This window comes from Dermochelys coriacea, chromosome 1 (genome assembly GCF_009764565.3).
Source record: "Dermochelys coriacea isolate rDerCor1 chromosome 1, rDerCor1.pri.v4, whole genome shotgun sequence".
In the NCBI taxonomy this organism is placed as follows: Eukaryota; Metazoa; Chordata; order Testudines; family Dermochelyidae; genus Dermochelys; species Dermochelys coriacea.
Genome location: NC_050068.2, coordinates 115,808,889 through 115,933,064, shown reverse-complemented (window position 1 = coordinate 115,933,064; position 124,176 = coordinate 115,808,889). Strand labels below are relative to the sequence as shown.

The window sequence follows — 124,176 nt, the reverse complement described above, 5'->3', positions numbered from 1 at the left end:
GAGTACTTGTGGCACCTTAGAGACTAACAAATTTATTTGAGCATAAGCTTTCATGAGCTACAGCTCACTTCATCAGATGCATCCGAAGTGAAGTGAAGTGAGCTGTAGCTCATGAAAGCTTATGCTCAAATAAATTTGTTAGTCTCTAAGATGCCACAAGTACTCCTTTTCTTTTTGCGAATACAGTCTAACACGGCTGCTACTCTGAAACAAGATATTTAGTAAGCAATTTCATGTTAAAAACCAGTGGTGTCAGACTTGACCCACAACAGTTCTTCTCAAATAATAGAGAGATTTTTTTCCTCGAAAGTGATGTCAGAAGGGAACCCACTTTGTATATATTTCCAGCCCCATTCTTGCTACTATTGATTTAATGAGAAACAAGAATGAACCCTATAGTGGAAAAGCTCCTTCCATTTTTGAATGGTTCAGGTTAGGGTAAAGAAAAAGCAACTTGAGAAGGAATTTCATATTGAGGAGGGAGAACTCTTTTTGACTGTTCTGATTTCCTGGAGACCAGTTGCTTAGAATGTCTTTGAATATATGATATAGACAAGGGTTGGTACCAGATACCAGAGGATAAGTTGTATGAAACACCAGGTCATTGATTTTTTTGAAACATGATTATTAACGACTTGATAACCTTTTCAATAAAGGGAACATTCATCATAGATTACTTCTAAAAAGTATCTGTAAATTGTTTAATGCAGATTCAAAAATAAATGCTACAGGATATATTAAGATATTTCCTTAAAGTGAAATGATTGTACTGTAACTGAAAACTGTTTGTTTTTTTAATGTTCTTCCACAAGTTCTTAATCTTGGCAACTCCAAAGACTTTGAAGTTTGTGGTTTTATTTCATGACAGAGCATCATTTCGGTTTTTTAATCAATTTATTTTAAGGCTCAGATGTGAATTGTGTGTGTGTGTGTGTGTGTGTGTGAAGTTCACTATTAGGGACCTCCCTTAAGTTTTGAGTGTTTTAGAATCTTTCCAGGCAACATAGAAATAGATCTTGCAAAGTGCTGTGTGCCTGCAACTCCCACTGAAGTCAGGGGACAGATTTCTTCCCTTCTATGAGTGGTTCCATACTTCTGAAGTGACCTATATCTAGATCTGAAAATATAATTTCCAGCAAATAATTGGGGCTGATTTTTGCATTATTTTCTATATTCTCAAATTGTACGCAGACAGCTCACAATTATCTTACATTTTTCCATTATATAAAATTATCCACCAAATAATTTTGATAACCATTCACCTGTGGACTGGGCATGAGCAGTTAGCTGTAAGTAATTTTATTCAAAATCTGAGTTGGGTTGCTTAGCGGCAATTGGATATTTAGGTCACAGAAGGTTGTTTCTCTTCCTTTTTTGGTGAGTGTAACTCTTAAAGTCAGGCTGTGAACACGTACAGTTGCAAATTCATAAAGCTTGCCATACTGGAATATTCTTCAATAGTCACTTAAAATTTTGTTTCCATGTACATTCCGACCAGTCAACTCATTTCCAGAAAGTGAACACAAAAGAGTCATGAACTCAATCAGATTGCTGTATATTTCCAATAAAAGTCATGGACTTTATTTTGCAGTTATCACCCTGCTCTGGTATTATTCTTTAAAATTCCTACAACTCTGCTGACCAACCACATGTGTTTTGAATGAGGAGAGGGAGAGTTAAGAACTCATTTTATCCTCCCACAGAGTCCTTACTTTCAGTGGAAAACTTTACCTTGAAATTGTTCTACCCCCTTGTATTTCACATGGATGGTTATTAGTACTGGACATTTCTGAAATAAACATGCAGGATGAAGCCAACAACACAGAGGCTACATTAGCCTCTCTTTTTAGCAGGTTCAATGGAAGGATATTTAAGACTTATAATGGAGCTTCAAGAGAGTACAGTGACAAACTGAAGTTCTAATAGAAAAGATGAGAGCAGAGGGACCAAATCAGTACTGATATTTATACAGCAGAAAGAAATCCTGACTCCGTATCAGTGGTCAGGTTACCCAAGCCAAATGGCAAAAGGATAAAGTAATGCTGTGAAACAGACATATACAATTTACAGTAAGATTTTAGATTTTGCTTATAAAATTCTCCCACCAGGGAAGACATTCTTTAAATAGTTGATGGAAATCTCTTCTGCTTTCAGCCCTTCCTGCACCATTTCATTTAAATGGTCTGAAAGTGTATTTGATAGGATTTTCCTTCCATATTCAAACATGATGTCTCAGCAGTGCGACCCATCACTTGATGTATCAGACCTACCTGGGGGTAAGGTTTTCAAGTGCATTTCCTGGTTTCCTCTTACCCATGGCATCTGCCATGTCAGTGGAGATAGCTGAGAATAAAAAGAAATGCAACTTTTAAAAGAGTAAATAGTATTCCTAATATTAGCCACAATCATTAAGGGAGGTGGGGCGGAGGGGTCAGACTACAAGACAATAAGCCAGTAGCCAACATTTTGAATAAATAATGAACCAAAGCAAAATTAGCCATGCATCTAATTGGGACATTTTCACAGCACTGCTTGAGGCACAGAATACTTTTCCAGGCTAGATATGTGCTGGGCAAAATTAATCAGATAATCAGTTTCCATTCTCATCTCCAATTTAAAACATTCTGTGTTGGCTCTGTGGTTAAGAAGACTTTACCTTTATTGCCAATGGGTTTTTGGTGATAAAAAGAAATGTTAATTGTAAGTAGACTGTGACACCCCGTTCAATGAATAGCTGTAAAAGGTGATTTTGTGAATGTGCATTTGAAAGCTTAGGTTAGGCTGAGTGTTCTTATTAAATAATTAGAAAATAATAGGAATTCAGACTAGCATACTAGCAGATGCAGCCTCCATCCCTGATCATGGCAATTTTGAGGACCCTGGTATAGACTTTAAGAGCCCCTCCCTCCAAAATCATATTGTTTAGAAGAGTTATGGAGACTTGGCAAGTCCAAGAGGAAAATTAGCACTCCAATGTCAGCAAATTACCATTATACTATTAAATAAGATTAGGCTTAGGCAGATTAGATTTTTATTGATAAATGTCAGTAAAAGTCAATTTCACTGTACACAGACAAACCGACGCAAACGCGTATCCATTGATAATTGAAATTTACAGATAGACAAAGTAAGAAAAATGCTGTCTGAGAACTTTTTAGAGTTTGATTTAAGGATATTTACTTTGTATATTTTGATATATTATGTTGACAATTTGTTTTTTAACTGTTAGAAAGCTTTAACCCTTTCAATCTCAATATCTGCTATCATTAAATAATTAGTATGAGCCCCCCCTCATAATTCCCCACATTATGAAAATTTAAATCAATAAAAATGAAAAATTGCTTAAAAATCTGTCAAAGTTTTAAAATAATACTGAATTCTGCCAAGCCTGAGTAAGATGGAAATCTTACCAGAAGTATGTTATGGGATCCTATTGTATGGAGTAGTCAGATTACTAGCCTTTATCAAAGGTTTTTATGTCTAAGTTGGTTCCAGATTCAGAACTTTTGAAAGCACAAATATCTTTGGAAGGAAAACATACATTTTCCAGCAGAAGAATGTATTTTAGGAATTAGATCACCAAACTCATTAAAGAAAGATCCTGAAAATCCTGATTCCTGAATATTAAAAGGCACTGAGTGTGCCTGAGTAGGCATTTGCTACTTTGTTGACTAATGATATAGTAATGAAGAGCCCCGAATAATTGTCAATCTGCTGCAATGTTAGGAGGGCGGTTGTGGACTAGCTCCTCACCTCTGCCAGACCACCACTCGGGCCAGGTGAAGAGGAAAATGAATTAATGTCATCAGTGTCCACAAACTGATTCAGTCCCTGGTGTAACTGAGAAAAGATAACAATGAGACTGTAAACCACACCATCTTGTACTTGATCCAGGATCACCAGAGCACATGCCACATCTACATGGTACAATCCCAATACGCCTCCTATGTCTGGTGGAGGATCCAGAAGACAGTAGCACAGAGATGGCCACGCTGACCCAGTGTTAGCTGAGGAATCCTCAGGTGTCTCTTTAGGGGATATTTAACGCATAGATTTACAGCCCTTGGAGTGGCAAGAAGGGATCAGAATATGGGCCAGAAACTGGCCTTTTAGTTGAAGTGGGAATGGACAAAACCATCTGAATAAAATAGGAACCAACCCATGCTTTCCTTCACACTGAATGTTAATTGAAGGCTTTTCTCAGTTTTAAAAATGTTTGGTTAACTTTTTTAAGTTTATTTTTTCTTTTTTCCTGGACATAGGCAGATGCCTAAACTGGAACAATGAAATATTACAAGAAACTATTCTTGACAGGTGTGTGACCTGGCCAGAATGAAGGAGCCCTGGAAATTCTGTGTGAAAGCCAGCTCTTACAAGATTCATAGCCTGATACCTTTTAAACCAATGAGTTTTATAATGAACTTTGGCAAAAACACACAAGATGCTTACCAGAACCAAATCCCCACACTTTTGAAGGTTCACCCAGCACTAATTTGAACCTATCCAACTACGGTCCATAATAATTCTACATATATCAGATCAAGTGGATTTAAAATAAATGTAATAAAAATGTGGTACTATAGAAGGTAGTCCAGTAATATAAAATATAAAACCAGCTCTATCTTACCTATTTATTTGGAATCTTATCTTGCAGAGGAGAAGGTGGTTTAAAATGTGATCGATCAGAACATTTGCTATTGGTAACAATTTACCTCTTCTTTTGTAGATTGGGAACAATTAGATATACATTTAGAAAGCCAACAGAGACATTTTTTGTATTTATTCTATTGTGTTTATATCAACAACAAAAAACAGTCTGTAAAAAAATGCAGATAGCACACAACTAGACATAAATACACTGACACAGAAAGAAAGGTAGAAAACAGGCTCAATTGAGTTCCCTTACAGAAGACCTATGGCTAAATCCTTGGTGTAAATATATTGACTTCAGTAGGGTCAACTAAGGATGAATTTGGATCCTATCCTTTAGAGTCCTAACCAGCCTAGAGAGAATAATCTGATAAACAGATAACACTAGATTATAGAGCAGAAAACCAAGCACTAAAACAACTTGAACTTCTTTGTTCCTAAAATTGATTTGTGGGACCTTAAGAAACCTCAGAGGCAATTGATCCAAGTGTCAAACAGATTAGTATATAGTTAATATACTTCTGCTTCTTTGTTTGAATTCTGGTGATCAGGGATATTCTCATTGGGTTTGATTCTGACCTCACACACCATTAACTTTATTCAAGTTACTCCTAATTTACACTGAAGTAAGTGAGATCAGAATCAAACCCCTAGTTCCAAATACCCAAGAATATCCATCGGTGCTTTAATCATACAACCCTTACAAAGAAATACTAAACTAATCTACTGTTATGGCCCCAAACATGGCAGCTTGTAATTGTTTAGGACTATTCACGTAGAAAAATGTAGAATTATTTTTTTCCATGCGAACTGTGGGGGTGAGGAGGGTATTTTTCCATGGGATCACCAAATCTCACTTGCCATTTTAGCTTTGCTGCTGGGAAGAAGTAATTTCCTGTGACTGTGTCAAATCTTTAAATGCTTTATTTTGAATTCCAAGCACATATTTCACCCATGCTTGTCCTCAGATCTATTTTTCAACTGAAAACAAAGTACTATAGTCACAGAGGGGCTGTCTGCCAAAATACAAGAAAAAAAAAAGAAAGATTAAAACCACCCTGGTTAAATGGCAATGTTCAGGAGTGAATTATCACAAATTATGCTCATAGAAAGGAACAAACTTTCTGTCTTGATGTCTCATTGTAAGATCAGGAGGAAGAATTGTGGTTCTAGACCACCTTTCTGTGCTCCCAGTTGTGGGACTGACCAGGGGTCTGCCAACCCTAGCATCACTTAAAATATCAGAAGGGCTGTTCTGAATCATACCAATAGTAACTGCTCTTTAGGGACCATTTCACCAGCTAGGAATCACCGGAGCACACTGCGCTCTTGTCACACTCCTTCCCATCCCAAGCCCACCCCAGTCTTCTCATGGACCATATGCTGGGGGGAATCCCCAAGTGCCTCTTTAGAGGCAGCTTTCTAGCTGATTTGTCTTGCCTGAGCAGTACAAAGTAACAAGAAGGGGGTTTGAAGAACTCACAAATGCAGCATTCTCAGGATTTTTTAGTCAACAGTTTTGTCAGCAGTTTCAGTCAAAGGGTTCATAGTATCTCCTTGGCAGGGGCATAGCCATGAGTGGGTCTGGGCCCACCCACTTTGCATCCAGGACCACCCAAATCTGAGCAGGGGTATAGTGCTGTCACAGCAGCCCAGAGCATCACTTGGGCACCTGAAATCCAGGATGGAGCTATGCGCCCGCCCTTCAAAAAGCTATGCTCTGGCAGCTCTGCCTTGCCATTTTCTGAGCCCTCCATGCACGTGCCCAGCTCGGCAGATGAAGCCCTATGTCTGGGGGCACCAGAGCTAGGAAGAGGCCATGGCATTGGGGAGAAGCTGAGCTACCACAGCCTAGAATTAAGACTGTGGCTAAAGGGAGAGATCCTGGCATTCATATGTTTCTTGTTTTGGTGATTACTACGGTCATTGGTCTCTTGGTTTGTTCACAAGAGTGCCAGTTGTTTCTAGGTGCTAAAAAGCCAATATGCCATTTTTAAATTTCCTCCATACCAGGGTTCCTAGTGGCAGAATTTGTTAGACCCGTCTTGAATCAAGACCAAAGAATGATGTTTATTTGATTTCTGAATAGTAAATAAGAACATAAAAATAGCCATACTGAGTCAGACCAGTGGTCCATCTAGCCCGGTATCCTGACTTCTGACATTGGACTATGCCAGATGCTTCAGAGGGAATTGAACAAAAAAAAAAGGAAAATTATCAAGTGATCCATCTCCTGTCGCCCAGTCCCACCTTCTGGCAGTCAGAGGTTTAGGGACACCCAGAGCATGGGATTGCATCCCTGACCATCTTGGCTAATAGACCTGTCATCCATGAACTTATCTAATTCTTTTCTGAACCCATTTATAGTTTTGGTCTTTACAGCATCCCCTGGCAACGAGTTACACAGGTTGACTGTGTGTTGTGTGAAAAAGTACCGCCTTATGTTTGTTTTAAACCTGCTGCCTATTAATTTCACTGGCTGATCCTTGGTTCTTGTGCTACATGAAAGGGTAAATAACACTTTCACTTTCTCTACACCATTCATGATTTTATAGACCTCTATCATATTCCTCCCCCCCACCCCCACATAGTCATATTTTTTCTAAGAATAATAGTTCCAGTCTTTTTAAATCTGTCATCATATGGAAGCTGTTCCATACCCCTAATCATTTTAGCTGCTGTTTTACTGAGTAAACGTGGTCCCCCCAGAAGTCCTGTCATTAGTGTTGTTTTCACTTATCCATATTGCAAGCACATTTTATAGCGCTGTTTGCAGGTTATTCAGCTCCTTGGCTCTATGGATGATGAGATTTACCAAGGATAATCATACATACTTTAATGTTATCTCAAGTTGCATAATAACATCTACAGTTAACTCAAGTCCATTGTCATTTTGGAAGATATACAAAGCATATACCATAACAGAACTAGAATAAATATCCCAATAGCACCTACAGGCCTCATCAGGGTTGGGGGCCCATTGTGCTAGGTACTGAACTACTCCAACAAGCTTACAACCTAAGTACATGTTGAGAGACAGATGGTGGATACAACTAACAGGCAAAAGGGGCACAAGGAAACAGATTATTATGATTAGCATAATAAGCAGCAGTGATAGCACCCCAGCTACCCAGCCTTTGATGGTTGTTTTGCAAGCATCACAGGAGAGGGAGTTTTAAGGAGAATAACTGAATGGTGGCTTGTATTTTTACAGGATTTCTTCCCAGGGATAAGGAGTGGCCTGGGCAGAAGCACAAAAGTGTTTGAAATAAAATTTGAGTGTTGAGTGATAGAGACTGGAATCATTGAGAGACAAGAGGTGGGGGGTCCATGGCTAGATAGTGTAAACAGCAAAAAGATTTTTGAAGTGGAGGTGCTATGCCAGGAAGGGTCCTAAAGTAAAAGACAAGTAGTTTGTCTAATGCAGTGGGAAGTGGGTAGCCAGTGTAGGGATCCAAACAGGGGAGTGACATGTTCAGAGCAAGAAGCCAGAAAGATGACTTTTGTGGCATTTTTTTTTAATAAGAATGGCAAGATGGCATTTGTCGAAACCAGAAAGTCAGGTTTGCAGTAGTCTAGATGTGAGGTCATGGGACCTGGACAAAAACTTTAGTTTTGTTGACAGAGGAGAAAAGGCAGAATCTTAGAGATGTTGTCCAGGAAGAAGCAGCAAAAATATCTATCAACTGATACCCAATCTTGACTGCATGTTTAGAATGACAGTGATTACAGAATACAAACTTTAGCCAAATGGTTCTTGTGTATACTTAGCCATTTGTATGAGACTATGACACTTGGCTGCATATCTGTGAAATCAGCTTGTCTTTGTCCTCAAAGTGAATAATCCTCATTTTAACTTGACAAAAATACTTTTTGAGTTTGGCCTCTTAGCTTTAGGAAGACATTCTGTGTGTGAAGTCTCACAGACTCTCTTGGGACATCTCCATTATTGCTTTTCAAATTCTTTCATCATTCTATCATATCCACCCTGCCCTGTGACAATATGAGTTTGATTTATGACATCATATATATCTTCTGTCCTAAGGAAAAAAAAAGACACTGAAAATCCAGGCCCTTGTCATCTGGCTTAGTCTTCTTAATGATTATTTTCCATAAAACCACACAGTAGGATCTGAAAAAATACTTAAATAAAATTAAGCCATATATTACAGTAAAATATTTTGTTCTTTTTTTATTTTGAAATGAAACTTGAATAATTTCACTTTCATGAATATTTGCTTATTTTCACAGAAACATTCCTCTCAGCGATCATGAATATGAAAGTGCAACAGCATACTACATTATTAAACTGAACCTTCTATTTTGCAATAGCCTGTTCACTTTGGAGGTCAGAGAGGGTGGCAAAGCTGTCTTTTCAAGTAATTGCCTTATAAACATGTCCCTAGCCACTGTTTTAAAGCAAAACTTGCAAGGAATGTTAAACTACTGCTAGTAACTTGGCCTAATGTGTAGGATCTGAGTAGTTCATGAAAACCCCGCTTTACCCCTTTGACCCTCATATGCAACTTAATGGTGAATCGGGAACAAGCATGTAGACCAAGGGTTGCAGTGCTGCAGTGATACTGCAACCTCTTAGTCAGGCAAGATCTTTGACCATGACCCCTGCCCTTTCCTATGCCTGCCTCTCCAGCTCCCTGTGAATTTTTCTCCTATATCTATGCTGCTCTAGATTTTCTTGCTTGATCTCACCCCATTGCCATTTACCCTCCTAATTCTCAATATTAAATATATGTGAGAGGTGTGAAAAAGTATGGGCCCAATTCTCATTTACACTAAGAGACCTTTACACACTGCTGCGGGTCTGAAGTGGGTGTACATTACAGAAAGGAAAACAGACTCAATTCTTTATTGGTGTCTCTGTGCTAGGACTCTGTCCAGGAGCTTTACATACTCCTAGCTGCAAAAGCTTTGGTTACATCTCCTTGTCAATCTTGTGTTACTATGGTAATGCAAGCACTCTGGCCAGGGTTATTTAGAATGCAACCCTGTCCCATGGTACTGTTATAATCAGGCATTGTACAGCAATATTTCATCTATATACCAAGTACATTTATTGAATGTACAGGTCTTCAGTTCTCTGACATCCAGCATGGTTTACTACTTTAATTGACACAGTGCATGAGTAACCCACTGGTGTGTGTGTGTTACAGATTCCTCTCTAGAGTGATCACAGAGGATATGCATTGTACAGACACAGCTATAGAGTCCTGGCTTTTAGCTCTGAAGGTTCCCCAGTTCAATCCTTGGTATGGTGACTGTCACACATGCACATCCATTGGCCTAATTGTGAAGTTTGTGATTAGATCACCCTGATAGTCTCACACTCACTGCTCTTACAAGTGGCCTGGGGAATATTGCAATAAGTCTCTTTTTTGATATGGTACTTAAACATTATTCTGCTGGTATTTGCCTTTATTAGTCATTTTCGGGCATAATGAAAAAGCAAGGTAGATGGACAGAAAAAAATCTCCCCCTCCCCCCCCCCAAAAAGATACCATGTAGGTGATAGGATTACCAGCATAGTTTTATTGTCACAATCTGCCACTTTTGTTAATGCTACACTATGGCAATCCGCTGCCAGAAATCAGTCTGCTTTGTGCACTTTGACTAAGAGCAGGCACATAAAAAACATAGAGCCCTTTTAGAGTACTGAAAATATGGGCCTGATGTAGTCTAATTAGAAAATGATGCAGATGAGATCAGTGTATCTGAAGAAGAGACCTTGTTGCTACAGGATGTGTCATGTTTTTTTTTCTGAAAGACGACTCGATGATGATGAACCACATGTTGTTCACCTTGTGATATACCTGCTCAAGAGCACAAGGGTTCCAATGGGAAAGAACAGGAGGCAGAGGAGTGGAAGGATATAATGGAAAGACTCTTTCAAAGGCCTGGGAAATAGTTACGGCAGCCTCAAATGGAATTAATCTTCTACTGGCTTTTAGGTACGGCTAGGGAGGGAGATAACTGGCATTCTTCATTCCTGTCCCTATCCCTTATCCTGAGAGGCTGCCCCTTCCACAGCCTCTGATCCTCTATTGACAGAGCTCTATGGGGCCAGGATGAGGAGAGACAGTGCTGCAGAGGCACCTGACTCCCCAACACATTGGACATGTCAAGAGCATTCATACAAAGGATACACTAAGTATGGAAAATACTGGTAGGAGCATCTGGCCCTTTCTATTTGGTTCTTATTGTCAGGGCCCACTTATAGTATGGCTATGTAGGCAGGTATATGGAGGCAGAATTGCAGGCTTAGAACCTAAGTTTTCATTTTAAAAAAAGAATAAATCACTAGCCCTTATGTTTGTAAAGAAAAGATTCAAAATAGGACCTGAATGTAAATTGATCCAGTGGTATCTGTTTGAGTCTACAGACAGCATGAATCAACAACTCCAAGAAGTCTAATGGTTCTATTGAGCATAACACATGTTAACCCTGAAGCAGAATAATTGGAAATTAAAACACAATATGAACAATTTCTCTTCTGAACATTTTAGCAGAATCACATGATTAAAGTGCTTGATTGTTGCTGTTAGATATAGTGGCAGATATTGAGGCAGGATGCAGTGGCCATTTTGTTACTGCCAAGGGATGCTGCGGGAGAGCATAATTCAAGGCACTAAATCTTGACTCAGAAGTCTTCTAGGGGGAAAATATTCTTTTTATTTATTTATTTGTTTATTTAGTAGTAGATATCACATATCTAAAAATGTTCTTTAGAGCTGTGCTTTGAAGAATCCAAACTTTAGCTGTACAGACTGTAAACAGATATGCAACTTGCTTATGGTTTGAGCCTGTATACTAACTCATGTTTCAATTAAAAGTAAAATTATTAGATTATTTAGTTCATGCAATTTTTTGATAGAATAGTGCATTTGTATGTTAATTTTGCTAAGATCAACTTTATTTATCTACAGGAAGATATTCCAAGATTGTTGTACATTTTCTTTGCTTCTGAAATGTTATCACATTTAATTGCCTGATCTTATTTGGGTTGCAATCATAGTAATTAATTAGCAAGAAGGTGAGGGACAGCATCATATCTGACTATCTGTTATGGCTGCTTTAATGAGGAAAATACCTGCCATCATTTTAAAGGCATCCTGTATATTTCACAAATACAGCTTGCTGTAGCATTCTCATTTAGACTGTGAACATCAAAGGAAATTGATGTCAGGTGTGAACAGAAGCTGTGGACTATATCTGTTGAAGAATCTGAGTGGTATGTCTGGATGGGAGAGATGAAGGGCAGCTTAAAACATTAACAGAACTACAGGAAATTAGTGTAAACTTTCAAGGGTAAGGTATGCTTGAGGAATAAAATTGTTGTTTATAGCTATTCCCTGTAGTGCCACTATAGCTAAGGGTCTGTCAATGTTTTCATTTATAAAGCCCTATGTTTATGGTATTGTGAGCTAGTAATAAAAATTGTGCTTGGGGCTATAATTTGACAATTTAAAGAAAAAAATAATTTGTTTTTGTTTTTCTAAATTATATGAATAACAGAAGTTTACCTGTTTTGAAGCTTGTTTGCCTTCATATAATTCAGCTGTTGGTTTAAAATCAAATTAATGAAATTTGGCAAGCAATTAACATGGACTAATCAGTGTTGGAATTTTGAATAAAAAGCAATGGAGATACTTAATGTTTTGCAGGCACAAATAATATCTTTAAAAATCATAAAGAATTCTACCATCTACTTATCTGCATGTATAGCATATGCCAAACTAATATTTACATTCCAAAGAAAGTGTTACAATATATTACCTGAAAAATAAACTTTAAGAAGTGCCAGAATCTAAATGCATTTGATAGACTATAATGCCACTGTACGTTTACTGTGTTATATCCAGCTTTCTGAGTGGTTCTAATGGTGTCGTCATACCTTGTGTCACTGTCAATATGATGCAGTATGATCTTTTTTTCCTTAAAAAAATGAAGTAGAAATTTCCAAAACCGTTTCTTGAGTTCTTGAAGTTCTTCAGGCTTGTGTCTCTCATAATTGACTTAGGAGACATGCAGTAATAATTCCCCAGAAATGAACTGCCTCTTGATTTTTAATATTTAATTATGGATGAATATTGTTTCTCTGCAGGTTTTGTTTACTGCAAATGACACTTTTCCTCATTACGTTATAAGAATTTTAATGTAAGATATAGCTCACACATTTGAAAGACAGATTCTTTTAAATATAAGTTTAAAGGCCAAACAATGTTGTGAGTCACTCCAGTAAACCTAACAATAATATCTAGGTCATAGAGCTTTTCAACCATAGATCTCAAAGCACTGCAGGAAAAAGATAAGGATCATTACCCCCATTTAACAGATGGGGAAACTGAGGCATAGGTGAAGTGACTATCCCACTAGGCCACAGGCATAGCTGGAAATTGAACCCAGGTCTCCTGAATCTTAGACTTGTGCTTTACCGGCCAGGTCACACAGTCTCTGGCAACTATACTGAAGTCAATGGAGTTACACTGGTGAAAATTTGGACTAAATAATAGACTAATATGTTCATATATGTCTGAAGCATTCTTAGTGTGTGTGTGTGTGTGTGTGTGTGTGTGTGTGTGTGTGTGTGTGTGTGTTCATAGTGCATCACACAATTAAAAGTTGTTAGTGTTTTGGAAAATTTTACTGGCTCTAATGTTAATCCCATGCTGATATGTATATTAACTTACTATTATATTTCAAAATGGTGAAATCATTTTAAGTGCACCCACAGTACCCATTCTCTTCTCAAGTTTCTGAACATATGAGTATATCATCCCACTGTAAAGGTCAATGGCTAAAAATCTCCTACCATTTTATTATGGGAGCACTCATTTTATCTGTATGTGATTTACCCATCCATGATCCTTCTTTCACCTCTGTATATGTATAGGGGTCACTGTTGGTAATTTATGAAATTGCAATAGTTAGCACTCTACAGTTTCTGAATTATTCCTTATGTAGAAAATAACCGTGGTTTCTCAGATATTTCGTGTAGCAACTGTTGGTAAGTGGTCACTTTGTAACAGCGATGACCATATACAAAACTGTTTCACCTTTCTGCCAGATGTAATGCTGATTTTCAGTCTTTGCTAAAATTGATATAGTTGCCACTGGTGTGAGAGCCACCAGGAGCTGATAGTAAGAAAAGTAGCTCTCACTTTTTTCCCCAAGACCATACACAGAGTCATAGATTGCAAAGCCAGAAGGGAACATTACGATAATCTAGTCTGACTTCCTGCATAACACAGACTGCAGAATCTTACCAAATGATTCCTTCTTCAAGCCCCTATCTTCTATTTAGCAAGGTTAAGCAAGGTCGTCTTTCAGATGGACATATAAAGGCACCAAATGATTAAGAATCTACATGTCCTCTATGACACTAAAGAACAAAGAGGGTGTGAAATTCTCCTCCTCACATAACGTGCTACCTTCTGGGCAGATCTACGCCTGACCCAACCATAACTCATGGACAATAGGGGTTTAAAAATCAGCTCCTACATGACCAGAGAAACTAGTGAACAGGAGCAGCAAACAGGGGAGTTTTGCAAGGCAATTTAAAGAGGGAGCACGATAGCCAGAAACACCTAATAAACATTCTCTAAATTTAGGCCAGTAAGTGTCCCCCCTGCCCACCACCACCACCACCAAAGGAAAAAAGTGACACAAAGAACAAATAAACAACAACAACAAAAAACCCTACAAAAATAAAGGCAGCAGTCCAGCACCAGCGTGGGGGCTATCCAGTTTATTGCACTGAATGCAGTATGTGTGACTATCTGCCTCGTGGGCAGGTGGCATGTGTTGTGCAAGCAACTTATGGCCCTCAGAGACTGAGTACAGGCTCTTGAGATCAGAGTAGCTGAACTGAAGGAGCTAAGAGGGACAGAAGTGTACACAGATGAGACCCCCAGTGTGATAACTTCTGTGCTGTTGAGAAGGATGCAAGTCTCAGGGAAGGAGAATATAAGCTGAAGCAGAGAGAAACAATCCCATAGTTGGTATCCTCCTTCCAGATGATGTCATGGCATCCTCTCACACTGCGGGTAGCACCCTTGAGGAGAAAACCCCAGTTATTAGGAAGAGACAGGTAATCATAATGCAGGATTTGATTACTAGAAATGTAGATAGCTGGATTTGCAATGACTGGAAGAACAGCACGGTGAATTGCCTGCCAGGTGTGAAGGTGGTGGATCTCTCGAAACATCTAGACCAGTGCTTCTCAACTGGGAGTCTGTGAGCCTTAGCTACCCTCTCCTTGCACCCTGAGCAGTTTTCAAACATTTTGAGCTGAACCCCACCACACACAAACCAGACAGGCTTGGTGGCCTGCTGAGGTGAGTTTGGGGTGGAGGTGGTGCTGTGTTCCTGGACCCTGCTGTGCAGAGATGGCCCAAGCCCCGCCAGACCCTGCCTCCCAAAATAGAAATCAAACTATGCTTATGCCCAAGGGCCCTCCCCCAGACCAGAGCCCCAAGTCCCCCCTCCCACCCTGTTGGGCCCTGGAGTTTTTATAGCAGGTGGAGGCCTCAGAAGAAAAAGGTTGGGAACCCCTGATGTAGACAGCCTGGTGTGCAGTGCTGGGGAGAAGCCTGTAGTCGTGGTGTCATAGGGAGAGGTAGGAGAGGGGTCCTGGAGGTCAAATGTTGATTGATAGGAAAGAGATTAAACTGCAGGACCTCCATGGTAGAATTCTCTGAAATGCTTCTAGTTCCATGTGTAGGGCCAGTTAGACAGGCAGAACTGCAGGATCTCAGTGTGTTCTGGAACCAGATTGCTAGCATGTAAAATTAAAAAAAAGAGGAGTTTTTAAACTAAGGGCTGACGGAAAGCTGACAGGTGCAGAACAGCACACATTTTGGACACATACATCCCTTAGGGGATGATTTATTAAAGAGGATATTCTATATCCTAGTAAAGAAGGGAGGCTAGAAATTGATAAAGTACAGGCAGGAGCTTAAGAGAAGCAGTCAAATGAAAAACAGTCCCATTCAATTACATCACATGAAGGCAGACAACTAAATATTGACAAATTTTACAGGTGTTTGTATACAAATTCAAGAAGTCTAAATACTAAGATGGGTGAACATGAGTACCTGGTATTAGATGACAGTAGGTTGCGCACTGGTGCAGGAGTGGCACAAGATGTGAAAGAAAGCATAGAAACAAATACAGTAAAATTCCTAAATGAATAAAACAGTACCATAGAATCTCTATGGATAGAAAATCCATGTTTGAATTATAAGAGTACAGCAGTAGGAATATTCTAACCACCTGACCAGGATGGCGATGGTGACTGTAAAATACTCATGGAGATTAGAGAGGCTACAAATACAGAAATCCCAATAATAGAGAATTTCAGCTATCCCCATATGTCACCTCAGGATGGGATGCAGAGACAAAATATTTAGACACCACTAATGACTGCTTCTTGGAGTAGCTAGTTCTGGAACCCACAAGGAGAGAGGCAGTCCTAAGTGGCATACAGGATCTGGTCCAAGAGGTGAATAAATGAACCATTCTGTAACAGTGACCATAATATAATTAAATTTAACATCCTTGTAAGGTAGAAAATACCAAAAAGGCCACCACAGAAGAATTTAACTTCTAAAAGGGGAACTACACAAATGTGAGGAAGCTAGTTAACTGGAAACTAACAGGAACATTTTTGTTGAAGAATTGCCACTTTTAGGTCTGTAATCGAGTGACCAAAGGGATTGAAGTGTTCTCCAACTGGTTTTTGAATGTTATAATTCCTGACGTCTGATTTGTGTCCATTTACTCTTTTACGTAGAGATTGTCCAGTTTGACCAATGTACATGGCAGAGGGGTATTGCTGGCACATGATGGCATATATCACATTGGTAGATGTGCAGGTGAACGAGCCTCTGATAGTGTGGCTGATGTGATTAGGCCCTATGATGGTGTCCCCTGAATAGATATGTGGACAGAGTTGGCAACAGGCTTTGTTGCAAGGATAGGTTCCTGGGTTAGTGGTTCTGTTGTGTGGTGTGTGGTTGCTGGTGAGTATTTACTTCAGGTTGGGGGACTGTCTGTAAGCAAGGACTGGCCTGTCTCCCAAGATCTGTGAGAATGATGAGTCATCCTTCAGGATAGGTTGTAGATCCTTGATGATGCGTTGGAGAGGTTTTAGTTAGGGGCTGAAGGTGATGGCTAGTGGCGTTCTGTTATTTTCTTTGTTGGGCCTGTCCTGTAGTAGGTGACTTCTGGGTACTCTTCTGGCTCTGTCAATCTGTTTCTTCACTTCAGCAGGTGGGTATTGTAGTTGTAAGAATGCTTGATAGAGATCTTGCAGGTATTTGTCTCTGAGGGGTTGGAGCAAATGCAGTTGTATCATAGAGCTTGGCTGTAGACAATGGATCATGTGATGTGGTTTGGATGAAAGCTGGAGGCATGTAGGTAGGAACAGCATCAGTAGGTTTCCAGTATAGGGTGGTGTTTATGTGACCATCGCTTATTAGCACCATAGTGTCCAGGAAGTGGATCTCTTGTGTGGACTGGTCCAGGCTGAGGTTGATGGTGGGATGGAAATTGCTGAAATCATGGTGGAATTCCTCAAGGGCTTCTTTTCCATGGGTTCAGATGATGAAGATGTCATCAATGTAGCGCAAGTAGAGTAGGGGCATTATGGGGCGAGAGCTGAGGAAGCATTGTTCTAAGTCAGCCATAAAAATGTTGGCATACTGTGGGGCCATGCGGGTACGCATAGCAGTGCCGCTGATTTGAGGGTACACATTGTCCCCAAATGTGAAATAGTTATGGGTGAGGGCAAAGTCACAAAGTTCAGCCACCAGGTTTGCCGTGACATTATCGGGGAAACTGTTCCTGACGGCTTGTAGTCCATCTTTGTGTGGAATGGTGGTGTAGAGGGCTTCTACATCTATAGTGGCCAGGATGGTGTTTTCAGGAACATCACCGATGGATTGTAGTTTCCTCAGGAAGTCAGTGGTGTCTCGAAGATAGCTGGGAGTGCTGGTAGCGTAGGGCCTGAGGAGGGAGTCTACATAGCCAGACAATCCTGCCGTCAGGATGCCAACGCCTGAGATGATGGGGCGTCCAGGATTTCCAGGTTTATGTAGCCTATCACTTAAATCAGTCTCTGTACCAAGTGACTGTAGGATAGCTGATGTGACAAAGATTTTTTTTTAAAAATCTCCAGTGGCGATCCTGGCAATTATAGGCCGGTAAGCCTAACTTCAGCTCCAGGCAAATTGGTTGAAATTATATTAAAGTACAGAATTATCAGACACATAAATAAACAAAATATGTTGGGGAAGAGTCAACATGGCTTTTGTAAAGGGAAATATTGCCTCACCAATCTACTAGAATTCTTTGAGGGGGGTCAACGAATATGTGTATAAGGGAAATCCAGTGGGTATAGTGTGTTTAGACTTTCAGAAAGCCTTTGACAAGGTCCCTCACCAAAAGCTCTTTAGCAAAGTAAGTAGTCATAGGATAAGAAGGAAGGTCCTCTCATGGATCAGGAAGTAGTTAAAACACGAAGCAAAGGGTAAGACTAAATGGTCAGTTTTCCCAGTAGAGAGTTAAATAGTGGGTTCTCCCAAGGATCTGTACTGGGACCTGTGATGTTCAATGTATTCATAAATGATCTGGAAAAAGTGGTAAGCAGTGGGGTATCAAAGTTTTCAGATGATACAAAATTACTCAAGATAGTGCAAAACAGACTGTGGAGAGTTACGGTGAGGGGTAGGGTGTTACAAAACTGAGTGACTGGGCATCAAAATGGCAGATTAAATTCAATGTTGATAAATGTAAAGTAATGCACATTGGAAAAATATAATCACAACTATGCATACAAAATAATGGGGTCTGAATTTGCTGTTAGAACTCAAGAAAGATCTTGGAGTCATTATGGATCAGTCTATGAAAACATCCAGTCAGTGTGCAGTAACAGTCAAAAAAGCTAATAGAATGTTAGGAACCATTAGGAAACAGATAGATAATAACATAAGAAAATATCATAATGTCCTATATAAATCCATGACCATGCACATCTTGAATTCTGTGTGCAATTCTGGTCACTCAAAAAAGATAGTTTAGATTTATAAAAAGTATAGGAAAGGGAAACAAAAATTATTAGGGGCATAGAACAGTTTCCAGATGAGAAGAGATTTAAAAGACTGGGACTGTTCAGCTTGGAAAATAGATGACTTAGGAGAGATATGAGAGAGGTCTATAAAATCATGGATGGGGTGGAGAAAGTGAATGAGGAAGTGTTATTTACCCCTTCACATAACATGGGAATTAGGGGTCACCATGTGACGTTAATAGGCAGCAGTACTTCTGCACACAACTAACACACAGTCATCCTGTGGAACTCATTGCCAGGAGATGTTGGGAAGGCCAAAAATATAATTGGGTTAAAAAAAGAATTAGATAAATTCATGGAAGATAACTCAATCAATGGCTATTAGCTAAGATGGTCAGCACCACAACCCCATGCTCTTGGTGTCCTTAAACCTCTGACAGATAGAAGCTGGGACTGGATGACAGGGATGTATCCCTCAATAAATTACCCTGTTCTGTTCACTTCTTTTGAGGTGTCTGATGCTAGCCACTGTCTGATGATAGCCACTGTAGGATAGCTGATGTGACAAAGATTTTTTTTAAAAAGTCTCCAGTGGCGATCCTGGCAATTATAGGCCATAAGCCTAACTTCAGTTCCAGGCAAATTGGTTGAAATTATATTAAAGTACAGAATTATGTCTGTCAGAAGACCAGATACTGGGCTTGATGGACCATTGGTCTGACCCAGTATGGCTATTCTTATGTTCAATCCAAATGTGAACAACTCTAACCTTTGAGATTGTTAAAAATATGGATCCACATTTTGCAAATGGATCCTATCTTTATTATCAAACAAATCCTTGGACTCAGCAGTCCTGATCTATGAAGAGTTCATATCTTAATTTAGATCTGGCTTCTAACTTTGTGGTTTATGTCAATCTTCCCCAGCTGATAAATCAGGGCCAAATTCTTCCCCTAGATCCATGCCTGCAACTCCCATTTACTTCAGTGAAAGCTTAGCCTGACTGTCTGAGGGGAAAAATTGTCACACAGACCCAGTATATTCACACTCTTTTTATCAACAAGAAGCTATAGCTGGATGTAATAAACACCTGTCATATTAACTAGTAAGGGACACACTGCATATCTGCAAGATTAATTGTCAGTCAAATAAAAACTATAGTAAAGAAACTAAAATTCCAGCAATGGCGGGGAGGAGGAGGAGGAACAGCAGCAATTCCAAATAAATAAGACACACAATAGTCTATTGAATTCCAAGAACATCTAAAATTACTCTTCAGCTGACCTTGGAACAGAGATGTCCAAGCCTTTTTGTTGAATAACAATATGTCTAATATTAATATGGAAATGACACAAATTATTTTAGGATTTCCTCAGTGACTGACAAGTAGCGATATCCTATGAAAAGCTTGTACAGAATGCTCTTTCACCATTTCAACAATTATCTTTTTCCTCTATGACATTAAACAATAGATGAGACCTCCTAATGGCTTTCCATGTGTTCATCACAGTTACCTGCATGAATTTGCTGTAATTAAGCAATCTGAAACACTGACTGACTCAGAGAGAAAGCTCTTCCATAACAGTGGTGTCCTTGAAATGTCTTCATCATCAAGCAGTCTCTTCTCTTCATCTCAGCAAACGCTAATGTCAGCACTACTGTGTATCAATCCTTTCACTAGAACAGCTATTGAAATCTTATACAAATGCTAAAATACATTTAAAAAAAATAAACCCACCAGCAAAGCAGTGTGGTCAGAGAAATGGCCTGTTCAAAAGTGTTTCTGCTATGGGGAGAAAGGGAATGGGGGCTGCATAAGGGGATGAATTTTTTGTCTAGTCTTTAAGGTCAAAAATATAATTAGCATTTGATACGATGTGAAGATGCACCACCTCAGAGACTACAATGGCCAAATTTGTGCCATTTAATGTCAACAGCCATCAGAGTTGTGATAAAATTAATAGAGGTTTATGTGATTGATAACCCAGCTCATCTGCCGTTCCACTACAAAAGTCCCACAGGTTTAGCAGCTAGAAACTACGATTAGATCAGTTTTGAAAGGAAGCTGTTTGAAAGATGGACTTTAATTAGCTTCTGAATCTGTGACAATCTTCCCCCACCCGCCTTCAAAAACATAAAAAATAAAAAATACATGGTTTTATTAGTAACTGTGATCTGATCTATCTGAGCTGATCTATCTGGCACCAGGCCACCCTCCATGGCCAGTCCAATATGAGTGAATGGTAACAAAGGCAGATTTCCTGCAATAGATTTTTCAGAGATATTCTAGAAAAATTATGGTATATGCATGCGAGCAGAGCGGGTGGGTGGGTTTGTATTTCGTATAAGGAGGTGGGACATTTCTCATACTAGGATTCAGCAATGAAAGCAAATTAGACATACTGTAAATACTATATACCTTTTTATTCTCTATCAATTTATTCTCTATGAATTAGTAAATTGCATTCATTTTTCTTGTCTAAAAAGAAAGCTCTAATATTGTGGCCATTGTGATTTTAATAATCTTATTGGTTTTTTTATAGTATGAATCAAAAATAGAATGACATGGTAAAGGGATAGATGCTGCTTACAGCTGCCATGTCACAGACCTCATGAAAAGCAGTTCATATAATTTTGATAAAAATGTACTAAAAATGAAACTACTTAGGAAATAGATTCTGATTTTAGAAGAAACAAATGTTCGTAATGTAAAATGAGATATAGCATATACAAATATTTCATTTTTAACCTGTTTCCATGTTCATAGCACATCAAAGATTTTTTATGTACCTCTGAAGAAATAGTAAGATTTTCTTTCTCTGTATGTATTTTTTATTTCAGAATTAAACAGTAATGCATTATTTCATGCCACCAGCCTCTTTTCTCCTTAGAAAAAATGTGGAAAAATATGTGCTAAATTAACAATTTGTCTCCTTAGTGGATAATATCCTAGAGATATATTTTTGTGAAATGGAATTTCTTATCCACCTGAACATTCTACTTGGTTGACTAAAAAAAAATACATAGCCTAATTTAAAAATCAGAGGACTGTGACTAAAATGTTGTGTCCATAGAAAATTCCAATATCATGTTGTTAATTTAGGGCTTCAATCTGTGTCTATTAAAGTCAGTAGTAAAATTCCCCATTGACTTCAATGCAGTATCAGACACTTCAACCTAATCTCTTATTTCAGTATCTATGAGCACCAGACAAAAGGGAGGTCACATTCATCATCTCCCAATTACTACAGAAATGATTTAGTAAAGACTTATATTGTAGGTCTTTACATATTCCTCAACACTGGCAGCAAAAAAAGTCTATCTAATCTTTCAAGACTAGAGGTGGGCAGAAAAAAATGGTGGGGAGGAGATGGTTAGTCAAAAATTGAATTTTGATGAAAAAAATAATCAAAACTTAAAGCAAAGAGGGCTATCCATCACAACCACAATTCTCTTACTCTCGCATAGTCACCTAACGCATTCAATAAGTGCTGAATCACTGTGAATTTTCCCACTGAAGGCAAAGAACTGCTTGCTTTTCTTGGGGGATACACACTGGAGCAAATAAATAAAGATATACTGTCCCTAAATGCAGTTTGTCTACTACTGTGCGTGCCTTTAAAAGTCATACCAAATCAACTGAAAAGTAACTGAAATTAAAGAGAAGAAATCCCAGTTAGTTGAAATCAATACTTCAGTCTAGGTCATTATTGGCCCAGATCCTCCTCCATAGGTAAATCCATGTAGTTCCACCTGAATGATACTTAAACTTTATAGCAACAGTGCATAATGTCTTACATCATCCATACAGTGATACATACAGTGCACAATTACAGTGCCCATAGGACAAACCTCATTCTTGCAGTCTCAAATATGTAACAATTTATAAGTAACAAAGGCATAGACATAGTTCACATGATATATGTATGGTGTGCAACAAGTATCATATCCAAAAAAATGTTTCATGCAACTAAGAGCATGCAGAAATACATCCAGTCAACTGTGGCTAGAGAGATAGAACTTTCTGAATAATGTAACCATGAGATAACTTAATGGGACTATCCAGATCTCAGCTGATAAACACTCCGTGATCCTTGTCAGGATATTGACTATGAGAAAACTTGATGGACAGAATAATTCTGTGCATATTATTTGCCTCCACAGGCTAACTAGTGCCAAAAAAGGACTGGGCATAAGAAATTGAGGGACACTGAGAGATTTAATGACAGGTTCATAAAAAATGCATGCAATACAAAAGAAACAGAAGAAAACATTTTTAATAATTACCACCTGTATCTCTGTGGATCACTGAATGTAGCAAAGGAGACTAAAAGAAAATGGCATCAAAACCTTCTTAGACAAAAGACAATTCATGTTAAGTTGGCACATACTTAGCATCTCCTACCAAAATTTAATTCCACCTATATAAAGTAGTGTGTTGATAAAATGTTATATTATGAGAGGTTGGAGATCAAGATTATGAATATATATTGGGAGTATTAAGAAAAATTATGGCAAGAGGCCTGAATGCATGGTATATATTGCAAAAGATGTCTATTATAGGTGGATCAGGTAAAGAAGTCTACAATTTAGGTTGCCTGCAATATTCCAGTATAAGACCCTGTTTTTAATTACCTATTTCTTTCGCAGGCTTAAAACATTTGGGGTGAAATTTTCCATGCCGTGTGTCTGCCTCAGGCTGAAATTTTTGGAAAATTTCAACTAAAATGGTTCCATTGTTTCTCATAATGAGGTTAGGCACAAATACATTGTTCTGCCAATGTTTAAAAAAAATCTGACAACCATTTTGTGAAGCTCTACCACCTCCATGCTTTGCAGGAGAGATTTGAAATTTGGCAAGAGTGTCACTCTGGTGTCAGGGATGCGTCTTTTGCTATCCCTGAGAAAATCCACCCAAATTTGGCCAAGTTCTATCCTCCCTAGAATCTCAGTTCACACATTCTAAATAGAGACATGTTAGAGTGTAGCAGCTTAATTTTCTGAAGATTCATTCTGCGCTCATCATGCCCCATCTCCACATAGCTTTTAAGTGCAACTAAACTCTATTCCTGCAGAGTGGTAGGCCATGCTCTAGACTAGAGTTGCAGGGGTCAAGTAGGATTTTCCCTGCAATTTTACCTCCCTAGAACCAGGGGCTGCTGTGGCATTGTTGAACTGACAGCAGGAACAGACATTCTGAGTTTTGACCAGATCTTAATATTATATAGTTGGCAGTGGAAAGAGTGGTATAACACAGACTACATACACACTAATCACTACTAGAAAAGAAAAAAGAAAAATTCAACATGAAGTGGAATGCTTTGTCTCCTGCATGTATTCAAAACTCAGAACCAACATAATGGTGTTAGATTGACCTAGTGACCTTTAGGAAATCAAGCAATCTAAAGTAAGGGAAAACTAATAGATAACTAACAAACTAACAAACTAACAAAAGAAAACAATTATATGTACATACTCAGAAGGATTCTTCATTTATGGAATGCACATCAAAACATCAAACACAGAAAGAAAGAAAGAAAGAAAGAAAGAAAGAAAGAAAGAAAGAAAGAAAGAAAGAAAGAAAGAAAGAAAGAACCATGACACAGTTCAGAAAATAAGGCCTTCTTCTTAAGAAGAAGTCAAGAACCCAAAATAAAAAAACAAACAAACATGTATATTGAACCATGCTCACGCTTCAGATCAAGTTTCAGGACTTCTGGTTATGGGAGTCATGGTTGTGATAGGCTACTTTCCCAGGCTACGGTTCTGGTAGCACTTCTTCTGTGCATGCTTTCTCCCATCTTGCCTCTGGCTAATCAGAGGAAGCCGTGCATCATGAACTTGTAACTAGAGAAAAGCTTAACAATGGAAGCATATGATAGAGCGCTATAAAATCATGACTGGTGTGGAGAAAATAAATAAGGAAATGTTATTTACTCTTCTCATAACACAAGAACTAGGGGTCACTAAATGAAATTAATAGGCAGAAGATTTAAATCAAACAAAAGGAAGTAATTCTTCACACAACACACAGTCAACCTGTGGAACTCTTTGTCAGAGGATATTGTGAAGGCCAAGACTATAACAGGGTTCAAAAAAGAGCTAGATAAGTTCATGGAGGATAGGTCCATTAATGGCTATTAACCAGTATGGGCAGGAATGGTGTCCCTATCTTCTGTTTGCCAGAAGCTGGGAATGGGCAACAGGGGATGGATCACTTAACATAAGAATGTAAGAATGGCCATACTGGGTCAGACCAAAGGTCCATCTAACCCAGTATCATGTCTTCCAACAGTGGCCAATGCCAGGTGCCACAGAGGGAATGAACAGAACAGGTAATCATCAAGTGATCCCTCCCCTGCCGCCCATTCCCAGCTTCTGTTGGGATTATGTTTTCCAATGTGCTTTACTTTGATGATTACATGCTCTGTTCATTCCCTCTGGACAGGATACTGGGCTAGATGGACCTTTAGTCTGACCCAATATGGCCATTCTTATGTTCTAATGGATAGTAGATGATGATGATGAAATAGGGGTACTAGAGAATAGGAGTCTCATAGGTAGCCTGTCCCTGTGAGTAGAACTGGGCCCACCTCCCCTGTGTCAGAGTAGGCAAGTCCAACCCTGCCAATTAAAAGGAGTCTAGGCTATACCTGGCCTATAAAGGGCTGCCAGGGGGCAGGAAATGGAAGGTGGAAGGGACTGATTGAGACAGGCTGTGCTTGGGGAAGGGAAGCTACAGTGGAGTGGAGATAACTCCTGTAGTGGGTCCCTGGAGCAGGTCTGCTTCCCTGTTCAGGGAAGCAGCCCTGGGGCTACTGCTCCAGGAAGGGAGCAGAGCTGGCTAGGACGGGGAAGCTGCCAGGAGCAGAAGGAGCAGAGACCTTTGGGAGGGGTGGCCTTAAGCATGTGAGAAAAGGAGTGAATTCAAAGACTGGTTTCAGAGTAGCAGCTGTGTTAGTCTGTATTCGCAAAAAGCAAAGGCAGGAGCCTGGGAGGATTCAACATGGGCAGCCTGCATAGCATTGTTCCTGACTGGCAAGGCACATGTGGCTTACTGGGCAGTTAACAATGACCAGGCAAACTCCTATTGATTAGTGAAGGCAGCCATTTTGGTCAATTAGGGCTGACTCCCAAGGCATACAGACACCGGTTTTGGGTAGAGCAGTTTCCGCAAAGGGTGCAACCACATATAGTGGCCCAGAAATGACAAGATCTTGCAACAGGGTGACTCTGCCCAGAGACCAGCTTGATAGAAAAGTCCATTGTCTTGGAGCAACTACTGAAGGTTCTGTCCATGGGAGCACAGAGCTCAGTACGGTGCTTTCAGGCAGCCTCAGCTGGGGGAAGCAGTGGAGCGAACTGAAGTCTTCTTTGGGGAGATGAGGGGCAGGGATGGGATGGTAAAGTGAGCAGGCTCAACAAGGGATGACCCTGGGAAGCTCTCAGGGGAAACCTTGAATGGCCAAAACTTGGAGGACACACAAGATCTACAAGGGTCCCAGATAGCCCCACAATTTAGCAGAACCACTCGTGGAGGTGGATCAGAAGGCCACGTGGTATGCTTTAGGTGTGGCCAGTCCAGGCACAGTTCACTGAATTGCTCAGTTATGGACTGTTACTACAATGGGACCAGGCAGCAGGGGGTCCACATAAAATATAAGAATGGCCAGACTGGGTCAGACCAAAGGTCCGTCTAGCCCAGTATCCTGTCTTCTGACAGGAGCCAATGCCAGGTGCCCCAGAGGGAATGAACAGAACAGGTAGTCATCAAGTGATCCACCTCCTGTCACCCATTCCCAGCTTCTGGCAAACAGAGACTAGAGACACCATCCCTGCCCATCCTGGCTAATAGCAATTGATGGACCTATCCTCCATGAATTTATCTAGTTCTTTTTGGAACCCTCTTATACCCTTGGCCTTCACAACATCCTCTGGAAAGGAGTTCCACAGGTTGACTGTGCATTGTGTGAAAAAAATACTTCCTTTTGTTTGTTTTAAACCTGCTGCCTATTATGGGCAGGGAAGGGTCGGTCTTGAGTAGAACCAGTTAGGTTGGGAGGAACAGTGGCTACGGGACTCATAGATTCTGGTTGTGCATGCACTTTTGTCCAGGAAGATCAGGCAGAGGTGAATAACCCTGGCAAACATCTCCCTGTACTTGTCTCATGTATCCATGGTCAGACCCACATTTACCTGACAGCAGAAGTCATCCTGGAGGTTCAAGGTTGATGGACATGACTGCGTGTCAGGGTAGTCAAGTGCCTGCTTTGGCCAATAGTTCTGGAGAGGGATGATTTGACTTCTTCAGCCTCAGACAGGAGATGGAAGGGAGTAGAACTAACTAGAGCCAAGTAGCCCTGAAGCCTGAGAGAAAAGAAATAAGTTCAGAACTGTTTTTCTGTTTGTTTGTTTACTTGCCTGTTTTAAGAGAATAAACCTCCTTAAAGGAGACTTGGTGTGTCTGTTATAACATATTCATACTATACCAAAAATCAGGTTTCAATTATTTCAAAAAAAAATTCACCTTTTAAAAAAAATCCATTTTTTAGGCAGGGGGGGTGTCAGTTGTAGTTCCTGCGTATTGTACGTACTAGGAATGGAGAGGAACCCATGTCATCATAGTGAACTGTTAATATACCATGCTACTGCTATTGTTTTCTGTTGCACTATCATGACTGATGTGAGTGATGCTAAACTACAGCAGTGGGGGGCAGGAAGGAGGAGAGTCAACATGTATGAGTTCACAATGAACCAGCCTTACACGTATGTGACTGAAAACAAGGTGTTATGCTTTATATTCTCACGTGAATGTTAACTGCTTATAAAATTGCAGCATGTGATTCACATATGAAGCAGGCCACCAGGTTTCTGAATGCTGTATGAATCAGAATCAAGAGGGTTAATCTTCTGAGTTATCAATCCCTTTTGAATTAGGGAGTTATGATGGAAATTCTAGCCAACTGCTAAGTATAATGCCACAAACTGCAACACTGTAATGATGAAGGCCTTCAAAAGAACATCAGTCCAAACCTCTCATTTAACACTATTTCTCATTTGTCAGAAAGAAATGGGCAGGGACTTGTAAGCACAGGCCAAAGATCAGTTCTTGGTGAAAGAGATCTTCCCATATAATTATTTTTGATGAAGCTGAAAAGGCAAAGAGAGTTTGCAGGTGGCATGTTAACACTATGACTGGATTTTGAAATGAAGCCAGGTGACTAGGAATGAGTATTGAAAAATAGTGCTCATCCATGCAACTGGTGATAAAAGTACAGTTTAAATTCTACCATAACATGTAAATAAAACTTCATCAATTTTACACACAATTGTTTTTTCTGACTACATAACAGTAAGTGAAAGTTGAAATATCCTAGCATTATATTTTTAGAGTGAATCTTGCAGGTTATTTTTTGTCATATTATTGGTGATCTAGAGCACTGTTTTAAGATTTGGTCTAATTTGATCTAATTTGCTAAAGAGCCATAACTAAGGCTGCCCCCACCCAAAAAGCTACCCCCATCCTCCCTCAAAAAAAAGTATTCTTAGGACTCAGATGAGAGAAGAAAGAGCTCTCTCCTACCAGTCCAACATGTGATTTTTTTACTGCACAACACCTCAGACTCAACTGACTCATAAAACTCACCCTTTCCTAATTATGTGCTTTTGGCTCTTATACTATTCCAGGGATCGGCAACCTTTGGCCCGTGGCCCCCCAGGGTAAGACCCCTGGCTGGCCAGGATGGTTTATTTACCTGCCACATCTGCAGTTTCAGCCGATCGCAGCTCCCACTGGCCGCGGTTCGCCGTTCCAGGCCAATGGGGTCTGCGGGAAGCAGCCACCAACACATCCCTTGGCCTGTCCGCTTCCCGCAGCCCCCATTGGCCTGGAGTGGTGAACTGCAACAAGTGGGCACTGCGATTGGCCGAACCTGTGGACGTGGCAGGTAAACAAACCTGCCTGGCCAGCCAGGGAGCCTACCCTGGAGGGCCGTGTGCCAAAGGTTGCCGATCCCTGTATTATTCCATCCCATCTGCTCAACCAGTGATGCCAGCCTCACCACTCCCTAACCTGCCTTTCGCTGATTTCTTCCATACCACTCCCACTTTTGGAATGCCCTGACTGAACTGATCCTATTTATTTTAGGCTTACAAAATATACAACTAGACATATGCAGTAGCAAAAGACTGTGGAATTAGGCTCATGACAAGAAAACACATGAGGGCTTGGAGTAAAGGCTGGAGACAGTTTAACAACCCCTGATATAGGGAATATGCACAAGGCACAGAAGAGTTCTTAACTACTCCTGTGGGAATTCTGCACCAAAAAAAAAATTCTGCGCACAATACTTTAAAATTCTGCAAATTCTATTTGTCAAAATAATACTATATAATCATGCCAGTTTCAATTATTTTGGTAATTTATTTCAAAATACCAGTTAGCAGGTATGTCTGTAATAATACAGACACACAAAATTCACAGAGTTGAGAGTTTAAGAAACCCCTACAACAGCCCAGTTTCTGTTTCTCTGCCCCTCCCACTCCAGAATCCAGTCATGTGCCCCCCACCCAGATACCCACACCGCCAGAGCCCAGTCGCAGGGCCCACCCAGCCCAGACACCTATCTCCCTGTTCCTCAGAGCCAAGGGATCCCGAGGGAGAAACAGCCTGATGCTCAGTCCCAGGCTTGTGTGGAGTTTCCTGAGCACCACTGGCTCCTTCTCCCAGGGCATGTGCAGACCTGCAGTGGCCAGGAATGCTCTAGCTCCTTCCCTCTCCCCCTCTCCCCAGCAGTGTCTTCTAGGTGCAAGCTGGGCTTTGCCAAGTCCAGCAGCCCTTAGTGGCAGCCAGCAATTCTGAAGCCCATTTCTGTGGGGGTAAGGAAACTCTGTGTGCATAATATTGATTTCTGCAAAATTCTGCATTGCGCATTAGTGCAGAATTCCCCCAGGAGTATTTACCACAAGAATATTTCTAGATACAGAATTGTCAGTATTTATTCACCTTGGGTGACCCCAAAACATTCAACAATATAAACTGCTATGTAGTCTACAGTGGTTTTGTACATCCTATAAAATAATCACCATTCAATGGTTCATTGACATTGGTAGAATTTTGAGAAAGTCAGCTATGATGCGTATTTCATTTTTCTTATCCAGCAGGTGTACATCTGTTGGTTGCATTTGTTTCTGTCACTGCAAGCCTTGAAACAGTTTGCAGATGCACATTTCCACATGCCTCTATTGAATTCAAATATTTGAATACCGAATAGGTAAGATGATAGAAAATTATTCCATTAAGATCCCTGATAAAAAGGGGGTTTCAGTAAGATGATTTTGAACCTTTAAGCTACATTTCAAGTGCACTAGACTTTACCTCACAAAGCTGTCACATATCTGCCAGAATTTTGTGCATGGGGTAAATAAAAGAGTATTATTACCTATTTGTCTTGGTAGAAGCTGATCTGCCCAGAAGAGAGAGGTTGGTGAGTCTAGTGTTGTGTTCAGGGACCTTTATTATTAATTTCTTGTTTGTGAGAAGCAAAAAATTAATATAACAGACACATTTTTAGATTAGAGGCATAAGAGAGGAAGTTATTGGGTTGTTCAAATGTTCCTATAGCATACTGTATGGCTAAGTGAATATTTATCACTTATCTGATGAATTTCACCTTTTACAGATCATGAGTTATCCATGAACAAACTATGAAATCCTCAAATTTATTCATTATTCAAAATTAATCACAAATTTCTTTAATGAATAATTTGAGAACAGTTAAATGAGATGACTGAGAATTCAAAATGTGTATTGTATTGTTTGTTACACAAGTAAAGCAGCATTGGGTCTGCTACTCAGCTGAATGGCTGGTACATCCAACCAGTAATAGTGTGAATTTTGTATTGCATATTCAAATATAAAAATAACAATTCAAAAATTTTTAAAATCAGTCATTTCATTATCACATTTGAGATTCATTTTCAGTAAATATTTAGGCACTTGAATTTAAAACTTGATTTTTGCAGATATTTGTGCTAGTGAAGTTGGTTCCCTAGGGCCCCAACCAAACCACCTTTAAAGTCAATAGAAAGACTTCAATGGGAGCTGGATCGGGCCCTAGAATATTTGTAGAAAATGAACAATAATCACGTTAATGGAGTTAAAGCAAATTCATTTTTAAAAAATCAAGGCAATACTGCAAAATAATTTTTTTATGATTATTCACCAAATTCTTGGCCTCAGTATTTTGCCAGTAGTTTATGCCAGTACTTATGGTAACATCTTAGTCCTGTTTCATTTTTCAGATTTTCAGTTGTCTTTTTTTTTTAGTTGATGTGGTTTTGTTTTTGAGAGCTTTATTACTGTTTATAGGAAAACATCAGTTTCTGAGCCAGTATTTAAGAATTCAAAACACACATCCACACCCACATCCATACACACACACACGCACACACACACACACTCAGTAAATAGAAAGTAGAAGTAGCTCTAGATTCTGCAAGTTCACCTGCATGGACTGTTTATACATTTCCAAGCTTGTCTATAATGCTGATAATTAGCCTCCTGGTATTGGTTCTACTGAAATGCCTGGAGTGTGTTAGAAATGTCAAAAATGAATCATGATAAAAACCACCATAAGAGCTCTACAATGGAAAAAAAAATATTAACAGGAACTCTCCAATCTCTTTTCTTGATTACTTAAAAAGAAAAATTAAACAAGAACAAAGATAAAGATTAAGAAATAAAGAAATGCAAAAAGGAAGAGAACTAGAAGCCTGAACACAAATGCAATTATGACTTAATGCCGTTAATCTTAAAGAAAGGAACCCCACCCTAGATAAAAATAAAACAAAATAAGAATACAGTGCTATCAATTAGTGCTGATAATGTTCCTACTAGTCACATTTATCTAGTCAGAGTTTTAAAAATTCTGCTAGCATGTTTGTTGGGAATAAAAAACCCTGTAGGTCAAGTCTTTGAGAGAATGCCAAATGTCTTTGTGTCCAGTTATTTATGGTTTCAGATAATTGTACAGAAAATATCAAATTTGCATAGTGTGATTATTGCTGATTATTTATCTAGCAGTCAAAATGTTTCAGTGGTTCCTAGAATGACAGATTGACAAGTACTTAAAACTCATTCATTTTATGAAATTTGCATGTAATTAGGCAATAATGAAGGGGATGTTTGTGGACAGCGGATTATACTACAATATGCTGGAAGCGATTCAAATGCTTGACAAAGTGTTAACATTATCTTCAGTTTCAACTAAGTCTTGAATGTTTGGCTCAGAAAAATCACTAGAAAAAGGAAATGGGTTATGGAGACTTACTAAATGTATCAATAGAATAAAATACCTTTTTTCCCTCTCCCTCTCCCCCTCTGCAATTTATTTATGCACTGCTGATGAATTGTACTTTAGATATTTAACTCATATCACATTCAGTGTGGCTCATCTGTAATAGTTTCTCTGCCATTGCTGTGGTCCTTATCGTGGTGGAATCCCATGAAAAATGGCCTTCCTTTGTTTCTTGGCATTAGTGTGGGATCTGAATTTTAAAGCTCATGCTTCTTTGAGATTCATACAACACAATGTGGTTTTGGAAGCATTGATTTATCATGTGTGAGGTACTTTGTTTCCTAACCAGGTATTTCAAAATAACCAAGATCTTTTACACTTCAATTATAGTAACACTTTAAATGAAGGTAACCTTCCTAAGTTCTTGATAACAAATGATAAACTTTTTTCCTAATGAATTAGTATAAAGTCAGTTATAACATTAGAAGAGTCCTGTTTATTTCTTATTATTTTTAATGTTTTATAAAGATGCAACCCTAACTTCAGGGGGAGGACTCTCCATGGGCCCAGCACTCTGCCTGCCTGCAATCCATTTTCAGATCTGTGCATACATTTGTAATACAATATGTACAATATTAAAATAAAGTATTGTAAGTATACATAATTCCCTGTCTTGGAATATATTTGATCACTTATTTTAAACCAATTCAATTATTTTATTTTACACAGGTTACCTTAATTTAAAATTCTACCAAAATAATATATATTATTGGGATTCTAATTTCATGCCTAGCACATTGAATCCCTGCATGAGTTGTAGTAACCTTTTTCTCTCCATGGGGAAGGTTACATTCTGTCAGCTCTCCTCCATTTAAAGAAGTCATCCTTGCAATGTGAGGCAGCAGGCTTGCTCATGTCCATAGTGTCTCCAGTGGTCAGATCTGATTTCAGATATGCCTAGCACGGTGGTGACCCTTGAAGAATACTCAGTATGCAGGGGTTTGGTTGAGACCCATGTCTAATGGAAGTTATTGCTGGGGAAGTTGTGGTGCCCATGTGTCAGCCAACACAAGTCACCAATCGCTCATTACATAGGTGTATGATGACCAAAAGGGTAAGCCTGCACCAATATGCTACTTCACAGTGACATTAAGGGCACCCCCTCAGCCTGTGAGTTTACCCTTCTCCATTTCCTTCCTTGCCTCAGCAAATACCCCTGGCATGGTTCTGATCAAGTACTATATTTTGCACAGTTCTAGCAAAGATATTTCACCCTCCTTTACCAAAACAAATGGCTTAAGTAAGTGGTTCATAAATGAGAAAAATATCTCTTTGCACATCAATTACTATATATTAGAACAGACTTTCTTTCAAAATTTCTAGTAGTATTTTAGAAAAGATTTCATACTGAGGAAGGGCTGGGGGGGGAGCATTTAGGCCCCTGATGGGCCTTTCTCAATGAGTTATCTACAGCGTATTCTCAACAGCTTTATATAACCTGAATTAATTACTAAATCTATCCTCTTCATTATCTAATTAACTCATTCCACTGATTTTTTTCCCTGTCTTTAAAAAGCTGTTCAGTTACTAACATTTCAGCATCTGCCTCTCTATTCCAATAGAAGGGATGATAATCTGGTAGCTCTTTTAGCTCATCCAGACTTCAAAAATTCCTGAATGCTCATATTCTTTGTCTGATATCAGTCAGCTACCCTTGTAGTAACTTTTTGAGTAAAAGATTTTCCAGTGTCAAGCAAGCAATATGAGATCGGAAAAAAAGGATAGATCCTGCCATCCTTATGTGAGGTTGAGGTTAGAAGTTAAATTTAAAGGGGAAACTGGGCAGTAGATAGAGAGGCAATAGGAACATGGGCAGTTTTCTGAGGATGAGGAAAAGCAGGACATGCTTCTAGTTTGTGGGTAAAGGGGCTAGAAAAAGGGAGGGAAAGGGGGTCAGGCACATAAGCATTGAGAGGGGGTGATATTGAATGGCAGGTGGAAACATTAAAGGTACGAGACCTCAGAATTTGTGACAGGGAAAAAGGTAAAAAGATAAGGTTTGGGCAGGAGAAAGAAGAGATGGGGTAAAAGAAGGCAGCGAGAGGCCATAGTGATTGTTGTTGGTCTTTCCCTCAAAAAATATCCAGTATCCAGAGGTTGGTTTGGACACATCTGTAAAACACTTTTACGAATCTGTATTTGTGTTTGTAAATGGGGCGGGAGTATCCATCTCTGAAGTGTGGAGTTTAAAAGTTGGGAATTTTGGTTTATCCATTGTATTTCATTCAGTTTCCGCTACTATGTGTCTAAATTTAGTGTGCTGGTTTTGATTTCTAAAATACAAAAAAACTCTACAATAATTTTAAGAGCCCTGAAGAGAAATGCAGTTTTGAGTTATTCACTCCTTTGTGAGCTGTTGATTTTAACTAGGCTATAGCCAGAGTTTATTGTCTTTGGAGAGATTTGATGGGCAGTAAGAAAAGGAGTATTTGTGGCACCTTAGAGACGAACAAATTTATTAGAGCATAACCTTTCGTGAGCTACAGCTCACTTCATCGGATGCATTTGGAGGAAAAAACAGAGGAGAGATTTATATACACATACAGAGAACATGAAACAATGGGTTTATCATACACACTGTAAGGAGAAAGAAAAGGAGTACTTGTGGCACCTTAGAGACTAACAAATTTATTAGAGCATAAGCTTTCATGAGCTACAGCTCAGCAAATGAATCCGATGAAGTGAGCTGTAGCTCACGAAAGCTTATGCTCTAATAAATTTGTTAGTCTCTAAGGTGCCACAAGTACTCCTTTTCTTTTTGCGAATACAGACTAACACGGCTGCTACTCTGAAAACTGTAAGGAGAGTTTCAGAGTAGCAGCCGTGTTAGTCTGCATTCGCAAAAAGAAAAGAAGTACTTGTGGCACCTTAGAGACTAACAAATTTATTAGAGCATAAGCTTTCGTGAGCTACAGCTCACTTCATCGGATGCATTTGGTGGAAAAAACAGAGGAGAGATTTATATACACACACACAGAGAACATGAAACAATGGGTTTATCATACACACTGTAAGGAGAGTGATCACTTAAGATAAGCCATCACCAACAGCAGGGGGGGGAAGGAGGAAAACCTTTCATGGTGACAAGCAGGTAGGCTAATTCCAGCAGTTAACAAGAATATCAGAGGAACAGTGGGGGGTGGGGTGGGAGGGAGAAATACCATGGGGAAATAGTTTTACTTTGTGTAATGACTCATCCATTCCCAGTCTCTATTCAAGCCTAAGTTAATTGTATCCAGTTTGCAAATTAATTCCAATTCAGCAGTCTCTCGTTGGAGTCTGTTTTTGAAGCTTTTTTGTTGAAGTATAGCCACTCTTAGGTCTGTGATCGAGTGACCAGAGAGATTGAAGTGTTCTCCAACTGGTTTTTGAATGTTATAATTCTTGACGTCTGATTTGTGTCCATTCATTCTTTTACGTAGAGACTGTCCAGTTTGGCCAATGTACATGGCAGAGGGGCATTGCTGGCACATGATGGCATATATCACATTGGTAGATGCGCAGGTGAACGAGCCTCTGATAGTGTGGCTGATGTGATTAGGCCCTATGATGGTATCCCCTGAATAGATATGTGGACAGAGTTGGCAACGGGCTTTGTTGCAAGGATAGGTTCCTGGGTTAGTGGTTCTGTTGTGTGGTGTGTGGTTGCTGGTGAGTATTTGCTTCAGACTGGGGGGCTGTCTGTAAGCAAGGACTGGTCTGTCTCCCAAGATCTGAGAGAGCGATGGCTCGTCCTTCAGGATAGGTTGTAGATCCTTGATGATGCGTTGGAGGGGTTTTAGTTGGGGGCTGAAGGTGATGGCTAGTGGCGTTCTGTTGTTTTCTTTGTTGGGCCTGTCCTGTAGTAGGTGACTTCTGGGTACTCTTCTGGCTCTGTCAATCTGTTTCTTCACTTCAGCAGGTGGGTACTGTAGTTGTAGGAATGCATGATAGAGATCTTGTAGGTGTTTGTCTCTGTCTGAGGGGTTGGAGCAAATGCGGTTATATCGTAGAGCTTGGCTGTAGACAATGGATCGAGTGGTATGATCTGGATGAAAGCTAGAGGCATGTAGGTAGGAATAGCGGTCAGTAGGTTTCCGATATAGGGTGGTGTTTATGTGACCATCGCTTATTAGCACCGTAGTGTCCAGGAAGTGGATCTCTTGTGTGGACTGGTCCAGGCTGAGGTTGATGGTGGGATGGAAATTGTTGAAATCATGGTGGAATTCCTCAAGAGCTTCTTTTCCATGGGTCCAGATGATGAAGATGTCATCAATGTAGCGCAAGTAGAGTAGGGGCATTAGGGAACGAGAGCTGAGGAAGCGTTGTTCTAAGTCAGCCATAAAAATGTTGGCATACTGTGGGGCCATGCGGGTACCCATCGCAGTGCCGCTGATTTGAAGGTATACATTGTCACCAAATGTGAAATAGTTATGGGTCAGGACAAAGTCACAAAGTTCTGCCACCAGGTTAGCCGTGACAGTATCGGGGATACTGTTCCTGACGGCTTGTAGTCCATCTTTGTGTGGAATGTTGGTGTAGAGGGCTTCTACATCCATAGTGGCTAGGATGGTGTTTTTAGGAAGATCACCAATGGACTGTAGTTTCCTCAGGAAATCGGTGGTGTCTCGAAGATAGCTGGGAGTGCTGGTAACGAAGGGCCTGAGGAGGGAGTCTACATAGCCAGACAATCCTGCTGTCAGGGTGCCAATGCCTGAGATGATGGGGCGTCCAGGATTTCCAGGTTTATGGATCTTGGGTAGCAGATAGAATACCCCAGGTCCTGGCTCCAGGGGTGTGTCTGTGCGGATTTGTTCTTGTGCTTTTTCAGGGAGTTTCTTGAGCAAATGCTGTAGTTTCTTTTGGTAACTCTCAGTGGGATCAGAGGGTAATGGCTTGTAGAAAGTGGTGTTGGAGAGCTGCCTAGTAGCCTCTTGTTCATACTCTGACCTATTCATGATGACGACAGCACCTCCTTTGTCAGCCTTTCTGATTATGATGTCAGAGTTGTTTCTGAGGCTGTGGATGGCACTGTGTTCTGCATGGCTGAGGTTATGGGGTAAGCGATGCTGCTTTTCCACAATTTCAGCTCGTGCACGTCGGCGGAAGCAGTCTATGTAGAAATCCAGGCTGCTGTTTCGACCTTCAGGAGGAGTCCACCCAGAATCCTTCTTTTTGTAGTGTTGGCAGGAAGGTCTCTGTGGGTTAATATGTTGGTCAGAGCTGTGTTGGAAATATTCCTTGAGTCTGAGACGTCGAATGCCAACTCTGTCCACATATCTATTCAGGGGATACCATCCTAGGGCCTAATCACATCAGCCACACTATCAGAGGCTCGTTCACCTGCGCATCTACCAATGTGATATATGCCATCATGTGCCAGCAATGCCCCTCTGCCATGTACATTGGCCAAACTGAACAGACTCTACGTAAAAGAATGAATGGACACAAATCATACGTCAAGAATTATAACATTCAAAAACCAGTTGGAGAACACTTCAATCTCTCTGGTCACTCGATTACAGACCTAAGAGTAGCTATCCTTCAACAAAAAAGCTTCAAAAACAGACTCCAACGAGAGACTGCTGAATTGGAATTAATTTGCAAACTGGATACAATTAACTTAGGCTTGAATAGAGACTGGGAATGGATGAGTCATTACACAAAGTAAAACTATTTCCCCATGGTATTTCTCCCCCCCACCCCACCCCCCACTGTTCCTCTGATATTCTTGTTAACTGTTGGAATTAGCCTACCTTGCTTGTCACCATGAAAGGTTTTCCTCCTTTCCCCCCCCTGCTGCTGGTGATGGCTTATCTTAAGTGATCACTCTCCTTACAGTGTGTATGATAAACCCATTGTTTCATATTCTCTGTATGTGTATATAAATCTCTCCTCTGTTTTTTCCACCAAATGCATCCAATGTAGTGAGCTGTAGCTCACGAAAGCTTGTGCTCTAATAAATTTGTTAGTCTCTAAGGTGCCACAAGTACTCCTTTTCTTTTTGCGAATACAGACTAACACGGCTGCTACTCTGAAACTTGATGGGCAGTGTTACTGATTAGTTAGCTAACTTTATAAGGATTAGGAATGTGCATGGAGCTGAGTTGATCTTGATATTTTATTCTTTTCTTTACTGTGAACCCCCAAAATGCTTTCACGCTCCTTGGCTATTGAGTCCCGATGGGAATGATAGACTCCTGTCTTCTGAGCCTTGGCATGACTGAATTTAAAAGTTCCCTCTGGAGCTCCTCTGTTACCCTAGAGTACACTCGACTCCAGCTCCAGCTCCAGCTCCTCCTTCCCTGGTTATAAAGCACAATTCCAAGCAGCACTGGGCTGTTGCATAAGAAGTTCAGGATAACTAGTGTGACAATAGTGAAATTACTTTTCATGCTCATTGGGTACCAAAATATTACTATCAATAATAATTTTTGCTTACACTGTTGTAATATCCACGGTATGCCGTGTGCTTTTCAAACAGAGAAGTAGACACACACTCTGCCCCTAACAGCCCGCAATACATGAGGACTCAATTCTCCCTGATTCTGTGGCATTCAGCCTGGCAGTAGTTAGAGTAGACCATTGGGTGCTCTAATTTATGCCCTGGTGTAAGGGCTGTTAGAGACCTTATACCAGCTGAGGATCAATGTAGTGCAGTACAGCTATGCTAGGGCACCTCCCCTGTTCCCTCCCTCTCTAACACACCCCTTATTCCAAAATTGGGGGAAACAGCTGGTACAGGAGTTTCCTCTATCAGATTTATGCCTGTAGTGAATTCTCCTCCATCGGGAATTCTCCAAGGGCTGGGTAGAGAAGGGATCCTGCCACTTTTTGACACCTGAAAAATCCAAATTGGCCAGACTGGGAACAGAGATCTGGTCTACAATCTTTAAAACAAAGATGGATGAAGAGTGTTGGAAAAGGATATAACAATAAAGGACCAATTTTCTGATATTTTTTACACACAATGAATAGCACTGTATTCCATAGTCTTCTTTGACTTCCTGGGGACTGTTTGTGCAGAAGGTGCTATTCAACATGAATCGAGGCATGAAAATGTGGTCCAAAGTGATAGCGGGGCACCTAATCAGTTACATGTTTGGTGATGGTTGTCCATAATTCTGCTTATGGAATTCTACTGGACAAATCCCCAAGATGAAATGGGGCATATTTCTTTTGGGCCTTGTAAATAGAGTGGAAATTCCTCTATATGCTCACAATCTTTAAAATATAGATGGATGAAAAGTGTTGGCAGGCACTTATTGGTAAGAATTTATTGGCAGGCAATACAATAATAAGGGCTTTGTTCTCTCCTTGATCCATTTGCAGATCTCCCATTATTAACAACAGAGATTTGGGGAAAGATCAAAGGGAGGATGATGTCAATATGAGCATGAGAACTCTAGCAACAACATTTTGTAGCCACTGGAAACTTTTCCAGGACTTGTTAGGTACTGTAAAGGAGCGCAGACTCACCCCTGTGTCACCTTCTGCTGGTTGTTGGGAATTAGCTCTTTTTCAGCGTAGAGCGCCCTCTGCAGGCCAGTGATCCACACAGCTCTGGCCCCTATGTCCCTCACAGATGCCAGTGCCCCTTTCTCTCGGTTCTGCCCCCTGGCAGCACCCCCACACTCTACCTCTGGGTCTCCTCTTCCTGGGGAACACCCAACACACTATCCCCACCTTGCCTTAGTCTGGGCTACTGCCAGTCATCACCAAGCCCCCGCTCCCTGGGGCAGACTGCAGTGTAAAGGCCACTCATCATAGGCAAGGGGGTTCAGACCTGTTGCCTTCCTCTGCCTCCCAGTACCTCTATGGGCCTTGGACCGGGCCTTGGACCAGTCCTTACAGCCTGGGGAGTTGCCAGCCTGGAGCACCCCGCTCAGCCTGCTCCTTTCCCAGCACTGCACCACCCTCAGTACCCTGTCAGGCAGGCAGGCCCTGCTCTCTCCCAGCCTGGAGAAAGACTCCTTAGGCCTCTGGCTTACACCCTTTTTATACAGGCCAGCTGGGGGGCCTGACTGGGGCATGGCCCATCTGTGGCTGCTTCCCCAGTCAGCCATCCCCAGCCACAGCCCTCTCCAGGGCTGCTTTTAACCCCTTCTAGTTTAGGAGCAGGGTAGCCACCCTGCTACAGGTACATACAATAATCTAATCTTCAATTTACAGCAGCATGGATAATAGTGGCCGAAGGGCTGAAGGTGTTACATAGGCAATGAAACAATTCCCTGACCACAGAACTATATTTTGTTGGACGAAAGCAATTGAACAAAACATTTAGTCACTGTTAATGTGACCAGTGTGGAGAGAAAAAGGACTATGAGAATTGGGAGCCATTATCACAAGAGTATGCTCTGAGTTATGAAGTTACAGAGTTCTGGGACATTGTAAAACCATTCAGTTCTGGGCAATGGCCAGACAAAATGGCAGTGTCGAAAAAGTTCCCATTGATCAAGAGGGCAGAACAAGAGAGAACAGCTGGAACAACTCAGGAAAAAAAAACTTGACAGCTCAGTGAAGACCTCTGCTCAATGTTTGGTAGCTGCCAAAGAAGTAAGCAATATGTATTAGGTTTCATAGAAAAACAAGAGTTTTTTGGAATGTACACAATACTCCATGCTTCAGCACAAAAGTCACCGATTAACTAATGGAGAAAGAAAGAAACTTTGAATGTGGGTACATTATAACTACTTTCTGTGGGGTTTCTTGCTCATTCTTCTGAAGCAGCTGGTACTGGGCAATTTAGAGATAAACCACTGACTGGACAGATTCATTTTGATGCTTTCTTTGTTCCTATGACTGGCCCAAAATCACAGAAGAAGTGTGTGGCACAACCAGGAACGAAGCCCACATCTCTGAAATCCCAATCCAGTGTCTTAACCCCAGGAGCATCCTTTAGGTCCAGTTTTCTGTTTTCCATTTCAGCTGAAAATGTCAAAGGAACATAATTTCTCCTAATACTGCAGCATTTCATTTCTGACCAAGTCCAGGAAGTGAACAGCAGGTGAACAAAAATCAAGTGAACATTTTCCAACTTCCAACGAAGTTTGGTATAATTCAAGGGATGAGCATCTTATTTTATACATATGGTTCACTTAGCTCTAGTGATAATCTAGTCCACAAGATAGTACCTTTTTTTGATTTTGGGTCCAGTGCAGCTCTAAATGTGTCTTGTTCCTGCAGGCTACTATCTATGGCTGTATGCTCAGTAGAAAGGGATAGGGGTGGTATTTGGATAAAATTCTAACGCATTTGACCTGGTGCCTTAACAGAAGTTTTTTAAAAAATAAAGCAAACAAAACTGAGTTATGTATAAATGTAGGTATTGAAAAGAAGTCAGAGAAAATATCCTAGCACTACATGAAAAGATAGTGAGGCAACATTTGGAATACCATATGGTGCTCGAGCCATCTTTTATTAAAGGGATTTTGGAGCAAGTATCATGGAGGGCAGTAAGAAGGCTACAGAGAGGCCAGAGGTACAGATATTCCAAAAGGTGTAAAATAAGAATAATAAAATAAATGTCTGTTATTGAGAAGGGATCTCACCCAAGTATTATGCATAATATTTTGAAGGAATTAAAGAGGATAGATTTTCCAGTGGTGAATGAGCTAGTCATAGCACATAAACAAATGTGACAAATAAAGCTCAGGGAAATGAGGCTTCTGAAGAAATGTAAAGAGAATTTCCTTTCACAGAGCCAAATTCTTTCTCTGTTGGTATTTACTCTTTAGTCAGGCTCCCACTGATTTCAATAGGCATTTGTTTGAATAAGGAATGAAAAAAAAAAGTCAAATCAGAGACACAAGGTGGGTGAGATAATGTATCTTATTGGACCAACTGCTGTTACTCAGAGCTATAAGCTTTCGAACTTACAAACAGCTCTTCTTCAAGTCAGAGAAAGTCTACCCACCTTGTCTCTCTAATACCCTGGGCCCAACATGGCTACAACAACAAAGGTCAAATCAGGCCTTTGAGATCCATGCACATCTTGGACCCTCTCTGTATAGAGATTTTTCCTGCCCTATGTGGAAGATGGAGGTAGCCACTTCCATAGCTCCATTCTCAGTCATGAGACACTGTAGTTGTTTTATTTCCCTCAGAAGCCTGAATTCCCTCCCAGCATGCAGTGGGAGTGTACACAAGCACCATTCCTTAGTGTCCTTGCCTCTTCCTTCCCCGCCCCAGCCTTTTTGTGTTTGGCCCTTGCACAGGGGATGTGGGGGTGGAGAGGGAGGAGGAAAGTCTGTATACAAATTTGGCCCTGTGTAATCCCATTGGAAAGCATAACACACTAAGTCCTCCATCTCTGGAAAAAAGCAGAAAACTACCGCATGGTTTGGGGCACTAGAACATGGCTGAGTCAGTTTTAAAATGCTATTTTTCTATCCCCTAGCATAGCATATTGTGTGAATGAAAAAGGATGAGCATACCAGACCGTTACTGTGTTGACACATCTGGCCCTCAATTTCTTAACCTTTTATCTGCAACTGGAGGTGAAATTCACTCCCTGGAGAATCAAGGGAATTGCTCTTTTTTTTATATCTATAATTTTTAAAGTACCTTTTTAGTGTTTGCTAATTAAAATAATAATGTCCAATTGAAGGTTACTAAAGTGTTATAATTTTAACACTTCAAGCCTTCCAATCAAACTTATATTGATCTCTTTCCCTGTGAACCAAATGCTTTATTCATCTGTTCCAAGGTATTTCTTTCTAGCCATTTGTCATTTACATAACACTGAGTAACCTGTCTTGGGAATGTCCTAAATTACAGAAAGCCTCTATAATAATTTTTGACACAGGGGACTTCATGGAGAAATCCTTATATTCATCAGCTGCAGATTCATTGCACTTTCTGTTTAGCTAGCCATTTCCTAGTGGAACAGTGATATTTTATTTGGCTGGCAATAGCTGCTAGCACAGGAGAACAGTTGTATTCCTGAAACTGGCTATCGGAAAAAATTTCCTTGCTTATTTTTCCTCTGTGTATGTGTGCACGCATGTTTTAATTTAAAATAGCGGGTGCAAGAGCCTTTTTAGTTATTTGTTTGTTCGTGCATCCAGGCAGATTTTTTTCATATTTCAATCATATTTATGGTGTTTGTGCATGCTTAAGACACTTTGTTTAGAATGTCTTTTTTCCTCTTTTCTTTTGTGTGAAGTGATTCAACTTTAATCTGATATGGTACTTCATTAATAATACTACAATTCCTGTATCACTGTTGCTACTTCCTGTGTTCTTCAAAAAGGGTTAAATGGCAAGGTTTTTCTGTATAAGAAAATAAAACTGTCACTTGTCATAAATCACCTCTTTTGTGCCAGAATAAAAATTCCAGTACAGCAAGAACTATATAACGCTACCTCCCCAGAAGCAGAAGGCAAGGACTTTTTAGTCATATGCAGTATAAATGACCAGCTCCAACCATTTCCCCTTGGTCTTCTTAAATTTTATTTTATTTTTCTTCCTTTCCTGTAAGCATGGAGTATTTGCGCAGTGCTCTCCACTTCTATTTATCACTCCACCTCTACAGTGTTTCTCAGCAGGAAGAAGTAAGCAAAATGGCTGAGAGTGGGACCCCTAAAAAGAAATTCCTAAAATGAATATATATATAATATATGAACCTTCACTGAAGTTGCAGTTTCCTATTTCACAGGGCTATCATGGATTTTTCTTTCTGAATATCTGAGGTCCCTCTTCAAGTCTGGACCTCCACCAACCTGTATGTGTGTGGAGAAAATGTGCATGTTGCTGAAGTTGATTCAGTAAATCAACTACATTACGGGTTCAGATATATTGTATTAGCTGCCTTCAACTCCTCAGGAACTGCAACATTTGCTCAAAATTTTCATCTCCCTAGTCCCTTCAGTTAACTATCTGTTCTGGATTCTTCGTCAAGTAAGTATGTGGGGTTTGGGCAACTCCTCCATCTCCATCTTGCAATAAATAATGGGTAGAGGGACAACTAGGCCTGTCATTGTTTAAATGGTACTTTCCTCTGTTGTTTTCTCAGGCCATGAATAGTAGTACATCATACCCCTACCACTCTTCTCATGCCTTTTTCTCTGTTTCTCTTTCCTGATTGGTTAACTATAACACTTAAAATTAGGTTTCTCTTGTGATTACTCACATTTACAAGTTCAAAATTCACTCTCTGTGAACATTCTCTAATATTCATTTAAAAGTTGCTCTTTCCGCAAACATTCCTTCTACTAAACTTAATCACAAGAACATTAGTGGCAATCAAACATGAAAGGGCAGAGCCAAAGAGAATTCAGAAGTTTTTATTCAAGCAAATTTTGCTGAACCCCCCCCCCAGTATATAAAGATACCCAACATTAACACTGCTAAAACTTATAAGAACAGGCACACAACACAGCAGAAACACTGCACACATTCATCTAAAAAACTGTGATGTAGAGGCCTCAAAAAGTTTGTAGTTCATGAATGGTTCAGATAGACCTCCAAATGCTATGCTGCTTCTCAGATCATGTCCCTCCTTCCCCATTAGTCTCCCCCATGTAACCACACTTCCAATCAACTGTCTCTATTTCCCCCTACCTGCTTGAGGAAGGCCTGATAGGTTGCTATACCCCAGCGATTCAAAGGCAAAAGGAAAATCCTCTCTCCTTCCAGCACCCAGTTGCTTCCTTGTAGGACACAAGAAAGTCCCACTGACTCCAGCACTCAGTTCTTCGTATTCTGTGGTGTGAATATCAGGGTCCTGGAGTCTTGTGTAGGGCGGGGGGGGGGGATCAGCTTGCCCCTCTGGCTCTGAAGTTTCCTACTTTTCTCCCTTCTAACTAAGTTTCTCCTTTTCAGAGAAACTGCGAAGTCAAAGCAAGCAAACCACATAGGACTATTACTTTTTATTTACCCCAGATAAAACCTATTCAAATAAAGTCTCTCTGAGACTCCATTTGTTTGTTTGTTTGCCTGGACAGAATATATGTTTGAGATTCTTAGGCCATCATTCCTTGGTGAATTAAGAACTGTACTATATGTAGGCCCTATATGCAGATTACTACCCTCTGTGGATATGCTAGCACTGTCACCATTAGCCAGAGAAGGCAGAAGCATTTATAGTCTATATATTTATAGCACAAGAAATCAGGGCTTGTCATGATGAACTGGGGGAGAAATTTCAAAATCCCTTGACCTGGACCCACCAGGAAAGATCCATTGATAGAAAAATGAGGAAAATATTATCTGCAAAGGAAAAGGAAAAGTCTGCATGCAAGGGAAAGTCTATTTACTTAGTACCTATTTATAGAGGTCATCTTACAATTATAAATATACTGCTGTAAAACACAAGTAGAACAGTTGTTGGCAATGGTCCAAATTCTCAGCTGCACCAAGTGTGCGCTAAGTAGAGCTGAGCTGTGGAGCCAGTCATGGCTCCCTAATCTTGTAGTCTTGGCCCAGCCCAGTATCAGTTAGAACACCTTAGCTAGACTGTAGCAGTGCTCTAATTGACCATTCCCCCACCCCCAGCCTCGACGGCAAGGCCTTCAGTTGCACCAGGAACTGGAGAGAGAGTAGCCAGCCAGTAGACACAAACTAGAAGAGATCTACGTCATCAGGAGACTCCTCCAAACTAGAGCAATCCTCAGTTGGGGTGAGAATCTGATCTGATGTACCTTTAAAAGAGAAGCATGCATAGGTACTGGCTTGAAGTGGTTTCCATCATATAGAGGGTTTACAGTTTGGTTCAATGGCTCTCAGCTCCCCCACTACACAAACTGTTCCAGCACCCCTAGAAGAGTGAGAGGTAAACATTTAATTTCTGGCCTTTGAACTCTCTCTATTTTCCCCATCTTCCTCCCTTCCATCCTTCCTCTCCCCTTCCCCCTCCCCCACCCATTCTGCCTCACTCTTGTGTTTTAAGATCTGTTTAATTATGCCTGTAGAAAAGAAAAGGCTTGTATCAAAAGAGCAATTCCCTCTTTTGATTTTCAATTCATTTCCCCTCTCTCATTCAAAAGAATAGAAATATACAAAGTAATTTGGTATATAAAATGATTCCCCATAATTTTAATCCTTTTAAAGTGCTTGTAGAGATTAGCACAATTTGATTTATTTTGACAAGGGGTGGTAAAAACTTTAAGAACATCTACTAAACCTGTCTTTAGAGCCTGCTGCTGTGCCACAGGAATGAATATTTCAGGTGTTCCAGAGGTTTCAGAGATGATTTCCTAATGTAACTAAGTGAATTAAAGCAGCACAAGAGAAGACTTCAGAGTAAATAGAAAAGGGCCAGCTCTTTTGTATTATTTGAGGATATTTGTCAGCACCAAAGCCACTAACATTTTGTTTTTATTCTATTGCTTTAATGTTTTCCTCCTGCTTTTGAAAATAATCTGGAAACACATATAGTGAAATTCATTGGAGGGAGAATGTGAAGACTCCCATTGACCTCACTGGGCTTTGTGCAAGGGGTCTGCACGCAGTTCCATGCTCTCCTTAAGGCCTTAACTTCAGTGAGCCCTCTGCACTGGTGTGAATTGCACCCTAACTGTATATCCAGGACTCTACTGTCATGAGTTAAGTAACCGGTGAGCCAGAGACATTCCCTTCACTGCAGCAGCTATTTCACTAATTGCTAAATATCACTACAATTCTTGTTTAAAGTAGCAATTATTCACATAACTTCTAATGTGAACATAAGAGTTCATAATATATACAGCACCTTCAGGGAAACTACTCTCGTTTAATGTTAAGCAGATGCCTTGAATGTTTTGCCAGGTTGGGTCAGGGTGCTCAGCACTTTGCAGGATCGAATTCCAGGGGGGGAGACAATGCATATTATTAAAGTAAGAGCCAAAAGGGCAGTATCTTTGTAAAAGTAATATATCTAAGTGAGATGGTTAAATAATTACTTCAGCATCTTGTTTGTGAATTTCTTTAGTTGGTTAAATACCATTTTCTGTTGCATACTGTTTATACTTTAAAAAGATGTTTTTCCCTGGTTTTGATAAATGATATAGCATGCAATATTTGCTCACTGAAGGGCATTATTGCACTATATATTTTAGCATTTCTAGAATAAGTATTTCAAGTGAGAGTCCAAGTGAGAATGAGAGTGATTCATTATTGTACCTCTTTTTCTGGTTTACTTTTGCTCCACCTTTTTATTACCTTTGTTTTTCAGAAGGCCAACTTCAGAGTACTATAAAAGGGGCCAGGCTCTTACCTACTCTGTCTCTAAATAGACCTGCAACTCATTTAATTTAAGGAGAACTGGAATTTCAGTGCAAGTAAGCTTTGTAAGCAACATTGAAAAGAAGTGAATATGTGGCACTCACCATATTAGAACCGCATAGTCTTACTTGTACTTACACTCTCGGAGCTGTGCTCCACAGGTAGGTGATACTTTTCTTGATTTAGTGCTAAATAATATTTACTGTTCAAATGAACATGTAACTTTTTAGAAAATAACCTATCTCGGGAACTGAACCACCCAAAAGGAGATGGTGAATATGCAACTGAAAAATGGAGGAACTTACTGAAGCATGTAACACATAGAATGCAGAGAATGATCAGCTAATACATTACTCTTTTTTTACTAAATAAGTATGAATGGCAAATTATTTCAAAGCAATAATGGTCTGTACAATCACATTAAAACATACACACAAATGAAAAGGAAGATGGGAAATTACAGAGTAGGCGAATGACTGATCTTTCTGTGTAGTTTTCACTGGAGCGCAAGAAGAAAGATTACATCCCTACAGCAGTCTTCAAAGTGTTGGAGTCAGAGAGTGGAATAGGAAATGAACTGCAGTTCAGTGACCCTCTCTGGCCCTAACAGTGGGAGCTGGTAAGCACAGCATTTCCACTTTATTCACTTCTCCTTCTGTAACCACTGCCAGTAGAAGGTCTCCCCCTCCCCTTTTATATTACTATTGTTTCCTCTCTCTCTCTCTGGGCAGCTATCTGCTAGATAGATCTATCTATCTAGCATACTATATATACACCAGCACAAGCTTGTGTGTACTATATGTACAGCCTATATATTTTTTCTATAGATGCCTGTTCTGTGGTGTCTGACACAGGAGTTCATACTACGCCATGTAATTTTCTTTGTGTTTTATTAGTGATAAAACCAAAAGTTGGTCACCTAGGTCTGCTTGAACAATAATATAACATAGAGTTTTCAGCCTGGTCTATAATTTTCTCTCTAAGGGGGATGCTTTCTTTGTCCAACACATTGGCAAAATACCCTAGCCTCAGGGAAAGAAGAAATTATAACTATAGCCATATTGTGATGTCACATAAGAGATGTTTGACACCTTCCTCTATTTTCATACTATATAAGAAACATGTATTTTAACATTTAATAAAAGGTTTACCACATACCACGTCTGTCCATACCATTAAACCTATATAATTATATTGCAAGACCCTGCAAAACATATTTGGGAAGTAAAACTGAAAGATATTAAAGTTTATGTAGCCTTGTAAGTAAGTACTGTTTAAGGCATCCAAAGGGACTACTGATGATCTAAGTGAATTTTTTTATTATTATTTTGTAACTGGAGATCTCTTGATCTTTAAAAGGGATTTCCAGATTTCTCAATGTGTTTATTTTTAAAATGGAAATATATCCTTACTCACATCCAGATTTATCAAACATTTTGTAGAGGTGTAGAGGCAGCTCAGATTATATTAGCTTTTAAGCACATATGGAGATGGGGAACTTGAAGGAGCCAAGTATACCAATACTTTTCACCTAGCCAGTGTCCAGATTTTTAACTAGATCTCAGAAGATGAGGCACGGTTAATTATTAAGGATACTTTGCTAGGGAAAAACTTAAAAATCAAACCTTATTATATTTGTCTTTCTGCTGTGAAGTAGTCTTCCTCACCAGAACCCTTTGATTCATTACCTTCTATAGCTTTGTAAATAATTGATTTTTCGAGTTGGCCAGCAAACTGAAAAATCAGGGGAAATAGTCAATTCGATTTGTAAATTGTCAATAAATTGGAAAAATCCATTTGGGGCCAGCAAATGTACATACATACACATGTCAGGTTTCAGAGTAGCAGCCGTGTTAGTCTGTATTCGCAAAAAGAAAAGGAGTACTTGTGGCACCTTAGAGATTAACAAATTTATTTGAGCATAAGCTTTCGTGAGCTACAGCTCACTTCATCGGATGCTGTAGCTCATGAAAGCTTATGCTCAAATAAATTTGTTAGTCTCTAAGGTGCCACAAGTACTCCTTTTCTTTCTGCAAATTCATACATGTGTCTCCCTATGTAACCCAGTGGTTAGGGCATTTGCCTGGGATGTGGGAGACTCATATTTGAATCCCTACTCAGGAACAAGGACTCGAAGTCAGCTCTCTCCCCACCCAGGGGAGCATCCTTACCATCAGGTTATTATTTATTCCGGGGGTGAATTTCTCTCAAACTCTCCTCTTGAAGCTGTTCCACTTTGTAGAAATACTTAAATGTTAATTGTGCCAAAGAGAACAACTCTGTAGCCTGGTGATTAAGGCACTCACCTAGGAAATAGGGAATGTGGATTCAAATCCCTTGTCTTCATTGGGCAGAGAGAAGGTATGAAATTACATATCCTACATCCCAGGTGAGTGCCTTAATCATCAAACTACAGAGTCATTCTCAAGATACGTCTACACTAGAAATGTAAGTCGATCTATATGTCCACACCACTCTGTTTGGGACGGTGGTGCACATCCTCACCAGGAACGCTTCCACTGACCTAAGAAGGGCAGTGTGAGGAGCTGAGAGCCTGGTCTCTCAGGTCCACTGGCAGCTCTCTGCTGGGAACCCAGCTACCCCACAGGCTCCCGGGTTCCCCACAGGCTGCCCCCATCTCCCACTCAGAGCAGGGAATCCACCATAGGCTTCTCCCCTCCCCATTCCCTTCTGGAAGCTGCCCAGGGCTTTTCACCCCTGGGAACTGGTGTCCAGCTGCCCCAGTTTCTTGAGCCCCCATGCCTGCTCCCTGCCAGGAGCTGGACAGCCTTGACAATTTCATGAATCAGGGACCTATGAAATTGACAAGGCTGCATGGCTCCCAGGGTCCTCTAAGGTGCCACAAATACTCCTTTTCTTTTTTGCGAATACAGACTAACACGGCTGCTACTCTGAAACCAGGACTTTTCACTGGGAGTGGGTGTCCATTCTCTCCCCAGTTGGAGCAGGGTCCAGCCCCCCACCTCTACAGGGAGGCGGGAACAGCTGGGCCCTAGCTGCTTAGATTTCTTGTCAATTTCATGGTTCCTGTTGGGACTTAGTTTTTGTCTTCTAGCCATCCTGCAGTAGCATCACTCTCTTGACTGCCTGTCATTGGGTGTCCTTTTCTGTAGCCTCTTTGATTTCTGTCAGCTTTATTATTGAAACTGGGAGATCAACTCCATGAACATGCTACACTATGTCCTGATCCCTCTGATGAGAAGAACACCTCACACAGGCCTGAGCAGAGTTAAGGGAGCCAGGAAAGTCAATTAATTCCACAGGCTGCACCTGGAACAGGAGCCAGAGAGCAGGAGTTTGATTAGGAACAGGCTGCACAAGTGGCATGGAGCCTATAAAGCCAGGAAGGAGCCCACAGAGTGGGCAACTGTGGAGAAAGGGCAGTCATGCCTTGGGAAGAGGAAGGTGTATTTTGGGGCTTCTGGGAACCGCCATAGGAGGGTAAGCAGCAGCCAGAAGTTACTTCCTGGGAAGAGGGAGGAAGGTTTGAAGCTTGCATGCCCAGAGAAAGGAGGGGACCCAGAAGTGTGGGAAGGAGCAGTCCAGGGAAGGAGCAGAGAGGGTGGAGAGAAGAAGCTCAGAACTGCTGAGCTGAGGGTCTCCTGAGATGGAACCTGGAGAAGAGGGCAAGCCCGGGTTCCCCTACCAGCCACTGAGGGGGTGACACAGAACTCAGAGAATTAATGGGAAGACTGCCTAGGACTGCTGACAGATTGTACCCTGGAAGGGGGATCTCTGAGTGACCTAGCCAGAGGGTTAAGTCACAAAGGAGATGCTGGGGGTCCTGAAGTGAGAGAGGAGCTTCAGACCAGAGGGAGAGACAGAGTAAATGGCATGCAAACTGTGGACAGTGGATTTGTCCTTGAGAGCTAATCCCCAGAGTGACCAGGAGGAGGTGCCAGACCAACAGTAAGTAGTGCACCCCTGTGACAATCCCTTCCTGCCCACTCTCTGATGCTAGTGTATATGCCCAGCTCAGGGTGTCAGCTAACACCGGCAATCGTCCTACTCAATATCTGATCTCTACCTAGTAGTGCTGGAGGCTTATCAACATGCATTCCAATTTCTCTGGAGCATTTAATCATGTTAAACCCTTCTATCTCGAGGGGTTTGTGTTCTGATTGCACTACTACTGGGTGGCCATAGATGTACTGATGGAATCACTCCACTCCAAATAGCACAGCCAGATGCTCTTTTTCTATGTGGGAGTACCCCCACTCAGTCTCTAACAGATATAAGTGACTGGCTGCGCCTGCAAAATAGCTACACCCAATCCTTTCTCCAGTGCATAACAGTGGAGTGTCAGTAGCTCTCCTGGGTGGAAGTACTTCAGGACAAGGGTGCCCATTATCATTTGTTTCAGCATGACAGTGCTTGCTCTTGGGGATGTGCCATCCACCTCCTGTACTAATCTGACTGAATATTTCTGAGACCTTCTGCATTTGCACATGCTGCTAAAATGGTTCAACTCGCCACGTTCCTTGCAATGCGGTTCTAGGGCGGAGCACTTCTTTACCCACTCATGCTGTCTGCCATGTAAATTCATCTCGCTCTGGATGTGGAATCCTGTCTGTCTGTTCTACTTTGCTGTTGTCTCACGGCATGTACTGCTGAGGCTTTTGTGCCTCCTAGGACTTTCATCCTTTCTCTTGAGGCTCCTGCTGCAAGCCCCTTGTCTAAGCAGCTGTCTGATGTGAGACTGCCTTCCTGGAGTAGCTGCTCCCACAGGTTGTGAGCCCAAGTGCCACAGATTATCCTGTCCCAAATCAGGGAGTCTGTCAAGTCTCCAGAATGGCAAGTACCAGCCAGTGTGCATAAAGCAGTCATATAGGAGTCTATCACTTCCCCTACAGATTGAAATGAAAATGAATGAAACAACTGTCACTCCAGGCTCTGCTTTGGAGAGCAATTTATCCCCAGGATTCCCAGGACTTCTGTGAGGCTTGAGGCAATGGTGAGCTGCTGAGCTTTCTCCATTGTTCCCCAATAAGGTAAAATAATAGTTTGACTTTGCCATTGTTATCCTCCTCCTGCATGGCCAGGTCTGTGTATAGCTGGAACTCCTCCACCTCCAGTCCATTGCTGGGCTAGGTTTGTGTTTGCAAAATCCAGGGTGCCAGAGGGCTTCAGACTGAGTTCCATGGCTCATGCTGCCAGCTACTGCACTGCAGAGAGCTCATAACTTAAACATTGCCATCATGTTTCATTAGCAAAGAACTTGGATTCAGCTTAACTAACTTGAAGTTGAACTTTATTGAACCCTGTGCACTGCTATGTTCATGTTGCTGAGTTTCTTCCAGCCTAACTCCCCACATTCCTTATTTAACAGGTGTCCCATCAATAGTCTCTCTGGAGAACATGGGCCCTCTGACTCTGGTCATGATACTGGGAGAAGAGAAATCTGAGTTCAAGTCCCTGTTTCAGAGTGTGGATTCAAACTTGGGTTTCCCGCATCTGAGGTGAGCACCCCAACCACAGGGTGAAAAGTTATAAATGGGGATACAGAGGGACATGCATAAATAGAGTTCTGGCAGTGACAAACTTTTCCCAGGCAAAACTACTGTGTCAACTTTGTACATAGTTTTGAGTTGGTTGAAACTGCATTTTTTCAGTGAATAAACTATTCAACAGATTTTGCCCAGCTCTATTCCCTTCTGCACACCTCACGGCAATCTAATGCCATTCAGGTTTCTGGAGCAGGGAAGAGGATGAGTGGTTTTCTTTACCAGGACAGACAAGAAAGAGTGAGCAGATTCATATGCAAAGGGATATGCTTTGGGACAAATCTAAACTAACATTAGTACTTCAGACGTAAGAGAGATCATGCTCTCCATTTTCTGCTCTTCATTAGAACAGTCTCTCCAATGCAAGCCACCTTCACCTGGCTCATCAGCATCAAGCTGTATTGTACTCCTCCTCTTTATAACACCAAAACCAAAGTTCTTCACTTAGTGTTTGGCTCCTGGTGATTGCTCAGAAGTGGGAGTCAGATACTTCAAAGCCTGACAGAACTCCTTTGTTTTTGCATATTTCTGAATTAAGTAAAGAAAACAATTATTCAAATTGTATACGAGAATCGTGTTGGAGACTATCATTCTTTAATGCTTCTAATTATATGTGTAGTAGTAATATTTCAATTTTAATCTAAAAGGATTATATATGAGTTTTAATATATAGGTGCAATGAATATGAAATTTCAATCTGTGTTTTTGTACCCCAAATATGAGTGTCCAATTAAAGATTTGTCTATTTCTATGTGGCTTTCACTTTAAATCCTCAGTAGATTTACAAAAGAGTCTAAAACTTCATTCTTCTTACAATCTAAATCTTCATTTTTCAAAAGAAATGCCTAATATAGTACTCCTGAGAGCCCAACAAAGAAACTCCTAAATGAATAATTAAGAGGTGAATTAATGTTTTTGTGATTCAAAATCTGGGAATATAAATCTGTTGCGTCATCATGTGGGCTGCAAACAGAATAAAAGGTTATGTTAAATGCACACTCAAAATAGAAACTTTACCTTTTACCTTTTTCTCTGTAGTTCCTTTTTGAAGCCAACTCCTTGGTTATTACTCTTGACTATTTCCAAATCTCATCTCAAGACCTGTTTTTTTTTTTCCCTCAGCCTAGGAATCCTAATTCACTTTTGCTATAATTAAAGGTCCCTGAGACTCTCCATTTCTCAGGGCCCATTGTTATTGCTGAAACTTGTCTATTACATCTTCCTCACCCTGGCCATACTGAGATAGAGAATCTGCACAGCTTACTTAAATTTATAAGTGTGAAGTATAATTCAGCCACTCCCTCAGCATAGCGATCAAGGCCTCAGCTCACTCTTTGCACTAGGCTTGCACTGCATCTAAAGTGATCTTCAAGGACTTTGTCTGGCTTCACATAACAGATTGTGTTTATCCATTTAACAGAGCAGCTCTACTGAAAAACAGCTCTGCACCTTTGAGCACAGTAATTGCTAAAATCAGTGCAAATATAGAAACTGTGTGTCCCTTGTTCATACGCTTGGTCTGCTGTGAGCTCCTGATGAATGCTCACACCAATAGACTATATATGTATAGATAGACAGATATAGCCCCTGGTGATGCCTTTACATACAGTTATTCACATGGACACATCCCACCTACATACCCCTTTTACAGCGTGGATTCAGTTTTTCATTAAGTATTCATTTTATCTGAAAGTGAGGGTCAACATATGTGACCTATTTCATGTGAACAGAAATGGGGCTGTGGCTGAGTCTACTGCTGTTATGAAGGAGGTTGAGGGGGGTTTCCGTTGACCAGCAGGGGGCATAGTTTATTCTTTATAGCAGGAAAAAAATCCATGCCATTTCTGGCCCTATAAATAACTTTAAAATATTAATATCAGCTTGTAACATACCCTTCCTTCCTCCTCCTGCCACCTCCTCCAGTGTGAGCATCTGTGATGAAGTGGTATTTTAGCCTATCCCATAATAGCATGATAAGATTGGCAATGACTGACATAAACTGAATATCCAGCTAGACACCTTAAGGACCTAACTAGAGATTGATCCACGCGGTGTTGATCTGCAAGGAGACTACTTTCGTTTGGGATTCATTTGCCATGATGATGGTAGGAAACACATTCCAGTAACCTTTAGAGTTTAATTGTAGGTTCAAACACTATTTTAATTTTAACCCCTGCATTACCTAGAGCCAAGGTTATGCCCTTGTGTGGTTTATAGACAAAGTTTTTCACCTATGGGTAGATTCATCTGTGGGATCCTATCTTAGGCACAATTTAGAGTAAGGTCATCAAGACTGTATCGGCAATAAAATGCTCACATTCTTTACATCTCATATTTGCACTCCTCTGATGTATCAGTTTTCACAGTTGAGGAATCCTTACAACATTGACAGCAGAGGTACCTCCATTTCTTTATTATGTCTCTACTTGGTTTCACCACCATTTAGTTCTAAGTTTTTCTCACCCTCTCCTCCTTTTGGTAAAGGACTTTGGGGGTATGTTTACATGGCAATTAAATGCCCACAGCTAGCCCATGTCAGCTGACTTGGGCTGTAAAGTTGAGGTGTAGACATTTGGGCTCAGAGGACTCAGTCCAAGCTCAAGCTTGGGCTCAGTCGGCTCCAGTCCAAGCTCAAATGTCTACATCAGTTTTTCAACCCTGTAGACTGCAAGCCCAAGTCAGCTGACCCAGGTGTAGACTTACCCTGGGTCAGTTATGAGGTAAAACTTTCTGGCTTCCCTATAGGAGATGCTTACATCAAATATCTCTGCTTCAGTTTCAATAGCATCTGAAATTGGCCTACCATAGCCTATGACAATGTGTTTGGTATTTTCCCTGTGCTCCAGGTGCATAGCATGTGTCCATGGCAGATTTCTCTGCCGAGACCCAATAGGGTCTATCTGGACTAGTCTTACAGCATCTTTCTGATGGTTTCTATTCCCTTGAATTGTGTGTGGGGGGGGAAAATCACATTCATCAACAACATGCATAGAGGAGTCAGACTAAGGAAGGTGGTTTGCTCAATTCCCTGTTTGGAGGAAGAAATTCCACATGTATGTGACAGATTACACATGTATAATTAGCAGTAAAGGGTTTATGATATTTTTGTATGAATTACTATATTGTATGAACAAAGAGGAGTCCTTGTTGCACCTTAGACCAACAAATTTATTTGGGCATAAGCTTTCATGGGCTAGAACCCACTTATCAGATGCCTGGAGTGGAAAATACAGTAGCAGGTATATTTATACATAGTACATGAAAAGATGGGAGTTACCCCCAACCTGGTAAGGCAAGTCTAACGAGACAATTCAATTAACCATAGAATACCCAGGGAGGAAAAAATCATTTTTGTAGTGGTAATGAGGGTGGCCCACTTCAAACAGTTCACAAGAAGTGTGAGTAACAGTAGGGGGAAATTAGTATTGTAAAATTAGATTTTTGTAATGACCCATCCACTCCCAGTCTTTATTCAGGCCTAATTTGATGATGTCTTGTTTTGCAGATTAATTTTAGTTCTGCAGTTTCATACTGGAGTCTGGTTTTGAATTTTTTTGTTGAAGAATTGCCACTTTTAAGTCTGCTGTTGAGTGACCAGGGAGGTTGAAGTGTTCTACTGGTTTTTGAATGTTGTAATTCCTGATATCAGATTGTGTTCATTTATTCTTTTGCTTAGAGAATTTTTGTATGGTTGAAGGTGTTCTTGAAATTTTCTTTCAGAGAAAAAGGAGTGAAGTCAATGCTCATTTCAGTGGAAAAACTATCTAACAGATTGAGCCAGGCAAAATGTAGACAGGTGTTCCCATATAGTTTTGCTGAAGAACTATAATTCAGATGTGAGACACAATCACTATTCCAGCCTCGAATCTCTCTTCTATAGAGACAGTCAATCATGTCTAATTGCATGATGAATTTTATTTTATTTTTTTCTGTTTTCAGTGTGAATTTATAAGTCTTCACTCCCCACCATTTTAAAATACTTTTACCAGGATTCATCAAACCTAAACCAAACATTTAGTGGGGAAATTTTCATGGGTACTATGGAATGCATAAAGCTTTCACTTCACAGATCAACAGTAGTGCTGTCAGGGCTGACCATAAGCTGTAGTGATGGGCAAAGTGGAGAAACAGGCCTCTCCATCTCCACCCCCACAGAGCAGGTTGGCTATGGAGCTGGCAGGAAACCCCATATTTACTTTCTGCTGTCAGCTACCCAGAGGTGAAAGTAAGCTGGTACACCCTGGTACAGCACACTGGCAAGAGCCAGTGCACCGTACCAGGGTAGATCAGTTTCCCCAGGTGCAATTTAAAGGGCCTGCGGCTCCCAGCAGCAGCTGGAGCCCCCAGCCCCCTAAATGGCTGCCAGAGCCCCGCTGCCGGAGCCCTGGGGCTGCGATTTAAAGGGCCCGGGGCGGTAGCAGCAGCTGAGCCCTGGGCCCTTTAAATCATCCCCGGAGCCCCGCCGCCACTTCCCCATGGCTCCAGTAGTGGTAGTGGCAGCCGGAGCCCTGTCCCCAGAGCCCTGCTGCTAAAGCCCTGGGGAAGCGGCAGCGGGACTCCAGGGACGATTTAAAGGGCCCAGGGCTCCAGCTGCCACTACTGTCCCAGGCCCTTTAAACTACTGCCAGAGCCCCCGGCTGCTGCTGTTACCCTCGGTGGGGGAAGGAAGCAGTTGCCAGTACAGGATGAGCCCCGCCCCTTCCGGGGGCCAGAGCCAGGCCCAGCCCAGCCCCGTACCGGTAAGTCCCTAGACTTGCTTTCATCCTTGCAGCTACCCTAGGACTGGAACAGGGATAGTCAATAGGCAGACTGCGGGCCAAATCCAGACTGCCCGATTTTGAATGGACCACAAAATCATGTTTACTCATTACTCATTATTTACTCATATTTTATTTACTCATAATTACTCATTATTGTTTTTTATTATTTTCTCTGGAGTCTGGACCTTGACTATACCTTGACCAAGAAATCTGGACCTTGACAAAAAATAATTGACTAACCCTGGACTGGAGGATGGGATGTGGAAGAGACTGTTTGGACTGCAGATGGGGCACAGCAGGCTAAGAGAAGAGGCAGCACCAGAGGGCAGCCTGAGCATGTGTCCTCCTGCCGCTGCACAGCATGTAAGAATCAACCAGAGTCCAATGGGAAAGAAGCCCCTGATTGGTTACTGAGGGACTGGGGTGTGTGTACGGGGGGTGCACTGGGACTGTGTGTTTGCTGCTGCTAAATCTCAGTTATTGAAGAAGGTATTGCAGTGACCTCTAGGTGAATTCATTTCTCCCCAAGGCAGTAGGCAGGGTCTCCACACCAAGGGGGAACTGACTACAGAGCCCCACCACAGAACAAACATCTAACTCCCTTTAAACATTGCCTCACTCCCATTTGTGGGTTTGAAAATCATTCCCTAGAAGATTAGATTCCTTATTTGGCCCACGGCAGCTTTTGTTGAATTTCTTCATTCTCCTTACCTTTGAAAGAATCTAGCACAAATTACTTCCCCCACTTCATGGATCAGCATGTTGAAGAGTGAGGAAGAACCAAGGCTGTCCCTATTTGCTGAACACTTGCATGGCATGAGAAACTTGCAGCCTGCCAGTGCCAATTCTCCTCCATGCACAGGCTCTAGTGATGCCGGTAGCCTGAGCAGAAGAGTAAGAGTGCTTCCTCCCTTATGTCCCATACATAGACATGCAAGAAGGCTCGTAATTGAGCCCTTTTATTATTGGTGCTAAATTTAAAGACAAGTGGACAATAAGGGTGAAGATGAGGAGCTGTCAGAAATGGTAGTATATACATCAGAATGCACACTCCAAGAATGACAATGGCATTGGGAGCCAATTCATGATTTATGACACTAACAAGACACTAGTGGAAAAACTTGATAAAACTCTGAACTTTCTGCTGAATCCATATTATAGTTGTGTTTAGGAAATAGACTTGCAGCAGTGTAGAGCTAGCTATCACTATCTGATAGTGCCCTAAACTATGCCATTATCTCATTGGGCAATGGATATTAAGATAAGTACATTATAAAATAAGTAATGCCATTAGTATTGAAAAGTAAATCTTGAAGACATCTGTTGCAGGATTCTGTTTTTCTGTAGTTAAATCATGCTAACACTTATTACTTATGAATGGATTTGTAAGTGTATGCATTTGGCAAGTGGATTTTCATCTGGATTTTCAAACAGTTCAGCACCCAGTGGTTCCCATTTATCCCTCGAAATGGGAGATGAACTCTTTAGAAAACTTGATCCCTTATTCTGAGGACTGGCCTTTCCAATTAGTCAGTTTAAAAAAAAATCAGGGGGTAGAGGAGGAATTGTTTCATGTCACCCTAAAATGAAAACTTTTCATTGAAATAAAAATAGTTTCAGATCAAACTGAATATTTTTTTTAATTTTTGAAGGATTTTTTTACTTTTTAAAATAAAATGGAAGTAAATTTAGAAATGAATCATTTTGAATCAAAATATCAAAATTAAATAGTTCCATTTATTCAGAATATTGTTTCTTTTGTCACTAAAACAGTGTGGTAAAATTGGCATGAATTCACAGAATGGTTTCAGTCAATCCAAATATTTTTGTGAGAAAAAAATCTGTTTGAAAATTTTTGCCTAGCTCTTACAATATGTAGTGTTTAAGTTTTGAGTAATGGTAGTTAGTGGATACAAGGAAAGTTTAGTCAAAGGTGTTTGCGATGTACATGTTCGTTATGTGAATGTAAACTGTTCATTTAACTCTCCAGCAGATGAAGATGTGGTTGCCCCCCTCTTCCACTTCCTATCTTCACCCTTCCTTTTTGGTTTGCTACATCATAAGTCTAAGTTTTAGCCAATGATTTCAATGGATGAGATCCCATTATGTCTATTCATATGAGCCTTCTGGGACAAATAAGGGGAAGTGATTTGACGGCACACAATTTAAAGAGGATGTGCTGGAGCTAGTTGCTTGGTGTCCTACTCTGAATTAGCTATTGGCCAGATGCGTCATAAGACTTTCTGGGAAAGGGATGTGGGGAGATGATGACTAAACAGGCAAAAATATGAAAAGTGGTGAAAGAGTAAATTTATGAGGCACTATTGAGCTTGAAGTAAACTATTGAGTAAAGTTCTCTTGAAGTTGAACTATTAAGTAAAATAGGGCATTCTTTTTAAACATACAAAAGGAGATCCCACAATTATTGTATTCCTTAGAGAAATTATGCATCTAAAATTTTTGTTTTCTGTATCACTTTTTCCTGTAAGTGAAGTAAATTACTTTATTACACAAAAAACCAGAATATTTAGGAAAATTGCTCATTTTCATTAGTCTCCCTGACTAAAATATCTGTCAAATCTTGCTAGAATTCTTTTGCTAATATTTTCAAACAATGAGCATGTTTCTCTTCTCTCCATTGGTTTTACACCATTTGAACTCCATAGATTTCTATACAAGTTCCAGATTTGCACTAGCATAACTGAGGGGGCGATCAGGCACAGTTGATCTACTTTTTATCTATTCTTTTAAATAGCTGTCACTCTCCATTGGTCAGAAACCTCCTGGCTGATGGGTACCATTCTTAGATCAAAGGCAATCTCTAAAAGTCATATGACCAGACTGTGTGTGTAAGGACTCACCTCTTACTCCAATGCCATACTTTTCTTTATTAACCTAAACCTAGTTAGATAAATGGCCTCCCAGAGGAACTGCTTAGGAATTATTTCTTTCCTGTGCAATTTTAACTTTCCATAACAAAGGGATTCACTGTGCATTGATATGCACCATCAAAGTGTCTGCACTTTCTCCTCATTTGGGGCCAGATGGTGCGAGGTGCTTAGGTGAGTGCACAGGGAGAAGAGCATGCAAGGAGCTTTCTGCATGAACCCCCTTGTACAGCTTGCATAAGAGCCAACTGTATTTCAGTCCCTACACTGCAAGGAATACAGGGACTGCTCTGTCTCTGTTCGACTGGGGTGTCTGACACCCCAAGGAGAATAAGGAGTAAGGAGAGTAAGGAGGCTGTATTACTATTGCCATGTACAACTTGTATTCAGTAGGTACAGGGCTGCTAGTAGGTCAGGCTCTTGTAAAAGATGTAGACTAGCTACAGAGCTTCCTTCCCAGAGAGAGACACCAGAGGTGTTTACTATAAGATCCTCTAATGCACTGCCAGGAATGGCTGTTGTGAGCTTACGGTATATTATACATTATACCACCTAGTGGTTGAAGAATATAATACAGTTTAGCATTCCATTAGATCTCCCCCTTTTGTTTTACATTCCTACCATTTACAAATTTACACTATCATGCTGTGTTTAATGTTCAGTACAGATCAGTGTGTTAAGTATCTCTAAATCATACTGGTTTTCTAATTGCATGACCCATACATGTAACAACTTGGTCATCTTGCATAAACATGGTCGCCAAGTTCTAGACTTGAAAGTTTTCTGACATCTATTAAAGTGTGCATAAGTTCTTTTTGCCTTTTATCTGATTTGGCTATTCTCTTCATGTTTGGCCACTTTGGAGATAGGTTCTTCTCCAGAATCAGCACAGTAGTTCTGAGTTGCTTTCCCATCAGGAATTGTGCTAGACTATACCCAATAGCTGTTGTTGGTGTCAATCTGCAACTTGGAAGATCCATTCCCTATTCTCCTTTCTGTAGGATTTTCTTGACTGTCTGTATAGCGCTATCAACTACTCTTTGCTTGTGGCTAATGTGTGTTGCTAGTAATATGATAAATCATATTTGATTTGGTATGACTTAAATTCTGCTGTGCAAATTGTGGTCCATCACTAGTTGATCTGGAGTACCAAAATGAACAAAAGTTCAGTTCAGTTTCTCTAACACTGCAACATGTTATGTCTTTCAAGTACATTATTTCTGTATACCTGGAAAAATAGTCCATTATGACCAGGTAATGACCTCTGAATTGACATAAGTCTGCAGCTAGCCTTTCTTCCAGGGTCTATCTGGCAGAGGTGTTTGTACACTGTAAGATTCAGTATTGTCTCAAGTTTATTTGTACTGGGTCTCCCTTCAAAAGTCCAATATCATGAAATATTCCATTGAGTTCTTTCATCTTTCTTATTAGGCCCGTCATACCTGCCATGCTGCAGCTGAAGAGGTTATTAGTCTTTGTTTCTTTGACCACATGCACTCTGACTGCATAGCTTCTGTCTCTGTAAGTTGTTTCTGTAGTGAACTGTCCCATGCAGTTCCAAATACTTCCAGGGCTAGGCAGAGCTGTCAGGGGATTTCCACTTTGGGAGGCATTGTAGGCGATTGTAAATCCCTGCTGAGATGACTCGTATCTGCTTCTCGGTCAGTTTTAAAGTCAATAGTCTTTTCATGAATATTCAATTTCACTCTTCAGGTAGGCTCTCTGTTATCACATGTGACAGATCCCAGAAACAATGCTGCTTGATTTTGTGCAATATCAGTCAACTCCTTGACTGCCTTGGTATGGCAAACATCTGCAGAAAGTCCATATTTTGTGCATGTATTATACCTTGCACCTTTGGCTAATGTACACCTATTGTGCTATGAATTTTTCTACATCTTATATATTTCCACATCTTGTTTAGTCTGAAATGCTTTGTAGGTTGCCTGAAATTTGTTTCTCTTTGCCTCAAGGGTCTTTTGGTAGTGACTTTTAGCACTGATATGTATGTTTACAGCTTCTAAACTAGTTTCATGTTTTTTTCAGGTTGTTTCTAAGAACATAAGAATGACCATACTGGGTCAGACCAAAGGTCCATCCAGCCCAGTATCCTGTCTACCAACAGTGACCAATGCCAGATGTCCCAGAGGGAGTGAATCTAACACGTAATGATCAAGTGATCTCTCTCTCCTGCAATCCATCTCCATCCTCTGACAAAGGCTAGGGACACCATTTCTTACCCATCCTGGCTAATAGCCATTAATGTACTTAATCTCCATGAATTTATCCACTTCTCTTTTAAACCCTATTATAGCTCTAGCCTTCACAACTTCCTCAGGCAAGGAATTCCACAGGTTGACTGTGCGCTGAATGAAGAACTTCCTTTTATTTATTTGAAGCCTGCTAACCATTAATTTCATTTGGTGGCCCCTAATTCTTATATTATGGGAACAAGTAAATAACTTTTCCTTATTCACTTTCTCCACACCACTCATGATTTTATATACCTCTATCATATCCCCCCTTAGTCTCCTTTTTTTCAAGATGAAAAGTCCTAGCCTCTTTAAACTCTCCTCATATGGGACCTGTTCCAAACCCCTTATCATTTTAGTTGTCATTTTCTGAAACTTTTCTAATACCAGTATATCTTTTTTGAGATGAGGGGACCACATCTGTACACAGAATTCCAGATGTGGGCATACCATGGATTTATATAAGGGCAATAAGATATTATCTATCCCTTTTTTAATGATTCCTATCATCCCGTTAGCTTTTTTGACTGCTGCTGCACACTGAGTGAACGTCTTCAGAGAACTATCCACGATGACTCCAAGATTTTTCTCCTGATTAGTTGTAGCTAAATTAGCCCCCATCATATTGTACATATAGTTGGGGTTATTTTTTCTAATGTGCATTACTTTACATTTATCCATATTAAATTTCATTTGCCTTTCGTTGCCCAATCACTTACTTTTGTGAGATTTTTTTTTTTTGAAGTTCTTCACACTCTGCTTTGGTCTTAACCATCTTGAGCAGTTTAGTATCATCGGCAAATTTTGCCACCTCACTGTTTACCCCTTTTCTACAGATCATTTATGAATAAGTTGAATAGGATTGGCCCTAGGACTGACCCTTGGGGAACATCACTAGTTAGCCATCTCCATTCTGAAAATTTACCGTTTATTCCTACCCTTGGTTCCCTGTCTTTTAACCAAGTCTCAATCCATGAAAGGATCTTCCCTCTTATCCCAGGACAATTTAGTTTACGTAAGAGCCTTTGGTGAGGACCTTGTCAAAGGCTTTCTGGAAATCTAAGTCCACTATATCCACTCGATCCCCCTTGTCTACATGTTTGTGGACCCCCTCAAAGAACGCTAATAGATTAATAAGACATGATCTCCCTTTACAGAAACCATGTTGACCTTTGCACAAAAATATGTTCTGTGTCTGACAATTTTATTCTTTACTATTGTTTCAACTAATTTGCCCAGTACTGACATTAGACTTACCAGTCTGTAATTGCCAGGATCACCCCTAGAGCCCTTCTTAAATATTGGCATTACATTGGTGTTACATTCCTGTCTTTTGTTCTGCTGTTTGACTAGTTAAGATTGCTTTGCTACCTGTATAGCTCTGGGTAGATTTAAGTCTGTTTTAAATTTTAGTTGCTGTGGGAGGTTTCTGTCTGTTAACCCAATAACCAGCCTGTCTCTGATATTTTCATGTTTTGCAGCCCCCAAATCATAATGTTCAGACAACGCATGCTCTTATAAAAGAGTTAACATTTTCTCTTGGTTCCTGCATTATCTAGTGAAAACATGCTCTTTCAAAAATCACATTTCTCGGAGTTATAAAGTATGCATCAAACATAGCCAGAACCCTTTCATAGACATCTTTGTGACTTACTTCAGTAAAGATTTAAAGATGTGCTCTGCCTGCTTCCCCATTGCATAAATTGAAGATATCTGCATATCTCCCATTTTTCTTGTGGAGTTTGAATGCAATTGGGGCTGTCAAGCGATTAAAAAAATTAATCATGATTAACTGAACAATTTAAAAAATTAATTGCACTGTTAAACAATAATAGAATTCCATTTATTTAAATATTTTGGATATTTTCTACATTTTCAAATATTGATTTCAATTACAACACAGAATACAAAGTGTACAGTGCTCACTTTATATTTTTTATTACATATATTTGCACTGTAAAAAACAAAAGAAATCCCATATTTCAATTCACCAATATAAGTGCTGTAGTGCAATCTCTTTATCATGAAAGTTGAACTTGCAAATGTAGAATTATGTACAAAAAACTGCATTCAAAAATAAAACAATGTAAGACTTTAGAACCTACAAGTCCACTTGGTCCTACTTATAGATTCATAGATACTAAGGTCAGAAGGGACCATTCTGATCATCTAGTCTGACCTCCTGCACAGTGCAGGCCACAGAATCTCACCCACCCACTCCTATGAAAAACCTCACCCATGTCTGAGATATTGAAGTCCTCAAATCATGGTTTAAAGACTTCAAGGAGCAGAGAAGCCTCCCTCAAGTCAACCATGTCCCATGCTACAGAGGAAGGTGAAAAACCTCCAGGGCCTCTCCAATCTGCCCTGGAGGAAAATTCCTTCCCGACCCCAAATATGGCGATCAGCTAAACCCTGAGCATATGGGCAAGATTCACCAGCCAGATACTACAGAAAATTCTTTCCTGGGTAACTCAGATCCCATCCGTCTAATATCCCATCTCAGGGGATTTGGCCTATTTACCCTGAATATTTAAAGATCAATTACTTACCAAAATCCCATTATCCCATCTTACCATCTCCTCCATAAACTTATCAAGTAGAATCTTAGACAAACTTCAGACAAACAAGTTTGGTTACATTTGCAGGCGATAATGCTGCCCTCTTCTTGTTTACAACATCACCGGAAAGTGAGAACAAGTGTTCACATGACACTCTTGTAACTGGCATTGCAAGACTATTTACGTGCCAGATGCGCTAAAGATTCATAGGTCACTTGATGCTTCGACCATCATTCCAGAGGACATGCATCCATACTGATGATGGGTTCTGCTCAATAATGATCCATAGCAGAGTAGACCGATGCATGTTAATTTTTATCATCTGAGTCAGATGCCACCAGCAGAAGGTTGATTTTCTTTTTTGGTGGTTTGGGTTCTGTAGTTTCTGCATCGAAATGTTGCTCTTTTAAGACTTCTGAAAGCATTATCCACACCTCATCCCTCTCAAATTTTGGAAGGCACTTCAGATTCTTAAACCTTGGGTCGAGTACTGTAGCTATTTTTAGAAATCTCACATTGGTACCTTCTTTGCGTTTTGTCAAATCTTCAGTGACCAGGGTTTGTAAATGAAACAACATGTGCTGGATCATCATCCAAGACTGCTATAACATGAAATATATAGCAGAATGCGGGTAAAACAGAACAGGAGACATACAATTCTCCCCCAAGGAGTTCTGTCACAAATTTAATTAATGCACTTTTTTTTAAAAGAACATCGGCAGCATGGACGCATGTCCTCTAGAATGGTGGCTGAAGCCTGAAGGAGCATATGAATGTTTAGCATATCTGGCATATAAATACCTTGCAATGCCGGCTACGAAAATGCCATGTAAATGTCTGTTCTCACTTTCAGGTGACATCGTAAATAAGAAGCAGGCAGTAGTATCTCCCGTAAATGTAAACTTGTTTGTCTTGGCGATTGTCTGAACAAGAAGTAGGACCGAGTGGACTTGTAGACTTTGAAGTTTTACGTTGTTTGTTTTTTTGTTTTTGAGTGCAGTTATGTAACCAAAAAAATCTACATTTGTAAATTTCACTTTCACAATAGAGATTGCACTACAGTGCTTGTATGAGATGAACTGAAAAATACTATTTCTTTTGTTTATCATTTTACAGTGTAAATATTTTTTAACAAATGAAAATTGAGTACTGTACCTTTGTATTCTGTGTTCAAATAGAAATCAATATATTTGAAAACCTAGAAAAACATCCAGAAATATTTAGTACATTTCAATTGGTATTCTATTGTTTAACAATGTGATTTAACTGCAATTAAAAAAATTAATCAATTCTTTTTCAAGTTAATCATGTGAATTAACTATGATTAATCGACAGCCCTAATTGCAGTATGAATTCTTGCAAAGTACTGCTTCCACTCTGTCCATTCTGAAGGTTTGTTAAAGCTGATGTTCTCTGGGGCATTGAAGAGAAGCATTTTGATGAGATCTGGCAATCTTTCTGGCTTTTTTTTTCTTCTGTCTGCAACCTTTGTTTTCCTTTTATTTCTGTTCTCCTCTGGCACTAGTCATACATGACAGGGTGTCAAAAGAAAACTTGTACTAGCACATCAGACTCTCATACCAGATATGGACTGACTTCAGAGCTTCCTTCAAAGAGAGAGCAAGAGCAGATGTTTGCTATAAGAATCTTTTTAATGCACTATCAAGAATGACCATTATGAGTTTAAATTAGGTTTGTTACACCTAATGGGTGAATGGTATAATACAGTTTACCATTCTATTACAATTGTGACAATAGAGCCCATATAAAAGGGTTAGGTAGACTTTGCCTTCGTCCTCCTGATGCACTGGTCAGCACAAAGAAATAAGCTGAACTCATGAAGGGAATAGCAGCAGGCAAACTACTTGTGTGCATCTGCAAGTTCTGAGAGATGTTCTGCTTCCTTGAGCCAGAAAACCTCTGTCAGACAGGGTTAGTGTTATACTGCCCCCCCACTCAAGGTTCTGCCTTATAGGAATGGTGGGGAAAACATTTCATTTTACTCAGTAGCTCTTCTATGATTGAAAACATTAAGTTTTGGGGATGGCTATGAAAAGATGGGGATGAATGAAATGAATACTTTTATCAAACTACACAAGCGCAAAAAAAGTGTTAGATACCAATTATGCAGAGGACAAACGCTAAAGTTTTTCCATACAGGTCTGCATACAAATATATCTCCAAAGCATGAATGTCAGATGTTTGGAAGTCATGGATGGGCAGATTACTAGTCGGATACAGTAATGGAAAGGACGACATGTTATACTACAGTTTAATATGCTCTTTATTGTAGACAAGAAATTCAGATAGATGAGAACAGGTCACAACTCGGTGTATATTGTAACTATGTAGTGACTGACCATATACTGCACCAAAATATTGAGCACCCTAAAAATACACACAGATGATACAAATCAATTTCAAGGTAAGCCAATATACCTTATATGATAAAATTTGTAATTCATGTGAATCTTATTTCACATCTCCAGTTTTCTTTGACTCCCATGCTTCAAACTGTGTTGTGGAAGAGTGATGATTAGTAGACAATCTGTCTTGACTTTGATAGTCATGACACACCTGTTTTTGGAAATGTAGCACTTCATCTTCTCGGTTCCTGATGACACATTACCACTTTTGCTGTGATAATCAAAATAAGTTAAATTCTCAATCTTTTAAGCATTTTAATGCAAAACTCTGAATCTGGTAAGATAAATTTAACCACTGAAGAAAATTACAGTAATTGCCCAAAAGCACAGAAATGTAAAGTAAAGGCTGGACAGCTACCTTGGCTTATCTTCCCTCACTATGGGTCTCCTCCAAAGTCCATTGAGCTGAATGGAAAGATTCTCATTAACTTCAGTGGGTTTTGGATCAGGCCCTTCCCCATGTTCAAAGTTGTACAGGAGGACAGTGTGAACTAAGTCTGGAAAAAACCTTATTTTTACTCTTAATTTCTTTTTGGGGGTCTGATCCTGCTCCCATCCAAGTCGATGGCAAAGTCTGCATATTTACTTCATTGTGATTCCTATCATTACTTTAACATAGTTTAGGTAGTTAAACTCATTTTGGGCCGGAATCTGGCACTGACTTTATCAACATTTGTATCGGTAATACTTTGTTAAAAGAATGACATTTGATTAAGGTCTCATTTACTTCTGTTTGGATCATGTTTTCCAAACATGAGGGAGAGAGACTAATATATGAATTACAATATAAATCTTGCAGAAAGTCTCATTCTCTCTCTATTTCCCCTATAGTTTTGCTGTGCAGCCATTACTATGATGTAAATAGCTACAGTAAAAAAAAATTAGTTTTGAAAATACATTATATCGACTAGATAAATTAGTAATTAGAGAAGTGTAAATATGGATTCTTTCCTTGGATTATTCACCCAAGTGTTCAGAGTAATCTAAACATTAAAGACGAGAATGATTCTGAGCCTTTTGACTGCTTCAGAGATATTCTTCTTTGAATTATGTCACTACATTCTGATACACAGCATCATAAGCCACATGCAGGACTCCATCAAGAATGAACCTTCTCCTTTTGGACATGATCTGAAGCCCACTGAACCAAATGGTCCTCTTTCTATTGACTGCAGTGGGTTTCAGATTAGGCCGTTTGTATTTTTTTTTTAATGAAAATGAAATAACACACACAGACACAACATAGACTTTCATGTAAACCTCCTATGGACCATTACTTACAAAAGCTTTACTAGTACTTTTTCAGACTTACTGCAGAATCCTGTTAGATATTCATTATACACTAGCATCACAGGTATCCTTGCAAGTGAAAGTTTTAATATCACACTTGCCAGAATTTTGATAGCATATGATGGTGTAAAATTTAATAATGTATTTTTCTGGCTTGTGAATATTAACTACAGTTGAGCCCAGACTCAACATATAAATAGCTTGATTAAGTATTTGGCCAGTTTTGAGAACTTCATAAATATTCTGCCACTTAGGGTGACCACAGAGCAAGTGTGAAAAACAGACTTTTTTTAGAGGGGAATGGCAGTGATATAGTTGCATATATAAGACATAACACCCTAATATTGGGATGGTCCTAATAATATCAGGATGTCTGGTCACCCTATTGCCCTTCCATACAAGGATAATCATTGTGAAGGCTTTTTTCTTTATCCTGGGACACTTGGTCTTCCAGTCTGGTACCTGATGAAGGCAGGTTAGTGTGTTGGATTCAGATATGAGCAAGTTGTATAACCAATAGGCTATACAGACTATCCTGGTCACTGACATAAATGCACTCCGTGCTTGGAGCTATATGAAACCACTCTTCCAGAAAGCACTATATACCTGGACAAAACCAGACTGCTAGCCAGAATGGCATACCAGATTTCCTCTGTGGGCCCATATAACTGGTGCCAGTGGGCGGAACTGTCCTCCATTATCTATTTGGAGGATTGTGCTTCGTTTTTACTTACAGGCTTCCCCAACTATATGGAAGGCATGACCAGAGAGCCTTTCCAATAGGAGGGGGAATGGGTTTGCCACAGTCTGAGGAAATTGCAGGAATACGAAGGGGCCGTGTCATAGACATGGGACGGGGACAGTGCATGGGACTTAATAGCTTTTTCTGGGACCAGGACCAGCACTTTCCCCTACAATCATAACACACCTTAATAAACACTTCTAATAATGAGTCACGTATCAAAACCTTTGACTGATTGGAGTTGCATCAGCACCTCGCCTTATAAAACTATTGACGCCACTTTTCTTTCACTCTGTCCTGATGCAGCACATTAAAAACCGTGTTTATTACGACACTACTCAATCTGGGCCTGAATCACAACTTCAGATTGGAACATTCCCAAATTTTAGAGGTGTTTGAAAATCAATCCTAGATGTGGATCCAAATTTGACTAATGTTTTCTATCTTGATCCTGGAGTCAATAAAAACTATATATTTGAACACTTCTGCTTTATGAAATGTTCAAAATCTGGATCTCTGCATTGGGTGGCACTGAGCATTCTCTGTCATTGGCTTAGCGTTTTACAGGCTAAGCATTTTAAAGGCTTAGTTTGAAATTTAAAAGCTTATCCAGATCGAAACCTTAACTTCAAAGCTTGGCCAGAGAGGCTGCATTGGTGACTCAAAGCCCCCTTGAAGGTGCTAGGCACTGTGGCATCTGAGTAAATCATTCTTTAATGATCACTTGTAGAGGTCAGGACCCAAATAATAAATAGTAAGTGGGGAGGGGCATGTCGCCTAGCTCCAGCTATAAACTGGGAGGCCTCCTGCAAATGCCCCTTCTCAAACAGAGAGAGCCCACGACAGAGTGAGGCAGAGCATAGTGACTGAGTGAACTACCAAGGTAAGGAGAGTTTGGCTGCAGGTGTAGGAGTCTGAGGGATTTAACAATTAGAAAGGCACCAAGTCCCCAAGAAAAGCAACTGATAAAATAAAGAAAATGCAATTCACTTAACAAATATACCTAGAAATAGGCTAAATAAAAAAGCCCCAAGAGTAAAAATGGGGACAGAAGACCAGCAGCAGTGTGGGGGCTACCTAGTTAATTCCAATGAGTACAACATGGATGATTATCTTCCTTCGGAACAGATGCAATATGTGCAGGCCGTGCAAGCAACTCACAACCCTTAATGCATACTGCGAGCTCTGGAGGTCAGAGTGGCTGAACTGGTGGAGCAAAGGGAGAGGTACGTAGAGGAGACTTTTAGGGACATAGTAGAGTGGTTCCATCTCCTGTCCAGGATGAAAGTCTTCGGGCAGCAAAGCACCAAGCTAGAACAGAAGAAAATGATAGTTGGGACACACCTTCCAGATTATATCATGGTATCCTCTTGCACTTAGACAGGGACTCCAGTTATTAGGAAATGACAAGCAATGGTAATGAGGGATTCAATTATTAGAAATATAGATAATTGGCTTTGTGATGACAAGGAGAACTGCATAGTGAATTGTCTGATGGCTATAAAGGTAGCAGATCTCACAAGACATCTAGATAGCCTTGTAGGTAGTGCTGGGGGGGAGCTGGTGGTCATGGTACAGTAGGTACCAATGACATTAGGAAAGTTGTCCTGCAGGCCAAATTTAGTCTGGTAGGTAAGATATTAAAATCCAGGACCTCCATGGTAGCAATCTCTGAAATGCTTCCAGTTCCATGCGAAGGGCCAGTTAAGCAGAACTGTAGAGTCTCAATGCATGGATGAGACAATAGTATAAGGAGGATGGATTTAGATTTATTAGGAACTGGGGAGCCTTTCTGGCAAAGGAGTGGCCTATACAGGAGGGATAGGCTCCACCTAAACCAAAGTGGAACCAGACTGCTGGTACATAATAAAATTTAAAAGATTGTAGAGAATTTTTTTAAACTAAAGGCTGGGGGAAAGCTAACAGGTTCAGAGGAGCACGTGGTTCAGTCAGAGGCATCTCTTAGAGATGAATTTATTAAAGGGAACCTCTATATTCCACTAAAGAAGTTGGTAAAGTAGAGGTAGGCACTATTGAGCAAATGCTTTTGTACAAATGCTAGAAGTCTAAATACTAAGATGTGTGAACTTGAGTTGCTGACATTAAATGAGGATATTGATACAAAAAGCATCCTGGAAACTTCATGGATTGATGATAATCAATGGGACATGGCAATACCAGGGTATAAAATACATAGGTCATATTGGTAGGGGAGTGGCACTATATGTTAAAGCATTGAGTCAAATAAGGTAAGAATCTTAAATTAATCAAACTGTACCACATAATCTCTATAGATAGAAATTCCATGCTTTGTTCCGTGAACAAAAAGTAAAGCAGTAGAAATATACTGCCAACCATCTAACCAGAATAGTGACAGTGATTGTGAAATGCCAAGGGAGGTTAGAGAGGCTACAAAAACAAAGTGCAATCATAATAGTTGATTTCAACTACCCTCATAATGACTGGGTAAGTGTCACCTCAGAGATAAAATTTATAGACATTATAAATGACTGCTACTTGGAGCAGCTAGTCTGGAACCCACAATGGGAGAGGCAATTAATGTAGTCGTAAGTAGAGCACAGGATCTGGTCCAAGAGGAGAGCATAGCTGAACCACTTGATAATAGTAACAATTACGTCATTAAATTTCAACATCCTTGTGGGGGATAATATTAAAAAAAAATCAGTAACATTTAACTTTAGAAAGAGGAACTACAGAAAAATGAAGATACTTATTAGATGGACATTAAAAGGAGCTGCCATAAGGGTTAAATGCCTGCAAACATATGGGGACTATTTAAAAACACCATAAAGAGGCTCTGACTAAATGTATACCTCATAGAATCATGGAAGATTAGAGTTGGAAGAGACTTCAGGAAGTCATCCTAGTCCAACCCCCTGCTCAAATCAGAAAAGATAGTAAAAGGACTAAAAGAATACTACCATGGCTAAACAGCAGAGTTCTGGAAGCCATCAGAGGCAAAAAGGCATCCTTCAAAATTTGGAAGTCAAACCCTAATGAGGATTTCAGAGTAGCAGCCGTGTTAGTCTATATTCGCAAAAAGAAAAGAAGTACGATTATAGCAAAGAGTATAAACTCTGGCAGGTTGTATAAAAGTATGATAAGGCAGGCCAAGAAAGAATTTGAGAAGCAATTTGCTAAAGATGCAAAAACTAAGAATTTTTTAAAGTATATCAGAATCAGGCAATGGGGTCACTAGATGACTGAGGTGCTAAAGGAGCACTCAAGGAAGACAAGGCCATTTCAAAGAAGCTAAATGAATTCTTTGCATCAGTCTTCATTACAAAGGATGTGGGGAGATACTCACATCAGAGCTATTCTTTTTGGGTGACAAATCTGAAGAATTGTCCCACACTGATATGTCAATAGAAGATAAAAATTGATATTGATAAAAATTGTAGAACTATCTGTGGTATGCATCTTATTGCTGAAGCAAGTCTGTGTGACTAATAGCTAATATAATGCCAGATGAGGTCTTGGCAATTACAGGCTGGTGAGCCTGACTTCAGTACCAGACAAATTGGTAGAAACTATAATAAAGAACAGAATTATCAGTCACATAGATCAACATTATTTGTTGCAGAACAGTCAACACAGCTTTTGTAAAGAGAAGTCATACCTCACCAATCTATTAGAATTCTTTGAAGGTAACAACAAGCTCATGGATAAGGGTGTGATCTAATCAATATAGTGTACTTGGATTTTCAGAAAACTTTTGTCAAAGTCCCTCAGCAAAGGCTCTTAAGGAAACTTTAGTTATGGGATAACAAGGAAAGTCCTCTCATGGATCAGTAACTGCTTAGAAGATAGCAAACAAAGAGTAGGAACAAATTATCAGATTTCACAATGGAGAGAGGTAAACAAAGGGTCCCCCAAGGATCTGTACTGAAACCTGTGCTGTTCAAGATATTCATTAATCATTTGGACAAGGGAGTGAACAGTGAAGTGGCAAAGTTTGCAGATGATGCAAAATTATTCAAGATAGTTAAATTCAGAGCTGACTGCAAAGAGCTACAGGGGGATCTCACAAAACTGCGTGACTGAGCAACAAAGTGGCAGATGAATTTAGTGGAGAGAAGTATAAAGTAATACATATTGTGAAAAATAACCCCAACTACACATATATAATGATGGGTTCTAAATAAACTGTTCCCAAACAAGACAAAGCTCTTGGAGTCATCATAGAAAGTTCTCTGAAAACTTCAGCTCAATGTGCAGCAGTGGTCAAAAAGGCTAACGGAATGTTAGGAATTTGTAGGAAGGGAATAGAAAATAAGTAAGAAAATATCATAATGCCTCTATAAAAACCCATGGTGCATCCAGACCTGGAATACTGGGTCTAGTTCTCAATGCCCCATCTCAAAAACAATAGTGTAGAACTGGGAAAGGTTCAGAAAAGGGCAACAAGTATGACCAAGGATATAGAACATCTTCTATATAAGAAGAAACTAAAAAGATTATGTGGGTGTTCATCTTAGAAAAGAGACAATTAAGAGGATATGATAGAAGTCTAATAAACCATGAATGGTGTGGAATAGGTGAATAAAGAAGGGTTATGGTCTCTTTCCCAAAATACAAATACCAGGGGTCATCTAATTAAATTAATAGGCAGCAGATTGAATACAAGCAAGAGGAAGCATTTTTCATACAACACATGATCAAAGTGGAACTCATTGCCATTGGATGTTGTGATTGCCAAAAATATCCTGGGTTCAAAAAATAACTAGATAAGATCATGGAGGATAGGTCCATCAACGGCTATTAGCCAAGATGGTCAGGGATGTAAACCCATGCTTGGGGAAACCCTAAGTCTCTGACTACCAGAAGCCATGAGGGGAAGATGGGTGAATCATTCCGCCCTGTTCTGCACACCCCCTGAAGTTCTGGTACTGGACATTCTTGGAGACAGAATCCTGCACTAGATGGACCATTGATCTGACCCAATATGGCCATTCTTCTTTTTAGTGTAAGGGTGCTGGGAGGCATTGGTGGCCTGTAATATATAGTCAGTAAGACTAGATGATCTGGTGGTCCTTTCTGGAATTAAACCCTATTACTCATCTGTAGACACTGGAGCTGGGATTGCCAAAGGGGAAAGCTAATGGGATTTGCATGCCTAATTCCTTTAGGCTCTTTTGACAATCCCTCTCAGCCTGGCTTCCTTCGCTCTGTAAGATAATTATTTATTATACTGGCGGGTACTCTTTTAAATACAATAGAAATTCACTTTTTTAGAACACTATCTGAAAGATTACAAACTTGTTAAACAAATCTTCTCTGACAAATGAGGTTATAAAAAGATAAGCATACTGGTACCTGATAAAAGAACACATAGACGTGGCAGCAATTTATGTCACACTACCAGTATATAGCATTATTTACCCTGATAGGAGGATAGAATATACAGAGAAAAAGTCTATTTACCACACAGCTGCCATAATGTAGTAGTAGAAAATATTTATAATATGGCAGTACTCAAAGGCTTCTGTCAGGCTGGGAGCTTCATGGAGTTGCACTCTGTTCAAACATAGATAAGAGATGATTCCTGCCCCACTTACAGTCTTAAAGAGATGAAGAGTATGGGATGGGGATTTTGATTTTTATTTGGGATAGAGGTGGGTTGGGAAGAGGAATGAAATAGGCGTAAGGGAGATATTAAGAATAAAGCAGTAGGAAAAAGGAAGAGAGACCATCACAGCTCTATCTATCTTAGGTACTTATGTGCCCCCCCCTTCTCATAGCATCTGAGTGCCTCACAATCTATAATACTTGTGACACCTTAGAGACTAACACATTTATTTGAGCATAAGCTTTCGTGAGCTACAGCTCACTTCATCGGATGCATTCAAACGCATCCAATGAAGTAAGCTGTAGCTCACGAAAGCTTATGCTCAAATAAATTTGTTAGTCTCTAAGGTGCCACAAGTACTCCTTTTCTTTTTGTGAGTACAGACTAACATGGCTGCTACTCTGAAAACAATCTATAATGTATTTATCCTCACAACACTTCTTTGAGGTAAGGAGGTCTTATGATCATCCCTATTTTACAAATGGGGAACTGAGATACAGAGAGACTAAGTTACGTGCCTGAGGTCACACAGGAAGTCTGGAGCCCAGTAGAGAATTGAACCTTGAACTTCCAGGATCCAGGGTAATACTCTAACTACTAGACCATCCTTCCTCTGTCATCAGCTGTCCTGTTACAAACAGCAGGTGCAGTTATGTCATCATGGCAGAGGTCAGTCTTTAGAAGGGTTTTGAAAGAAGTGGTTAGGTGTACTGAATTTAGTCAGGAGAATTTTCCCATGAATATGGGGCAGCGTGAGAGAAGCACAAAATAGACCTCATTGAAATATGCCATTTATTTTTTGTGAGACTTCTAAATACATTTTTTTTTAAATTCTCATGAAAATGTTTTGGTTTTTCAGTGAAAAAATGAAAGCAGCAAAATTTTTTTTCAGAATTAGTTTTCAGTAACAATGTTCTGGTTTTAAGTTTAAAAAATCAATTTTAGAAACCAAAATTTTACCAACCCAAATTTTTGATTTTCAGTTTTTGGCTTTACTTAAAAAAATTCAACTAAAATGAATATTTTCTGCAAATTTTTCCTTTTGGTCAAAAATCCATTATTTGTTTTAATATATGTATATATTTTAACCAACTCTTGCACAAAAGTGCTTAAGGGAAAAGTTGACCAGAGTAGCCATTAGAATTATTTTACAAAATGCTATCTAGTGAAAACCTTCACTTTAAACTATTTCTATTTTCTTCCCAACATAACTTACTTGTTACAAGGTTTCAAGTAGTCTGAGCCAATAGAACTTACACAAAAATTTGGAGCATTTTGGTCAGTTGTTTTTTTTTGGGGGGGGGAGGGGAAGACAGTGTCATGGCATTCTGAAGTAGCATTTTTCCATTGGTCAAAAAGGAGAGTGATGTTACTCATCCGTCTATCATAGAATTTTCTATAGGTTTCCTGCTGCCAGTAATAGCACCATGAGAATGTAGAATGAGAATATATATATTCTCTAGGTAAGGTAATATCTTTTATTAGACCAACTTCTGTTGATGAGAGAGATGCTTTCGAGCTATATAGAGGTACTTAAAATGTACTTTCCCAGACCTGAGGAAGAACTCTGTGAAGCTCAGAAGATTGTCTCTCCCACCAACAGAAGTTGATCCAACAAAAAATATTACCTCACTCATTTTGCCTCTCTGATATCCTGGGACCAACAATGCTACTACAATACTCCATAATACTGTACACATACAGGGGATGTGAGCATGCACTGACGACAGGTTTTTGTATGTTGCAGGTTGAAAATACATATCCTCGTTAAATTGGTTTGGCTTTTGAATTCTTGAGGGTGGCAATGGCCATTTGCTATTTGTGGAGCACATCAAACACTGCTGTGTCTTGGCTAGCTTGCAAATGGACAGATACAGTCACACAGCACCCCCTAATTGGCAAAATCAGTCAATTTCATTATGGTAACCACTCTGCTTCTACTGTCTGTTATTAAAAGTAATGCTTTCAAAAGAAGCATAACTTTGAAAGTTACTTTTAGCTGCACAAGAACTAAAATTTTTCTTACAATTTAATGAAATTCCATGATCTGGCAAAGTCAGACTTGTCATTTTGAGACCACTTGAGCTCTTCGGTGCACTAGAAACTTTAGAAAAAGGAAATGAGTTATTGATGGTGTTGAGGATTACGTTAGTTCCAAAAGGAGAGAAATAATAATAATTAAATCCTATTTTGCAAACATTGGTTATTAGATATGAAAAAGGTGACTAACTGGTGAATCTGGTTAAGATTTTTTCAGGGGGAAGGTCATCGGTTACTGCCTTTTACATTACTGTAAACTAATTTCAGTTGGGGTACAGTTTATATTATTACACTGAACTAATTCACTGATATTTTAATGGTAGTACACTATAATTTTACTATGTTAAGTATTAAAGCATCATTCAGCTAATGAGCTATAGTAACTCTAGTTTTTCATTCTAATGTACAGTACTGTAGTTAAAATAGTTGAATTTTATTAAATTTGAAATAGTCTGTGTAGAAAGTGGCTCTCTAAATTACTACTTACTATTTAAATACTTATGAAGACTGTATTGGAAATCCCATTGCTTTTAATTTAACTTTTGTACTCCAAAGCTCTAGTCTTCCAAACTTTACAAGTTCAGACCACCAGGCCTAGAAATAAATGGTTGAAATCATATAGGTGGACATACTGTACTTATATTGTGCATCTCTGCTTAGATTACACATGCTGCATTCAAGGTGGACTCCAGAAAGAGGTATATATATGAAACCATAGTTTTTTATACAAACCAAAAGCTAATCAGAATTCAGATAAGACAATAGCTATATTAGGTTCATGTTTCATACACAATAGTTTTTGACAATTTTCAGCAGAGATGGAAAGAGGCATTTAAAATAGTTGGGCCCAAAAATTAAGATCTAGACACAAATTTTACCCAAAATAAACAACATTTGGAGTCGGAGTTTTGTTTCAAGTTTATTTCTTATCAAAAGCAATTTAAATGATCCATTCTCACAATGCCGGGATTTGTAGTAAAGCAATGCTTAACAAAATATTGTCAAAGCTATGTGTCTCCCTATACATAATACTATTGTTGTTTTTCATTTTTTTTTTAGAATTTTAATAATGGTAATTACTGATGAGTGCATTTACTTTTTGTAATGCATATTCTTTTGGAGATAGAGAAAGAATACTAATAGCATTTATTATTTGTACTGTGGTGGCACCCAGAGAGCCAAATCAAGGATCAGGGGCCAATTGTGCTAAGCACTGTGCAAACGAATCATAAAAAGACACTACTCGCTACAAAAGAGTTATCATTCTTTAAATACATCCCTGTATATAAACAGTAATGAATTTCTGAGACCATAATGAAGACTCTGTTCTGCTATTGTAAAGAAAAACCAACTAGTATCAATATTTGATGGTACAAATTTAGCTAATAAGACCCCAAACCTGTAATTTATTCCATGCAAGCAGATTCCTGCACCAATATGCAGTCCTACTGACTTTATTCGATCTCCACCTGGCACAGAGATCTACCCAGATGGAGCCCCAAATTTAGGTAGATTAAATTTTTTTAAAGGGTGAAAAATAACTGAAACAAAACAGTCCCATTCTTCTCCCTTCTCCCCCCCCCCCCAAAAAAAATCAGGTTATACAAAATGCTTCGTTTGACCTGAAACATTGAACTGAAAAATTGATTTGCGTATCTTTAATCACATACTACTTTTTTCCACAGGATGGACACACATGGGCAACCATAAATCTGACATTTCCTAACTTTTGAGTACTTTCCAACTTTAATAATGCTCTTTGACCATAATTATTAATTCTGAAAATAGCCTGTAGTTTGTATTATTTTTCTAAGCAAGCTTGAGTCCTGGTAGGGGAGCAGCCAGAAGTGCGTACATTTTAAACCAAAGAAAGAAAATAAGGGCATAAAGAAAGAAATAACTGAGAGAGGGCTAAGAAAGATGGAAAATGCTGCAAAAGTGAGAATCTGGGGAAAGGAGGTGGATAGGAAAAAAGAAATAAAAATTTTATATTGGGGTGCTTATCACAACTGGGTTTAAAGCTTTTGGGTTCTGTTTATTTTTTCCCCAAATCCTAAACTAAGAAGTTGCATTGAATGTAGTAAAGTATCTAGAATAAGTATTTTATTGTTTTACTGAAGGTTTGGTAAAGTTTTGAAAATATGGCCTAAGGGATAATTATGTCTAGTAGTTTCTTTTAATATGTTGTTTAGACATTCCTCGTCTCTCATGCTCCGCCACCCCCTCTGTACACATGTTTTATAAAGTCAGCAATGATTTAGATTATTTAGATCTTTTTTTGAAAAAAAAAATCTCCATTTTTTTTCCAAAGGGCTTCTTACTTAAAATGTTTTTGTAATGTTTTTATGTCTCTGTTTGAATCTTTCTCGAGTAACAGATTTTTCCCCATGTATTATTTGGATAAAGACATTTCAGAATCCCTCTAGAATTGTTCAGTTTGGAAAACATCCTATAGACATAATTTGCTGGAGGCACTGCAGATTAAAAGTTTACATGAAGACAATAGACAAAGCAGAGATACTTTAAATCAAACTCAAAGAAAAAGGTCCCTTTTTACTAGGCCTAAAAAGACCTTTATTTAGTATCTTGTCAGAAACTAAAGTGTATTATCACATACACTGTAAACTTTTGATCTCTGTTCATTTGTTATACACTCTATTAGAATTCTCTTCTCCGTGCTAGAGCATTTCCCATGGATTCTGAGAAATTCCTTCCACATTCATTGGAATTAGGCATTTGGATCACAGATGCCATCAGATAAAATGTAAAATAAAACCAGGTATTTCCTAATTCTTCATGTTGTAAAATATGATCTCACTTAACCTCTGAAACTGTTTTCCTTCTCATTTATATACCGTAGGCAAGCAACTGAATACCAGTGTTGTAAAAAAAAAAAAAACAAATAAAAAAGAAGGGCGTTTAAATTGCCCTACTTGTTACTGAGCTACAATGTCAGAGTCACTAGTTCTTGCATCTGTCTCTGACCACATCATGAGTTATTTCAGAGGAGGTACTATAGAATATCACAAAATACTATTATCGAGTATTTTCTCTGTCTAGCACTTTCAATATAATATGTTCTTTTTAAACAATATATTGTACTTCATCATTTTGTCTCAGATTAAAGAACATTCTTTTTTGTTTTCCTCATGAAAAGATAAGACTATTTACTGTTTTTCTTACCTAAAAAAATCATAGAATCATAGAATAGAATCATAGAATATCAGGGTTGGAAGGGACCCCAGAAGGTCATCTAGTCCAACCCCCTGCTCAAAGCAGGACCAAGTCCCAGTTAAATCATCCCAGCCAGGGCTTTGTCAAGCCTGACCTTAAAAACCTCTAAGGAAGGAGATTCTACCACCTCCCTAGGTAACGCATTCCAGTGTTTCACCACCCTCTTAGTGAAAAAGTTTTTCCTAATATCCAATCTAAACCTCCCCCATTGCAACTTGAGACCATTACTCCTCGTTCTGTCATCTGCTACCATTGAGAACAGTCTAGAGCCATCCTCTTTGAAACCCCCTTTCAGGTAGTTGAAAGCAGCTATCAAATCCCCCCTCATTCTTCTCTTCTGCAGACTAAACAATCCCAGCTCCCTCAGCCTCTCCTCATAAGTCATGTAAATGCAGTATTTCCTCACTTTCCTATTCCAGTAGTTTTATACTGTAAGCACATCATGCCCCATTTCTGACCTCTGAGATACATGTTTTCAGGTCCCTGGAAGTCATAGGAGTGGCGGGGTTGGGGGTGGGGAATAGAGAGAGAGACAAGGTCATTACAGGTTTCAGAGTAGCAGCCGTGTTAGTCTGTATTCGCAAAAAGAAAAGGAGTACTTGTGGCACCTTAGATGAAGTGAGCTGTAGCTCACGAAAGCTTATACTCAAATAAATTTGTTAGTCTCTAAGGTGCCACAGGTACTCCTTTTCTTTTTAAGGTCATTACAGTGGTAATATTTATTGGACCAACTTCTGTTGGTGAGAGAGACACGCTTTCAAGCCACACAGAGCTCTTCTTCCGGTCTAGGAAAGGCACTCTCAGTGCCACAGCTCAGTGCAGGGTAGAACAGATTGTTTAGCATAAGTACTTAGCATATATTGCTAAGGACTGTAATAAATATAAAGGGAATGGTAACCACCTTTCTTATACAGAACTATAAAATCCCTCCTGGCCAGAGGCAAAACCCCTTCACCTGTAAAGGGTTAAGATGCTAAGATAACTTCGCTGGCACCTGACCAAAATGACCAATGAGGAGACAAGATACTTTCAAAGATGGGGGGGGGCAGAACCAAGGGTCTGTCTGTGTGAGGCTTTTGCTGGGAACAGAACAGGAATGGAGTATTAGAACTTGTTAGTAAGTAATCTAGCTAGAAATGCGTTAGATTTCCTTTTGTTTAAATGGCTGGTAAGTAAGCTGTGCTGAATGGAATGGATATTCCTGTTTTTGTGTCTCTTTGTAACTTAAGGTTTTGCCGAGAAGGATTCTCTATGTTTTGAATCTAATTACCCTGTAAGGTATTTACCATCCTGATTTTACAGAGGTGATTCTTTTACTTTTTCTTTAATTAAACTTCTTCTTTTAAGAACCTGATTGCTTTTTCATTGTTCTTAAGATCCAAGGGTTTGGGTCTGTGTTCATCTATGCAAATTGGTGAGGATTTTTATCAAGCCTTCCCCAGGAAAGGGGGTGTAGGACCTGGGGGGATATTTTGGGGGAAGACATCTCCAGGTGGGCTCTTCCCCTGTTCTTTGTTTAACACGCTTGATGGTGGCAGCATAGGGTTCAAGGACAAGGCAAAATTTGTACCGTGAGGAAGTTTTTAACCTAAGCTGGTAAGAATAAGCTTAGGGGGTCTTTCATGCAGGTCCCCACATCTGTACCCTAGAGTTCAGAGTGGGGAAGGAAACTTGACAGGGACTATTCAAGGTAAAGTTGCCCATTAACAACTCTGCAGTCATAGGACAAATAGAGGGGATTTTGTGAGTTGCAGTTTGTTGTAATAAGCCATAAATCCAGTGTTTCTATTCAGTCCATGATTTTTAGTGTCTAGCAGAGTAATGAATGTAAGCTCCCAGGCTCATCTTTTGAAATTGTTGCGCAGGCTTCCTTTGAGGATAAGGACTGCTAGGTCAGCTATAGAGTGATCACTTTGTGAAAAGTGTTCACCCACACATGACAGGGTGTTTTGTCTTTTGTCATTGTCTTGTGTGAGCTTATTTGAGAACACATTGATTGTCCACATAGTTGTTGTTGAGGCATTTAGTGCACTGGGTGAGGTACACCAAATGTTGTGACAGTTTTATACTGCCAGGATCCATGGATCTTGAAAGGTACATTGTTGATCATTGTAGCAATCAAGATAACTCTACAGGTTTTGCATCTGTTCTGGCAGAGTTTCATGATGCTTTGAGTTGGTGTTTTTTGATATATGGCAAATTTTCTTCTGATGATGAGCTTGGAGAGGTTACAGGGTTGTTTGAAGGCCAGAAGTGGGGGTACAGGAAATGCTTCTTTCAGGATGGGGTCCCCATCGAGTATGGGTTGTAGCCATTGATGAGCTGCCAAAATCTTAACAACCGGTTCCCCCCTCACCCCCGCCTCCTGGGACTCCTGCCCCATCCAACCCCCCGCGTTCCTTGATGCCCCCCCCCCGGACCCTTGCCCCATCCACCGCCCTCCTCTGTCCCCTGACTGCCTGCAGAACTGGGCAGGAGGGTCTCGTGGGCCACCATAATGGGTGCCCACCCCACCCCTAAGAGCCAGAGGGACCTTCCAGGAGGTGAGGTGGGGAGTCCTGGCAGTGCTTACCTGGGGCAGCTCCCAGAAAGCATCCAGCAGATACCTCTGGCTCCTAGGGGTGGGGTAGCGAAGCTGGGTGGGGAACAGGGGGAGTGGTCGCTCCCCGCACTGATCACATCAAAAGTGGTGCCTTAGGCACCGACTCTGTAGGTGCTCCTGGGCTGGAGCACCCATGGGGAAAATTTGGTGGGTGCAGAGCCCCCACCGGCAGCTCCCCACCCCCTACCTGGCCCCAGCTCACTTCTGCTCCACCTCTGCCTCCTCTCCTGAACGCGCCGACCCGCTCTGCTTCTCCGCCCCTGCCCGGCTTCCCGCAAATCAGTTGCTCTCACGGGAAGCCTGGGAGGGCTGAGAAGCAGGTGGCGGCTTCGCACTCAGGCCCAGGGAGGCAGAGGTGAGCTGGGGCGGGGAGCGGTTCTCCTGCGCGCCTCTCCCCTCCCCCCAGGTTACCTGCTGTAGTGCGGGCGGCCCTCCTCGCACCCCCCCCCCCGCCTCAGCTCACCTCTGCTCCACCTCCCTGGGCCTGAGTGCAAAGCCGCCGCTTGCTTCTCAGTCCCCTCCCCACCCCCAGCTTCCCGCGCAAACAGCTGATTCGTGGGAAGCCGGGGGGGTGGAGAAGCAGAGCGGGATGGCGCATTCAGGGGAGGAGGTGGAGGCGGAGTGGAGGTGAACTGGGGCTGGGCACGAGGCAGAGCAGGGAGCTGCTGGTGGGTGCTCTGCTCCCATCAAATTTTCCCCATGGGTGCTCCAGCCTCGGAGCACCCAAGGAGATGGCGTCTAAGGTGCCACTTTTGGCCGGTTGTTAAATTTAGAAGCCCTTTTAGAACCGGTTGTCCCGCGAATTCTAAAAGGGCTTCAAAATTTAACAACCTGTTCTAGCAAACCAGTGCGAAACACCTCCAGCCCACCACTGGTTATAGCTGTTTGATGATCTCCATATGGGTTCCAAGTGTGGGGTGGTAGCTGACAACTAGGGGTGTGCAGTCAGAGGGGGGTTTATTTCTGTATTGAAGCAGGTTCTCTCAGGGTATTTCGGTGGCCCATTTCATGATGCAATCTACTTCTTTGGTGGAGTGTCCTTGTTTGTTAAAAGCAGTTTTAAGTGTGTTAAGGTGCATAGTCCAGATGGTCTCCTCAGAACATATTCTATGGAATCTGAGTGTTTTGATTGTGGATAACAGATTTCTTAGTGTGTTTGGGATGAATACTGGATCTATGAAGGTAAGTGTGGTGATTTGTGGGTTTCTTGTACAGGGTTGTCTGTTGTGTTCCATTGTTGAAGCTGATTGTGGTGCCCAGGAAGTTGATGCTAGTGTGGGAGTGTTCCAGAGGGAGCTTAATGGATGGGTGATGGTCGTTGTAGTTGTGGTGGAAATCTATGAGTGAGTTTAAGTCATCTGTCCAGAGGATGAAAATATCATCAATGTATCACAGGTATTTCATTGGTTTCATGATGCATTCAGCCAGAAATTCTTCTTCAAGGTGGACCATAAAGGTGGCATACTTGGACAAAGTGTGTTTGTTGAATGTAAAATTGTAATGGGTGAGGATGAAATGGATGAATTTGGAGATGTGTTTGGGATGGTATCTGGGGGTGGTCCATTGTCTGTCTCGTAAATATTAGAGGCAGGCAGTTATGCCACCCTTGTGATGGATGTTGGTGTATTGGGAAGTGACATCCACGGTATTCAGAGAGAGACTGGTGTTCTGAAGGAGGTGGTTAATACTGTGGAGTTTGTGGAGGAAGTCAATTGTGTCCTGGAGGAAGCTGGCCATTTGAGTGTTGAGTGGTTTGAGGATGACTTCTATGAGTCCCAATATTCATTCAGTAATAGTGCCATGGTCAGATATGATCATTCTGCCTGCGTTCCTTTGTCTGAGTATCTTGGGAATCATGTAGATGGTCCCTGGGGTGGGTTCATGGGGAATGAGTTTGTAAAATTTTTCTTGTGGTCATTTGGGGAAAGATTTGATGATATCCCTTATGTTCTTGGGTAAACTGTGGTGCGAAATCTTCTTTACATTCTTTACAGTAGGTGCTGCCAGAGAATCATCAGTTGTCCTCGTTAACATCATCATTGTGGTTGAGGACTACAATGGCACCAATTTGGTCTACTGGTTTGATCACTATCTGGTGGTTAGATTTCAGGGACTGTATGGCTGTCCTCTCAGCAGAGAAGAAATTATGGTGGATATGGTGTTTGTTAAGGATTTCTCAGTCCATTTTTTTCCCCTGAAGCAATCAATGTGATGATCAAGAGTGTGGTTTTGTCCACTCTTGGGTGTCCAGTCAGATGATTCTTTTTGATTATGATTGTCAGTGGAGACATGGTTATTGTGAGTGGTGATATTGTTGAGAACAAATTCTTTGATGCACATATTTGGACATTGAAGAATAAACCCTCTTCAGAACTGGCTGCCCAATCCTCCTGCCAAGAAAGGTGGTGTCATGGCTGGAGGGAAACAAAGCAGAAAGGGAAGAAAATATATTTAGGTGGCACTCATGTTCCAAAAGGAGTAGAGGAAGCTGATCATTTTGCTGGAAGCTTCAAATAAAAGAGCTATTAAAATAACTGACAGTGGAAGAGAAACTTGATATAGCTTTCTTCTCCCCCTCCCCCCCAAACCATGGTGGTATGGCAGTAAAAAGGGATAATGTAATACCTAGTGCTAAACTATATAGGAAGAACTGATTAGGTTGTAAAGGTAGGTATGTAGCACTACACCTGAATGCTTCCATAGAATCCAATGCAATAAAATTTCTGAGTATAGCAGTCCCTATAGCACAATTTGTATGGATAGAAAAACCCCGATAATAAAAATTAAAATATACAAGTAGTACTATCGGATTATACTACCAGACTCTTCCTTCCCCATCACCCCTCCCCCCTCAAAAAAAGATATTAGGTGCACAATGTTCGAAGAGATCAAAGGGTATAAAACTACACTAACATTTTCAGCAATGACCACTGATTTTGTAAGCCTCAGGTATTAGGGGCTCAGTCTGACGTACCTAAAGGCCTGATTTTTCAGAGGTGATTTACCAGTTGATCAGATGTCAGATTGGGAGAAGGTTTAGAGAAGTATTTAATAACTGTTTCATGGAAGAGCTAGTTCTAGAGCATAAAAGAGAAGAAGCCATTCTCAACTGAGACCTACATAACCCAATAAAGATGAATTTTAAAAAATCTGAGGTCAAAAGTGAGTAAATTAAAATCCTTAGGTTTAGCATGAAAGCTACTTATGAATCTCAAACACAGAATGTATTTAACCCCTTTTTGGGGGGAAAAAAGAAGTCGGGAAGACAAAGAGAAGGGGTGTTAAATACCAAGGGTTTCAAGGTTATTTGATCTAAAAAGGTGTCTTTCAGAAAATGGAAATTGAACTCTATGGCAGGTAAAATTTAACATGTAAATTAGGAGAGTGAAGAGGAATTTGAAAGTGTAGCTTCACATTTTGGCTTCTCCATGTTATATTCAGTTGTATTAGTGTGCAGATTTTGTAAATGGCAAAGGAAAATGCATAACTTTTGAGAAGTTAATATAGCTAACCTAGTGGCCTTGCATTATATCCTATGGGGTTCTCAAGACACCAACTCTTGCTTTTACACTTTTCCCTAAAATACTTAATTAGCTTCAGGAAAACCAAATAAATATGCACATATACACATCTAAATCATTGTAATCTATTTATTGCTAGCTAGTAAGTCTGTTGTGAAAAGTAATATGAACAAATATACAAGAATCACTTTTCACAGCAGACTTAATCAGCTCTGGCAAGCTTGGGGGAAAATTAAGCCTTGGATGCAGGGTTGTGGGAGGTAATGGGGGCTAAGGGGGCTGGGGGAGGCAGAGAGGGGCTGGAGCCTGAAGCCCTGCGGCCGGAGAACGGAGCCCAGGAACAGAGCTCGAAGCCCTGCGGCTGGAGAACGGGGCCCAGGAACAGAGCTCGAAGCCCTGCGGCTGGAGAACGGGGCCCAGGAACAGAGCTCGAAGCCCTGCGGCCGGAGAACGGGACCCAGGAACAGAGCTCGAAGCCCTGCAGCCGGAGAACGGGGCCCAGGAACAGAGCTCGAAGCCCTGTGGCCGGAGAATGGGGCCCAGGAACAGAGCTCGAAGCCATCTGGCCGGAGCCTGGGGCCTGCTGCCGTGCAGCCGGAGCCTGGGACTGGAACCTGAAGTTGCTCTGCTAAAGCCTGCCACCCGCCAGGTGTCTCCAGAGGGAGGCAGGACCCAACCCCTGCTGGTGGCCCCAGCAACCAACACCAAGGCAGGACATCTATGAGTAACAGGGATGGGGTGGGGGTGCTACTTTGCCCTTCCCCCCTCACAGCCAGGAAGCCCTGTGGCCACAAGAAAAGCTACAATGGCTGCATTTGAGAAACAATGCCATCCTGCATATTTGGGGGAAAGGGAGCACAGCTTTTGACATTCTTGAGCAATTCTCTCTAGCCAACACTTGGAGCAGCTGGAGAAATCCAGTTTCTTTAATGTGAGGGATGGCCACTGTCATGTGGAGCCATTAAGGATAGTGAGAACATAAAAGGTCCATGGAACTTTAGTACATCCTTACCAAACACTGTTCTATTGCATACAGAGTGCCCATTGTTTATTGCCAGTAAACATACCTGTATCATACCTGTAAAGTGGTAATTTAAATAAAGCCAAATGCCCGAGTATGTGTAGGTGAGAATGAAAGGAGAAATCCTGCCATTCAGGTCATGAGGTAGAAGCAAAGTAAAGAAACCACTACTTCAGCATAAGGGGACTGCATCATTATGTGAGCCCACACGCTCTAGCCTTCTTCTGTTCTGTGCCCAGATCAACTTGGGGAGTTATAAGGGGCCAGACTCATCCATGGGGTAACTTCATCGAAATCTGTTTGTTCCAATATTTTTTTTTAAATATAACAAGGGGGATTATTTTCTCTGTTCTCTTTTTCTATTAACCTCTAAAAATAGCTCTAAGGTGTGATTCTTATTTACACTAAGGTATCTTTACCTGTTTCTGAGGGGTAAAGTTGCCTTAATATTGGTGTAAATAACAAGCTCTTTAACAGTGCTAGAGTGTTGTAAAGTGATCTGAGGAGTTTATCTACATGGGGAGTTAGGCTATGTCTGCACTATATCATGTACAGCAATGCAGCTGCACTGATGTAACTACACGACTGTAGTGCTCCTGCTAAAGACTCTGTAAGCCAGGGATCGGCAACCTTTGGCATGCAGGCCGCCAGGGTAAGCCTCCTGAGGGGCCGGGCTGGTTTGTTTACCTGCTGCATCCACAGGTTTGGCCGATCGTGGCTCCCACTGGCCACGGTTCGCCACTCCAGGCCAATGGGGCTGTAAGAAGTGGCAACCAGGACATCCCTAGACCCGCACCACTTCCCGCAGTCACCGTTGGCCTGGAGCAGTGAACCGCGGCCAGTGGGAGCCATGATCAGCTGAACCTGTGGACAAGGCAGGTAAACAAACTGGCCTGGCCTGCCAGGGGGCTTACCCTGGCAGGCCGCATGCCAAAGGTTGCCGATCCCTGCTCTAAGCCGATGGGAGAGCTCTCTCCTATCTACTTAATAACTCCTGCCTCCTCAAGAGGCGGTAGCTTTGTCAGCGGAAGAAGTATAACTTACATAGCTCAGGGGTGTGGATTATTCACACCCTCAAGTGACATAAATTATACTGAAGTAATTTGTAGTGTACACATAGCTTTAGTGTGCAGAAATTTGAGGTGTAAATCTACCATGCTCTAGCCTGCTGTGCACTAAGTCACAATGTGGACCCTGCTACCATGACCTAAAAGTTCTGTAGTGCGCTTTGAGCTACTATTGTTTGAAATAGGCGTGTCCATGCAAACCTGAGGGTCTTTAGTTTTTAAAACACTCAGATGTTTCATCATCTGTTTCTAGCCATCGGCGGTTCTTTTCTTTCTCTCCGTTGAATCAGGAGCTCCACTTAGAAGGGTTACCTACAGGATAGAAGGCAGCAGAAGCTGCTGTATCCTGAGCATTCATTTTATGTCACTGTGATTAGAGAGAGGTAGGTCTGAATACTTTCAGTATCCTGGGCTTCAGTTCATTGTCATTTCACAAATGTAAATTGCATTTTTTTGCAGACTGATGGCTTGCTTCTGCCTGAACTAAGGAAAACCTCCCTCCACACTTATAGAGCAGTATTGACTGAGACAAAAGGCACTTGTTTGGGGGAAATCTAAAGTTTTAACACAAGACAGCAAAACGTTTTCCTCTTCATTCACCTAACACATGGTTTTTCTTACTGCTGTCACTGGCAAAAAGATTTTCTTTGCTCATCTTTTGCCTTTCGTGATTAACCATGAAGAATAGCATTATGAAAAAGAAAAGAATACTCTGAGATAGCCTTATGAGATACAGGTCTCATTTGGCATGATCTTTTTCCAGTCCTCAGTTTTTTATCTTCCCAATGAAGTAGCATTTTCCCCACTGATCACTTTCCTACTGGAGCGTGAATTTTAGGGCTTGTAACATTAGACCTTTTTTTATTGATCTTCATGAGTTTGCAGTGGGGACTTCAAGGTTATTTAGTCACCAGGGTTAACTTTGCAGTAATGAAAAGCAATAAACTGTTTCAGTATAGGTGGGTATTTATTATGAACATTTCACTTCCAAAACTGCAGTACTGTTAGAAAGTATTGAAAAAAATAAGTTCTTATTTCTTTTGACATGTCCTTTCTTTAAGCATTCTTCTTAACTTGCAGCCCTCATGACCCCCTTAGTAGCAGATACAATTCATTTCTTATGCAGACTGACAAAAAAGATGCATGGTATATGGCACTGCATATCTTTACTTCATTATTTCCTCATAGCAAAGACTTGAAACTGGAATGTGTGAGAAAGAAAAGGTGCCAACATGACATTTACTACTGCTAATATGAATCTGATTAATTCTACAACAAGAAACATTATATTAACTCCTTATACTCTCTTGTGTGCTTTGCTGTTCAAACCAAATCGATAAATCAGAATACTCTGACAAATAACATATGCTGGTAGAAGCAAGCAAAATCACAAAGTAATAATTTGCAAGAAGTTTATTGTAAAGTGAGCTCAAGGCAGTATGAACAATATGATTAGTGCTTTAAGGATATTTTACATTTGCTTGCAATGTAAAATCTTTTTAATATAGTAGAGCATACGTAAGGTGAATTTAGCTTTCGTTAAACTTTATTTTGAGTAGAGCAGAATGCAAGTCACAAGTTGTTTCAATATATTGCACATACAATATCCACAGTGAGTCTCCATGTTCAGTGAGAGAGACTTTCCAGTAAAGGACTTTATTTCTCACTTAGGTATTCCTTCCAAATGCTTATTTTTTGTTGGCAATTTTGAAAGAGAAAGAAATGAACAAATCTATACCTTACAGTGATTCATTTTTTCTTAACTCATTGGATCACTATGATTTTTAATAACATTTTTAATTGTGGTGGGTTTTTATTAAATGTGTGTGCTTTTTTTAAGTGAGTGGCTATCTGATTTTCTTCTTTGTTTAGTGTAGTGCAGTATGAAGAAAGTTAAATATTGTAGTTTTACCTTCTTCATTCTGCTTTCTACTATTTGCAAGTTTGGCTGAAATGTCAAAAATGTAGAAGCTGTGAAAAATACCAAAGAATGTGCTCAAGTATGTACTTATAAGAAAAATGTTTTTCATTGGTGGGGGGGGGGATGGGAGAAAGAAAGAAAACAAACTAGTTTAGAGGGAACCAAAAATGTATTTGATCTATATGTATAATGTTTTCCTTATGTATGACATGTATATTTAAGCATATATGAAATTGTAAAGAAATAACCTACAGCATTTTGAACACTGAGATATTTTTAAATGCAGGCTGACAAACATCGGATTGATGACCTTGTGAATGCAACATTCTCCTCGGAATAATTTCTTTTTATTTCTTTATTGGATCAAATTTAAAATATCTGTAGAACTATTACAGTGGAAAAAATAATCTAGGTGCTAACAACTGTCTGGCTGTAAAATATGGAAAAGACAAAAAAAATGAAAGAAAAAAAAATACTGGAGAGGATAAATAGCATTTTGCCAAAGTTCAGAGGCTATTGGTAAGCAAGTGAGGTTAGGTCTGGCTGTTGCTTTGTAATACCAAAGCAATACAAATAACTTTGAATGCAGGCAAATGACACATAGGTCAGGATTTTAAATGTGAACACATGCTTCAGAGGAAACCATACAGGAATAAAAATTGTTCCTGTTATGTTAGTTTAGATTCTGAAAGAAGCTTTTGTGTGTAAAGATGTAAGACGATTCCATGCCTGGAGCCATGCCCTGTGGTACACAGACCACTATGTCTGTCCCAGAGTACCAAAGCAAGAGAAACTTGCACGCCTTGTATCTCCAGACTGGCACTGGCTTTTGTAACATGAAATTTACATTTACCAGTGTGATAACAAAATGAAAACTTTTGTGTCATTCTTCAGTAGGATTAAATGGGAGAGAATTTGAGTCTTGCTGAAGGTAAATCTTGAGTACCACTGCTTTAAAAAAAAATTAAAGAGCAGTTCTGTTTCAGTATTATAAACTCTGCTCTTTGAATACCTTCCAGAAATCTGCTGGTTTAATTTCTTAGTCCCATCTGTTTCCCTCTCACTGGCTATATTTGTTAGTATTTCCTCAAGCAGCATGTTGTATTGCCCTTACTGTGCTGGAGGAAAAGGGCATAGATTGATCATTTTACAGGACAGGGAAACGTTTATTTTGGGCTGGAGTGCAGTGCATTGCCTTGCTTCCTGCCCAGAGTTATAGAAAACCTTCTTCAGGGAAAAAAATAGTAGAGACTGTTTTGGTATAAGAGGGAGAAAAAAAGAGGCAGCAATGTCAGGAGGGCCATTAGGCTGCTTATCTGTCTTTCTACTTTGGCACGTGAAAGCTCCCAGCTCAGCATGCCATGTGTCAAATCTATCATTTGATATGTCAGGAACCATTATTCCCTCTTTTGTCACCAGTTTTGACCAAAAGATGAAAAATTGCTGTCTTACACAGACAAAATTATTGCTGAAAAAAGGGCAACTCTGGCACATAAGAGTAGGCCAAGGTGAATCACGGGGAAACTCTCCTTAGATTAGGTCTGGGTTAAGAGAATATTGATCTGTGTGCTAAAAACTGTTGATCTCTCTGAGCAGAGGATGACAAATGGTGGCAAACAAAAAATTGAGTGTCTCCAAGGACGTCTGAGCTGCTCTGTGTTTTCTGAGAGTATTTGTTTGGTTTGTGGGTTCAGCTCTAGGGATTTGAACTAAAATAAGCAAATATTAAACAGAAATGAAACAGCCACAAAATGATACAGTGAAAAACTACAGGAAGAGAACGTGCAGCTAGAAATCCGGGTAGGTATTAGCATTGATAAATGGCCCAAGCATAAGAAATAACAAGTGTTAACTACAGAAGCTGAACATATTATAAAGTATTTTTGGATACGCACATGCATGCCAAAGGTAAATGGGGTTGCCCCGATACAGCCAACACCAGAATCTAGTCCTTTGTTTTACATTATGTCTGGAAAATACCTATGTTGGAGCATACATAACGCAGGCCCTGGGACATTAATCAAAGCATGTTAGCCACCTTAATTCACAAGTAAATCATATTGAAGACAGTAATAAGTAGGGGCTGTGTAACAGGGTGAGCATGCTCTGTGACCAGAAACATCTCTTCTTTTACGGACCATAAACAAAGGTGAGGGGAGTGGGTGGGAAGAAGCCAATAGCAGGAAGTAATTGAGCACAGGTGCTTCCCTCCCTCTGCTCCGATTAGGCAAGGAGGGAAAGCAGCTGTGGTTGGTCCAACATCCACCCATGGAGACCACATAGATTCAAAAGAATCAGAAAGAGTTGGGTGTGGGACCCTCCCCAGGAGAAAGATTCACCTTGCTAGGTGAAAAGAAAAGGAGTACTTGTGGCACCTTAGAGACTAACAAATTTATTAGAGCATAAGCTTTCGTGAGCTACAGCTCACTTCATCGGATGCATTTGGTGGAAAAAACAGAGGAGAGATTTATATACACACACACACAGAGAACATGAAACAATGGGTTCATCATACACACTGTAAGGAGAGTGATCACTTAAGATAAGTCATCACCAACAGCAGGGGGGGGAAGGAGGAAAACCTTTCATGGTGACAAGCAGGTAGGCTAATTCCAGCAGTTAACAAGAATATCAGAGGAACAGTGGGGGGTGGGGTGGGAGGGAGAAATACCATGGGGAAATAGTTTTACTTTGTGTAATGACTCATCCATTCCCAGTCTCTATTCAAGCCTAAGTTAGAATCATAGAATCATAGAATATCAGGGTTGGAAGGGACCCCAGAAGGTCATCTAGTCCAACCCCCTGCTCAAAGCAGGACCAAGTCCCAGTTAAATCATCCTAGCCAGGGCTTTGTCAAGCCTGACCTTAAAAACCTCTAAGGAAGGAGATTCTACCACCTCCCTAGGTAACGCATTCCAGTGTTTCACCACCCTCTTAGTGAAAAAGTTTTTCCTAATATCCAATCTAAACCTCCCCCATTGCAACTTGAGACCATTACTCCTCGTTCTGTCATCTGCTACCATTGAGAACAGTCTAGAGCCATCCTCTTTGAAACCCCCTTTCAGGTAGTTGAAAGCAGCTATCAAATCCCCCCTCATTCTTCTCTTCTGCAGACTAAACAATCCCAGCTCCCTCAGCCTCTCCTCATAAGTCATGTGCTCTAGACCCCTAATCATTTTTGTTGCCCTTCGCTGTACTCTTTCCAATTTATCCACATCCTTCTTGTAGTGTGGGGCCCAAAACTGGACACAGTACTCCAGATGAGGCCTCACCAGTGTCGAATAGAGGGGAACGATCACGTCCCTCGATCTGCTCGCTATGCCCCTACTTATACATCCCAAAATGCCATTGGCCTTCTTGGCAACAAGGGCACACTGCTGACTCATATCCAGCTTCTCGTCCACTGTCACCCCTAGGTCCTTTTCCGCAGAACTGCTGCCGAGCCATTCGGTCCCTAGTCTGTAGCGGTGCATTGGATTCTTCCATCCTAAGTGCAGGGTCCTGCACTTATCCTTATTGAACCTCATTAGATTTCTTTTGGCCCAATCTTCCAATTTGTCTAGGTCCTTCTGTATCCTATCCCTCCCCTCCAGCGTATCTACCACTCCTCCCAGTTTAGTATCATCCGCAAATTTGCTGAGAGTGCAATCCACACCATCCTCCAGATCATTTATGAAGATATTGAACAAAACGGGCCCCAGGACCGACCCCTGGGGCACTCCACTTGACACCGGCTGCCAACTAGACATGGAGCCATTGATCACTACCCGTTGAGCCCGACAATCTAGCCAGCTTTCTACCCACCTTATAGTGCATTCATCCAGCCCATACTTCCTTAACTTGCTGACAAGAATGCTGTGGGAGACCGTGTCAAAAGCTTTGCTAAAGTCAAGAAACAATACATCCACTGCTTTCCCTTCATCCACAGAACCAGTAATCTCATCATAAAAGGCGATTAGATTAGTCAGGCATGACCTTCCCTTGGTGAATCCATGCTGACTGTTCCTGATCACTTTCCTCTCCTCTAAGTGCTTCAGGATTGATTCTTTGAGGACCTGCTCCATGATTTTTCCAGGGACTGAGGTGAGGCTGACCGGCCTGTAGTTCCCAGGATCCTCCTTCTTCCCTTTTTTAAAGATGGGCACTACATTAGCCTTTTTCCAGTCATCCGGGACTTCCCCCGTTCGCCACGAGTTTTCAAAGATAATGGCCAAGGGCTCTGCAATCACAGCCGCCAATTCCCTCAGCACTCTCGGATGCAATTCGTCCGGCCCCATGGACTTGTGCACGTCCAGCTTTTCTAAATAGTCCCTAACCACCTCTATCTCTACAGAGGGCTGGCCATCTCTTCCCCATTTTGTGATGCCCAGCACAGCAGTCTGGGAGCTGACCTTGTTAGTGAAAACAGAGGCAAAAAAAGCATTGAGTACATTAGCTTTTTCCACATCCTCTGTCACTAGCTTGCCTCCCTCATTCAGTAAGGGGCCCACACTTTCCTTGGCTTTCTTCTTGTTGCCAACATACCTGAAGAAACCCTTCTTGTTACTCTTGACATCTCTTGCTAGCTGCAGCTCCAGGTGCGATTTGGCCCTCCTGATATCTTTCCTACATGCCCGAGCAATATTTTTATACTCTTCCCTGGTCATATGTCCAAGCTTCCACTTCTTGTAAGCTTCTTTTTTATGTTTAAGATCCGCTAGGATTTCACCATTAAGCCAAGCTGGTCGCCTGCCATATTTACTATTCTTTCGACTCATCGGGATGGTTTGTCCCTGTAACCTCAACAGGGATTCCTTGAAATACAGCCAGCTCTCCTGGACTCCCTTCCCTTTCATGTTAGTCCCCCAGGGGATCCTGGCCATCTGTTCCCTGAGGGAGTCAAAGTCTGCTTTCCTGAAGTCCAGGGTCCGTATCCTGCTGCTTACCTTTCTTCCCTGCGTCAGGATCCTGAACTCAACCAACTCATGGTCACTGCCTCCCAGATTCCCATCCACTTTTGCTTCCCCCACTAATTCTACCCGGTTTGTGAGCAGCAGGTCAAGAAAAGCGCTCCCCCTAGTTGGCTCCCCTAGCACTTGCACCAGGAAATTGTCCCCTACGCTTTCCAAAAACTTCCTGGATTGTCTATGCACCGCTGTATTGCTCTCCCAGCAGATATCAGGAAAATTAAAGTCACCCATGAGAATCAGGGCATGCGATCTAGTAGCTTCCGTGAGTTGCCGGAAGAAAGCCTCATCCACCTCATCCCCCTGGTCCGGTGGTCTATAGCAGACTCCCACCATGACATCACTCTTGTTGCACACACTTCTAAACTTAATCGAGAGACACTCAGGTTTTTCCACAGTTTCGTACCGGAGCTCTGAGCAGTCATACTGCTCCCTTACATACAGTGCTACTCCCCCACCTTTTCTGCCCTGCCTGTCCTTCCTGAACAGTTTATAACCATCCATGACTGTATTCCAGTCATGTGAGTTATCCCACCAAGTCTCTGTTATTCCAATCACGTCATAATTCCTTGACATCACCAGGACCTCCAGTTCTCCCTGCTTGTTTCCAAGGCTTTGTGCATTTGTATATAAGCACTTGAGATAACCTGTTGATCGCCCCTCATTCCCAGTATGAGGCAGGAGCCCTCCCCTCACAGACATTCCTGCCTGTGCTTCCTCCCGGTATCCCGCTTTCCCACTTACCTCAGGGCTTTGGTCTCCTTCCCCCGGTGAACCTAGTTTAAAGCCCTCCTCACTAGGTTAGCCAGCCTGCTGGCAAAGATGTTCTTCCCTCTCTTCGTAAGATGGAGCCCGTCTCTGCCCAGCACTCCTCCTTCATGGAACACCATCCCATGGTCAAAGAATCCAAAGCCTTCTCTCCGACACCACCTGCGTAATTGTTAATTGTATCCAGTTTGCAAATTAATTCCAATTCAGCAGTCTCTCGTTGGAGTCTGTTTTTGAAGCTTTTTTGTTGAAGGATAGCCACTCTTAGGTCTGTGATCGAGTGACCAGAGAGATTGAAGTGTTCTCCAACTGGTTTTTGAATGTTATAATTCTTGACGTCTGATTTGTGTCCATTCATTCTTTTACGTAGAGACTGTCCAGTTTGGCCAATGTACATGGCAGAGGGGCATTGCTGGCACATGATGGCATATATCACATTGGTAGATGCGCAGGTGAACGAGCCTCTGATAGTGTGGCTGATGTGATTAGGCCCCATGATGGTATCCCCTGAATAGATATGTGGACAGAGTTGGCAACGGGCTTTGTTGCAAGGATAGGTTCCTGGGTTAGTGGTTCTGTTGTGTGGTGTGTGGTTGCTGGTGAGTATTTGCTTCAGATTGGGGGGCTGTCTGTAAGCAAGGACTGGCCTGTCTCCCAAGATCTGTGAGAGTGATGGGTCGTCCTTCAGGATAGGTTGTAGATCCTTGATGATGCGTTGGAGAGGTTTTAGTTGGGGGCTGAAGGTGATGGCTAGTGGCGTTCTGTTGTTTTCTTTGTTGGGCCTGTCCTGTAGTAGGTGACTTCTGGGTACTCTTCTGGCTCTGTCAATCTGTTTCTTCACTTCAGCAGGTGGGTATTGTAGTTGTAGGAATGCATGATAGAGATCTTGTAGGTGTTTGTCTCTGTCTGAGGGGTTGGAGCAAATGCGGTTATATCGTAGCGCTTGGCTGTAGACAATGGATCGAGTGGTATGATCTGGATGAAAGCTAGAGGCATGTAGGTAGGAATAGCGGTCAGTAGGTTTCCGATATAGGGTGGTGTTTATGTGACCATCGCTTATTAGCACTGTAGTGTCCAGGAAGTGGATCTCTTGTGTGGACTGGTCCAGGCTGAGGTTGATGGTGGGATGGAAATTGTTGAAATCATGGTGGAATTCCTCAAGAGCTTCTTTTCCATGGGTCCAGATGATGAAGATGTCATCAATGTAGCGCAAGTAGAGTAGGGGCATTAGGGGACGAGAGCTGAGGAAGCGTTGTTCTAAGTCAACCATAAAAATGTTGGCATACTGTGGGGCCGAGGAAACTACAGTCCATTGGTGATCTTCCTAAAAACACCATCCTAGCCACTATGGATGTAGAAGCCCTCTACACCAACATTCCACACAAAGATGGACTACAAGCCGTCAGGAACAGTATCCCCGATACTGTCACGGCTAACCTGGTGGCAAAACTTTGTGACTTTGTCCTGACCCATAACTATTTCACATTTGGTGACAATGTATACCTTCAAATCAGCGGCACTGCGATGGGTACCCGCATGGGATATAGGATTGAGAGATGCTGGAAACTATGTCCACGTACAACCAATGTTGGAATGGAGCCATGCTTTCTCAGTTGTGAGACCCAGAACAGGTGTGACTCTTCAAGTTTGGTTTGGCATAAACCTCAGGCCTCCAAGTCCTAAGGCCAGCTTACCTGAACCATATTGATGATTATTCCTCCTCCATTCCTGCACAGGGCTGCCAAGAGTTAAATATCTTCTATGACCCTTCTGCACTTGGCAGACCTGCCTTGTCACCCATAAGGAATTTGTTGATTCTCTTCCTGGCCACCAAGGGTCACTATGGCAGAGCTGATGCTTTCCCTTCTGTCACTGCTTTTGCTGTTGGATCCAAGCCAGCATGGAGCAGCCAGGAGGAGGTTGTGGTGTGTGCATCTGGCTTCCCCAATGTCCTCTAGCCAGGAAAAGGAAAGGGCAGAGATAGAGGGGAGAGAATGGGATGGGTGATGGGTGCATCATGTGAAGCAGAACAGGGGGATATGGACTGAAAGGGAGGCACCAAAGGGAACATGGGTAGAATGGGAGAAGCTGCTCCAGAATCTCCTACCCCACCCCCAGGTTCATGCCACCAATCAGATCTACTCCTGGCTCTCTCAACCACTTCCTGAAAACCCTTCTATCTCCCCACCCACCTACCCAGTGACCCCCCCACACACATTCTGACTCCCTCCAGATACCCCAACCACACCCTAAACTTTCTGAGATGGGATTTGTTCTTTAGAGGAACAAAGAGGGGTGGAGTATACCAGATATCCCCGAGCCAGTTCTGAATGCTCTGGTCTTCTGAGGATCCTGAGGGCTCTGTAGAGCTTGGGAACAGAACCACTGGTTGTTTACTGGAAGGACAAACAACTCTCTTCCCATCTTTGAAGAATACTAGAAAACTCTATGAGGGAATCTGTGTGCAGATGTATCTCCCAGGCACTCTCCCAAGGGTACATTTTTTTGGAGGAAGGGATGATCCAGGCCTTAAAACCCACAAATGCAAAGGAATTCATTGTAAAGGCTGAAGCTAGGTCAGCTGATTGGCAAGTATTATGGCATTCTAATTCTTAGATTGTTGGCTGTTCCAGGCAGAGACTCAGTGTTCCTCGATATTTCTACAGCACCTAGCATAACAAGGCCCTTATTCTGATCAGGCCCTTTGGGAGCTACTGTAACAAAATAAGTAATACTAATTGCATCTGGGCACCACAATAGGATGATGAATTCATTGCATAGAGGGGAGATAAACCTTTTCCTTGCATTTGCAGTAGGTTTGAATGTGAAACTATGATTGCAGATGATTCTAACAAAACTAGGTAAATGAACAGCATGGTGGTAGTTGAAATTATATTAAGATAAATGCACAATAATGGACATTGGAAGGAAAAACTGTATGCATGTAAATTGCTGAGCTCTAAATTAACTGTAATCACTTTAAAAAGATTTGGGTGTCATTGTGAACAGCTCCGTGAAAATACTTGCTCAATGATCAGCAGCCGTCAAAAAGGCAACTGAAATGTTAGGTTGCATAATACAGAAATGGGATAGAAGATAACAATGGAGATATTATAATGCTGGTACATAAATCAAAGGTATGTGCGCACCCTATGTTCAGTTCTAGGAGAACTGGTCGGAAACATTTTTTTCTATCGGTGAATGCTGATTCATGGAAATTGAAACATTTCACCAAAAAAGGCTCAGTTTTGTTTAAGTTATGATGAAAACTTGCTTGGTTGCCTGCCAGTTCATCTACTTTCCTGATTCCCAGCTCTTTAGTAGCTCACCTGGTTGACTGACACAGAATTAAGGGATTAGGAGCTTTGGCTCCTAAACTGAGCTCCCAGGCTTCTTGGCTCCTCCATAGCTCTCCTGGTAGGCTGCTGCAGAGTGGGGTTCCCAGGCTTCCAGGTTCCCAGCTCCCCTTGGTCCACCAGGGGGATAACAAGGAGCTGGAAATCCTGAGAATGCTGGATCCCAGGTTCACAGCAGCTTGCCAGTACCCCAAGATCCCATGGTTTACAGGGTTTGCAGCACTGGAGCAGCCTGCCATATAGCCGACCCCTGAGCTGGGGACATGAAGCATTCCAGGATCCGCAGTTCTGGAGCAGGTGGACTACTCTCGAACTGAAGCACCATTCCTGTTCACACAAAATTCCAAAACGTTGGGCTTTCACTGCAAATCAAAATAAAACTAAATTTTGAAATATCAAAATCCTCCACAAAATGGAGTTACCTTTCTCTGTCCAGTTCTAAGTTGTGGCCACACTAACTCATAAAAATTATAGCAGAAATAGAAAAAATTCAGAGACTGGGAACAAAAATAATTAAAGGCATGAAAATGTTTCCTTATGTGGTGAGATTGAAAAGATTGGGACTTTAGATTATGGAGCTGATAGACATGGATCTAAATAAGGTATATACATTAACAAGTGATTTAGAGATGGTAAATCTGGTGCTTACTCTTCCCCATTCTCATAACAAAAGAACAAGGGAATATCCAGTGCACATTATTTCTGATAAAAGGAATACTTTTTTATATAACAAGGAGTTAACCTGTGGCCACAAAGTATTATTTAGGCCAAAAGTTTAGTACAATTTTTAAAAAAATAGACATTTATATGTATGACTACTGCAAAGCTACAACTATATTAGTTAGCATTTAAAAAAAACATAAAGGATATAAACTTTTATGCTTTGAGGCATAGCTATTCACTCACTGTCTGGAGTTAGGAACATAAGAACATAAGAATGGCCATACTGGGTCAGACCAAAGGTCCATCCAGCCCAGTATCCTGTCTACTGAAAGAAAGGAAGAAACATCCCCTTTGTGCAAGTTACTCATAGTTGGCCTTCATGGGGATTCTTGCCTCTTCTGAGGCACCTCATAGTGTTGGAAACAGGATACTAGACTTGACAGACTACTCTGGTCTAGTAGGGCATTTCCTTTGTTCCTAAGAGTTCTTTTGTTTGTGTTTGTTTATATTTTTCACAGGCTCTTTTAGTTCCTCAGGGAATAATTTGTAGACTGAAGTAATAAGATGTCTGATTCTTTTCACTATAATTCAGATCCTATATGGTCAGAAAACTGTCACTTATCTATCTTAGCCCCAGAAATGGGGAACAAAGGCCAGTGAAAAACATAAATACCACTGTCAAGGTAATTTAGAATTATTCAGCTTTCGGAAGAATCCAAAACATCCTGCTCTACTTCTAAGATGATTGTGAGCCTAACTCAAAGTACTAAGATTACTATCAGATTTTTAAATAATGATATGGAGCAAAACCAAACACAATGCGCATGCACACACAAATGTACACACACACATAGTGTGATATGCTATTACGCTAGTAGCTCCTCTGAAGAACGTGTGTGTGTGTGTGTGTGTGTGTGTGTGTGTATAGGATCCCGTAGGATTCTAGCTGCTTTCAGGATGCTAGCATGGAAAAGTTAGTTAATCCCATAAAACTTTAACAAATATTTGGTGTGACTATTTTGAGGCTAAGCAGTCAAGTTATCTCATTCTGTGTCTATCACTGAACAGAGGCATTTGGGTGCTGAAAATGCTATGTTATTGTGAGCTGATATTCAGGCCAGTCTTGATGAAAGTTGGTTGAAAATCTTTTAACCACATGTTTTTTTCATTGAAAGATGCACTTCGGAATGTTTTACAACATAGTTTAATGTTCACACAAAAAAATGAAAACAACTTTTTTTTATATTTGTTTTTGAAAACCAAGTGATTTTAATTCAATATGAAACAAAAAAAGTTTGTTTCAGTCAGAATTTTTTTTGTCAAAAAAATTTAATTTTCCATGGAAAAATTTCTAATGAAACCATTTTGTTCAAATTCTGGGGAGCAAGTCAAACTGGATTTTTCAAACAGCTGTGGTTGTAACTAGATGCACCTCCATCTCCCTTTGTAGTTTTAATCCTGGAGGATGAGATTGCCTGGGATCAAGTCAGAGCACATACTTAGCCTAAATATTTAGACTTTGGAATGTCCATTCTTGGCTCTGGCTGTTTTAAGGGCCTGCAGGGCATGTTGCCTGAGGTTCTTGGAGAGGCAAGGAATTCAACTCGCTCATCATTCCTTTTCCAGCACGCAATATCTGAGTATATTGAAAGACTACTGATTTAAGATATTTTATGTTAAATATTGGGGTGGCGGGGGGGGGGAGAACATCTGTATTTGTAATTTGCCACAAAGGATTAGTTTGTTACACTGGCCTCACTTTTATTATTGCTCACACACAATGAATAAGAACTGGGGCTCAAAATGGGATGGAAATGGAGATGTAAGAGAGTAAGGAGCTCTGCCTACAACTGTACATTACATGTTTGTAATTTGTAGCATGCACCCAGGAGTCAGGTTGGCTGAAGAGAAGGTACATCACGTTTTGCTGACTGTACAAGCATCCACCTCCTATTGAGTCTGCTCTAGCTCATGGAAAAATCTAGCTTATACTGGGGAATGTCAGAGGCTTTGTGACAGCATGGCCCTGGCCCTTCATGGCCCCCTGCTGGAGGCCTTTTGGCCCTACTATACCCTGGCCCAGGAAGCAACAGCAAGGGAGGATCCAAGCCTGCATAAAAAGGCTGTACTGAAGTAGCCAATCAGATTCCAGCAAGCTCAGATAAAAGAAGCTTCAGGGCCTTAGCAGATCAGTTCCTGGCTGGGACCAGAGGGGTGAGGAAGAGAGCTTCTTTGGCCAAGGGAGCTTGATAGGCTGAATTTGCTAAACTTGGGAGCATGGGGACCTGAGAATTCTAACCCTAAGGTAATAGGTGAAGGGACCAGGTGGGAAGAGGCCCAGGGAATGTAGCAGTCACTAATTAAAGGAAGCAATACATGGCTGCTCTGTGCAGGGCCCCAGCATTGGAATCCTGAGTCGTGAGTGGGCCTGGGTTTCTCCACTGGCCACTAGCAAAGTGGCCTAAGCCCCAAGATGGGGACATGGCTCCTTTAGAAGCTGGAATGAAGGGCAAGATTTAAAGGGCCCAGAGATGGGGCTGAAGACCCTGGTAAGGGCAGACAGTTTGAACTGTTTGCAACCCAGAAGGGGTCCATTTTTGACTCTGTGATTTGGCCCAAGGACTGAGCCACTGGAGGCTTGCCTAACAAGGAAGGCAACCTGCAGAGGGCTCCGGGAGCAGGAAGAAGATTGCAGTACCACATTCTCTTTGGATCCTCCTTTGCAGGTGTATTTGTGCTCTTTGCTGGTTATAACAGAGGAATTGTTCTCTTCGGTGGGTGAGTGAGGGCAGTGACAAGAGCTACCCTTGTCACCTTCTCCTCTTTGCAGTGAGGTAAGCAAGATCAGCACTAACTATTGATCTTTTCTAAGTCAGTTGGAAAGCTGACACTTTTCCAAATCTGGATCATTGGCTCCCGTGATTAACCAGTGGCACTAATGTCAGTGAGTCAAGATAGTTTGCAGGGCTCTGATTGTACATGCCACCATGTCAGAGGATGGGTTAACTCAGATATCACAGGTACACAGCCTAAATTTAAATGTTCTCACAACTTCTCCAACGGTACCTGAGGAGATCATATCAATTGTATTGATTTGCAAATGTAATGGGAACAATGACATACAATGTAGCAAACCTGAGCTAATTGAAACAAATCAATCACAAATCAATGGCACCATTTGATTTTTTTGTTAATTTCAACTGATGGGGGAAAAAAACAAGGTGCATTATGAAAACATGCAATTTGGTACACTCCAGCATAAACTCCAAGAACTTCCCAAATAGGGCCTTAGCGTATTATTGAATGCAGATTTTAAAAATGACTCTCCAAATATAAAATTTCAGTGCGCACAGAACCAAATTTCAATAAACATCCTACTGCATTTTGCCTGTTAAACTGCATATGTAACCAGGGATTTGCATGCACAATGTTTAATTTTGTGATTACTCCTGCATTTCAATGGTTTAAAAGACATGGCTCCAGTAGCTATTGGTTTTTCTCCTTGCCTTTGCTCCTAGAAGCCTGCCAATTTTCCTACTTTTTACCCATCCAAATTCCAACATTGCTCCAGCCTTAAAATCATTGGGTATTTCTACAGATGACACCCGATTAGTGGCATATGGATGTTGGTAAGGTGAAGTGATCCCTATATCACAAGGTCCTAGATATTAACAATAGGGAAACTCCTAGAAGGTCATCTGGTCAATCTCCTTGAATATACTGTATTGTTCTGTTCCATTCTGCTACTTGTAGGGTGCCAATGAGTATCGATCTGAACGCATTCTAAAAGTGCATCAAGTGACACGACTAACAATGTGTGGTTCATGCCATCGTCTTCCAAATAGGAGTATTTTAATTTTTTTTATTTATAAGATATAAGGGATGTAAATCTTGTCTCTGTTAGTAGTTTAGCACAAGGGCAGCTATACTGTTGTTGACTATTGCTATAGTTATGAGTTCTACTTTTTGTAATGTAGATGCAAGTAGGGAAATTTGATGTGAGCGCAGCTCTTCAGTGCTGGTTTCCAAAGCTCAGAATTTGTCATTAGGCATTGGGAAATTTAATGCAAACTTACTCAAATATTGGGGGATGTTTGTTTGTTTGTTTGTTTGTTTTATGAATGCTTCCTTCTTTTATGAAATATTTTGTTTCAGTTCCACTTAATGTGGTTCACTCTGCAATGGACCATTTGAATTTAGCTGCAAGTTGTTAGCTGATGGATACAATAATTTCATGATTTCAAAGTAATTGTTCAAACTCAGTTTAGTTGTACAAAGACATTGCAAGATCACTATTCACACAGACAATTTTATAATGTTTTTTTTATTTTTGAAAAAATAAACTTTCTGTAGATGGCTGTGTGTGTATATATATAGATTTTATATATCTATATATTTTTATATTCTTTAAAAGCACTAACTGTCTTATTACCTACAAGTTCATATCTGTGCAATAAAGGTTAAAGGACTATTTTCATCAGTGGAAAACTTCACCCTTCCTTTCACTCCCAAAAAGTAACATTAAACATAGGCAACAATAGTATATAAGCTTTGGCACCTCTTCAATACTTTTTAGGCATCCTCCAAAAGTGCTGATCTTTGGCTAGTCTGACTTATTCCTAAAATAACTAAGATGTTATATATTCCAGGACAGCTACAATTCTAATCCAGCAATTATAAATACAGCATATTCCTAATTATTAAACCATTTTACAAAGCAAAATTAAATTTTGCCGTATAGAATAATTCAAATATTAACCAGATTGGAGAAAAAAATGTTAGCAGTATAAAATATGACTCCTACAAGCAACACTTTAACTCCAGGGCCATATGACATGCAAGTGTATATGCTTAGCTCCAGGCCAAAAATAAATAAATATATAACAAGTACCATACTTCTGTCAGTTAGATCTGGGTGAATTATGGATTTTTTAGTTCACTGGCAATTCCAAAACACAAACGAACAAAATATTCAGGTCAAACTAAAAGTGAAATTTTTGGTGAATCACAAAGGTAAAAAAAGTTTTGTTTTGATTTCAAGGAGACTTCTTTTCTTTTCTTTTGCACTTTTAATTATAAAAATACATTTGAAGGAAATTTCTAGTAAAAAAAACTAATTTCAAACTTCTTGTTTCAAAAACATCAAAATGAAACATTTTGACTTTTTTTTAGAATTTTTGTTTTGTTTCTTTCCAACACAAATAACTTTTCAAAACCAACATGAATTTGCAAAATGTTTTGGTGTCACCAGATCTGCATTTTGTCCCCCACAAAAATGTTTTGGACAAAAAAAATTATGCCTGGCTCTGTCAATTGCTAGCTCTTTGTATTTGTTTACCCAAGGTAAAATTCTCCCTCATGCAGAGGGCCACCACAGTGCTGATGCACTACTTTAAGACCATAAATTATGCATAAGTTTTCTGCTAGCCTTCTCTCACCTAAAGTTTTTATGCATGAAAATTATATTAATCTACTATGTTCTACCTTAATCCTTACATGTGTGTTTATGGCCATGCGAAACATGTCTTTAAACTACATGGAACTGAACAGCTATTAGCACTTAATTAGAAAATATTTATTCTAAAATAACTTTTAATTAAATCCAGGGATTACTTCCTATAAACAAGCAAAATTGTTAATTATAATTGTTAAGGTATTGAAATATACCATTACACCAGATTTTGTGTCCTGCGGAGAAGGAGAACCCAAATGGACATTGAAGGCCATGATTAAGTATCCTGATGCTTTTCCAACTCCAAAAGGCTTCAGAGAAGCTTCAGGGATGTTTGGTGTCCAAAAGCCAAAGCATGCAGGACCTAACTGGATTCGTTGCACCAGGAGGATGCACTGTTGCATCCAGTCCTGAATTGTGAATACTGGCCATTGGACAAGTGCTAGAGAAAGCCATGTGACCCCAGTCTGAGGGACAACACTGTCAAAGACTGCAGATTTTCTCGGGAGGAGACCTACCCCAACTAACAAGGAAAAAATTGAGGCTTGGCTTGAGCATGCCATTCAAATGGACCAGGAATGGTCATGCTCTGAATGACAACAAAGAAAAGACTGTTAGAAAGCCTAAGAGGATCTGGTGCAGATTCCAGTAGATCCCGCAGGGTTAGCAACACAGAAGCCACTGCTGCAGATTATCTCTCCATGTTGGAGAGAGTCTTTGGAAGTACTGAGACTAGAGCAGATGTCCTGCTTAAGTTTCAAACCTTGCGGCAGGAACCTGGAGAGAAGTTCTCTGCCTGTGTGTTACTTATTGAATGTCTCCTGCAAGGGGCCCCCACAAGAAAGGAATTTCAGGGAAAGAACTAAACTGCCTGAGAGTTGAACAGATCCTTAGAGGTGCAAGACATTCTGGTTTGCTACTTCTTCAATTAAGACTTGAGGAGAGGAAGGGAAATCTACCACAGTGTGGAAAGACTAATATTGAGACTAATATAGAGATAGCTGTCCCTGCAGTGAGAGCGATGTGTAAGATTGCCAAGGCAAAACCCAACTTGACTACTGCTAAGGTGGGGAGAGCTGTTGATGTTTTGGGAGCATCTCTTGAAACCATTCCTGAAGTCTACTCTCTAGATCATGATGGTGGGTGTCACAGTGCCCTTCGAGAACAGGACCCTGGCCTTCTGCGATGCCCAAGCTTGAAAGGTGGAGAAATTTGCCCCTCTGGAGGACACCTTGAGAGCTAATGGTTACCAGGTTCAGACACACGCACTGATCATCGGAGCACTGGACGCATGGGACCTCAGTAACGAGTGAGTGCTGAGAGAATGCGGAATTGGTCAACGGTTCAGCTGATGCAGCAAATCATGGTGTCGGACGCCATCCAGTGGTCGAGGGACATCTACATCGAACACATCACCGGACATCAGCAATACCAGGGGAGATGAGCTGGAGTGCTGATGAGAAGCATAGTCAGGAAAGTAACTGAAATACTTCCCTTATGGATTGTATTTTCTAAATGGACAACCTACCATAAATTCTCAATTACTGAGGGACAATCTTCACTCATTGATATATTTTCTTTCCACAACCAACTCACTATATAACTTTTCATGAGTGGTGTACCCAAATACTTGTATGTAATAGCTAAACTGTATTGTTAAATTTATTCATTTAAATTTGGGCTATTGCTGATTATGCACTGTATGTATCTTATGACTTTTAAAGCAAACTTTATATTTGTGGATAATCTAAGCACTATACCCAGATGTGCAGACATTCTCTTTTCTCAACCTATGTATTATATAACTTTTAAACATTAGCTTTAATAAAATTTTTAACTCTTATACTACAGTAACTAATATACCATGTCTGTGTTTGCTAAGAATTTACCTTGGTTTCATAGACCTTTTCCCCCTTACAGTTTCAATTCAGTAGGTACTAGTACCCTCCCTTGAAAGTCTGTAGCATCTTCACTAATTTGTTCTATTTCTGCTAAGATATTTCCTGGTCAGAAATAAATTAATGTAGACCCATAGGAAAGCATAGCTTCTTCATTCAAGGTTGCAGTGAGCTCTTACTGGTTCTCCATTGTTGGCTATAAACACACTGTACCATATACAGACACTCTGCAGATTTCATCATACAATTTCATTTCTTGTTGGTGTAGCCATAACTCCATCCTTTCTAAGAAAAGAAGTAATAAAACCAGTATGTTCTTTATTAAACTAAATGAAATTATTGTGATTGCTTATGTAGCTTGGCTCTTGGGATGTATGAAATGGGATTCTGGTCGAGCTGGAAACTCGGCACTCCCCACTACCGATACGTGTTCACTGCAGAATTCAAGACAGCTCTTTAATATGAGGGATATCTGAGTTCTTATTCTGGTATAGACACTCATTCTTTATGTAAAATCAGCAAAGTCATTCAAACTCTCAAGTTTTTCCATCTGCAAAATGGGGATAATACTACTGTACCTCATAGGTATGTTGTAAGAACTCATAAGCATTAACTAATAAAGTATACTGAAGATGAAAAGCACTGAGTATTAAGTGTTGTTTCTTTTTTACTTAAAGTTTTTCAGACATGACTTTTAAGATTTCTAAGGCTGCCAAGTCATCTCATCACAATCATGCTTCACATTGTAAGTTTTTTACTGACGCAATTGCTCAGTGGTACATATTGCATCAAAAAAAGCGAGACTTTGGCCCAGGAATTTGAAAAGACACTAACTTCATTTTTGTATATGATGATACCATCTTACATATATGATTTTATGCATTTTAGTTTCTTGATTGCAAGAGGAAAACAAAGTTCAGTGTTTAGTGCCAGACTGTTTTGAACATGTTTCAAAAGTTGGAGAGAGAGTGGAGGGCAGAGAAAGAGTTATAATTCAATTCAAGGACTGGAAGGAGAAAACAGCATAAGTAACTAGTTGTAGATTTCCACTAGGGGAAGAATTATTGATACTTTTATTTCTGCTTATCACACTATAACTTTAAACCTGATGACTTAATTCTATTGGACTGTTTTTTCAACCTGATTGAAATATAGCAGTGAGCTACTGGACAATAGTCTAGAAAAAAGGTATTGGCCTACCTTTTCATGAATGATTAGTAAAGTTGTTTCAGTTTTTGAGTGCCTAATGTGAGACACATTTACAGGGTCTGATGCTTCAAAGGTCAGGTGCTCAGTACTCTTAACATTTGGGGGTGGAAATAATGTAGTTAAAATTCATAATATATATATTCAAAGCTTAGTCTACACAAGATGAAAGTAATTGCCTGCATCTTAAATCCACTACTTACACATTAGCAACACATGACTTAAATAAAATGTTCAGTCTCTCAACAAATAAACACTGTATATGACAATCAGAAAGCAAATCTAGGTAGAAAATATGTCTAAACTTGTGTGGGATTAGGAAAAGAAGGAAAGAGTGGAAATCAACTGGAATAATAGTGCTCTAGACTAATTTTAGTGCTGTACATCATCAGGAGCAAAAGGAAGTAGAGGTTCAAATTAAAAAGGAAATGAAATCCTAATCTTATGTAGTCCCTTCTTTTCATACCCTGCAGTTCTTTAATACAGACACACGGAATATGCTTTATGTAAATCAATCAACCATAGTCCTTACCAAATTACCCACATCTGTGAATGAGGTTAAGCCCAATTACTGTTAAAATTCTGTTAAATGAATGATTTTAGGAATTACTATGGACCACATTGTGCACAGGAGACAGGAGTTATGCACATAGAGGCAAGAGTCCTAGCACATATCTACCCTTCCCGTATGGAGAGGTAACTCAGTCCCTATCACAGACACACATACTTTGAGTCTGGGGATCCAGGCAAGGGGATGGGGCGGAGCCAAGCGGATACACATATATAAGTACAGTATTGACACAGGGTTCCCCACAATAAGATAGTACAAACATATTAATGTTTCTCTGCACCCAAAATCCTTTCTGGGGATCCACCCCCTTTCATGGGGTTTGAGGAAGTGACTGGCTCTAGAACCTTTGTCAGTTTGGCTGGAGAGTGCTATGCTAGTTCCAGCATCTCCCTGTGGATACTTCTGGTCACCATCTGATTCCCTGAGATCCATGAGTGGTCAAGTCCTGTAGCCTATTCCCCAGGCCACCAACAGAATAACTCAGGAGAAAACTTCATGAGAACCTCTGGGTCTTACAACTCCTTTTACTTCTCCTGTGGGATAATCCACAGGGTTGGAAGTTGGTGACTGAGCAGGCTGTACATAAACAAAACCTGAAATGTATAATCACCCAGCTTTTCAAAACAGTGCATATTTCTATGGGCACACAATTCACACTGCAATTGTAATAGAACGGACAAACTTACATACATAACTATATGACTATATATATAGTGATGTTTCAAAATCAAGGGGGGGAATGCCAATTTCTAGTCAAAATTTCTGCGCAAAGAGGAGCGCAATGTCCTGTTCTATGTAGCAAGACCAAGTCATCCTAGAAGCACTACTGCAGTTTGTCTTCAGCAGGTGCTTCCTTCAAACTTTTGTTCTGCTGTATCTCTTATCTTTATTTTCTCCAGAGATGTTCAGCCAGTTCTGTGTAGTGAAATTTTAGCTTAGCTCTGCATAAAGTAACTTCATCCATTTTTGCTTCCAAAAGATCTATTTGAGCACCAGCAAGGCCTGTCATTTGATCTTCATAACTGGACCCAGATCCAGAAAAAACAATACTCATATAATAAGCAGCTTTTCCTGGCGTGGATAGTCCTAATATTCAATTATTAGTTGCAGGGACTCATTCCATTTAAAATGCCATGAAGGGTCCACTACTGAAATTGACTTAGATGCATAATTCCTACTGAAATCAGTGGATTAATTGCAGTGTAGTGGGTTTCGTAGAGTTGGGATGACTGGTTACTACAAAGTGTGGGCTCCAGCCCATGTCTCATTGAAATTGGCTTTATAGTAGATAGTTTTGTTTTTTGTTTTTAATTATTGGAAGTAACTTTGTTGTCAATGCATCCAGCAATGTGGTGGCAATCATTACATCTATCTAGCAGATTTCGTTAGAAGGATTCCCCAAATGCTTTGCAAACTGAATACAAATTAAAGGGATGAAATAACACCTATGCCCAATGTTCCTGGACCCAACTATCCAATACCAGCAAAACTTCTAAAAATATCTTCCTTCCATTGTATTAAGGTTATGTAGCCAGCTCAGTTAATAATTGCTACTACTTTCCTTTTTATTTGTTGCAAAAACTAGTATTTCACAAATTAGAGCTTGCTTGCCTGTCTGCCTAAAACACAGTACAAAACTCGATATATATATCTATATATATCTATATATAGATATATAGATAGATATATATATTTTTGGCATGCTCAGAATCCCAAAGGTGCTACCTTGCCCTTCTGTAAAGCCCTCACATCCCAGTAAGTCTTTTGCATTGTCCACACAGTCACTTGCTAGGGATGGAATTTCAGCTACTAGGGCTTCCTCAAGCCTCAGTTTACTTTATCTGAACATGTGTTTTCTCAGCCAAATATGCTTACAAATAACAAAAGTTGTTTCTCTTTCTTCTTGACTTTTTATGATGACAAGTAGTATGATAAATTGTTAAAGTGGAGGAGCTGTGTGTCATACCTGGGTCTGACTCTTCTGGGGGAATCTCACTCTCTGTGCCTGACTCAGTTTACTCATCTGCAAAATGGGTGTTGTGAGGATGAATTATTTAATATTTTAGATACTTTGGCAGGTGCTATAGAAGTTCAAAGCACAATGTTACTCACTGTGGAGTCACTGAAGCTAGTAATCAATTATCTGTTTTGCTGTTTGCTGTGTGCTATGGAGTCTCAAAATCTTAAGCAAAATCAGAAACCTCACCAAGTTCAGAAAGACCAAATAAGATGTGGAAGGAGGGGAGAACAAAGTTCTTTTTGGTATTTTTCTCTCCTTTCTTTCTTTGTTTTGAAATCTCTTCCCCAGTCTATAGCGGTACCCTAAGCTTCCTTACATGGGTTAGATTCAGATATCTATCTCTAGTAGGGTGACCAGCAAGTTTGAAAAACTGGGACAGGAGCTGAGGGGTAATAGGTGCCTATATAAAACAATCCCAAATATTGGGACTGTCCCTATAAAATCGGGACACCTGGTCCCAGTATGCGAACTCCTGTGATGATCCTTGTTCAAGAGTCTTAGAAGGGTTTGTTTCACCATGACCACGTGTATTTTTCCTTATTGGTTTATAGTCAGATGATGTGGATAGAACAAGTCACATGTTGTTCTTTGTAAATAAGGAGTAAGACCTAGAGATGCTTTTGTCCTGTAAAATGTATGCATGTTTAATTATTCAGACATAGTAATCCAATTAGATATATTTAATCTTTTATTTTTAATATGGATTTTTTATTTTATAACTTTGAAGCTGGTTATATAGGACTTCTCCCTCCCCCCCCCCCCGCCCCCGCTTAATCTTATGACCAGCCCTTGCCTACAATTACAAATAAGGGTTGCTTTTGCACACTTATTAGTATTAGTATTTATGTATTATATATACTATTCAAGAAATGTGAATGATCTGCACATAATTCATTGCAGTGAAAATGACTGAGCACTCTGTAAGAACCTGCATTCTGTCTGTGCTATTCTGCTCTTAGCCCAAGAGAGCTGATGATAGCCCTGCACATAGTACAAAACTTACTGCACCACATTTTTAAACCCTGACGTCAAACTTGTGTCTGCAAAACAGGTGTACTTGTGCCAAAAGGGCCAGAAGTAGTTCCACTCATTTTATTTGGCTTTGGATCACACCCAGAAAGCTGACCTGATCCAACATCTGTCAACATCAGTGGAAATGCTCCCATTTACTTCAGGGGGAGTTGGCTCAGACCTAGTACAGGTTTGCTAATGCAAATCAGATAATTGAAGGGAGCATGTAAATGCATACTCTGTATATGTAGTTACCAACTTACAAGTGAGTGGATTTAACATAGGTACACACGTTATGAAAATTTAGCAAATTATGTTTGCAGGCACCCTTGATTCCAAAGCCTTTAAGTATAAACACTGGAATAAGAAGAGCTCGGTAGATCCAAATACCCTGCTTATTATCATTAATAGACATTCATAGAAGACTTTTTGGGGTGCTTAAAAGAATATTACCAAAAACTTTTAAAATGGTGTGTAACATTTTTCTTTCCTTGGGACAGATCTTTGAAGACCCACAACTTCATGACTTCCGTGGGAGCTTAGGGGGCTCAGCTCCTTCCTGGAGGTGCTGAGCCCAGGAAGGATCAGGCCTATTTTTCATAATACTCTCATAAAAAGATTAAAACTATTTTTTCCTATCAGCTTGTCTCTTTCTATTTGGCAAACATCCATTTTGTTCACCATATTTTAAGCTGAATTGTAATTAAGTTCATAGTTTTTAATAGCATCTTCATGCTACTGTGTATAGTTCCTTATGTCAAAATTGCTTTGTCTGTGCATTAGTATTATCAGTGAGGCCTGATCTCTGGGAATTGTGTTTTATTAGGCATCAAAAAAGCAGAGATAAAAGATCTCAATGTATTTTTGTTTTGGTGGGTTCTACAAAAATCATTCTTGGTGATGGGATTGCAGGTTTTTTCTCTTTTAAAACAGATATAGAGGGTGTATTCTCTGCTGTGACCAGTATTTGATAGGTGGAGTTGTAGAAATCACTTGCAGCTCTATGTTAGTTTGATGCCAGCCGGTTATAACTACAAGGGGCCATAATACCTGCTGAGTATTGCCAAAGTGCTGTGATACACTGGTTGTGCTCCCATTTCTTTGGCCACAGCCTCTATGCCATAAGTCGAGAGAGGACAAAAAGTTTGCAATGGTGGCTCATTCACTGAGTAAACTACAGTATAAACCTTTATTGTAAATGTCAGCTTTTCAAAAGTTTATTTGCTTGTTTGTTTGTAAATATTCATTATTATTCTGACCTCAAAATCTGAAACTAGAGATGTCTCCGTAAATGAATGGCCATGCATCCTGCAGGAAAACTCAAAGAAAGAAATATTGTATGGAGAGTGGTCGCAGCATCATGATATTTGATCCTACAAAGGATGTAGCTTGAAACTGTTAAATTTATTTTACAGACATCACCAAGCTAGATTTAATCAGCTGGACTTTATCATGAAGCTAAACTTTGCCAGTGTAGCAAAGTATTGCTTCAGCCACTCATCCATCCAAGCCTACCTCGCACTACCTTATTGTGACCAAGTCAAAATCTTTGAAAAATAAATTGGTTTAAAATGTAGGTATCTTTTGGGGGGTGAGCGGGGGTGGAAGAAGCAGGGAATGTGATAAATATTGGTGTCCTGTCCCTATTATGATGAAAAGAGCAGTTACCACGCACAGGCATTACATACATGTGGCAATAGCCATGCCAACATCATCAGCAACTGATACACATCTTTCTAACTGGAGCTATAAAAAGTACTGAGAGATTAGCTCAAGGCATCACTGCACATTTGAGGTAGTTATTGTAGGAAAACCCAAAGGGGCAATTATTTATCTTTGTTTCCCGGCCTTTTTTTCCCCCTTCTGAATTGTATTAGCTTGGTTTTACTTTTGTTTTAAACTGAAAAAAGCATTTTCCATGAGGCATGTTTTCTGTTCTGTCTGCTGTCACACTCCCATGTTTGAAAGTGTGTTATCCATTTAGTAGTTCCTACTGTAATGACTGCTGCCATCATCGACAGGATCAAGGGGCCAAACAACCCTAAATTGCATTCTGTTCTTTTTTGTGTTGTTAGATGTATGCATATGTCTAATTATTCAGTTATAAATGCACTGAGATCCTCCCAAGAAAGATGCTGTGTTTAGTGCAAATATTATTTATTTAACTGCTATAACTATCTGGTATTAAGGCTAGCTCTGAGATCCTGAGTGTTTTATCTATCTAATCTATGTATTGTGTAAATGCTTTAACTGCTAAATACTAAAGAGAGGTGTGGGTTTAGTGCTTAGTGCCTAGATTCTCTTCTTTCTCTCTGTCCCACTTTTTAAAGGGTAATAAGAATGTAATAGAGAGCACAGAGCCAGAGTGGACTGGTATACCGCTGCGGGCAGAACTCAGCAATATTTAGGCACAATGTGGCTCCTTGTACCAGACAAAAATGTAGCCTAGCGCCATTGAAATCATGGAGTTTGACTTAAATAAAATTGTGCCTGCTTATACTATGTCTGACTTTAGTCTGAGGCAAGTTGGAGATAGCCCAAGATTGGGAAGTAGGGAGATGACAAAGATGGCTTTACACCACCTTTGTGACTCCCAGATCTTGCAGTTAGCCCTAGGGAATTTAGGGCACCCTTAGAACCGGTCTCAACTTCTCCTAGGTACCTGTGGCTCCCAGGAGCTGTCCCAACAGCCATGGGTAGCTGGAGCATCAGTGCTCTGACCACACACCCTCTTTCCCAGCTATACTCCCTAACTATGGGACTAGGAGAAGGTGTCATAGAGGCACTAAGCCAGCTCTAAGCCTCCTGGGGAAATACCCAGATAACCATTTAATGCAGTCAAAACACGGGAGAAACTGGGGTCTAAGAGTCGGATGATGATCTCTGTTACACAGAGTAAATCTAGAGATGATCTCTGTTACACAGAGTAAATCTAGAGAAAGTCCACCGAAGTCAGTAGTAATTGTAATCAGTAGTCTCCGATCTCAGTCTTAGATCAAAATTTAGTAAGAGTGCTGAACTCTGCTCTGACTCATAATTCAATACTACTGAAGTTAGTGGAATGACAGTGTAAACCAGAGCAACATTTAGCAAAGAGCGGTAATCTTAATTCTGCATTTCTTTCGAGTGTTCTGTTTACCATTAAAAAAAATGCTTTGGAGTATATTGAATTTATTTTAAGGCACCAAATGCAGCAATTTGTCTTTTTAACTATGATGGTTACTTTAATAAATATTGTAATCTTCTTTGTTGTGGTACTACATTTCACACCCCATGTCCCTGTCATAGTGATACTGCTAGGAATAATATTTATTACGTTTTAGATGATGACAGTCTTATTCAGCAGTCATCAGCGCATATCCTACAAGTTCAAACATCCTGATTGCCTTAGGGACTTTTTTTTACCTTCACCCTGACAACTGTGTGCTGTGTTTTTAATAATGCTTATTCTTAAGATATCCCGAGCTCTTTAAATGGAATATCTCTGTACTATACGTTTTCATTTATTTTATCTTTTCTCTGTAGCAGAGTATTGGTCAGACCAATGAAGGAAGGAGATTTGACCTGAATGTGATGTTGGTTCAGAAAAGAGACATCACGGGACAGGGTGTGATGGCACTCGTTGGAAATGATAGTGAGCAAAGACAAAATGTTCATCACAGGTCTGGTTTAAGTCAGATCATGTAGTTCTAGTTGCCATACCAGATCAGACCGGTTCTCTACCTTCTCTAATATCATCTACACATCCGTCTTTCTTTTCTTATTCATAGTATCTGACAATAACTATCTGTCTTCCTTGCCAGCTTGTAGGAGAAATATTTTGATTCACATTTGGCTCACATTAGTGAGAGAAAGTCAAGTCAGAGATGAGTTTTGCTTATGGTTATGAATGCTTTGAGAGCTGTTGGTTTTGTTATTTCCTGGTATGCAGAAACAAGCCCCAAAGTTTAGGTTCAGCTCCTCTGAAAGCTCTGTCTCCTGCACTCATCAGCTTCCTTCTAATGAAGAGGTTCTTAAACTGTGGTCCATGGACCACTGCTTCATTCAGGTGGTCTGCGGATAGTTCCCTCCAGGGTGCATGCCTGGGCGGCCACACACGAGAGAATGAAGGGCCACCCACCTAATTAGTGGAGCCTGCAGGCCTGGTTCCACTAATTAGGTGCCTGGACCCTGGAAAAGACACACATGTAAGGTGAGGTAGTGGCCTTGGGGGGAGCAGGGGATAGGTGAGAGGGGGAAGTGAGATGAGAAGAGGGGGTGGCGGGAATTTGGGACATGCAGGGCTGAAGCGACCAGAGAAAGAGGCGATTTTCCCCAGTCCCAGGGCTGCGGCTGCCAGGGAAAGATGGCCACTCCTTCCCAGCTCCAGCACAGAGGTTGCTGTGGTGGGGGAGAGAGAAACAGACCCCCTTCCATTCCAGTCCCAGCTCGGGGGCTGCCGCGGTGGGGGAAAGAGGGAGATACTGTCATCCTTGCCAGGCACAGCGTGGGGGCTGCCATGGTGGGGGAGAGAGGGCACATCCATCACATTAGAAAGGTAAGACTACTGATATTAACATATGAGTTGTGTGCTTTTATTTGTAGAACAAAAAAGTTGTTTATTATTAAGGTTTTTTTTATATCACACTGAATGCATCCAATGAAGTGAGCGCTTTACAATTGTTAGCTAATGGTACAAACAATATTTGGAAAGATCATTAAGTGGTTCACTGAGACCCTCCACAATTTTCAAGTGGTCAGCGAAAAGAAAGTTTGAGAACCACTGGTCTAGTGGTCAATAGTTTCATTGTTCCAGTGAAATGTACCTAACTTGAGAAGTCATAGTCAAGTAAGGAGAGGTAGTCTCACAGGCCGAAATATCCTATCACATAGAGGGCTTTGATTATCAGAACAGAGATGGAGGTGGATAGTCATGGCAGAAAAATCTGCTGTATTTTGAACCTCATGGTGCTTTTTCAGGGCATGTTGCTTAATTTAAAAATATAAGCTGCAATAATGAAGCCTAGAGGTCACTAATACATGGATAACTATATGGTATGATTACTATGTAGATGGCTTGGTGCAATCTTCAGGCAAATCACAGATGGGAATGAACACATCCCTAGCTATTTAGGTATCTAGTAGCATGAAGGAATCCAAAAGGATCCCAAGGCTGTGGATGAGCTGTCAGTAAATGAATTAAAAATTCATTTTCCCAAGAGTTTTTCAACATGTAGGCTTAAAGGAACAGTCAATTTAAAAATAATGCTATTGTCTGAAAATGTTTTACCTACTATTATTACAAGTAACACCTAAAGCTATTATAATGATAAGTGATTAGAGAAAAATATTTTTCTCTCTTTTCTAGTTTATTTTCCTTGACAGAATTTTGTTTGTAATCTAGTTTCACTTTTCTCCTCCGGATTTTTGTTAGCTGTTTTCCTTTCTCATTTTGATTGCATGGGGCTTTCACACAAAGCAATATGGCAGAGAAAGACATTTTTTTTAAAATGTGATCACAATACCTCAAAAGGTATCAGGGAGACTCGGGGTCAGGTGAAACTTCTTTTAAATTATTTTTTGACATTTGACTAGCTTTCAAAGTTGACAGTTTTCCTCCAAAATTTGCTATCAGTGAGCATTTGTTCTAATAAAACCTAATCACATAAATGTTCAAGAATCATAGAAGATCAGGGTTGGAACAGACCTCAGGAGGTCATCTAGTCCAACCCCCTGCTCAAAGCAGGACTAACCCAAACTAAATCATCCCATGAAAGGTGGACACCAAAGATCTGAAAGTGAGGTGCACAACACCCTCTCTTTTGCTTATGCCCGGGCCCTGTCACAGGGTCATTGTTGTTTGTTATATGGTGAAAAATAGGGAGATCAACCAGTTATATGTAGAAGCACTCTGGGGATATCCACATCAAGTAAAGTCCCATTCAGTGCTGCTGGGAATTTCTATCAGAATGTTTTGACTCATTGCCTTGAGCCTTCATCAGCTGATGGAACTAATTTTTTGTTCATCATCTGATTAAGATTCAAGATAATGAGTCAAAACATGCCAGTAGTAATTCCCAACAGCACCAAAGACAGGATGTTAACTTCTACACATACACAGGCATGCATATAGCCAGACACCAAATGAAACTCAGCCTTCCAGCATATGGATGAGTTCATTTCATTAATGGAAAAGGTGACAATTTCGCATATACCTAGAAAAAGAAGGGGGGAGGGAACCCACAGCTCCAGACCAAACAACTGAAATGATGCCAACAATTCTATCACAGAAAGAGAGGTGCCATAGAATTAATGGAATGAAAGAACACTACCAAAGGAAAAAAGGAATTACTGTGTATAAATCTACATGAAATCTGGGAAAATGCAGATTCCAAATACTTTGTGCATTATCCTGAATAAACAAATGTGCTCCAGAATGTTTTTGATGGCACTGTTACTTGGCACACTGTACTAAGTTTAAAGTTTCAGAAATTTTCCATAACTTCTTTGCTTTCTGCTGGCCTTTTACTTGACTACAAAACACTGAATTTTACAAAGAGTTTTTTGATTAATTATAACCCCCTTACTGTCTATAATTAAAAATCCCAATATATTTTTGGAGAAACATTTGAAATATTTCTATTATGTATTGTTGTACTATCTGAACTTTTATGGCTTGAAAGGTTTGGGCTTTTGGGGATGGATGGGGTGGAACCAGAAGGATTTGTATTAGTGAGAACCACAGTAACCATCAATCTGACCAACAGCTCAGTGCCAGTAAAAGGGTAAAAAAGCTACTTAAAGGATGTGTGAGCTGAATAATTAATACACTGTTCCCAGAACCAGTAAAATTCACAAGTTCCTAAATGTAATAGTCTATTATTCCAAAATCTGAAAAATAGTAATCCCATGATATAATCCAACTTCTTTTTAACCTATCCATAGAAATGTCAGTATTATGTTAGCAACTGATTCATAATATCTATAATACAAAGTCCTGTATATTTATATTTTGTATAGTAACTGATAAATTATGGTACAGCATAAACTGAATGTTAACTATTTATACTGCATATCATGGCTGGGATCCCAATATCTTCAAACCACAAGGACTGGAAGTATGTAGCAATTTTAAATGCAAGCCTCTGTTACCAGAAGAGAGGCTGAATTCTTACATATATGATTAAGGATCATTTCTCCCTGTAGTATGCAGCTGATCTTCATGTTTCTAAAATAATCTTCTTGCTGGAACTCTTTGTTACAATTGCATATAAGGCTTTGGAAGAAAGCAAAGTGCTACAGAGATAAAAACATCTTTTTTTGTCTTTTCCCCTCCACAGTTATGTCTATACTGTAACAATTCCTAACCTGTCAGTTGCTGCAGGCACTATCAGTAGGCATAATAGAAAGCAGGAGCTACTGCTATTGTGCAATTTACAATGCGCAATTGAAGCGAAGCAATTGTCCTACAATCTATAAAAGACTTACTCATAAATGTCTTCAGAGAGGGTCTTAATTGCTGGATGATTTACTGCATGTAGAATATCTTCCCTTTTGTGTTTAGAAGTATTTTGTTGAAGGAGAAACCTTTTTAGCCACATTTTATGGGCCAGTCTTTGCATTGGTAGCACGCATTTATTATCTGTGTAATTGGTGGCACAGTTCTTCTATCATAAACATTGTTATTAGTTAATTAAACTTGAAATGCAGCTTTGTTCCACAACATGTTTTGTCAGATTGTTTACTTTATTTATTTATCATCATAAAATTTTATTTTATGACTGGCAGCTTCTCAGCCCTCCAATAATAATATAAATCAAAACATAAGATTTTAGTCTTCATGCAATTTCCTTTTGGTCTGAAAATATGAAACCAGATGTTTTTGGCATGCTAAAGATTCTTTTCATCTTTTTTTAGATTATTTCAATGCAGTCAAAGTAAATGCATTTTTAAAACTTATGAAAGTTAAATTTCCTTTGTTCACTAGGGTGTAGTCTGGTTTGCATTGATGCAGCAGCCGAGAGAGACCTTTTAGATAAAATACTGAATGCCACTGAAGAATTACACGTGTGCCTCAGCAACAGGAATTGTATTAATAGCAGATCAGTAGATTTATATTATAATTTAAAACATTATGAACTTTTTATGGAAGAGCTTAGTAAGCAGTTTAGAAGACTGGACTGCAGGACAGCTATGTGACCTACAGCATGTGTACAGTAAGTGACTAACATGCAATATCTGTTCACATATTTAGCAGCCTGTTTCAACTCAGAAACAGATTTTATTTAATGGTGGCCTAAAGAATTGTCATCAGTATTTCCTTTAACAGTGAATTCCATTTCAGTAGACATGAGATCTAGGCCTGAGGCTACCACGGAAGGACCTAAACATTCCCAGGCGGGCCTCTCTTCAATAACAGTAGCAGCCTTGAAGGGATTTACTGATACTGTAAAGAATATGAAGTAATAAACAGGAACTGGAGCAAAGTGGGACAATTGATATGCTCATTTACATGCCAGTACTCAGAATACTCTTCCAGCTCCCAGTCATTTCAAAGGAGTTTTTTGCTTTTTCAGCTAGAATGGTGGAAGGTTTCCTCCACATTTACCTTCCATGTCTAAACTGAATGAAAGAAAGAGATGTACATTTGTTTTTAGTTAGATTTGACCTACTTCAGAATCAGGGTGTTAGACAACCAATGAGCTTTATAATGAGACTAAACATTTTCACCCACACAGCAGATGCATATTTGCCACGGCTTTGCCATTTTTGTGGCATTTGTTAAATCTCTGTGGCCTATTTATTCAGGGAAATTAAGTTGAATAGGGGACATGAGAAAAAACATGCAACATCGAGTGAGAATAAATGCAGTCATTCCGCCTGATCACATTATTTTTCTGTTGAATTTTGAACTTTTTTATTAAAGTATTTGAACATAAACATTTTCATTATTTGGCTGGCTTAGTGAAGCTTAGTGAATAATGTAAATTTTTTTTTAAAATATACATGCAAAAACTCACTACCAAGGACTGTAGTGTTTTCAATATGTTTAACTATATCCTAATATTTTAATACTTTGATATTTTTCCTATATGTATTTTTGTCCAGGGAAGAAGGGAACGAGCAACTGGGCAGTATGTCTATGGAGGAGAGAATAAAGTTGCTGACTAGCCTGTTCAGGGCAGAAGGGAACCAGGAAGTATGTGGAGGAGAAAATGGGGGGCCAAACAGGGAATCCATGAGGGCCACTGAGCACTGACGTCAGTGGGAGCTGAGCTTGTTCAGCAACACACAGACCTATGTGCCCAGGTGACGGGACCAGGTGGAAGAGAATTACGTACAGCTGGGGAGAGGGGAAAGAAAGGCAAATGTAAACAGAATGAATAAGATTTTCCTAAGTGTTTTTAATGCAGATTATGTCTTTAGAAGAGAGTGTGTCTTGTGACTACCTCTGTTTTTTATTTGCTATTGTATGACTCTGCCACCCTCCTACTCACAATTAAATAATGATGCTGTGGCAAGTATAATAATTCTGTACCTGGAAAAGCAATAATATGACACGCTTTGTGTATTTTTAAGTAAAACTACTGTATTAAAGAAAACTTTGAAAGGAGAAGTACTGCAGAAGCAGTATGTGTGTACTGCTTTTTACAGACCTTCAGGCTTTTCTTTTCAACTCAGTTCCTGAACATTTGTAAAAATAGCTGGAAACAAGGAACATAAGCTTAGTATGAAGCACCAGCAAGTGTTCCAGGGACCTAGTTTGGGAATGGTTAATTTGCCACCTTCAAAACTGCTTGAAATACTTACTTTTCCAATATGTGTTTTCATTCAAGAAATTGCTGTAAGTACCACAAGGGTGATGTGGGATTGCAAATGAAGAGGAGACAGTCTCCTGGGCCACGAGGCTCATGGCCTTGCCTCCTCTTTGGCCCTCCCCATATCTGGGAAGCCTTATGAACTCTCCAGGGGTGTGCTCAGGGAACAGACCCTGATCTCAGAGGTTGCAGTTGTGACAGGTCCTTGCTCCGGCCACACAAACGGGATGATTGTTGTATATCCCCCCTTCTGCCAGGCACTTGCATAATGGCCTTTCTCAGTCTGGGTCGTACTAGTCCAAAACGCTAATCTAATGGGGTGAGGGGGAGGAGTCTCTGGCCTGACCTTGCTACACACTCCTCACCAAGTAGGCTGGTTGACTTGGGGGAGCAACTCCTCCTGCATGTCATGCTACTTGGGAAAAGAATTGTGCCTCCTTGAACTCCCCATAGGACAGTGCAGCTCTCTACTGCCCTTAGCTCAGGCCAGTGATTGAAGCAGTAATTTGGTTGAGCAGCTTACTATAGAGAGCTACTATAGTGTTTTGTGCCATTACTATAAAGTAATTCCTATAAGGGTAAATATTATGTAGGTCAAAGCCATTGAATGGCAGCGCAACCCCGAGTAAGAGTTTGCTCTGATTATGAAATGTTCCATTCAAGTGCTTGCTAAGTACACATTGCTGAAATTTGACATTAACCACTTTCATTCATCATAATAAACACACAGATTTTCCACTAAAAAAATTTGAATCTGATTTTTTATATGAAATGACTGTGTTTATCGCACATTCTGAACACATCGTGAAGATATCAGAATAGGTTCTTAACGTTTTGATATTGTCCAGAACATATACATTTCCTTTCCTGATCGCTTTTTTCCCCAGAAAAAGTCAAATAAGACATAACAAATACATCCTGCCACAGGCATGGCATGGTGGTGGGTCAGATACCTGTGTTATATAAATCTTTATGTTACGAGTTTGACATTTTAACGTAGTGCTTCATTCAGTTTGATGACTCTGGCAGCAGCCAATTATGACATTAAACAATTCACAGAACTTAACCTAAGACCTAAAATTATTTAATTTTTTTTAAATTACTGATTTGTGCCTCTCCCAATACATACAGACCAAGGCAGAGTTTAAAAACCTCACCCTTCTTAATTGCCCCCTTTTAGTTGTTAGCACTGTCTGTCTTTTATGTCCCAAATGTATCTAGTTATTAAAAGATAGCAAAGAGAAAGTAAGCCAGACTTACATAACTTATACAATTGGAGCATAAAATATGAAAGGTTATTGCTATTACATGGAAGCCAAGTATCGAAGATGACTGTTTAAAATTGTGTTCCATGGTCTGATGGGTGTTTGGCCTGTTATTCCTAATTGCAAGGGTGTGACAACTATTGTTCTTCTCAATATGACAGCTGTGGAACTTTGCTAGATAAAAAATGAAGTTGGATATTCCATCTCCAGTAATAACAAACATTTTTTTTGTCCAAAAAGCCTATGTCTGATTTTTTTTAATAGATCCATATTGGTTCATAAAAGTATGTGTATCTCCCTCAACCTTTGCTGAAATGTATCTTGATGCCACAGAAGTTCTAGCAGTCTCTGCTGAGTGGGCTGTTGTCTTGAAATGTCATGAGTTCTATGGCTCTGCTAGAGTGGGTCAAAGAGTTCTATAGCACCTCTGACCTGGAGAAACTCTAGAAGGTGAGGCATTTGTTTTTCCATGAAATACTACTAAAAGAAAAGGACCTATCAGGGAC

General features: G+C 40.3%; 1 long non-coding RNA gene across 2 annotated transcripts; it reads left to right on the top strand.

Annotated features, from left to right (window-relative positions):
• The first annotated feature begins 50,661 nt into the window (after positions 1–50,661).
• LOC122459776 lies at positions 50,662–120,803 on the top strand. 2 transcript variants are annotated; one of them, XR_006280683.1, is made up of 4 exons: positions 50,662–50,739; positions 52,189–52,289; positions 52,628–52,757; positions 52,986–53,519. It is a non-coding gene; the product is annotated as an uncharacterized LOC122459776 (long non-coding RNA). The 2 variants fall into 2 exon arrangements; XR_006280703.1 differs by lacking the exon at positions 52,986–53,519 and adding an exon at positions 120,575–120,803 and having other exon boundaries at positions 50,672–50,739.
• The last annotated feature ends 3,373 nt before the right edge of the window (positions 120,804–124,176 follow it).